Source organism: Fundulus heteroclitus, chromosome 21 (assembly GCF_011125445.2).
Source record: "Fundulus heteroclitus isolate FHET01 chromosome 21, MU-UCD_Fhet_4.1, whole genome shotgun sequence".
NCBI lineage: Eukaryota > Metazoa > Chordata > Actinopteri > Cyprinodontiformes > Fundulidae > Fundulus > Fundulus heteroclitus.
Window position 1 is genome coordinate 36383515 of NC_046381.1, and position 124988 is coordinate 36508502.

General features: G+C 39.6%; 5 protein-coding genes, 3 long non-coding RNA genes and 1 other non-coding gene across 10 annotated transcripts; 7 read left to right on the plus strand and 2 right to left on the minus strand.

The window, feature by feature from the left end:
* Nucleotides 1–39392: 39392 nt before the first annotated feature.
* LOC105935332 (proteasome maturation protein) lies at nt 39393–42248 on the minus strand. Its single transcript, XM_012875686.3, has 6 exons — nt 42117–42248; nt 41728–41825; nt 41537–41597; nt 40133–40234; nt 39924–40017; nt 39393–39702 (listed from the first exon to the last, which is right to left on the minus strand). The coding sequence occupies exons 1-6, from the start codon at nt 42117–42119 to the stop codon at nt 39635–39637; spliced, it is 426 nt and encodes a 141-aa protein (XP_012731140.1). The 5' UTR covers nt 42120–42248; the 3' UTR covers nt 39393–39634.
* A 186-nt stretch (nt 42249–42434) lies between these two features.
* trnac-gca lies at nt 42435–42506 on the plus strand. The gene has a single exon. It is a non-coding gene; the product is annotated as a tRNA-Cys (tRNA).
* A 1445-nt stretch (nt 42507–43951) lies between these two features.
* On the minus strand, nt 43952–56550 carry c21h11orf65 (chromosome 21 C11orf65 homolog). 2 transcript variants are annotated; one of them, XM_021323139.2, is made up of 9 exons: nt 56428–56550; nt 55596–55696; nt 54401–54493; nt 54299–54325; nt 53968–54171; nt 53733–53863; nt 46578–46748; nt 44151–44206; nt 43952–44029 (listed from the first exon to the last, which is right to left on the minus strand). In XM_021323139.2, exons 1-9 carry the CDS (start codon nt 56429–56431, stop codon nt 43995–43997), a joined length of 822 nt encoding a protein of 273 aa, XP_021178814.2. In that variant the 5' UTR covers nt 56432–56550; the 3' UTR covers nt 43952–43994. The 2 variants fall into 2 exon arrangements, with proteins under 2 accessions (XP_021178814.2, XP_012731118.3); XM_012875664.3 differs by having other exon boundaries at nt 54272–54325.
* A 955-nt stretch (nt 56551–57505) lies between these two features.
* Nucleotides 57506–59327, plus strand: LOC118556958. The gene is made up of 4 exons (XR_004927521.1): nt 57506–57590; nt 57863–57949; nt 58124–58489; nt 59131–59327. It is a non-coding gene; the product is annotated as an uncharacterized LOC118556958 (long non-coding RNA).
* Nucleotides 59328–70139: 10812 nt separating this feature from the next.
* On the plus strand, nt 70140–73529 carry LOC110368374 (myelin-associated glycoprotein-like). The gene is made up of 7 exons (XM_036125121.1): nt 70140–70224; nt 70419–70784; nt 71189–71488; nt 71565–71822; nt 73091–73178; nt 73264–73294; nt 73477–73529. The coding sequence occupies exons 1-7, from the start codon at nt 70140–70142 to the stop codon at nt 73504–73506; spliced, it is 1158 nt and encodes a 385-aa protein (XP_035981014.1). The 3' UTR covers nt 73507–73529.
* A 7614-nt stretch (nt 73530–81143) lies between these two features.
* On the plus strand, nt 81144–86317 carry LOC105921698 (sialic acid-binding Ig-like lectin 13). Its single transcript, XM_036125122.1, has 7 exons — nt 81144–81222; nt 83496–83879; nt 84349–84648; nt 84725–84982; nt 85084–85153; nt 85755–85794; nt 85923–86317. Exons 1-7 carry the CDS (start codon nt 81144–81146, stop codon nt 86130–86132), a joined length of 1341 nt encoding a protein of 446 aa, XP_035981015.1. The 3' UTR covers nt 86133–86317.
* Nucleotides 86318–92851: 6534 nt separating this feature from the next.
* LOC118556984 lies at nt 92852–93155 on the plus strand. The gene is made up of 2 exons (XR_004927526.1): nt 92852–93014; nt 93089–93155. It is a non-coding gene; the product is annotated as an uncharacterized LOC118556984 (long non-coding RNA).
* A 4795-nt stretch (nt 93156–97950) lies between these two features.
* LOC118556983 lies at nt 97951–98177 on the plus strand. Its single transcript, XR_004927525.1, has 2 exons — nt 97951–98035; nt 98111–98177. It is a non-coding gene; the product is annotated as an uncharacterized LOC118556983 (long non-coding RNA).
* Nucleotides 98178–103511: 5334 nt separating this feature from the next.
* On the plus strand, nt 103512–117318 carry LOC105921699 (sialic acid-binding Ig-like lectin 14). Its single transcript, XM_036125123.1, has 9 exons — nt 103512–103605; nt 105175–105558; nt 105915–106214; nt 106291–106548; nt 108082–108169; nt 108255–108285; nt 110160–110485; nt 115360–115563; nt 117015–117318. The coding sequence occupies exons 1-9, from the start codon at nt 103527–103529 to the stop codon at nt 117316–117318; spliced, it is 1974 nt and encodes a 657-aa protein (XP_035981016.1). The 5' UTR covers nt 103512–103526.
* Nucleotides 117319–124988: the final 7670 nt, after the last annotated feature.

Genomic DNA, 124988 nt, shown 5'->3' on the forward strand with positions numbered 1-124988 from the left:
ACTGCTGAAGATCTGTATATAAAGGCAGTAGCACAGGTGGGAGGGATGAAAATAAAGAGCTGCCACAGATGTAGCTGCTTACATTAATGAGCAGAGCAGAGGGTGGCACAAAGCCAGCTGGCCCAATAAACAACATGGAAAGCAGGACAAAACTATAACATAGATAGATTATTCCACAGATTAAATCCATAAACAGAAATGCAACATTCCATCAGACTAGTTCTTAATTTAATTTTTTTTTTTATAAATCTCTGATTTCTTAAATTATAGTTACAACTTCTTTTAATAAATTATTTTTTTGCAAATGTACTACTAAATTTTAATACATGTTTTAAACATAACTTGCAAAATTTGAGTCATAAAATGTCATCAATCTTAAATTCAGGAATGGTGCATTTGTTGGATCTCTGTACTGTAGTCTACTTATTATTCTTACAGTTCTTTTTGCAAAATAGAAATGGAATTAGTATACAATTTAACAAACAATCACTCTTACAGTAATCTCAACACCATCAACATCCATCAATATATCATTGAAAATATCTCTATTACTAAATATCAAATAGTTAGTGTTTTGACATTCATCAATAATTTATTTCTATTCAACCATATTTTTATCCTTCTTAAATCTGTTTTAAAGACATCCAAAAGGTGTCACATTTTCTCCAGAGTAAAAGAAATTGGTGTTGTCAGCAACAATAACATGTCACTGATGTATAAAATAAAAATAAAACATGAAAAAGTTCAAAGTGTATGAATACCGTTGAAAAGTAAGGTATTTTTCTAAAAGTTCTCTGTCAAATTTGTCAAGATCATTCACACAACTGCTTATTGTATTGCCATAACAGAGTTGTTTCTAAAACTATGCTCCATGTGAGTAGACAAAAGCTGGTTGTCCTCTAACAAAAAAAGTTCACAGCTAAGTGATTGTTCACATCAACCACATCTCCCCTGCAGGAAACCAATGAACTTCCGGGAAATTGTTGATCGCCTTTCTCCGATCAGTACTGCACAGCTAGACTTAAAGATTTGTCCCTCTTCTTTGGATCAATGCTGTTTCTGCTTCTAACTCAGTGTCTTTGCTGCAGTGCTCTGCTGGTGTCTAGTTTGCAATAAGCTTGCTCTCCCTGTTTCTTTCTTTGTCCACTTCACAGGTTTGGTTTTTGTTTGTCCCCCCCTTGGCAAGCTGTGGGTGTTGAGTTGTTATTCTGTTCACATTCTGGCTCTAAAGCTGCCCATAAACACACACTCTTCGAGGCCTCTGGGTCGTTTCTAAGCCAGTTTTCTGCAGGCCCACACAGTTAGAAGCTTAGCTTAGTCAGATTTTTATTTTTTTCTTAAGTGTGTCTCTCTGGCCTTAGTCTGTTCAGCATCCTCACTGTAAAAAGTCAATAATCTCACAGTTTCACTGACCTTTACTTTTGTTAAAAAAGTACATTTTGCAAAACTTAAGTCTGGGTCAAACTTCCCTTTCCTTTATTTTTTTCTTTTATGGTGAAAAAGTTGCCCAGTCAGCCTTTTCAAACTAAATTAGGAAGTGGTAACTATTTCAACGATTCTGCACACGTAGACGCATAGTCTATACATACTTGTGTTTTACAGAGTTTGTATTATTTTCACTGAAGATAAATTATGACATTGCAAACATAGCAAAGAAGATTTATTCAAGAAGAACCTTTTTGACCTAGATTTTATATGTTATAAGTTGTTATACGCAGCAGTAAGGGAATACAGCACATCACCCATGAGCATGCAATCCACACCATGACATATGATGGTGGCAGCATCATGCTGTGGGGGATTCTTTTTTCCAGCAGAGACAGGAAGGTTGGTCAGAGTGGATGCAAAGATGGAAGGATCATAATTAAAGGCAAAACCTGGAGAAAATCAATTTGAGATATTTCACAAAGAAAACGGGCAAAATTTCCCTTGATGTGCTGTGTGAGGCTGCTTAAATAGCCATAAAAATTTATATAATGCCCCTTTGACCCAATTATTGACTGAGACTAATTTTAAGGCAATAGCTGCCATTGAGTAATTCTTTAAATCTCTGTGGAGGATTTTTGGAAAACGTTTATTGAAAAAATATTTTAATTTCACTTCTGCTCCTCTCCATGCTTTCGCATCCACAAAGATCAAGTGTCCATGCACTGATAAAGCAGAGACAGCCTTCTCCAAGCTCAAGCACTTTACCACAACTCCCATTCTTTGACCTCACCCCCACCCCACCCCAGATAAATGAGGATAAACAATTCATTGCAGAGGTAGAGGCCTCAAGTACAGTGGTAGGTGCTGTTTTGAGCTAGATGACCACAGGCTCATCCCTGTGCTTTTTTTTCCATGCAGAACACAGTGTTGAATGCAAGTATGATTGACAGCTTCTTGCCATCAAGTTGGCCGTGGAGGAGTTGGAGGCACTGGTCTGAGGGGCCAAGGACATCAAACCAGACCCATTGTGTAGGCTAAGAGAATTTTTCAGAGGAGTCCCTGACCAGTGCTGCTAGGGTCTTCATCCTACTTCAGACTATCCATTTATTCGTTGTTATTGTTAGGGTTGTTATTTATTTATTCTTTTTACTTTATTTTGTTTCTGGTAGAGACCAAGCTCTGCAGTCTCTGTGACTAGAACCCTGTTTTGTGGTCAAACAGCCTTCCTTAAGTCAAGCCTGCCATTGACTTCCAGCACCACTGGTCTGTCACCGTTCTACACAGTTTACAGATACCAGCCACTGGTATTCACCTTCCAAGAGAAGGAAGCCAGGGTACCATCTGCCCACACTGCTGCTCTGAGATGACTCAGGTTTATGCCAAGACAGCAAATCGTCAACAAATCCCAAAGCCCAACTACCAGTTTGGTGAAAAGGTTGGCTCTTCACAAGGGAGCTGCCACTCCATGTAGAGAGTGACGAGCCGGCACTTTTTTCCCCATTTCCAAGGTGGTAATCTGGTGGCTGTCTGACTTCTGCTCCCACGCTCCATGGGGATTCATCCAACATCCCATGAGTCCCACTCCCAGGTTAACCCCTTCATCCAGTGTCGTTTTCCACCTGATTCTGCCTCCAAGTGGAGGCTCCAATGTTCCAGATGTCTTCCAGGCCCTTGACTGTCTTACGGATTCCCCCTCAAGTTTCAGCTGCCCCCGCCAATACTGAGTTTAAAGCTGCCAGTTCCCTCTAAGCTGTCTTCTTGACTGTCACTATCTGGATCCAAACGGAGCCCCAGGAATCTCAGATCAGATCCGTTACCTCCACCCAGATCCTGATAAGGTTAGTGGCTTTGTTCCTGAGTTTTCGATCACATCCTAAATACTCAACCATTAACTCTGCCCCACAGTGGTTCCTGAGAGTGCCCCTGGTAGTTTCCCACAAGCAAGTTTATCTTGATAACTTTTTGAAACACTCCCTGTGTTTGGCTAAATTTTCAGGTGCTCTGCCGCTGGCATTAAATAATAATCTGGCAATGATGGACCAGTTGCCAAAACAGGAGTGACATCTTAGTTTGGAGAATGCTATTACCTAGGGAGAACTCAAGCATGGCATGCTATACGTGATGTGGTGAGGCACTACATATACATTTATCTGGATGACATTCTCTAAGTTCTAAGCCCAATTCCTTAAGGACCTCAAGAACGATAAGACTCACATCAGGTCCATACTTCTCCACCTCCTTCAAAATAACCTATTTGTCAATGTGTCTGACTGGAATCTCTGGCATTACAGAAGAATGAGGGAAATGATCAAGACAAAGGCACACAAAGACCTTCACAAAGCCAAACGTTTTATGATCATAACATGAAATGGCTTTGTAACCCTTTCTTGATCGATAATGTCAATTTGTTTCTCTAATTCTTCAATTACATTGGTGCAAAAATATTTTGGTTTTTGAGATCTTTTAACCTATTTCTGGTTCTATTTAAGGTGTTTTTGTGAGTGCAGACTTTAAATTGACCAAATGTTTAAAAAGTTTGGGGTTGTGATGTGATAAACGGCTGAAGGGGTCTGAATAATGGCACAATAGTTACTATTCAGCCCTGCACATAAAATCTGAGACCTCTTTATTGCACGATTGATACTGCATGAAAACATTAGTGTTTGTAAAGGACACATGTGAACTTCTGTGCAAAACATATCTATCCTTCTGTTTCAGAAACAGTACAAGGTTTTGATAGAATGGATGTCCTTATCAACACCAGCCTTGTTCTTCCTGGTTACTCGTCCTCATGTAAAAGCCACCTGGTACACTGCATAATATCACCATCTGCTAAATGATCAAACTTTTATATATGATGATTTATCCTGTCAAGATAAACCCCGGTGCAGAGACTGCTGACAAAAGGTTTGTATTGAGGAAGTGGGAGAGAGAGGGAGGTAGATCTCCCAATGCTTACAGCTTCCGTGATTCATGTCTGTTGTCGCCATGACCTTTATTGAAATGTGTAATTACCTCATCAGAGACGTCAATAAAAACATTTTGAGTCAAAGGGCTAAAGAAAAAGTAGAACAGAGAGAGCCAATGTGTGGGAAGTACCAAAATAAATCCGAAGAAGGTGCAGAAGGTTTAACTTCCAAACACGTTTAAGTGAGCAATCTTTCTTCTTTAGCACTAACGAGGTCCAAGGGAGCATTTTATTTGCAGACTTAAATCATGGCTACAATTTCAGCTGTTAATCCTGCTTTAATGAAATGTATAGATGATTTAAAACACCAAACATAGGAGTAGAAGGAGTTTGGCCAACAGAGTAAAAATCTACGTAGATTTTTCAGTCATGTTAGTTAGATTTCAAGGAGAATAGCACAATGTCTTTTCTTTTGTCTCAGATTCAGCACCATTCACAATTTGTAGTACAATAGTGTGTAAAGTTATTGATAGAAATGTGTTTCATATCAATAGAAAAATCTCCTGCAAAAACTTTTGGAAGAGTCCAACCTTGTGCTCTGAAAACATTTATTCAACAGTAAAAAAAAGAAATACCCCAAACAATATCACTGATGCCACACTTATTCCCACGTTTTCAATTTATACTTTACTTTTTATGTTTAAAGTACAAATCTAAGTAGAAAAAGAGTCACACCAGCTGATTTAAATTTTCTTAATAAATCTAAGTACTTTTTATTTTGTCTTTATAAGTATCTCCACCATCCTGATGATGTTTTTTTTTTTTTTTTTTTGTGTGTGTGGGTAAGAATGTATGCTTGTGGAGGCACTAGGGTGGGAACGTGTGAATGTTGGTGTGTACCTAGTTTTCTGTTTCTCTTTTTGTCAGGTTTGCCTTTCGACTGCCCCATCACCTGGGATTTCAGGGGTTAGGAAGTTCATCCTGCAATCGACGGGTTGCTGGTTCAATCCCCCGCTCTGACCGTCTCAGTTGTTTCCTCTAATTTGACACTTCACCTGAATTGCCTGCTGATGTATGGCAGCCTCGCCTCTGTCAGTCTACCCCAGGGCAGCTGTGGCTACTAACATAGCTCACCACCATCAGGGTGTGAATGGGTGAATAACTGATTGTGGTGCAAAGCGCTTTGGGGTCGTCAGACTAGTTAAAGCGCTATAAAAGTACAATTTCATCCGGGACACCCAAGCCTGTTTGAGTAAAGTTAACTCAATGTTTATATTCTTACTTACTGTTAAATTAAAATGAAAGCAAAATCATGGTAAATAAAAGATGACTCTGTGCTGTAGCAAGATCTTTTTTAAAGAATTTTAATGTCTGTGCTGTTCAAAACAAAAAACAAAGCAAAGCAAAAGAAAAAAAAGGCTTCCAAACTGTGCAAATTCCGGTCTAATAAATGTTGCAAAGTTTAAATCAGGCAATCACCTTCTAATAACATTTCAACAACCTTAAATTGATGACACAGATGGCAAATCACTCTAAACACACTGGACACCTTATGTATTGGAATTTTTCCTTAACTATGTAAAATAAATCATTTGCAAAGGTTTTCTTTCCTGCAGTGCTTTTTAACAAAGAGATATCGTTCTGTATAAGGTTTTCGGCTTGAAGCTTTGGACAATAATGCTTTTCCAATTGTCTCTGTAACGCCTAATCACCTTCAATCAAGCCTTCGTGGAACAGCTTAACAGCAGGCGCATGTTTAACGTGTAAGAAGTTACTTTGCTTCTGGTTGTTGTCTTTGCCAGGCAAAAACAAGAACCAGAAGCAAAGGGAGCATAACGAAGGACCGACAAAGAGGGACAGAAAACTGGCAGTTTAGTTGGAAGAGGAACCAGAGAAAAGGCAGGTGAAGGCCATTAGCAACAGGTGAGAGACGTGACGTTGATGAGCTGAGGGAGAGCAATAACATGATAGAAGACAAGGAGGGAAACAGAACCAAACAAGAATAGGAAACCACAGTGAATGAACATACTATGACAAAATAAAGTCACTGCTAACTGAACTAAAGACAGAAGACAGGCAGGCAGGAAAATAAGATTAAATAAGATAAAACAGAAACAAACCTAAACTAGCTAAAACCATAATGAACAGAATGACAAGAAACAAGGAGGAAGGAACATAATGTATAGACTAAATGAACAACACCAAAAGGTGAGTTACTGAAGCATGCACAATCCCCAGGAACCTAAAACTAATTTTTTTTTTTTTTACCAGTAAAGGCAGCTTAGTTCTGAAAATAAAGGTAAAGTCATGCTTATAAAGCAGAAAGGAACTTTTAAGATAGCAGTATTTTACACAGCAGGGGGACCATTTCTAGTATAATGAGAACTGCTCATAGGATCACAAGAAAAGCAAACTTCAAAAGACCTTCAGGGAAATTTATCAGACTAAAGTTGGAGCTTGATGTTTTGTTTCTCAGTAACACCTGAATAAATAATATAAGATAAGATAAGAATTCCTTTATTGTCCCACGAGGGGGGAATTCAGGACAATAACTTTCTCATTGTGGGGCAATAAAGTAAATATTAAATAAATAAATAAAAAATAAATACAATTATTGGAATAGGATTTTAAAGAAAGGATTTTCCTAAAACATTCGATATTCAAAAATAAATTTCTAATAATGCCCTTTTAGGAGCTTGAGCTAAAGCTCATGGAGGTTATGGTGCTGAGAGTAATTTAATTGGAAAGACCATCCATCCATTATTTATGTCAGTATTCCCTGCCAGGGTCACAGGGGCGCTATTGCCTAGGTACAGTTTGGACAGGCTAGCAGTCTATCACAAGGGGAAGCAGTTTCATACTCTGGTAGAGATGTTAGCAATGAAAAGATTACAACAGCTAAAAAAAAGATAAATCTAAAGTATACATCAAAATATAAGAAGGTATATTCCAGAAGGGCATCCTATTGCTGGTCCACCTTTTTTTTATTCCACCCACCCAACCAACCTTCTATGAACATGCTTGGATACAGCACTCTGAGAACAACCAGCTTCTTTAACAATGAGAATTTTAGTCTTTTAACTTATGTAAACCATAATCATCAAAATTACAAGAAATAAGTATTTCACTGTATGTGTTTCATACAGTGGGGGAGATACAGTAGATGTCTGGGTTTCTCACCTGGACCTGTTGTCACCACGACCTGATCTCGGATAAGCGGAAAACTACGTATGGATGGATGGATGCATTTCACTTTTTATTTATTTATTTTTTAAAATGAGTGACAAAGAAAGTAACTTTTATTGATGTAAATTTTTTAGCTGTACCTTTAAATAGTTCAAAAGCATAAAAAAATTTTTTTCTCTTATTTGTGTCTGGTTTCTTCCTGTTTTAAGAAAACATTTGCAATCCAAAAAAAGGAAATGTCATGATAACCTGCCTGATTTGTGAGTTATTAGCAGCAATTGAGTTCCTTTTAACAACATGATGAAGATAAGACAGTTGTGTCAAATTAAACTAGGCCTCCAGGGGAAATGAGTGTATCTGCAAGCAAGCATTAAACATGCGCCTTTGGTACAGTGAAGCTCTTAAATTTCAAGCACACACACTGTGTCAAACCACCACTTGACTGCGGTCACCTCTGTCCTGGGATGCCCCTGTGAAATAGAGCCTGCGCTCCTTGCCAAGCATCAGCGCCAGGCACCATCCACCATTTGTTTCAGTTTAACCTTTCATATAAATGTGACGTACAGGAGCTGCTATTGGTGCTGGCAGGTCGGCTAATTTGTGTTTGTGGGATACTTTTCCACTAGTATCGTAAGTGTGTGTCAGTGTGGGGTGAGGGCTGCATAGTGCGCTTCTCTTCCATCCCTCTTTCAGTAATGCAATGAGTTCATGGGTCCATCAGCCCATAGCCAGAAAGACTGCAGTGCTGCATCAGGCCTCTCATTACTCTCTTTGCTGCCATTCTATCCTCCGCTTGGTAACAATGTGAGTATGTAATCACATTTGGAGCTCTTGTGAGTCTCAACAAAAAAGCTCTCTCACAAATACCTTTTTTTTTTGCCTGACCCCTGAAGTGGTGCACAGTAAAGATGATTCATGGTATTAATGCATGAACCAAAAGCCCAGTCAGGGGTGAAATCAGATGTCTTTGGGTGAGGGGCAAAACACAAATTAACACCTCGGTGGGCCAGTTTAACCAAATACAAGCACATGCCACAGGAAGAGGTAACAAATCCCTCTCCAGCCCTGAACTATAGATTACATTGATTTGCAAAACAATTCATGTTCCTTAAATTTTTTCAAACTTTGTCATGTAAAACCCACAAACTTTCATTCGTTTTGTTGTTACGGGCTAGACCAGGGATTCTCACAGTCCCAGTTTTGATTTAGGTCTTAATCAAATGGCAAGTCAATCCAGACTTAGTCCACAACTTATTTTTGGAGCACATTTAGCTAAGCTTCAACTGAGAAGTTTATCCTATTTTCTTCAAAGAACCAAGAGTCACTATGCATTGTGTTTCTACACCACTTACCACTTGCTTGTTTCCAGGGTCCTGACTGCATTGGGGGAAATGAGGTTTCAGTTTTGCCAGCCCCTCTGAATGGCACACTTAACAAACTGAGCTGAAAATATCTGAATTTGTCTCACTTGAAGCATTTTATGAAGCCTTAAATATTAAACAGCATGACTTGTACATGGAATCTTATGCGTTGATCACCTCTTTTAACTTTGTCTGCAAGCTGAATTCTCTCAGTATTTATGCGTTCACAAACATACGAGAATCCATCTTGTCCTGCTCCAGTCTCAATAGTTTGAGCCCAAGCCAGAAACACTTCGGGCTAATAAATCTGCAGTATTATGGTTTAAGGCAGGAAATACCAGCTGTGATGAAAGCAATAGCAGACGAGCCCCCGCTGAACCAAAATAAACATGGCAGCGCAGGAGGACGCACACGTAGCTTCTTCTATCACATTTGTTTTGTCAGAATCCACGATATGATCTTTGAAAGAAGAACAGCAAGAAATGCCTTTACTAGCTTACCTTGTTGTGGTTTCTCATGGCGTCTGCTGCTTGCATTTTCATTTGATACCGTGATTGGCTATAACCAACCTCTGGTAGGTGGGCACTAGGTGTTGCTTCGTCTAATCAGCTCAGAAAGTTCTGCTGAATGTCCCTCCTTTCATGGAATGGATTTGATGGCTGCAGTCCCAGATTGATAATGTGCAGAACAAAAAAATGCTACACATTATAAATCTGGATTGCAAGGTTAGAAATCTTTGCCACAATTGTAAAAGAGAAATCCATCCCCATTTGCTTAAAATATAAATAAATAAAATAAGCAATTAATAGTTACAACTTCTAAAGCATATTGCTAAAGTAATGAGACAAAAGAATAACCTTTTCTCTAAGTTTTTCACGCATGATTAATCAGAACAGCAAAGAAAACATTTGGTGAGCTGCATTATATTCAGCTCACATCAAAACAGTGAGGAAGCAAGCTAACATTAGCCTTGCACCCAGCAAACATATTGCATTGCAAAGATCCTCAACAAAGGGAGATTTTTTTTTTAAGTCTTGTGCGAGCAGACCCGATGGAAATAGTACGTTTTACTGTGTGTATTTTTAACAGCTTAATCTTTATCAATATTGTAGAACAGCAGAATATATACATCCTTAGTATTAGCGTGCTTGAAACCTTAACTTATTTTAATGGTTGCATTTTTGATATGTCAATCACTCTAGTCTGAGGTCTGTAGACAGCAGACCCTTTTCTACTCCCCTGGGTGGTCTGAAACTGTTCCGTTATGCAGAGCTTGTTCACAGCTTTTCTTAGTTCCCACAGCATTCCGCCCTACATAAAGTAACTACTGGCATCGCCTTGGATTGTTGTCGGGCCAGATAGGCGATACAGATGCTGAAAGAGCGGAAACAAAAGTGGGGATGTAGAAGGGGCCGTCTAAATGGGTTGGAAAAGCAGCCCCGCTTTACCAGGCTTCTTTGTATTGGATGCCAGATCCTTTGTTCACAAAAAAAGACAAATATAGATGTTTCCTTATTTAAAGAAACAGCTAGATCCTAGACTGCTATGCAGCAAACATGCTGCTACATGCATCGCTTCAACATGACCAACAGCTCATGAAAGTAAAAAGATGGTTGCCTGGCAATCTTTATTCACCAGAAATGGTGTCATGAGGTTTTCTTAACCTCAGCATTATTCCTATGTCTACACTGACCCAACCTACTGTTCCACTCAAACGTACCATTGAGGAGAACAAAATACAAAAACAGAGTTGTTCTATTGGCCACTGTCTAACTGAGGGTGAAACAGGTAGGTGACCGCTTAGCTAAACGGTCATGCACAGTGTTGTGTGGTTATGAGCGGCAGTAATAGCAGTCAATTAAGCAGTCAGTTAAGCAGCTTGTAGCTGCGTTATCAGTGCTTCAAAATGGCACAAAGGAAAAAAAATATTAAAAACTTTTTTTCATTCTGAATGGGAGGAGGACTACTTCTTAGTTTTTTTTCTAACTTGAAGACTACTTGACTTATTTGTAGTGCGTGTGTGGCATTGCCAAAAAAGGCTAACTTGGAGAGACATTTTAAGACAATCCACAATCACCATGATATGGATTTCCCTGTAAAAGTGCTCCACAAACCCAGAAAGGACAGGAGCTGGAAAAAAAAAAAACATCTAATTGTGCAGCAGTAAGTTTTTATCCCACCCCAATACCAAGAGTAAGGTGGCAACTATTGCAATGTAGCAGGTCAGCCATGTTCATGTCAAGCATAAAAAGGCTTTCAAAGACGGCAATGTTGTTAAAGATGTTTTCATTGAAGCTGCTTTCAGTGATTTTAAGAACAAAAGTGAGATTATGGATGTTGTTATAGATGTGCAGTCATCCCAGAACACTGTTTATGTATGGAGGACCAATCCTGTCATAACTCAGAATACATAAAGAAATAAATAAATGACTCAATAAAATAAATACAGGGGCAAAAAGTAGCTAGAATATGTGCCATTAAATGCAACGAAATAAGACACATGGGGAGCAGTGTCGCTTCCTCTCCGTTAATTTGCTATGGAACTTAACCTGGCCAGCCAGGCAGTTGGTGCATGAACATAGCTGTCTCTCTTTTTATTGCAATAAACATGCTGACAATCCACACAGTCTGCCTAAAACAGATCATGAAAATCTGTGACATATTTAGTCTTTATAATTGACCATAAATGTGCAATTAAAACATCATTTCCCTGTTTTTCATGCCTTTTATTTTCATATTTAATTTATTTTCTGCACATTGAAAAGACCAAAAAACATTGAGCCAGACCAGGACCGGTCCAAGAAAATTCTCCTCCTTGGTGATTCTCTCCATTGAAGCAGCCAGACTTTTAAAAATTTAACCTTACAGACCACAGATGAGTTGCTCTGACCTCAGTAAGACAACGCAAGGCAAGTTTATTTATTTAGTAATTTTCAGTAACAAGATGATTCAAAGTGCTGTACATTAACAGAAAAACAATAGACATAGGAAACGACAAATGTTACATTAACAAAGGAATAAACTAAGCAAAGCCTTGACTAGACTTCTTTAACACATGTACAAACATACAAAAATACTTTGTTTCTATTCATAATAAGAAATAAGCTAAGTATATTCTTTGGGAGTAATTTTCTCCAACTTTTCCAGTAACTTGTTTTGTTTCGTTCTTTCACTGGTAAAAATTCAAAGCTTAATTGTTTGTTTATATTCATAAACATAAAGCTTGAGGTCTCTAATCTGACCCTTCTGACACTACAGCTAAAACAGAAAGCAGCAGAGTAAGGGAAGAAAGTACAGTAGAGGTGGCGTGTGTGTTCCTGTGTGTTGTAAAGTAGTCGTGTGTGTGTGTGTGTGTGTGTGCGTGTGTGTGTGTGTGTGTGTGTGTGTGTGTGTGTGTGTGTGTGTGTGTGTGTGTGTGTGTGTGTGTGTGTGTGTGTGTCTTAGACTGTGAACTGTGGCAGATAGCGCTCACATCCAGAGTCTGATTGTGATGATGTTATCAGGCAGTTCAGTAGCCCTCTGTTCCAGGTAACAGATGTCACAGAGTGTATTTTTACATAACATTTAGGAGAAAATCAAGGTTGTTTGCTTTTCAAGGCCATCGGGGAGGCCAGATTCTGATAAAAGCATTTGTTTTGGGCAAGCGAACATTGTTTTTCTGTCTGCCTTTAAAGTCTCAAGGGTACATCTCAATGGCGTTTCCAAAACAACCAAAATTGTGGTCATTCTACCAGGTTCCTGCTTCCAGCTTTCTTCAAGATCGTTTCCTGGAGTCATGAAGTGCTTTGAAAGACCGATGTATGACAGTTCCTCTTCCCGCCCATTAAACATCATTGTCACGTTTGCAGATGATACGACGGTGGTGGGACGCATTATTGGTGGAGATGAAACAGAGTACAGGGTGAAGGTTCAGAAACTAAATGCATGGTGCTGAGCCAACAAGTTGAAGTTGAACACCAGCAAGACCAAAATGATGGTGCTGAACTACTGGAGACAGAGTAAATACCACTTAATTTACTTAGTTATAAAGTTATTCACTTAATAACTACTCCACTTATTTTTAATGGGGGCTGTGTAGAGAGAGACTCCTCCATCAGGTATCTAGGGTCCACCTTGCTGTTGCGTGGTTAAAAAGTCACAACAGAGGTTAAAAAGGCACAACAGAGGCTCCATTTTCTCAGATCACTGAAGGGAAACCATCTGGAAGTCAAACTGTTACTCACCTTCTACCAATCCTCCACTGAGAGTATATTGATGCGCTGCATTACAGTGTAAACTGGTTACACTGCAGCAGACAGGAAGGCCCAGCAGGGAGTACTAAAGAAAGCTAAAAAAAAAATCGTTGGCTGCGCCCTGCGCCCTCACTAGAGGATGGTGCCAGGTCTCACTGTCTCTCCAGGGCTAAGAAAATCCTATCTGATCCCTCCCAGCCTGGTCAGAGACTCTTTAACCTTCTGTGCTCTGGCAGGAGGTTCAGGATTTTAAAAAGTAGAACAAACCGCTTCAAAAACAACTTCTACCCATGGGCTATAAGACCCCTAAACACTGAGTCTACAAGATTAAAATATGCCAATACTGTACATTGCAGATCAGTGTTTTTTGTCTCAATCCCCAGTTTATATTTAATATATTATTTATCAATTTATAATTTTTACAGGTACTCTAAGGGCAAGTTGGTGTGCTATATTTTTAAGATCTACTGTCTGGAAATGTAAAGGCGGACACTGAAAACAATTTCATAGAATAATGCCAGAGTTTTACAATGACAATAAAGAATTTTTGTTTGATAATCTTTTGATAATTTAGTTAAACTCATCTATTTAGTGTTTGCAATTTAATCTAAGAATAAATACAGTTGTTCTGTATGGAGTCAATTTTGTTCCGTTTTCATTGCAAGTAAAAAACACGTTTTCTAAATGGAAATTTTAAGAAGAAAAAAATGCAATCCAAAATTAAACTTTGAAAAACTTCTTGATCAAAAAAGGTTTTAGAGTAACTTTCCTGTTTTCTTAGATATTTTTTATTTATTTTTTTTCCCATGTTTTTCAAATTATTTTCACATATTTTCAAAATTAGTCTTTTAAATTTCTTTTTTTGAGTTTAATAAATTGCTTTCTTTTCAAAATACATTTTACTTCACTTTTCACTCTTGACGCGCACATTGACCAATAAGAAATCTGTTGCTAGCGCCCATGCAGAACCAATAGAAATGCATCTTCGCTTCTCACTCCAGAGGAAAGCCTAACCTCGGAAGTGAAGAGAATGCGATATGTAAAATGCAATTTGATTACAAAAAAAAAAAATGCGTAAAACTCAATCTGAAAAAGAGAAATAAAATCCCAAAAAATAAATCTGTAAAAAAAAAAGAAGTTTTTTAAAGTTTGATATCTGGATTGCATTTTTTTTTTTTCAAATTTCCATTTACAAAACGTGTTCTTTGCTTGCAACAATGATTGAACAAAATGAATGCCATATTCTGTGAACGTCTCAGAGAAGTGGTCATTTTGATATAGTCCACATGGGCAGCTGCCCAGAATGGCATTGGAATATATTGTATATGTAATCAGTGTAGAGTTGGTGTCCCCTGCTTTCTGCTGCAGATAGGAAGACTATCTTATCTGTTTGGGGCGGGAGCATGTTAGAATTTATCCTGCCCCAGAACTTAGACAATTTTCTGCATTTTGACTGGTTGGAGCAGCAGAAGGAGGGACTTACCCCTTGCATCATTCGTCCTACAGCCACCACTACCTCAGAGATTTCTGTGAGAACATCACTGAACAGGACTGGGCAGCATCGACACGTGTAAAGCTGTTATAGACATTTTAAATAATCTTCAGATCTTTATTTGTAGGAAAAACTATCCATACTTCTATCTTTGTTGTTGGTCTATCACATACAATTTTAATGTAGTATTTTGAGGTTTGTGTTTGAGGTGGGGCAGAATACATCAAGTTAGATTTGTAAGGTATTGGGATGCCTGTGGCTTTCTTCAATCTGCCTTATTTTCTTAGTTCAGGCACTGTTGCAGAATTCTAGTAAACAAACAAAACAAAAAAAGGTTTTCCTTGCCTTACAAGACAAAAACCTGTTTTAAATGCTGTAATGCTATATGAGCTTCAAAAAAGGCAAAGCCAAACAGGGATTTTTCCATTTATGGCCCCCGCCGTGAATCACCAGGAAGTTGGGTGACACTGTCACCATCAGACGTCAAACTCATCCCCGAATAAGGACCACCACAGAAGAAGATGGGTGTTTATGGTTGGAACTGCCATGAGAAGCAAAAAATAACTGGATTTTAAATTTGTACATTTACATATGAATGTGCCTTCGATATTTGTGGGCAAGTCTGTGTGGGCACATTATCAGACATAATGAAAGTTTTGGAAGACGTGACGATGACAACCTCTCGACATGCTGACAGCCGGCGCATTAAGCATGTCTGATGGGAATTCAATTACTAGACACATCTCTTGTCTCCAAGTTGCAAACAGATGTCTGTCATCCTTCTGAGTGGCAGCAGCAAAAGCCCTATTTTGGGAATTTTCCTTTTCACCATATCTGTGTTTTCCATTCTCTAAAGATGTTTTAAAATGGGAAAAGGTGAACAAACTGCTGGGTGGCAAGATGGATTTCTGTTTTCTTCTCACTCAGCATGGCACCTTAGAGTGTTTTTTTATGACTTATGTCTCTCAGGTACCAATCATGCTAAAGTGATTGTTTTGCATGAATATCCATATAAATTGAGCGTACAGGATACCAACACTGCCATGCAAAAGTATTAGCACCTTTTCAAATTTTTCCTTATTTTGTTACATTAGAACCACAAACTTGAATCTCTTTAATTGGACTATTATGCAATAGACCATCACAAATTAGCTAATTTTTAATTAGAATGAAAAGAATACCTGCTTTTCGATACAGGGAAGATTAGCATTAGTTTACTTATTCTGTCAAAATGCTAAGTAAGGTTTATTTAAAAAGTGGAGGGTGCTTTGGGACTGAGCGAGTTTCAGTGTTCGGCTCAAACGCCACAGTGAAATCAGGTCAGACACTGAGCCGTGTTTGTCCTTATAACACAGATTGCAGATATGCTGACATCTTTGCCCCAGGCGGTTCATGGATCAGCTGTCGACCCCCAAGTGTTACTCATAATCTCCTCCCAAAAGATTTGATGAGATTTTAAGACTTTGCTCTTCAAAATAAAATAAAAAAAAGACAGGCAGCAGCAGCTCTGCAGGGAATTGGAAAAAGTTCTAGAGCAAAAAAGAAAATGCCTCGCTACAGAAGCAGCTTTTTAGTCAGACAGGGATTAGAGTCCAACCTTTGCCTTTGGATGTTGGGACGCTGTTTTTTAGCTACAAAATTAAGGTACCCCTCATTTGTTTATAGAGATTATTTGAGGTATCAGTCGTCCTCTTAAGCTCTGCTTTCCTGCTTGCGATGGAGTGATTGCTTTTCAGGACAATGACTCGTGTACATTGACAATACATTGACATTTTTCTCCAGAATCCGTTCACTTTCATAACTTTTATATTAATCAGTGAAACTTATTCATCTATTTGTTAGAGAGAGACCAATTACCTGCAGTTTTTTGCTGAAGGAAGTGTTGAGGAAAAACATCATAGAAAAATACAGTTTGAATCGGAACAACTTGCTCCGATTCAGTTGAACTAGGTTCTGATCTGATTTAAAATCTGCCGCTTCCAAAAATATTTCAGGCCATAATGCCATTACTTAAACTTTAAGTGACATTTTTGATCATTGTTCTGTGTTAATGTAAATAAACCAAATATGAATATATACCATTTACCACTGCTGCAGTCTTTGCCCACACATCCCAGTCAAATATACAGTTCTAGAATATTAATTGTATTACAAGTGTCAGAATGATTCTTAAATGTTTGAAGTTCAGATTCAACTGCAGAGCTGCTGAATCTGAACTTCAGACTGTAGAGAGGGAGGGATCAGGATGCACTACAGACTTAAAAAAAACACAGCTGCTGTCAACTGTGCATGTTTTTTTAGGGACAAACACTGTTGCTACATCCAGAAGCAACATTATTTGGTAACTATAATTTAACTAGCCTTTCTGCCAAATATCACAAATTGTTAATGACATTGCTTTCAGTGTTTGGGAGGAATTAAAAGCAATTGGTGTTTTTGACAAGTGTTAGTGCTCAGCACTGTTAGCATTGCCAACTGTAACAACTCTCTTTTAGTGTAGTTTCTAGACTATCAATATTCCTACTTTGAGTCAACGTGTTCTAAAAGGCTGCGGGCATTTCCAAATCCAATATCTACTTAATGGAAGATATAGGGTGCAAACTTGGAAGGATAAAATAGAGCTTCCTGTTGCTGCTGAGGCTCCTTGATGCTCTTCTATAAAGCATGATGTTCCTGTACTTTTTGTCTCATTCAGTATTACTATAATAATCCAACATAACTCTGTCTTCCATGAATGTTTGCACATAAGAATATGACAAAGTGTACTTTGTCTCTCTGAACATTAATATATCAGCGGATCTGCAGATTGCTCATTCCGCAGCATGCACCCCGTCACTGACAATGTGACACTCATATGAACTTTAATCAACCTCATTCAGTGAAGTCATAAGTTGAGTGCTGCATGACTAACAAAGCTTCTTTGTTGGACCAAGCTGCCTCCAGGTTGCCCTCCACAGACTCCTCGTTGGCTTTAGTGACATCAAAGCACACTCCAGAACTTCGTGCTTTGTCAGAATTGCCGCCTGGGTCACCAACATAAACTTTGTTTTTTGGGTTTGTTTGTCCCTCCTCCCCAAGCCCCTTTTGCTTGCACCGTTCCAGTTTTTTTTTTTTTACCCCTCTCTTTTCTCACTAATGAGTTTTGGATGTTTCTCTCCTTTATTTGTGTGTATTCTTGTGATTTATGTTTCAGTTTATTTTTGTGCTTTGCCTGGTTCTGTTTAGTTATGATTTCCCTTTCATGTTTATTCAGTCATAGCCAGCCTTCCTCCGTTGCCTCAGGCTTTCTGCTCCACAACTGCTTCAACTCTTCAAAAGTAATTAATCTCAGCTGGTCTTTGTTCAGTGATCACTCGCATATACACCTCCTGGTTCCTTCGGTCTCAAGTTAGATCCTCGTGTTATACATCAGGCTTTTGTGTAGTGGACGTGTGACACTAGCCACAACCTGTTGTTTCCAGGGTTTTTCTGTTGCCACCCTGTTAGAGTTCCCGTGTTGGGAGTTGTCAGCTTTTTCATCATTAAATATCCTCTTAAATCAGCACCACTGTGTAAGTTTTGACCCGAGTATTAGCTTAATTTGAGATATGTTAAATTATTTTTCAGGTCAATATACAGCACTTGGCGTGTCGGGATGCTCAGTGCAGGCTTCCCTTAAAAACTCGCCTATGTAACTTGAGAGGGTTGAATCCTGCTCTGAATGTGTCATGTGACCAAGAGTGCTGCTTTACGACAGTCTGAGCTCCCATTAAACGCATGAGCTAACTTTACCTGCCTCTACTTTTCTCATCCTTGAGTCAAAGTTTGCCCATGTTCATTAATACTAAATACAGTAAATATAGTTCACAAACCTGCATGTCATCTCCTCTCCTCTGCTGAAGTTCCTGCAGCCTTTCATAATCAGATGATTGAGTGGTGGACTGCCCTGTCCTTCTCTTCCACGCCTCCTGGAGCTCCCCCTTCCTCACCCCTGTTCCTCGTCCTCTCCCTGTTATAATGGGAGACTCTGAGTATAATCTAGAGGGGTGAACGTGGCCTTGTCTGTATAAATTACTCCCTGTTTTCTCAATCTGCTGGTCCAAAGGGGTCTGCTATCGGATTCCAAAACACAGAAAGAGACTGTTTTGCAACAGTGCAGTGGTGCCAGTGGCCTTCAGGGGCACCAAACCTGGAAGTTACAGTCTAGTGCCCCTAGTGGCTAAAAGTTACACGGTGCTGCTTTAACCTAGCTTCAAGTATTTTGGTCCTTCACAAAAGTTTATGATGATCAGGGTTTTCTATACATACTTTCTTTACAATTTTTTGTCAGAGGTGCAAATAAGTGTGGTTGGCTGTGTACATTGAGATACAAACGTTTCTGGCACAACTTCACCGACTCCTGAGGTGCTTGGAGAGAGTCAAAGAGTGACTCTGATTGAAGGCCGCAAGCCGAAACACGTTGGTCAGCAAATATTTTTCCTCCACAACTTCATTTATTGCTGGAGTCTTCACTTTACTGGCCCTGTACATTTACATCTTATTTTTAACTGAAAGCAGAGGCACAATATTTTCATTAGCTGAATATGTTGAAATGACCTTTTAATGCAATACTGCCTGGAAAAGTATGATTTTGTTCCATCCCACACAACTCAAATAGAAGAACTGTCATTTAATTGCATACAACATAAACCTGATGTCTGTCACAGCAGCGTGGAGCAAATAAATCAGTCAGGTTCACGTTATCTTGTCACGCTGTCTTTTATTCCCTTCACATTTCCTTGTTTGGCTGCTGCAGGGCAACAAAAAATGAAAACAATAACCATAAATGTTTCACAGAAGTAAAAAGATTGCTGGTCTAACCAATTTTGATGTCTTTTAATCGTTTTAAAGGTAAAGGGCCCAGTCAGACGTGACCACATCCTAAGAAGAAACAGAGACAATAAAAACCAATGAGATGTGCGGCTGCAGATAAACATAAAAGACAGACTGCAAGAAAGTGAAGTAGATTGGAGTCCCTTTGGGGAAACGATAAATAGGGGTATTTCCACACTTTGCCAAATGGTTCAGTTCTTAGAAATTCACTATGATCAAGTAACACCATCATGAAAGTGATGTCGTAAACTAATGAGAAAGAGCAAATATCAAATTCATTTGGTTACGACAGTACAAAGGGACAATGTTTATTGTCTATTCTGATTTACAGTGGTATGGGCAGGACCTTTTGTTGAATTTTTCCTTAAATTGTTCCTGACCAGCATTAGTCTGTGGCGATAAGAATGGCATTTTGCCTACTACTCAAGTCAGTGTTAGTTATAGCAGGATTATAGTTAATCATGCAACATATCATCCATCATCCTAAGTATGCATGTGGTTTCATGTCTCTTCAAAAGCTCTACACTAAATAAGAAAGAATAACAAAAAAGAATAACAAAAAATATGCTCTATTGTTTAAAGAGACACAAGGGTTTAGATTAAAGGTCTTCCATTCTATTTTCTTCTCTTCTCCTCTATTTGCTGAATGCCTTGTTGTAGCTAAATCTTCATTTGAGATGACCTTTTCTGCCAATGACTCACTGGCCTCTTTTTGAGCTCCTGGTGGGATGAGTCAGCAGACAATCACTACTTGATCACTCCAAATATCATCCTGTCATCAAGACAGCAGCTTCGTTTGGATTTGCTGGAGGGAAACAGTTTGTAAAAGTAGGGCGGGAGGGCTGTATTACACAGGTGGGATTTAAATACTCTAAGCAGTTTATGCAGCCCATAGTAATTTTTAATAAATCTTTGAAAATTAAAAAATAATCATATAAAAGTGTGTGTTAACCTTCATATGGATGTTGTGTTGTTGCTTTAGATACTCTCGGAATGCAACAAGATGAATAGCATCAAGATATCTGTTCATAAGGTACGATTCCATTGTTGGCATAAAACCTGAGCTAGCACACTGATATAAACACCTTATACTGCTTGACAAGCACGGTGGTGAAATTGTTATGATTTTGACTTATTTTGGGCTGAGATGAAAATGGATTCTTCTGTGTATATATTCTAAAGTCAGTGGTAAATCTCACCATGCAACAGGATGATGACGTGAAAGAGTCCCTATCTCAGTGAGTCCTTTATCTGGTTAAATAAAGGTTTAAGGATGCAAAGCAAACACAGCAGCTGAAAAAAAAAAGAATCAAATGAAATGACCTGATCCAGTACAGACCTCAACCTGACTGAAATACTGTGAATGGTTCTTAAGAGGATTGTGCTTAAATCAATATTCTCAAACCTTAATGAACTAAAGTAGCATTGTGAGAAATGGTAGACGATGAAGAGTCCCTGTGGTTTCATTAAATCATTGTGTGTTGTCAGTGTTTGACAGGCTCCTTTAGCATTTTGGTTAGGGTTAAATAAAAAGTGGAGAAACGTGTTAATTGTCTTTGCAGATTGCTGGATGACCACGGTCATAAAAACAAAGAGCTTTGCATGCCTGGACTCATATGTCTGTAAGTCTGGGGGAGGCATCCTTTATTTGGCTGCACTTGTTTGTTCAAAAAAGTGATCGGCTCTTTGCTAGTGCACATATTTCAAATTGCAGGCTTGTGTGCACGCTGAGGCCCCCGCAGTGCTCAGTTCGTTTGGTAGATTTGGGTTTTTACTCTTTATGGCATATTATGTGATTTTGTCCGTGTTTTCTGCATCACGGAAATTATGGGTCCCAACAACTATTCAATTCAATTCAATTCAATTTTATTTATATATCGCCAAATCATGAAACATGTCATCTCAAGGCACTTTACAAAGTCAAGTTCAATCATATTATACAGATTGGGTCAGATTATACAGATTGGTCAAAAATGTCCTATATAAGGAAACCAGTTGATTGCATCAAAGTCCCGACAAGCAGCATTCACTCCTGGGGAACCGTAGAGCCACAGGGACAGTCGTCTGCATTGTACATGGCTTTGCTGCAATCCCTCATACTGAGCAAGCATGAAGCGACAGTGGGAAGAAAAACCACCCATTAACGGGAAAAAAAAACCTCCGGCAGAACCGGGCTCAGTATGAACGGTCATCTGCCTCGACCGACTGGGGTTACAGAAGACAGAACAGAGACACAACAAGAGAAACAAAAAAGCACAGAAGCACACATTGATCTAGTAATCTGTTCTACATTAGATGGTAGTAGCGGGTGAGCCGTCTTCTCTGGATGATGTCACAGTTAACAGAACGCCAGACCAGGTGTACCTACTATGAAGAGAAAAGAGAGAGAACAGAAAGTTAAAGCAGAAATGACAACACATAATGCATAATTGAAGAACAGTAGAACTCAATGTAGTGAGAAAATTAGATCCTGATATACTCCAGTAACCTAAGCCTATAGCAGTAAAACTATAAAGGTAGCTGAGAGTAACATGAGTCACTAGTTATAATTTTTGTCAAAAAGAAAAGTTTTAAGCCTAGTCTTAAAAGTAGACAGGGTGTCTGCCTCACGGACCAAAACTGGGAGTTGGTTCCACAGGAGAGGAGCCTGATAGCTAAAGGATCTGCCTCCCATTCTACTTTTAGAGACTCTAGGAACCACCAGCAGACCTGCGGTCTGAGAGCGAAGTGAATTGCTACTTTATCAAAAACATATAGAATACAGCAGGAGTAGCCAGCCCATAGTGGGCAACAGTGCACCGCCCTCCCTAAACCACATGAGAAAAAGAGAGGGAAAGGAGTTTATTTTGCCATTCTAAATCTTAGTAATAGTTTATTGGTATTTTACTAATTAAACGGATAATCTTAGCATTCATCATAATAATCCCCCCCCCTAAATATATTTGTCAGTCCTACAACATGGGAGAAAATTTACTTAACTCTGAAACACCAGCTTTACTCTGTTGTTGGAGGATGAAGATTGCTGCTGATGCTAGTCGCTGCATGATGCACACCTTTGTGACGGCAGGTTTTTACCTTCCCTGACGGGTCTCAATTTATCTGGGCGGGCCGCCCAAGTAAAGTATGGGAAGCAATGGTATTACAACGCCTATTACAGCTTGTACGGCTTCAGGCAGACACTCAAATTTTTCTGGGTGGATATCTTAATTCAGCTTTTGTGAATTTCTCCAATGTGAGATCAATAAAGCATCTCAAAGCAAATGGTTTTGGTGCCTTCTTTTTAAATTCAAAGGGGGCACTTCACACCCCTTCTCCTTCCAGGTCACAGAGCGGTCCAATCTACCCCGTTCGGCCATTTTTTTTCGTGTGGTGGGGGACGGTTTGATTATTTAATTATTTTGAGTTACTAACTCAGCAACCAAACATTTGTATTTATCCACTTGTAGCTTTGGCATCCTTCAGCTTGAAAAGTAAAATTATGGTGAAAAAAATAAAAAAAAAGGTGAATTTATAAAATTGATTAGCTGGAAGTCCATGACCTTGTTTAGCAGCAATTATTCAAAAATGTAATAGAGAAAAGATAAAGCTGAACGGCTTGAAAAATATGACCCAAACACAATATAAAGATATCTGTGTGACACCTGAAGAATTGAGCTTTTCGGCACTCCTACAGACTATAAGTACACAACAAAATGTATTAAGGGCTAAAAAAAGTGGGTTTTGCATATGCCCCCTTTAAGGTAAGGGTATTAATAACAGCTGAATGTGCTGTGATCCTTCAGGTTTCATGTGGCAGCTGAAGACAGAGATTTAGAGGAATTGTTCAGTTTAAGTTCCGGATATCTGAAGTCAGAACTCAATACAAGGAAGAAAAAAAGAACAGCCGTCACATACGACAGCTGATAAATTGAAGCTGTATGAAAAGCAGAAGAGATTTGGCGCACCACAGGGGCATGGGATCAGTTCCACTGAAACCCTCTCAGCCAGCCATAACTAAGCCAAATCAACAGACACAGGAGAAGGATTATGTCAATTCAGCTTTTTGCTGTGTCAGGGTACTTACCTTTTATTACTTGATATATGCCTAAAAATCTAAATAAGGCCCTACAATCTCTTATTAAGAACAGAACGGTTCTCTCTGAACATGGGATGGAATAAAAACCCAGTATTTTTGTCATGTATAAAGTCCATATTTGAATGTTATCACCAAATTAGGCAGCAGTACAGGACTGCTGCCCTGGGACATATCTGGCTTTATCCAGTGGCTGACATTATTTACAGTCCTCAACTTTCTACTGAAATTACAAAATATGTGTTTACCTTTATGTATTACAGCAAATCAATCACTTGGCAACCTGGTCAAATAGGGGTAAACAGGTTACAGTATTGTACAGGGCAGGGTCACATTTTGTACCTGCCTCCAATAAATGTACTTTTGCAGTTCTCTGTACTATTCTCTCAATGGAACAATGGAAATTTATATTTCTAAATAATTGCTTAATTTTTGTATGTATTTCATTCACCTAATAAAATTATAGATATTGTCAGGCATCGCTGATCTTTAGAATAGAATAGAATAGAAATATCATTTATTGTCCCATAGAGGTGAAATTCAGATGTCCCAGCAGCAAAGTGACAGCCAAGTTGTAGCATAAAGATTCATACAAAGGTAAAAACCTGAAAACAGAAAGTAAGAATAAGAATATTTAGAGTAAGGGCAAATTTACACTATAAGAAAATAAGTACTGTGCAGTTATAAAAAAATAGCATATTTAGATTGATAGAAATTTACAAATGAGCAGGCTAATATAAAAAATCTACAAGTCTGCGTATGTTTGTGCATAAAAACATCAGACTATTTACAAGAAATTGAAAAACTATTCAAATAACAACAGGGATGTAAACAATGTATTGTATTTATTGGGAGCAGTGATGCTTATAAAGTCTTGTACAGACATGGTTTCCTATTAGTTTAGGCTCTTGTTGCTATTAAACCGCCTTCTAGTTAAGATTGACGCTTTAAATCTAAACCCATGAAACTGTTTAATTCCAAGTTGACATGTTCCATGTTGCTCATGTTGTTTTCTTTCCTTGATTTATTTTAATTATATTCATTTTCCTCTTTTTCCTTATTATTTGTAAGGTACTAAGGCTAAAAACACGCATTCATCACAGAATTACCCATCTGGAACTCTGTTTTGAAACACAGGATTTAAACAGACATCCTTCTCATGACAATGCCTGAAAAAGTCTTGAACTTATTTATCCTAAAAAAAAATTAAGTAAATTTGATTAACTCCAACCAACTTTAAACCACATTTACACATTAATCGATGTTTACATTTTCTATACCTTGTATTTTTGTATATATCTCTAGGGACCTGTCCACACGAAGCCAGATATCTGGGAAAACTAATAATTTTTTATGCAGTTAGGCCTTTTATTCATACATAAACTCTGTTTTACATCTCTAAATGACAAGACAGAGTTTTAGGGTCCAGCACATCACAGTCTGCAACAAATAATGCAGCACTGACGTCACATGTGCGGCCATTGTCATAACTTGGCCATGCAGGGAAGGATAAAGGAATGCTATCAGGGAGGTACAGAGTTTTACTTTGCTGTTGTGATTATCTGTTTACAATATGTGTCTGATCAATGTTAAACTGGACAATTTCACTGCTTCAAAGACATCTCCAGTTGTTTGGCTTCATCCAAAAATGTCTACTGGGTAAGGACTCTTTAGCCAAAGCAGAAGTGCCTCAGCAGTTGCCATGATAAGTGCTGTCCGAATAGTGGGAGTTGGGGAAAAAGAGCATGTATGCCTTCTCTCACAGCTACTTTAGCATAGGAACCTGGTGATGTCCATTACTGGCGCTGAGGAGCTTTAAGGAATCCCACAATCCTTTGCGTGACATAATGTAAATACACAACCCATAACATAGAAATTAAAAAAAAGAGAGCGCAATCTTTGTAGTTCATTTTTGGAAGGCTTCCGTCAACTAATGACGTATGAGTTAAAGGCTGTCCGAAATCGGCACAGCATTCCGAAGCTCCTGTCCCACCTACGACAGTGTTCTTCCTGTTCCTTGACCCCATGAAAGGTCAAGGAACAGGAGCTTGGAGCTTTAAGGAGAACCTTTTAGATGGAGCCTTTATTTCCAACTGACCTTGCCTCAGCAACCACACCACATTTCTTGTCTTCATCTTGTATCCAGACTTCAAAATAAAAGCATACATGGAACATTATAAACATTACAGTTTGTTTTTACAAACCTTGCTGGTCCAGCATGTTGAGGTGCAAAGAAGAAAGGATGCTTAGAGTTCAGTTGTTTTACATCTATTCTCTCCCCCAACACTGCAGCTCAATGCCGTTCAACATCGCCATTATTTTGAAGGATTCTGACAGGCTGACATAGGTTTTAGCTTAGCCATACACTGCCCCCAATGCCTCTGGCATGTTTTAAAGGTATACTATGCAACCGGGGTTGATTTTCCAGCGAGGCTCCCCCAGAGGGCGAAAGTAAAAGTGCACTGTCATAAAGATGCTCAGCTGTTCTGGTTTCTCCATCAAGCCAGGCGCGGTTGTTTTGAGCTTAGCAGACAGGCGAACGCAATGAAAAGTGGAAAAAACGGCAGTACAAACAATGACTAACACAGTGAAAGTATGAGCATGCACAGAGAGAGAGAGAAACCATTCCAATGTTACTTACAAACGCATCAGTACAAACGCGAGGTCCGCGTCAGCCTTGCAGCCTTCTTTTCCTTTTCCTCTTTCTTGCCTGCTCCGACATGGGCTTTTGCTGTTTTCTCGCTGGTTCCGCCATGATAACTGCACAAATATCGCCACTGCGCTAGCAACGAGCATGCCTTTCACTGGGGGCGTGTAGCAGTTATCACCGTAAAGCGAGACCGACTCTCGCGATGCACCAGACTTCTGAGCCTGTGTGTGCGGGCCGAGGGCTCTTGCAATGCGGTACCGCGCACGTGACGTCACCGTCTCAAGAGCAACGCCCCTTTTGCCGCTTAGGTAGGGCATACAGGAGAGAACGCATACAGGAGAGAACGCACGGATAACAGATATGACCGACTTTACAGCCGTTAAACTTTCCCAAGACGATGTCCCAGGCACACGGTTTACTGGTCGCACTGTCGAAGAACACACCAACCTTCAGCTCAAACGATGGCTTGAGGTTCGAGGGCTTAAAAAGACTGGAAAACTGGCCGAGTTGATGAACGGTAAGCTTTGTTTTTTTTTTCCTGCGCGGCGATCATGGCAGCGTCGGCCGTTTTTGTTGTTGTTGTTGTTTGCAATAACCGTCCAGGAATGGGTATATGTTTAATGTTTGTCTTATTTGAAATGTTTTTGAGTAAGCTATCCTGGTAGCAGGCTATCATGTTAGCGCCTGCTACCATGACAGCCTATATGCGATCATGGTAGCAGGCTATCATGTTAGCGCCTGCTACCATGATAGCCTATATGCGATCATGGTAGCAGGCGCTACTTTATTAACATGTCGGCCACCAAAATACTCTTACCTTGACTTGATGTCGCTGGAATTGGGTCAGGATGTTCTTCGGTTGTGCCCTTTCCTCCGACAAAATGCTTGCTACATATGTACTTGAATTTGGTAACTTTTTCCGGGTTGAACTGTTGTGTAGGCCGACCGCCCCGGTGTTCCAAGCGTACACATTTCTCCTTGGCAGTCTTGAAGAAAACATCCTTCATATACGGCCGATCAGCGTACCTCGAGTCGCTGTTGCACGTTCCATAGCAACAATGTTTAAAAACCATGGTCTTAGACTTGGAAAAAGCAGTCGTTTACCGAGTAAAACCAAGGGTAACGCACGTCTTTTTTACAGCGAAACAGCGGCGGACTATGCAAGCTTGCCCTACTGCGTACCACGTGATGTGACGTCATCGTGACGTTGTGTTTCTAAAAATAGCTCGCGCGCAGTACCGCATTGCAAGTACGGTATTTCCCCCACAGACCACCAGGGCGGCCGAGAAAACCTTTGTTTGACCTGAAATGACTCATTTAATCATCCAAAACGGTATGGAACACATTCATTAACTGAAAAATGTTGCACAGTATGCCTTTAAACAACGGGTTGGTGTGGATGAAATTTATTCTAAAAACAATCCAGCTCTGCCAAAATAAAGCATTCACATATCAGGACACTTTCAGCTTTATTCTCCATTAGTTCCTGGAATGCTATATTAATTTCAACCCAAACGTGTTATTTTCTATAATGTCCAAACAATTTAACTTTAGAATCATCTGCACAAAGAGCTATTTTAAAGCAATTTATTTTTAGAGGGCGATAATTTCTTCCTTGTACACCTTTAAAGTCAAATGTCCCTAAGGTTATAGAATGACTTGATTATATATATATATATATATATATATATATATATATATATATATATATATATATATATATATATATATAAACTAATTCATTCTCAAAACACTCCCATAGATGTATGGTCGGTATAAAACATCCTGTGTCATGTGTCTACGTTTTGGACTCAAAAGATTGTGTGTGAAAAATTCAGAAGCTGGAAGTTGGTGACACTACATGAGCAGCAGCTGTGATGCATACCATTAAGATAAATAGGTAAATTGTACAATTGGTGTCGTGTCTTGTTTTACTTTTAAGAGAAATTGAAAGTGCTGAAAACTCAAGTTCACTGTGGGTTCACCTACACACTGCTCTCCATCAGTCACTGGCTCTGAACCCGACCTTGGGCTCTTCCGGGAACAGAGAGCTGTTTTTCAGTAGGGAGATAGTAGAAGCAACCTCATGAGTTCCTTTATCTCGGAATGAATTACATTGCCGGGTGTCTGAACAGATCTCTGGAGAGTTTAGAGGCTTATGTACAATAAAGAGAGTGATTTTATTGATTACCCAGTGGAAATGTGGCTTCTGTAAAACTTTGCCTTTGTGCTTACTTGTTGGCTCTTTACCGACTAATTCAGTCTTTGTGACAGTTCCTGCTACAACATTTTCAATTTCTTCCCACAACCTTTCTCCTTATCAGTCGCCTATTTTATAGCAACTCACTCTGACATCATTATTGTCTTTACAGTCTTTTCCCCTCAAGAATAATCAAATGTAGTCTTTCTAATGGGTCTTACAGGGAATTCATAAAGAATGATGTGACTCACCTAATGTTTAAGGTTTCTTCTAGCCATCCATATATTTGACTATAACTGCTCTCACTGTGCTATCATGTTACTGTTAGTACACACCGTATGGATCCATTTGGTCCTCAGAGAGGTATACTTAGGGTGATATCAGATGAGCTCCTCCTGGATGATCACAGCACATATCTGTTAATCACCTATATACTGGATCTGAAGCACTGCAACCTGAGACCTTTAAAGGTGTCTCACAGCTTCATGACATAACATATCACCCACAGCTGTGAGCTCTGGGCCCATTAAAACTATCACTGACCAATGAGTTCCTCTGAATAGATGCGCTCATGAGCTGAACCTGATACAGTTTAAACTGTGGCAGATCAAAGCAGAGGGAACACCAGCAGAGGAATGATGAAGCACCCTGTAATGGGCTGCACTGGTGGGAAATGGCTTCCAGCTTCCTGTCAATAAACTGAACTTTAGAATACCTCACAACCCAAAATGCTTCATTTGGATTGGATTATAGGTGGCTGTGGATGTCAAGGGATCATATGGTTCGATGTTAAGTTTAACGTGAAAAAAAAAAAAAAACACAAAAAAAACAGTACAGTATACAGGACTGTCTCAGAAAATTAGAATATTGTCATAAAGTTCTTTATTTTCTGTAATGCAATTAAAAAACATGAAATGTCATACATTCTGGATTCATTACAAATCAACTGAAATATCGCAAGCCTTTTATTGTTTTAATATCGCTGATTATGGCGTACAGCTGAAGAAAACTCAAAAATCCTATCTCAAAATATTAGAATATTTCCTCAGACCAAGTAAAAAAAAAATTATAACAGCAAAACAAAATCAAACATTTGAAAATGTCCATTAATGCACTCAGTACTTGGTTGGGAATACTTTTGCACAGATTACTGCATCAATGCGGCGTGGCATGGAGGCAATCAGCCTGTGGCATTGCTGAGGTGTTATGGATGCCCAGGATGCTTCAATAGCAGCCTTTAGCTCATTTGCATTGTTGGCTCTGGTGTCTTTCAGCTTCTTCTTCACAATACCCCACAAATTCTCTATGGGGTTCAGGTCAGGGGAATTGGCAGGCCAATCAAGGACAGTAATGCCATGGTCAGTACACCAGTTACTGTGAGAATCTTATGTCGTCTCTTAACCACTACCATACTTGTGATTTAGTTTACTGAACCAAGCTGAGTGTTTTTCAAGGCTCAGGAAACCCTTGCAGGTGTTTCGAGTTAATTAGGCGATTCAAGGGATTAGTTAAATAGCCTACTAGTATACTTTTTCACAATATTCTAATATTTTGAGATAGGATATTTGGGTTTCTTAAGCTGTAAGCCATAATCAGCGATATTAAAACAATAAAAGGCTTGCGATATTTCAGTTGATTTGTAATGAATCCAGAATGTAAGACATTTCATGTTTTTTAATTGCATTACAGAAAATAAAGAACTTTATCACAATATTCTAATTTTCTGAGACAGTCCGTACATCCTGATACATTTTGGGAGAGCAGCAATGGCAAATCCTGGGGTTGTTTGGTATATCAGAGCTTGTCTTAATCGTGAGCGATGCCCTCTCTGGTCTTTCTCTTACAACCCCCTCCCATGACTGTTTTTTCTTCTCAGTGGTCAAGGAGATTCACAAGGAGCTTTCCACAGATCGGCAGCATTTTATCTTATCAACGCCTGGCTTCAACAGAAGCCGCTTCTGCCCTCCTGGATTGCTCCCAAACCTGTTTGCTTTGCTTTGACTGCTTCTAACTAGCTGCAGATCCAGAAGCCTAGTATTACCTCAACCACTCATCTTAGTTTTCTCCCAGTCCCCATGCTTCTTCCTGCGTCATATTACACAAACACAAGCTCCTTTTGCGACACAATTGTCTCACAAACCTCCAAAAAACTTCTTCTGGCCATTCCAAAATCGTCAGTCAAATTACAAACATCATGGAATGAAAGGAGGTGTGGAGAAGAAATCTGCATGGTTAAAACACAATGGTACACACATGACATACATAAGTCAAATATCTCCAATTCTAAGGGATTAAACCATGGATCCCAGACTCCATGACTCTCAAACTTCAGTCTTTAAGGCCCAGTGTGTTTAGAGGCAGAAAGGAGATCCCAGCCAGACTTAGAGACAGATTTATTTTAAAGGAGAGACTGTTGGGAGACTGGAATCTGCTGGGGGCACAAACAGGAATCACTGCAGAGAGAGACAACAGGCTAGTGGCTACTGAGGAATCTGTGAATCCATGAAGACTCAGAAAAAAAGCCACTAACCCTCTAAGAAGCAAGGCAGGGTTCTTAGTCTGCTCAGTGAAACCTTAGTTCCTTGGGAAAGCCAGCAAGCAGCAGCTGAATGGATGGCGATGTCACAACAGGCGGCTGCTTGTGAGTGGAAAGAATTGGCTTTAATCACTGAATCAGCATCAGATTCAGTCAGAGGTTTGATCCAAAGTCCAGGGAACAGGTGGGGGTCATGCACAGGCTGTCAGAACAAGGCACACAAGTCTGGAGGCTAGACAGAGATTGTTTTTCAAAAAGCAGAATCAAGGTTTTGGTCGAGAGATCAGAACCTTGGTAGAAGTCAGACAAGCGGAGGGCAAGGCAGAGAAATCCAAAATGACGTGGCCCTAACAGGACAGGCAGACAAGAAAAGAACACTGGACATCTACAGGCACAAGGTTTTTGACAATCTGGCGATGCCTGCAGTGGGCTTCTAAAGGGCAGGAAACAGGTGAACGAGATGAGCTGATTGAAGAGCCGTGGAGCTGCAGGGTCACATGTACAGAGAATAATCCCTAATGACAGCCGGCAGATTAACATGACACATCTTTTCTACTTTAAGTGAACTAGAGTTTGTTTCTCCCCTTGGTCCGGACCTTTTGTGCAGGTGTCAATACATTCAAGTAAACTGTGGTCCAGACTGAACAATCAGACCGGGACCCACTCATTGATGTGGTCTCAGTCCGCATCCAAGCGGACTCTGGTGCGGTTCACTTCCAGTGTGATTGTGAAATGGCCTGGATACGACCCAACTACAGAAAGCATACATCTCTTTTGGACTTAACAACCCTCCGTAGCAGTGAACATAGTCCTGAAATAGTCCTGCCAGCATGCTGTGAGACTCCTGTGGCTTGCAGGACGCATCTGTGATGCTGTTCCAAAGCTACAAACAAAATGTCTTGAAAGTTGCATTGACTGAGCTGCACTTGCCATTCAGCATGATATAGCAGCTGTAACAACAGCAAAAATATTCAAAACGTAGGTGTTGCATGCAGGATTTCTAGAATTGTTTTCCTCCAATTCCGGGTGCATTGTTGTAATTACAGCAAAAGATAGCCTAAGATATTTGTGGCTCACTGGTAGAATGATATAGCTACAAATCCAAAAGAAGTCAAGTAGTTCCTCAGATGTTTTGTTTGAGCCCAAAGACTTTAGATACAGCAAAGAAGAATTTGATTGAATTGTTAAAAAAAAGAAAAATGTTAAGAAAAAAAACACGTAAAAAACACATAATTTTGATTGAGCAATATCTGTCCTCAAAATAGCTATATTCACTATTCCTACAAAGTCAAGACTTGAGTTGCCTATGGTAAAAATGTCCAAGGCAAAAGTAAAGCACAGAGGATACCAGTGGAAAAAATGTAGTTAGACCAAATTTAGATATATGATTGAAACAGAATAAAGTTTGAACATGTGTCTATTTTTGCCAAACTCTTATCTTTTAAGGCTATTTTTTTGTTGCAGTGAGCTAAATCACTGTTTATCTGATGTTATCCAAGACATGTTGGTTGGTTTCATCAAGATACATAGTTCCAAACATCTCGGATGGGGCAAAAACTATTAATTTTTGCCAGAGGTAAAAATGAAATTTTACATGTTTCGTGAGTGTCTAATCATCTCACTGGAGAACATCGTGGACTCTCACCCCAGTGAGATGTCTGGGCCGCCATCATAGGCCTGTTGCTTCCACTATTTGATCTCTGATGAGATAAGCAGAACATGGTGGATGAAAAAATTCCTATTTTCACGACAACTCAGAAAACTTTTATTTCTGCCTTTCTGACACTTTAAATGTTCAAGAGGAAAAAAAGCCGGAAAGTGTGGCAACAGGGTGCATGACAGGACACTGAGTGAGCAGGAAACTTTAGCTCCATATTTCTAGTGTAAAAGACACTGACCTACATCTGGGTCTTGCCAAGTGAGCACTTTTAAACACTGACAAACCCCTATGTTAGGAGGTGTGTGGGAGGACAGTTTGAAAATGAAGCTGCAGGAGTTCAGGCAGAAGCTCCTCTCTCAGGATTATATCATCAACGCAACCTACTATTTCTCCCTATTTGTTTATTTGACTTCTTCTACATATAATGTGTTCAATTGTATAACCATTACTTACCGTTTTGTATTTTTAATACTTTGATGCCTTCAGCAAAAAAAACATTTTTTTCTTGTTTCATAGCTGACTGGGATCAGGGAACTTTGCCTAGTTTTGTTAAATTGCTCTCTTCAACAAGTTTTATACTTCTTTGATTGACTTGAAAGCGCACCCTATTGAGATAAAATTATGATTTAAAAAAAGTATCTATGCCCCTTTAACTGTTCCATACTTTCTCATGTTTCAACCACAAACGTCGATGTATCTCATTGTGTATTTTTGTGATAGACCGACTCACCGTAGAGAACAATTGTGAAGGAGAAGGATAATTGTATGATATTCTCTTTTCTTACAAAGAAAAATATGAAAGAGTGCCAAACATTTCTATTCACCCTCCTGTGGATTGATTCGACTAAATACAATTTAGTGGAATTGCTTTCAAAAATCAAATCATTGTAATGTTCTGTGAAATCCACAGAGGTCTATTAGTGAACAATAGTAAAGAAATAGCATCAAGAAGAATAAAGAATACAGCAGACAGGTAGGGGATCAAGTCATGAGGAAGTTTAAAGCAGGTTTGGCTCATAAAAACAATTTTCTGAGCTCTGTAAGTGACTGAAAATATAAGGAAGAAGGTGCTTCTGTCAGATTACAAAAACGAACAAAAAAAAGAAACTGAACCTTGTGGCTCAACATACCCGAAACACACCATCCTCACTGTGAAACAAGGTGGTGGCTGAATTACACTGTGGGCACTCTATTCTTCAACAGAGACAGGGAGCATAGTAAGTGATGACAGGAAGATGGATGAAACTGAATACAGGACAAAACCTGGCTTACATTGAAGCATATGATTATATTAGAAAGGTCTATTCAACGTCCAAACTTAAATCCAATAGGGAGTCTGGTGCCAAAACTGACAAATTTATGCTTTCTGTTCTTAAAGAAGAGTGGGCAGCATTTCAGTCATTGGATGTGCAAAAACGTGGTCAATACATTCCCCAAAGTACTATTTGCTTTGATTACAACTAAAGATTGTTCTACATAGAATCAGGGGTGGGTGAATAAAGACGTTAACCCCCCCCCCCCCATTGCAGATTTTTTATTTGTAAAATATTTGAACATCATTGTGCTCTTTACATTGTGTTGGTCTGCCACATGACCGACAATAAAATACAACCATGTTCAATAAGATAAGATAGGCTTTATTGATCTCACATTGGAGAAATTCACATGTCACATCGGCTCAGTGATCAGTAATCAGAAGAAGGTGCCAAAGTAGGACAAGGTGCATCAGGTATATACAGTGTGTCCTCGTTTATACCGTGGATGAAAAAGAAGTAGATAAGAAAATAAAAATAAAAATAGAAATAAGGCAGAGGATGTCTTATGTACATTCACGGTGACTTATATACATGTATATTGACATATATTCAGGTGTAATAGCAGCAGAAGTCACTTCTTTCAGGATTATTGCAATAGAATTGCACATTAGTTATTGCATGTTGGTTATTGCAAGTCAGAATATGCGTACCGATGAGGCTCGTTTGGCAGATTAAAAGTTCCTTTTGAAAATGACCATCTTTAAGCAGATATTATACAAATTCTTCATGAAGCCCATATTTTCTATTTTTTTCTGTCAGAATATTCTAATCTTAAATGTGGTATGTTCACTACCTGTAAGTGAAACTAAACCAGAGTTGGTGTCCTGGTTAAAATTACTGGTAAAATAGCAGAGAGGACTCAGAATCACTCCGTGTGACTGTTCTTGTTAAAATGTCCACTCTTTCCACAGTAAAAACTGATGAAGTTACAACACTACTCTGAGTTTAATGACTTTATTTTTTTACGCTTTTGATTGTAAATGTTTTATACTATCCTGCAGTAGAAACCATTCTCCTTCTGATTGTATGACATACACACTATTCTGACCACCTCTAGCATGGCTTCAGACATTACGTCACATTTACCTGCCAATAAAGTCTGGATATCCTCTGGTCCAAAAACATTTCTATATCAGTTTCTGGCAACCTAATGAAAGTGAACAGCATCTCTAAATGGTACAGGATGAACCGCAGAGCGGATCAGATGTTGCTCATCTCTTTGTCAAGAACCTGACAAAGCTGTTTTAGCTTAAAGACCTAATAAGCACTGGACATATTTACAGTAAATTGACTAAATCAGAAAATGTGTTAGAATGGAGCTGAGACGTTCATTTAGGACAGCCTGGTGTGGATTAATACTGCCATCTTGTGGCTAAATGCTAATCTGTAGTTAGTTATAGATAGGGACAGACTGACAGACAGCTGAAACCAGTAATTTTCATGTGTGCTTAGGGACAGACTGACAGACAGCTGAAACCAGTAATTTTCATGTGTGCTTTCCCTCGCTTTCTCACATTCAAAAGACTAAGCTTTTCCTGTCACCTTGGTCCTTGTGTCACTTAGGTTTTGCCCATTTTTTCTACTTTGCTAAATGCCAGAATGATAGAATAAAATACAATAGAAAACAATATATTTTTGTCATTCGCATTTTCTTCTTTCAAATTAGGAAATGCACAGTTTGATATGAGTCATTCACTAGTATGAAAACTGATTTGCACCCAAGCTGGACGTCCTGGTTGGTCGCTGAGAGCGTTTTAGTACACACTTAAAATTTTCTTTCCCCATTATGCCATCTGTTTTGTATATTGGTCACCCCTGAGCATCAAAGTTAATCTGCAGGCTTGTAAGCTGTTGCCTTTATCCACCAAATCTAACAATAGTCCACATCCAAATACTTCACTTTTACAAGAAAGCAGTGTGGTTTAAACAGTTAAATACAAAAAAAAAAACAAAACAAAAAAAAACAGTTAAATACATATATGTGGCGCCATTTAGCTCATATTGTAAATTTGAACCTTACAAATCTTGCAAAGTCATTGGAGAATGATTTTTTCTGACATCAAAAATAATGTCTGGACTGAATTTAATAGATGTTTTGGTCCCCAATAAGGTTTAAGAAATACATATTAAAATTTTACATGGATAATATACCTGTAATGGGTTAATTAACAGATTTAGACATGATGTGTCCCCTTTATGTTCCTTCTGCAAAACACAGGTTGACTCTCTCTCTCTCATACTTATTTTATGGATGTTCTATCATAATCATCATCATCATCATCATCATCATCATCATCATCATCATCATCATCATCATCTGGGCTTTTCCAAATTGCTTAAAGGCAGTGTAATGTTATTGTACATAAACTCCTGACTTCCATAAAAGTAATAAAAATGTCTCACTTAGATGTCATTGTTAATTAATAAACAAGATGGAATAGGTTTTTAAACGTAAATTAAGAAACATTTTGTCTGAATGAAGGTTATGTGTCATTTTGGACAAATACGTAGATGAATATTATTATTACTAAAAGACACATGCGGTGTTGTATATGAAAACGACCAGTTGAACCTAAACTTTACTAACCTTTTTTTATAGGAAAAAAAATTTACCCAACTTTTCCGAAACGAACGTGCCACCCACAATATGGCGGATGCGCGGACGTGTGGTTTCTAAGGACGGACGTCCAGCGTTTGTGCGTGCAGTATTCCCAGCATGCTATGCAACATCAAGACAGGCTTAACCTCGTTAAAATCGCTTTGTTTTAACCATTAGACATTTTTGATATCTGTTTAAAGGTTGTCGGTCAGCTATACGTTTAAAGAACCTTTAACAATATGGTATAATCATAATAAGATATAGTAAAACCGTAAGTGAAAGCAGACTGTGATGCGGGATCTATATATACGATGTGGTGAAAAATATTTTCTCGGTTGGTCCGAAGGTGGTGAGGTTTAAATTGATTGCTACAGTGAGTAACAGAACTTCTACGTTTCTTCTCTCCCCTCCCTCACCGCCGGTATTGACTAGCCTTTTACCTTTCTGATAAATAAGAGCCGATGTGTTACCTTTTATGACGCCTATTATACCGACCTGTGGACAGGTTGATCAGTTAAAGGCTGCTGATTAAAAACGAAATTATTACAAATATAATATTAATTTGATGTGCATCTTTGACAGTACATTGATACATAAAAGGTTGCACCATTGTCGGAAAAAATTACTTCGAGTTTAAAACGAAAACAGCGGTGGAGTTTAAACCAAGAAATGTGTGCAGCCTAAGCATCACAGAAAAAAAAAACAGCCATATTCACTTTCTAGCAGTATTCTTTACTAAATGCTGTCAAAAGCCTTCAGCTGATCTCAAACGCTGCAGCAAGTTCAGATGAGATTGAAGGAGATCCTATTTTAGCTTCCCTTCATTGGTCCCCTGTAAAATCTTTATTTTCTCTGTTTTCTCTTCTTACTAGCTACATGAGGCCTGCCACTGTTTATATGTGACACTGTCCTGGAGGGGGGCATCGACTGAACAACTGCTGCTAATAACTTAATGTTTTCCAACTACAGATGACGTGCTTGGTTCTGACTCGCTCCTAAACAAAACTAAGATTTAATTTTGACTAACTCTGTGATCTTTTCCTTTCTATAGACTTGAAAACTTGCTTACACCATATCTGCTTGGCTGTTTTTCACCTAGTTGAAGCCACCAAAGAAGCTATTACTGTCATTAACTTTTTTTTATTTATCTTTAACATAGAAAGTACTCCTGAGTCGGTCCTTCTGTGTATGCTCTGACTTCTCAAACCCCCAGTTGGTTGTGGCAGATGGCCGATCACACTGAGGTTCTGGTGGTGGTTTATTCCTGTCAAAGGGGAGTTTTTCTTTCCAGTGTCGCCACATGCATGCTTAGTATGAGAGATTGCTGCAAAGACAATGATACAATGCCAGCAACTGTCAATGACTCAACACAATTTTAATAATTTTGATTTATAAGCTGAACTTGGCTGTGTCGTTTGATAACTAGTATCAATTGGAATTCTTTCTGAGTGATTCGATTTAATTAACCATTTCTGTAAAGTCCCTTGAGACATTTGTAGTAAATTGCCGCTATATAAATGATCTGAATTGAGCTTCAGTCAGTAATAGTTATATATATATATATATATATATATATATATATATATATATATATATATATAAATCTGGTTCATCAGTACCTCCAAAACTGTCAGTCAGTTAACTGCTGGTGAGTTAGAGTACAGTAAAAGAATGTCAAAATACTTAATTATTTTAAACTTCAGCATGACTCGGTGAGACAAAACTGGTGATTTGACAAAAAAAAACTATTTAGTTTTATTTGCAGTTGGTTTAATACTTTTCTAAAGGCTTCTTGCCTTTGAAAACAGCCAGACCTACTTTTCTTTTCAGACTGACAGCAGCTGAAAGCCCAACAAAGCTAAAAGTGCTTGGAGTGAAACAAATTCTAGGAATGCACGACCATGACATTATTTTTCAATGTTGTATCAAAAAATAAAATTCTTACATTTTCTGCTTTCATTTATTCATTAAATTGATTGACAGCATATTATACCTTCAAATTTTCCATGAAATCTATAAATTAACAAAACGGTGTACATTTGCAATCTGTTGTGGCACATGACTTAAACCGCTTTGTCCATCCATCATTCATTTTCTAACACATCTATCCCTGTTGAGGTCGCAAGGGTTGCTGGTGCCCATCTCCAGCTGTCAATGGGCGAGAGGCAGGGTATAACCTGGACAGGTCACCAGTCTATCGCAGGGTAACACAGAGACAAACAACACACTCACACCTGAGGAATTTAGAGGTCACTTTGCACATCTTGAGACTGAATTTGCTGAAACTGGAAGGAGAGTGCCGGCATTGTGGCAGATGATCAATGAGATTTAGGTCTGGACTTTGACTGGGCCACATGAAGATGCAAAACTCCTTGGCTCTAAACAATTCAACTGTTCCTCTGGCTGTATACTCAGGACCATCGTCCTCCGGGAAGGGGATCCTCCACCTCAGTCTCCAGTAATGTTCTTGCAGGGGTCTCTTACGTTTAGCTCCATCCATCTCTCCGTCAACTTGGAATAGCTTTCCGTCCCCTGCTGGAGAAAAGATGATGCAGCGTGATGCTGCTACCCGTGTCTCTCCCTTTGACTTTACCTTTTTGTGTTTCTTCACGCTTCCAGCTGGCACACCTGGATGTTGCCACAGAGGATCTATAAAGGATTTTTTTTTTATTCTAAATTGCATCTTCTGTAATCAACTGAGAAATGTGATTAAATACTGTCATTTTATCCTTTATTGTCTACAGATTACTTATAGCTGTGTTCAAATTCTATGTCATGGTTTATGATCAGATAACGTTTTTCAGGGACAACAGCCTGATTAGTTTCATTTGACAGACTACACTGAGCTTTAGATAAATCATTGGTACCAAAGGGTTTTAAAGTTGGAGGAATGAAACCACATCAAGAGGAATAATGTCATTTATTAGCAATATTAACCAAATTCAAACAACAAAAAAAAAGAGCCATGAAAACCAGTTTGTGTGACTGCTATAACTCGCTGCCTGTTTAATTTACATCAGCACAGTGCAGCTATGCAGCAGCCGAGCGGATAACCTCTGTTCTGGAATGGATTATCAAATGTATCTGCAGAAAGTAACCTAAACACGAGTGTGCTTGTGTGTATTTTCCATATACGGCAGCTTTCACAGCAATCCAAGTTTGTATTCGACCATCGTGTGAGGCTCCCCTATCACTTCACTCTGGGTCGGATCTGGAGAGAAACAAGCACAGACTGGCGGTCAACGTGGACGATTCTGAACCACAATAAAAATCAGCATAGGACACATGTCCTAGTTTCATTGTTTGATACAACAATCTGTTTAGAGATGAACAATGTTTTCCAGAGTAAAGTCTTCATCAGGTTAATTGTATTTCTGCTTATGTAATCATAGCTGAAGCCAGCCAAAAAAAAAAAGAGGCTATGGCTCTCACCACAGAGGATGTCCTCGAAGCCGATAGATTCATCACTCCCTCGCAGGGTGTCGAGAGCCAAGTTGGAGCTTGGTAAGAAGGGCAGACGCTGGATCTGGAACACAGAAGCACCTTGTTTTAGGACTGAGACAGGACCTACCACTGAAAGCAAGGAAAGACGAGGAGGGAGGTGAAAGGGAATGGGCTGTCCAGGGTGTGGTTGCCCCCACCTGTCTGGCTGCCCTGTACTCCATCTGCAACTTGAGCGGAGCATGAAGACCCTGGATGTTTCTGAGCGTAGAGAAATTCATCTTGTCCTGGTTGAGCCGGAACTGCACAGGACAGAGAAAAAACGCAGTAAGCAGACTGCAGGCAACCACATACCCTATTATGACTCCCTGACACATGTTCCAGTTTTCTCTGGAGTTGGAACAGCCAAAACCAATCTGGCTAACTAGGTTCTAGTTCTAAGTTCAAAAAGCAATGAAGTACTTCTCAGCATTTTGAATGACCGCCTCAGCTACGAGTCCAAATACAGATGTCATACAGTAAATACTACGTGTGAGAGAGAGTAAATGACAAACCAATCACCAGAAAGGCGAATACACCTCATTGTATTCAAACAGTGTTTCCCGCAGTAATTTGCTTATGCGAGGCGGACCGACTCGCGGAGCGAGGGGGGGGGGGTGGTTGGTGGACGACACGTTTTCCGCGTACCGGCTCGCGGTGCGGGGGTGGACGACACGTCCACCCCCGCACCGCCAAGATGGTGCGGGGGTGGACGCCAAGATAGCGCTGCGGGAAACCCTGATTCAAATATGACCAAGTTTCACATGCAAGGCAGCCATAGTGGCTTTACAGCTTGGGGTTGGTCAGAAACCTCCAACTTCTACCCTTTGTTAATTATTCCCACTTCAAACTTTTTCAATTTAAAAACAAAAAATAATTATTAGATAATTACACCATATCCTTGAACCCATCAAGCAGCGGCAATAGATAAAAATTTGATTTGCTTTTTTGTGAGAAAACACAAGAAAAAAAAAAAAATCAAGGTCCAGGTTTATAAACATCTGTCAGTATGAGGAAAACTTTGGATTAACTGAGGTGGTGATACTCCTTATACAGTGTTTGATAAGCACTGATCTAAATGATAAAGTATACATTTGGATGCCCCTGTTTTATATTGTGATTTTCATGAAGTGCACATCTGTCTTTCAAAGGCAACCCTGATTAACTTTCTGGCTCTGCCAAGTATGACTCCAACAGCTGCTGGAAGGATGAACATAATCCAGCTGTTCACGAACGCCTGAATCACCTAAGCTAACACACATTTGTGATTTAAAAGCAGCTGGTTTAAAAAAAAAAAAAAAAAAGCGGATGAAAAACAAAAAGAATAGGGATGTTAAAAATCAAATAAGTGCTCTATAAATTTGTCACAACGTTTTTAATCATAAATGTGACATAGATAATTGGGTATCACTGAAAATGTATTTTCCCCTCACTCCAGTAAGCTAAATACTTACTTTAAAAAATATATTCACTTGAAAATATGTTTACTACACATGAACAGGCATGAAATCTATCTATGAGAGGGGTTTGAGACATTAAGATTACAATAAAGGACACAAACTTACATTCTTTTCGGACAGCTCCAGTGGGTGGCTTGGAAGAAGCTCATTCTTTATACTTGTGAAGCTGTGAACACAATAACAACCATCAGCTTTACTAAACATGGCAGGTCGTCTGCAGATGCCGTAGCATTGACATAAACGCACACACCGTGTGGTATTTCAGAGAGCTAGTGCTCGATCTCTGCGTTTCTTACCCGCTCCGCAGAGAGTCCTGCACCCCATAGGCCCCCTGTGGACACAGTCCTGCCACAGGCACACTGTCTTTGAGCTGAGATCGGAGTCCGCGGCTGTTCTGTGGCACACGAAAAAAAACACACCAGCCTTCATATCTGCTCACGATAAGCCGGATTCAAACAACCAGAAGTGACAAAATCCAGGAAAACTTAGATGCTAACATAAGCGCTACTTTAGCATTAGCTCGAGTGACTAATCAAATTCACGAGTCAGTTCCTGAACAAGACCACACAAAACGCTACACCGACAGGAGAACACTAAAATATCTAGAACTAATAAAAATAACTCGGTGGTTCTGAACGTGTTTCAAACAGAAAGATAAAAATATGATATAAACATGCTTCAGTACCATTGTGTCTCCGTTCCTTACACTTTCCTTTTCAGAAGCTTGTACATCCGCTTGCGTCGGGTATTAATGACGACACATCCGGTGCAAACTCCGCCCCTACGAGCTGCTCCGTGTAGCATAAGCATAAGCAGCGCCGTATCGCTCTGAGCACAAGACATGAGCTGACGTGATGGTTCTTACACACACACCTCAGTTGTTTTAAATATCGAGTTATCTGTCTGTATGTCTGTCTGTGATCCTCTGACTAAACTCTGATCATCACGCCCGTTACACGCGTTTCACCGATAAAACCAAACAGTTCGGCGTTCATACTATCACGGGGGTATAGCTCAGTGGTAGAGCATTTGACTGCAGATCAAGAGGTCCCCGGTTCAAATCCGGGTGCCCCCTCTTTTTCGTTTACATTTCTTTCATTTTGTTCACATTGTAACCTGAAGAAAATACTCATCACATTTAAGAGAAGCCCTACAGTTTTAGTTGTTCAAATGAGTTCCAGAAAAACAAGGTGACAATAACAGAGAAGACAAGCTGCCTGGAAAAACAGAGCATCGCAACACTTTTACTAAACACTGCTCTAAACTATCATGTTTCACAGAAAATATAAGTTATGATCATTACTTCATAACATTTAAAATACATTTTTGCTATAGCCTCCACAGACCCAAGCTTTGATATGCTGTCTTCAGGCTTTTTCTGGGTTTGGCCAACTGCTGCAATCCCAGGTCATAGCACTGCCCCCACAGACTTGTACAGTAGGCTTAGGCATGATGGGTGCATCCCTTCACCTGCCTCTCTTCTTACCCTGATGTTCCCATCACTCTGGAACAGGGTAAATCTGGACTCGTCAGACCAAATGATCTTCTTCCATTGCTCCAGAGTCCAATCTTTAAATCTCCCTTGTAAATTGAAGCCTTTTTTCCAGTTAGCCTCACCGATTAGTCGTTTTCTTAAGGCTAAACAGCTGTTCAGTCCCAATCCCTTGAGTTGCCCTCACATTATGTGTGTGTAAATGCTCTTACTTCCACTACTAAGCATAGCCCAGAGTTCTACTGTTGTTTTTCTTCAATTTGATTGTATCCAACGTTTAAGTGATCAGCGATCATGATCATTCAGGATGTTTTCCGGCCACGTCATTGTGTAACAATGAGCAGATCTCTTTCATTTTCAGACTAAACACTGTTTTCAGTATATTTCATTGTCATTTTTTGCACATGTAAGTAAACATTGATATGTAAAAACTAAATTAGAAAAGAAATGTATAATAGCTCCAAAAGCACCTTTCAAACGCTGCACCATATTCCAAAGATATGCACCATCAGTGTTGCTTGAATACATGCCTGAAGCCAGCGGCGTTTTTAGGGTCATTGGGGGCTTAAGGGCAGACCCCTCCTTCCTCCTATTCCCTTTTTAAAAAGTGCTATTTAAAGTCTTTATTCGTGCATTTTTCCAACAAACATTTATGTCTGACCCATTAAGGCTATCCCTAGTGGGTTAAAGGTGAAAGGTCTGAAGCACAAACATATACTGCTTTAATGGAGAGCCCATATACATACACACGCGCACACACACACACACACACACACACACACACACACATATATATATATATATATATATATATATATATATATATATATATATATATATATATATATATATATATATATATATATATATATATATATATATATATATATAAAAAAATATATATATATATATATAAACATATTCCTGCAGTGATTGGTAGATTTAAAACACAGATAGTAATAACTTATAAGTAAATACCCAATGTGATTTTTGAGATATCTAATTCAGTTAAAACAGCCACAATTTTACCACTGTTGATTTTATTCTGTTTGAGCTAACTTCCTTCAGGTCTCAAGTCATGTATATCGGCGTACATAATAGATGATCTGTTTGGAGAAAAAGGAAACAATGAGAAAGAAGGAAGAATGGAGTTAAAATAAGTGAAAGTTTGTATTCTAACCATTGAAAGTATATTTTGAGGGGAAAATACAGCAACACGTTTTTAACCTTTTCCTAGCTCAGATGTGTGACTGCAGCCCAGTTGTTGCCACTCCGCAATGTACCTGCATTAGGAAAAATATTAAAGCAAAACGTAATATTAAGGAGCTTTTACACCAGAGCTGTTGGTTTTACTTTAAGTGTTTGTTTCCCTCGGTAGTCCTTTTCATTTGGTCGGGTTTGAAAGGTTGTCTGAAATCTGGTGTGGACAGAACAAGCATACAAAGACCTTATAGCCCCTAAAAGCCACCCAAATACCCCACCCACACTCCCACAGCATCTCCCACAAAATACCTTGGAGATCTGGTTGTAAATCAGATACACAAAACACATAGACCGGAGAAGCTTACTCCCATGACCCTCACAGCAATTCTGTGATGGTAAAGATCTGGTCAACTCTTTTACTACCAGGACAAAAGCTATATTGCTCCTTCTGGATCAAAAGTCCAACAATAAGACGAAGGCTCCACTCCAACACCCCAGTTTAAGCTTTCCGAAGTGGCTTAGAAGTGTGATCCTTCAGTAACTGGAATACACACTCTGGTTCTACATCCTAAAAAATGGGACCATCACTCCAGTCTGCAACTAAAGCGGTGCTCCATGCATCATTGAAGAGGCATGTCAATGCTGAATCCCATTTACACCTGGAGCCCTGCTGCTGGAGAATGTTTTAACTACATATGTGACCTCAGCCACAGTGATGGAACTTCATTCTCCCAGTTCTTCAGACTTTCCCTCCTCCGCGGAGGACACGGTGACCAAATTGAGTACATCCTCAAGGGCTCTTTCCAGACAATGTCCTCATTCCATACCAGCAGTCCCTCCCCCCAAAGCATACATCTGGATGGTGCCGGTTTCCCTTTTCTGAGTCGCCAAACTGAGCTTCCTTGAGGTCAACTGAACGTCTTTCTCTATATCCTCCCTTAATTCTTCCCATGTCTGAACATAAGCTTCCACAAACAAAGAAGCTGTGGTCCTTCTGGCCACCCAGCACTAGTCAGCTGCTCCAGGAGTCCTAAAGGACAACTAAGCCCTTAAGACCTTCTTCTTCAGCTTGGTGGCTTCCATCAACACACGACAGCTGTGGCTCCTTACCCACATGACATTCCTCATCCCTAAAGCCAACCTATGTCACCAGGGACTGGCACCTCAAAAACTTACCCTTGCCTGCCACCCAACTAGCATTGCCCCCGATCCTGATGTTCTTTGTGCAAGTTGTAGGTCCACATAGAGGGGGCATCCTATAGCTCCTTCGGGCTAAGCCGGGTGGAGCCCCAGGAACCAAAAGTCATTCACCTGGTGCCCGCTGGCAAGCCAAGCCTGGCTCAAGGAGGGCACCCCCGTCTCTCTAATATGGGAGTTTAATGCTGTGGTTACCCATAGCATTAAAATCTATGAGTCAATCTTCAGTCTGACCCCTATGCAAACCATATTACTCCTTAAAAAAATGTAACATCTAAAACATCTAACACTGTAAAACCGTATTGGCTTTACAGTGAGAAAGAAAATTAAGCGGGGCATACACTGTATGAGTTTCAGCTTGATCGTGCGTCTTGCATCGTGTAGTATATAGGGGGTAACGAGGGGCGATTCGCCTCTCAATACCACCTCCCGATCAGGAATCGGACGGTCGGATGAAAATCAAACATGTTTGAAATTCAGTCGTCCCTCGTGAGGTGATCGTGAGCGCATTCTGCTGTTGAAGCAGAGCTACGAGCGTCTACGAGCCGATTTCCCCCAACCTTCCGCACTGCACATGTGCAAACAAGGGAATTCTTCTTCTTCTTGTTCTCAGACGAAAACACAGGAGTGGAGAGAAGCATGACTTGTAGAATTGCCAAGGCAGAGCATTTTGTTCTTCTGAGCCTCATATTTAACAGTGAGCATTGACACTTCTGTCTGTTTCTTCTTCTACTGTTTACATTTGGCTTCCGGGTAGACAAGTCCGAGTAGCGCCATCTCCCTACGGGGCTGAGTTCGACGTGGGGTTTTCAGACGTACAGTGTGAACACTTAGTTCGCATCAGAGCGTTGCACCGTACAGTGCAAGAACAGATATTGTGAGCAGGGAACTTTAAAACCCTGCGGTTTCGCCGTACAGTTTGAGCTGTATCTGAGTACAACGATTGAAAATATCGTACAGTGTATGCCCGGCTGAACTTGTCTCATGTACACAGAGCATCTTGCTACCTGACTAGGGTAGCTTCTTGTACCAGTGCACTAAATGAGTAGCAGCTGGAACTGTGTGATGCCGCCCGGACAGTCTGGACCTCTTTTAGAAGTGCTGAGTAAAAGTGAACCAAACCAAATGAAGATAGGACATTTTTCATCATTCAAATCAAATCAAATACCCTGGTCAATCCTGGTGTAAAAGAGACCTAAGTATTACAAAATAGTATAAAAATTAACATTTCAAAGAACTGCTTAAAGATCTCACTCCTCAAAGTTCAGACTGTTAGTCCAGCTCAACAGCTCGTCCAGGTCCCAATCCAGCATTTCATCGTCTCCTTTCTCTTCAGTGGCCTCCATCACTTCCTGAGCTGAGCTCCCACCCAGAGTCGTCATGTGAGCCTGATCTGAATGAGCCTGCAGGCGGCCCTCCCTGTACCTTTATGTAGCAGGAAGATGAGAAACATGCACACGTACCTATGTTAGACTACAGCCCTGTACACACACACACACATTTTAGAAAACTGCAACAGTTTTCTAAAATTCATTTTCAACTCTATACTGGGAGATTTCTTAAAACACTGACAAAACTAAGAAATTAAATCTGTAATAAGAAATTAATTTAGGCTCAATAAAGTTGGTTTACAAATGCCATCAAGTTTTTTACAGTCCCTCGATTTCAACCTCTCAAAATTATTGTCTAAATTATACAGGACATTGTTAAACCTAGATCCAGGCCTCTGGTGGCTGCATGCAATGTTCTTGGGGGCTCTGTGCCAGCGGATGTTGGTTACTAGCCTGATAGCTGTGCTGCTCATGGGTGGGTCTGGGGTGGGCTCAGGGGCTTGGGCAGGAGTCCTGGTGGGGCCTTGGAGGCTTGGGTCCTGGTGGTTATGTCACCGGGGTTTGCGCCAGTGCACGCTCCAGTTCCTCACAAACACTATGGAGCACTATGGAGGTTTCATGGAGAAACCTTACATATACAAGCGCACACTCACAAACACCCCCACGTGTTTGGATCCATGTGTTTACAGATATTTAGCTTTGGCTGACACAAAATACATCTTGTATTAAATAATACTGTGTATTTTTCAGTGATTATTATTATTATTTTATGGAAAAGGAACTATTTAATGATGGACCGATTATTATTTTTATGGAAAAGGAGTTTGTGGAGCTGTTTTGTTAACAGACAGCATGACCTTTTTCTTATTAGCATTTAGATTAGAACTTGTCTCAGATGAATCAAGTCACATTGAAGAAAGTGAGAAGCAGACCGCAGACACCTAACCACAGCAGTAACACTTTTTTCATGGCAGTGAACCACAGTCCTATCAGCATGAAAATGTTTACAATCAGTAACATTTTCACTGACACTTTTATATAAATGTTCCGCGATATTTAAGTATTCTGATGACAGAGCACTGTGTTATACACAATGTCTATGATTTGACAAATAATTAGAAAAAGCAAGACACAGCATCATCTGACAAACATGCCAGCCATCTGACAAAGGATGGTACGACCAACATGGTCAAATGCCTTAGACAAATCAATGAAACTGGAAGCACAATAGTTAATGGCATCCAAGGCTTGAACAATGTCATCACAACTTTCATGTTGGCTGTAACTGTATGCTGTAGTGTTTCCTGAAACCAGATTGATGACATGACAAGGTGTTGGCTGCATCCAAATATGCTTTAAGCTGATAATTAACCTGTTTTTTTTTTTTAAAAACTTGGCTAAAATATAAAGTTTTGAAATTGGATTACATTTTGTAACACTGGAATCACCAGGTTTCTGTGGGGGAAGACCAAAAGCAGCCTTCTACATAACTGGAATTACATTAGCTTACAAAGAAAGGTTTAAAAATATACTGCTAAATGTAAAAAGTAAGGACAAAGGTTATTGGTCCCCACAGAGTTATTAGGATCAAGAAGACCCTTTAGGGCCTTAGAAACCTGACTGATAGACATATGTGAAAATGAAAAAAGTGTTCCTGTGGAGGGGGCAATTCACAGAGGAAGTAAGGTACTGTACACCAGAGACCGCATCAGATAGCAGGGGTTACACTGGTTTCATAATTGATGGTAATGTAACCAATCAACCTCAGAATCAGACTTCTTTGTGGCTGCCCAAAGCTGATATCCCTTGTGCAAGAGACTTGCTAATTCACTGATGAACTAGGGACTCACTTGACCCTTAACTCTCAGCTAATGAACAGATTATGTTTGTCAATAAAATGATTAAAACTATTTTTTTAAAAGTAGTCCAAGGCAAAATTAGGCTTAAAGGTATACTATGCAACCGGGGTTGATTTTCCAGCGAGGCTCCCCCCAGAGGGCGAAAGTAAAAGTGCACTGTTGTAAAGATGCTCAGCTGTTCTGGTTTCTCCGTCAAGCCAGGCGCGGTTGTTTTGAGCTTAGCAGACAGGCGAATGCAACGAAAAGTGGAAAAAACGGCAGTACAAACAATGACTAACACAGTGAAGGTATGAACATCAAGCTTCCCGCAGCGCTATCTTGGCGAGGCGGCGGCTGCGGCTTGGCCCCGCCAAGCCGCAGCCGCCGCCTCGCTGCGGCCGCCGCGGTAGCGTCTCGCCAACATAAATAAAATAAAATAAATAAATAATAATAATAATAATAATAATAATAATAATAAAACTCGATATGCTTGCATGTTTATTTGACGTTAACACGCGGTTCTTTGTTGTTGCTTTCGCGCGTGCATATAGTGAATAGCAGGGCAAAAACACTTAGAGTTCTCGCCGTAAAGCGAGACTTCTGTGAGTGCGGGCCGTGAGCTCTTGCAATTGCAAGTGCGGTATTTGCCCCACAGACCCCCAGGGCGGCCGAGAAAACCTTTGTTCGACCTGAAATGACTCATTTAATCATCCAAATCGGTATGGAACACATTAATTAACTGAAAAATGTTGCATAGTATGCCTTTAAAAGGGATAATTTTGGTGCCTGTAACTGCAACAACTATGCCATGATTACTTATATCAGTTGTGAAAACCCCCATTGTGGAGTAATTATGTGGCATGCTAGTGACAATCTTGTGGCATTGATGTAAACCAGTCCCAACTAAAGGAGCTATAGGTAAGATATTTACTGTAAATTTTATGTAAACCACTCTTATTTGTTACCTAAGATGGAAGTAATATTCCCTATACAATCGGTCTTCTCCATCAACAAAGCTTGTCTCCTTCCAAACAGAGATACGGTCAGGAACTACTTTGGTTCAGAGTGCTCACTTCCTGGTTTCGGAGCCAGTTATATGAGAGTTCCCAGGGTTCCAAAAACAGAGCGCAATATTTGGTATTTTATTTTGGCAAAATAGCAGCTGACAAAATACAGCGTCATATGCCTATTCTGTAGAAGTAAAAATTCAGTGCAACAACAGACCATTGAGTAAACGGGGAGGGGGGTCTCTGTGAAAGGCATAGTGCATGTTTTGTTCAAATTTTAATCACTAGGTGTCATTATTACTTACTGTTCCTTTAAAATCATCTACCAAGAAGATGTCTTGAAAATTCAGACCAACACAGACATTGGACTAATGATGCCAAACTATGAGCAATGACAGACGGAGGTCTGAAACAAGCAGCAACGGTGAAAACTGTTCACCAGACATGCCAGTTTTTAAAGCTATAAGGTTAAAATACCTAAGAGCAGATTTAGAAAGAAGGATCTGTTGAACTGCATGCAGAAGCATAAATGAAGAGCAGCAGGCAGAGATGATCCGAACGTCAAGAAGATGCTAGATGTCTTGGAGGATATCCAACTACATGTTCAAAAATGTTCTTTTCTGATTGCCTTGTCACAAAGTTTATCATTCAACATGCTAACTGAGGCATAAAGAGTCTGAGATGGAGCCCTTAGGTGACTTACATTTTCTCAGGCGACTGCCCCGGTCTGACTGCTGGGTATAATTTGCTGGTACATGCATCACAGAGATTGCCAGCAGTCTTCACTGTCAGTATGTTGTCAATAAGGTTCTTAACTTTCAAGTAGGCTGAACTTGAAATTATTTAGATATTATTTGGCCTTATAACCCTTCCCAGTCTGATGGACAGCAGACAGAATTGCTTCTCCAAAGACGTTACTTGTATATTTCCTGCTTGGCATTGGCGTAAGCACAAACCTGTATGGTTCAGACCTGGAAAATGCCAAAACTCCTGTCCTTTTACATCAGAAAATCACATTAGCTGTTAATTTATCAACATGATTCAATTAATATTACATGGCTGCTACTGTCCTATCTAAATATTTTTATTCAAGATGCATTGATTTGGGAGTGCGTGCATTGTTGTGTGCGTGAATTTGAAAGTTATTTTTGAATGAAATAAATAAACTGCAAAACACAATAAAAACTAGAAAAGGCTGTTCCTGCGAAACAGCAGTGAGAATGCTAATCTGCAGAATGATTGAGCAGAAGATGCAGAAAACATTGAAATCAGATTTGAAGAATTTGAAAAAGTTTGAAGAATTGAAAGAAATAGAATTTGAAGGAATTTGAAGAGTTTGAAGAAATTTGAAGAATTTGAAAAATTTGAAGAAATATGGAGAATTTGAAAAAATTTGAAGGAATTTGAAAAATTTGAAGAATTTGAAGAAATTTGAAATATTTGATAAATTTTCAAAAAATTTGAAGGAATTTGAAAAATTTGAAGAATTTTACAAATTTGAAGAATTTAAATTTTTTTTTAGAAATTTGGAGAATTTGAACAAATTTGAAGGAATTTGAAAAATTTGAAAATTAAAAAAAATTGAAGAATTTGAAGATTAAGAACAGCTAAAAAAATTCTGAAGAAATTTAGCAAGGCGCCTGCCTCGTGGTACCGTCAAAAATACTAACAGGGAGTAACACTGCGAATTTCAGCTTCCTACGGTCTTCACAGCACCCACAGTGCCCTTCGAAAGGTGCCATGTTAAGTCAATGGACCTCCTAGAAGCCTCTGGCTAAAAGGGTTGTCATGGAGACTCCCTCACAGCTGTAGCCCTCTATTTGTCTGTAAAGGCAGAACAACCCCGGCTAAGCAGAAGTTTGTACGAGCTTCCTAGAGCTACTTCCGGTTAGCAACATGCTAACCGTTAGCCGCTAACAAGGTTGTGTTCAGTATCACCTGGTGATTGTACTCTGTCAGTTTGGTCCAAATCCTGTACTGGGAAGTGCCTCAAAAAGGGGTGCCAATACTTAATGTCACCAAACGTGACCAAAGTTCATGGGACAGATTGGCCTCCTTTAGAAACTCAGCCTCACCACATCTGGGCCCAGAACTCAACATTTGACCAAAATGGTCAGTAGCGCCATTTCCCACATGTGGCTGGTGCTGTATTGGCCAATTGGGTCGTGTCTGGGCATCATGCCAGGTCCTGTTGGAAGCAAAGGCCCAATAGGAAAGCATGTGACATCCAAAATGGGACAGAAAACTGACACATGGCTGAAAGTCACTTGAAAATTTTAAAATGTTAAGAGGAAGTGACTGTGCGAATTTCAGGCTCCTACATTAATCACAGCCACTGCAGTGGATGTTGAAAGTTGCTATTCTATCCGAATGGAGCGTGTCCCTCTGGCCCTCAGAGTTCCGTCGTCATGGAAACTCACTGACACAGCTGCAGCGGGCCAGTCCACAGAAGTGCAGAGACTTTGTCAGACTCTGCCTCATGAAATAGAATGGAATACTTTGCCTCAAACAACGCTCCATATCTCCTGTTCCGTAAATGGTAGAGACATAATTTTTTCAGCGTTTAGTTCCTAACGGATAGGGGAAGAAGACATGCTATCGGTTTTTGCTGGAAAAAGTTTAATAAAGGCATAAAAAATTATGATATAAAGGGAATTTTTAGCGATTTTCAGAAATCCTCTAAAAAGGGTCCCGAACAAATCACTCTAGCTGAAAAAGTATAAGAGATATCAAAATAATTCTTTCACTCTGAGTATCAGCAGGCTTTTGAGGACTATGGAGTTCATTTTTAGGTTTGTAAAAAAATCGGTGTAGGCACAGCGATGATGTAAAAAGTGGATGATGTGGAAGAATGAAGCTCCAAAGCGTTTTAAGGATTTTGCACATTCGCTACTCCCGAACAAATTGTTCCTGCTGAAAAACCGTAACAGTTATCCACAAAATTCCTTTTTTATGAGTGCCAGAAGGGTCGGGACATTCATGTGTGAAAGTCTCATGCCTGTACATAAAACGGTTTAGGAGTAGCGAAGATGTAGAAAAGTGCCTCATTTGGGGAGATTGAAGTCTGATCCTGTTTTAGCATTTTCCCAAAACGCTTTCTCCCGAACAAATTGTTCCTGTGGCAAAACCGTAACATTTATCAACAAAATTTCTCTTTTGTGAGCGCCAGAAGGGTCGGGACATGAATGTGTGAACGTCTCATGCCTGTACATGAAAGGGTTTAGGAGTAGCGACGATGCGAAAACATGTGATGTTTTGGATTTCCAGGTGTCATTTTTGAAAACCGCTCCATAGGAAATGAATGGGGAAGGTTTCGGGTTAGTGTCGCTCTGAGGTGATTTGCAAAAAATCTATTAATCCCACACCAATGATGGTTACATTTTCCGAATCCAGACAAAAATTCCTACGTTTTGATGTATAATTTATGTGGATAGGTTGAAAATTGAGCGAGTGAGAAGAAGTTGTTCGGAGAAGAAGAATTTGTTGAATTTCTAGAGTGCGCACTCTAACAGAGGCTCCTTGACAACCATAGCAACGCATGTTATTTGCTGAATTTCTTGAAAAGCCAAAATTATTTTAAGGAGGTACTATATGAAAATGGTAAAAGATATGAAAAAGCTGAACTATACCATAATAGCTGAAAGATATCACTACATTTTAAAAGTTGAATGGCGTTTCTAGCTGAAAGTAGGCTGAAGCAGTAAGCTGTCAAAAAGCTGAAATATTTGAAGAATTTGAAGGATTCTCCATTCATTTGAATGAGAGCAAAAAAGTTACAAAAAGTTGAATATTTTAAATATTATAAAAGTTATAATTACCAAAAGTCATAGCAGTAATGTCCTGAAGGAGCTGAACGTTTTGATACCAGAATGGTTGAAATCGGTTGAAAAATGCGGAACGAGAAAGGCGTCGAAAAACGTACGGAATAATAATAATAAAAAGTAAAGAAAAACAGGAAAACAATAAGTGAGAATGCTGTATAGCATTCTCACTTGATAAATCCTGTAAAAGCAGCAAGGGTGTTCTTAGTTTTTCACACATGGCTTTTTCTGTTTGCCTCTATTATTGAGTGACAAATAGACAATGTAGAATTTGTCATGCGCATTATTGCACACTTGAATGTAGATGGAAAACCCCCTTGGAACCTAGTAAAGACCATAATTGCCATTATGCACTGACATAAAACCACAGACTTCAAAGAGGATCCACTTTGTTTTTACAACTAAAACTCACATCTGCTTCAGCCACTCGATCTTCTTCCTTTTCTTCCATTTGCTCACATCCTGTTTCCGCTGCATCCTGGAAGGATGAAAGTCTATTTTCTTGTTGACACCCGTCTCTATGGGTTCATTGCTGCCGACCGCCTGTGAGAGCAGTGAGGCACATAAACACACTATTCTATCTGCTAGAGGAAGCTGAAAGTGGAGTTTTCTCCGATCGTCACAAAAATATTTATTTTTTTCCTCACCTTGCAACAGAACAGCCTCCAGTTGTTGTTCTCTACACGTTTATACCAACCCGATTCCTCAGTCCGCTTCGGGGCTGGATCACTCTTCTGTACAAACAGCTTCTTACGCCCGAGCTGATAGTAGTCCCTCGGGCTGCTTGAGCATAGATCCACAATGGGCCGATAGGTGTAGATCTTGTAATAGACCTTGGGAGGAAAAGCGACCTGAATGAAAGGCAAAAGTCTAAAATGAACAAGTGTGTCAAATATGATAATTTCTTTACAAATTTGTGGAGTTTTTATTTTTTTCCTCTTACTACCTTACCCCCCCAAGTCGAAACCGGATAAATACCCCTGCAGCAGCATCTAGCAGCTCCGCCTGTAAAGCAGCTGTGTTTTATAATGTGTTTAATTTAAATATGTTTATTTGACCAAGCTCTATTTTTTGTGTTACCTCTCGAGGATTGACAGTCCGGAGGATTGTCTGTGGATCCTGTTGATTGCAGTGGTGGATCAACTTCTGGATGTGCCTGAAGACCTCTTTGCACTGCAGTGTTCATTTAACACAACATATAGCAAAAATATTTGTGCGTCTTGATTCTTTTCTTCGATATTTTGTCGTGTTACAGTCACATAAATCATTACATAATTGGAAAATTTATGTGGAAGAAAACCACAAAGTTGCGAACAATTCTGAAATGAAAAAAATGATGATTAAATGGTTTTCAAAATGTTTTCCAAACAGAAACCTGAAAAATATGAGATGCCTCTTCATTCAGCCCCCTTTAAATCCACCCCTCCCCCCAAAAAAACAGTATAGCAAATATCCTCAGGAAGTTGTGGTAATTCTAGAGAAGATCAAGAGACCCAAAACTGGTTGACAGGATAACTGTTAGCGGTGCAAAAATCTGTCTTTTTTTGTAAGAGTTGTCCCAAAAAACAAAAACAAAAATCCATTGTAGAGAAGTTGCTCTGGCAAGATGAATCCATAACTGAACATTTTCACCTTGAACACACCTTCTCCATAGTGATACACGGTGGCGGCAGCATCATGTTGTAAGATATTTTTAAACTTAGCACATATGGGGAGGTTGGTCAGAATGGATGGGAAGATTAATGGACCAAAAAGTAGGCCATTACCAGAAATAAAGGTGTTAGAGGATGCAGAAGACCTGAGACAGGAAGAGTGTCTCACCCTACAGTCGGGAAACAACTGTAAACATCGAGCTAGAGCTACAATGGTAATGGTTCAGATCAGGAAGGACCAACTCCAGTCCTCGCGAGCTGCTATCCTGTAAATTTAAGATGTATCCTTTCTCCAACACGCCTGAATGAAATGGCTGGATTCCCTCATCAGCATTTTGTTAAGCGGTTTTGAGCCACTATCGTAGTTGCATGATAGTGGCTCTCAAGTATTGGACTTAGGAACCACTGCTTTTTATATTTTAATCTGACTGCGCTTCAGATCTGAAGCAACATTTTTAGTGTCCAGATGTGCATAGCTGGTAGAGGTGACACAAAAATATGCAGCTCTAATTGCAGCAACAAAAAAAAAAAAAAAGTGAAAACGAAAAAGTTAAACATGCATGGAAACTTTATCAAATATGTAGACAGGGAAATTTGTTCCCCACAAAGACTGTGGAACATACCACATATCTTCTCCAGGCCCTCTGAATAATTTTTGCTGCTATCTGCTGCAGAGCGTCCTGACGGCCATTCTGTGCCTCCTCTTTCTGTGAATTAAAGGTTTCTAGGGGAAAAGGAGCAGTAGATTTACTCAAGCTAATAACTCACAAGGCCAGGTTTTTAAATGCAAAGTTTCATAAGCTCTATTTAGTTGGAAAGTTTTGCAGTGGATATTGTCACACTAGGACAATCTCTTCAGCGTTTGATTTTTTGCTGGGAAAACAAACATAGTTTTATTGTTTACTCTTCCTTTCAGAAACTTTAAACCTTTACAATGAAATGGGCAATAATACCAGATAAAACATGCAAAACCAAGAAATCTTTCTGACATGACTGTTTTTTCCTTTATACTATAAATAAAAACACTTTTAAATGTAAAACACTGAAGTCACTCAGAACAAATTGTATAGATATGCTTAACATTGTTATTGATATGATAATAATAATACAAATATTTCCAAAACCAGGAGGAAGAATAATATTGATGTTACTGCAATCAGAAACATTTGGGGATTTAGCTTAATTATAACAGCATATTTAAAAGCTAATCTCAAGATATCACTTTATCTGTTGTGTCTCGCAGACGAGGCGAGAAAGATCTGTGAACTGGACCTCAGTCCACAACGTGACGTGCTGTCTCTGTGATCAGCTCCGCCATTTTGTCCTGGTTCATTAACGCCCTCTTGTGGCGGTAACAAACATGAACTTGTCTGCATTCACAACACAGTATTTTAATCTAAAGACTAGTTTTAACGCGTATTTCAGCCCGACACGTTTTGAGAAATACCGACTCACCCATAAATGGCCGGAGAGAGAACCATTTAATTCAGCAGAGGACACGTTTTAATACAATGGTTACCTGGCAACGGCGCAAATCGGCACGACAGCCGAAAGTTGTCGGGGAGTTGCTTGTGGCCGCGGGAGGCTGTTTCGAAATAAAATGAGCTATTTGACCATTGCGCATTCTCTCCACTTACGGTTCTTAAAAATATTCTGTTTGATAAATACCAGAATAATTAGGGAGTTTTTTTCTACTCTTTTACATAGAAGTTTTTATGCCATGGTACGGGAACAAGTGATCAGAAAGTCCTGATATTTTGAAGTCTTTCTGCTAGAAAAAGTCTAAATGCCTGTGCAAATTCTCAGATATCCGCCTAAAGCCTCTCTAAAACTAGCAGTGAATCGGCTCATTGCTCATTGTCATTGCAATTGTACATTTCAATTAAATTTGTGTTTTGCATTATAGAAATCTGGAAATCACAAAAGTATCAAAAAAAGATAATATTGTTTGGTTGAACAATGACGCAAACTAAAAGGAAGACATTTTTTAAAGATAATAAAATTAAATTGAGTTTTTGTGTTTTTGAAATGTTAAAAAGATTAAGAAATATGATTTAATTCAAAACAAGTTTTAACAGTGCAAGACATAAAGTAGTCATGGAATTTCAGTGCATACTTGAACAAAGTGCTCGTTATTTATAACGTCCCAACTTTTAACCAGTGTGTTTTAGGGAAGTGATGAGATGTAGACTAAGAGGAGCTGAAAAAGCTTAGAAAAACATGCAGTAAGAGTAGGACCGTGATAATGTGGTTCAGCAGGTTTCTCATACTGATGGCTGCTGCAGCTTTTTGTCAATAAAAGAGTGATTTGGATTTTAAATAGACTTCTGGGAAGACGTACAAAACTCCTGAAACACCTTCAGCATTTTATCTTAAAGAAGATTATCATGAGGTTAAAAGTAACCTCTATATGATGACATTGTGATGTTAAAATGAGGGGTGGTTAAAGTGATTTCCTGTTTCATGTGGTCTAAGAGAACAGACCAATTGTAACAACAAGTCTTACAGCTATACCACCACATTTCCTGTGAAGCAGAGAAGGAGGTGGTTTGATCCGCTGCAGACTAACTAAAATTAACCAGTTTTAAAACTAAACTGTTTCAGCTGGAAATTAATTGGTAAGTTAAACTTACAGGTTTTTGCAGTTAAGCTTTGGCGTTCCGTGTAATTGAGATTTCAAAAATACATTTTTATTTTAAAATGACTTTGAAATGAATTATTCCGCAAATGTTTTGAGATATTAAACATTCTTAAGAATTATTTTGGACATCTTTTTACTAGATGGCTGCTTCTGGTTTTAGTGTCTTAATTTTTGATTACTGTAAAAAAGCCCTGCTTTAGTTTGAGACATTCTGTCCAATGAAAATAAAAAGATTTTCTGCTTGTCTAGAGATGAATGCTGATCAGAGTCTGATGGCAGCTCTGTCTGGGAACGTGTTGGCAGTCAACATGTTACTGAGTGTCTTCTTTCTTCCAGGTGAGCTGTTTGTTCACTTCCTTTCATTCAGAAACATCCCATGAATCATTTCTAATCTGAAAACATTAGATCCTGATATTGTTCAAAGCCTCCATGTGTAACATGCTGCAGCTGAACTGGAGTTTGTTAATCATATTTTGCGCCACGTTTTTGTTAATTTGTTTGTTTTAACAGGTGCTTTGGCTCTTTGTGGTGATATAAAACCAGGCCTCACAATCACTGCAGCGAGGAAGACTGAAGCTCTGAGTGGATCTTGTCTGCAAATCCCATGTAGCTTTAATACAGAGGATCCCATATATGACAATGGAAAAAAGGTCAATGGTGTGTGGTCAAAACATAATTCAAATTTAGCTATTTTCAACAGCAGTGGGTCAGTTAACACCTATCGATTGGAAATTATTGGAGACCTGAGAGAGAGAAACTGCACCACTCTGTTTCCTAATCTAAACACTAGTTTTACAGACAAATACTTCTTCAGAATTGAGAACGGGGACTACAAAGCAACAGCTTGTGCTGATATTCTTCACATAGCAGTTAAAGGTAAGATCATTTTTCTTTTAATATACCAACAGATTTATAGGTAAGCTGCTCTGTTGAATGATTGACACTTTTGTGTTAAAAAATATTGAATCTTCTTTGGGATTTTTACAGAATGCCAAGATGTCAGAGCAGCTTCTGATAAAAGTAGCTGGCTAAAAACCCTCATGTGTGGCTGCTACATATATATTATTATCAGATTGGAGTTAAATAAATCTGAAAAAAAAAACATGTATTCTATCTATCTATCTATCTATCTATATCTATCTATCTATCTATCTATATCTATCTATATCTATATATATATATATATATATATATATATATATATATATATATATATATATATATATATATATATATATATATATATATATATATATATATATATCAGAGAGGCTGGGGGTTGGGGGTGGCGAATGGTGCCTACCTCCAGCAGTCATTGGGAGAGAGGCAGGGTGTACCAGCATAGAGGCAACCATGCACACACACTACAACTACGGGCAATTTAAACTGAACAGTCATGTTTTTAGACTGTTGGAAGACGTTGGAGGAACCAAAGCATACACAAGGAGAACAGGTGAACAAACAAACTCAAATAAATTCAGACACTCTAAGATTATGTCTCTGATGTGAACTCCCAGATTCTCCTTGGAGTCCCAGCATTAACATCCCTGCTGATCTGAAGGAGCATCAGTCTGTCACTATCAGCTGCTCAGCTTTGACTCCCTGTCCACACTCACCTCCTGAACTCACCTGGAGTCTCCAACAAGACTCTCACAGACAAACAGAGAAAAACACAGAGGGAACCTTTACAACTAAAATCCAGGAGACCATCACTCTGTCAGACATACACGATGGATACAACATCAGATGTTCTGCCACATATCCTGTGAATGGAGGAAGCAAGACAGCAGAGACAGAAGTGACTCTCAGTGTTTCATGTAAGTGATCCTGTCAGCACGTCATGGTTCAGCTGTTTCTGATCAGTAAAGTTAATGTGTATCCCATTTTCCTCAGATGCTCCTAAAGACACCTCAGCATCCATCAGTCCATCAGGTTTGGTGTCAGCAGGTAGCTGGGTGGAGCTGAGCTGCTCCAGCAGAGCCAAGCCTCCCATCAGCAGCTTCACCTGGTTCAGAATCAGCAGAGATGGAGCCAGAAAAGTATCTACAGGGCACTTTTACAGCTTCAATGTTACTGAGGGAGGAGAGTATTACTGTGTGGCTACAAATAATCTGGGTCATCAGAGATCATCAGTGATCCTTCTTATTAACAAAGGTAACTCTTGTATTTTTACTACTCTTAGTCTGTCTATATATATATCCATCCAGCCAGCCATCCTCTTCCACTTATCCGGGGTCGGGTCGTAGGGAGGCCCAGACGTCCCTCTCCACAGCCACTTGGGCCAGCTCCTCCGGGGGAATCCCAAGGCGTTCCCAGGCCAGCCAAGAAACATAAGTCCCTCCAACGTGTCCTGGGTCTTCCCCTGGGTCTCCTCATGGTGGGATGTGTCTGGAACACCTCACCAGGGAGGCGTCCAGGAGGCATCCTGACCAGATGCCCGAGCCACCTCAACTGGCTCCTCTCGACGTGGATGGAATAATATATATAAACATGATCTTCATTGTAAATAAGTCGGACTCATTTCCGGTGAGAGTTGGACTCCACGAAGGTTGCCCTTTGTCACGATTCTGTTCAGAACTTTTATGGACAGAATTTCTAGGCGCAGCCAAGGTGTTGAGGGGATCCGTTTTGGTGGCCTTAGGATTGCGTCTCTGCTATTCACGGATGACGTGGTCCTGTTGGCTTCATCAGGGCGTGATCTACAGCTCTCACTGGAGCGGTTCGCAGCCGAGTACGAAGTGGCTGGGATGAAAATCAGTGCCTCCAAATCCGAGACCATGGTCTTGAACCGGAAAAGGGTAGAGTGCCTTCTCCGGGTTGGGGAGGATGTCCTGCCCCTAGTGGAGGAGTTCAAGTATCTTGGGGTCTTGTTCACGAATGAGGGGAAGATGGAGCGGGAGATCGACAGGCGGATTGGTGCAGCGTCTGCTGTGAAGCGGGCGCTGTACCGGTCCGTTGTGGTGAAGAGAGAGCTGAGCCAAAAGGCGAAGCTCTTCATTTACCGGTCGATCTACGTTTCTACCCTCATCTGTGGTCATGCGCTTTGGGTCGTGACCGAAAGAACGAGATCCCGGATACAAGCGGCTGAAATGAGTTTTCTCCGTAGTGTGTCGGGCTCTCCCTTAGAGATAGGGTGAGGAGCTCAGTCATCCGGGGAGGACTCAGAGTAGAGCCGCTGCTCCTCCACGTCGAGAGGAGCCAGTTGAGGTGGCTCGGGCATCTGGTTAGGATGCCTCCTGGACGCCTCCCTGGTGAGGTGTTCCAGACACATCCCACCAGGAGGAGGCCCAGGACACGCTGGAGGGACTATGTTTCTCGGCTGGCCTGGGAACGCATTGGGATTCCCTGGAAGAGCTGGCCCAAGTGGCTGGGGAGAGGGATGTCTGGGCCTCCCTACGGATGGATGGATGGATGGATGGATGGATGGATGGATGGATGGATGGATGGATGGATGGATGGATGGATGGATGGATGGATGGATGGATGGATGGATGGATGGATGGATGGATGGGATTTTGTTCCAGATAAGTGGAGCATAAGAACTAAATGCTGCTTCTCCATGTTTGATTCTGGTTATGAGGATGCAGAATACCTTTGAGCCAGTGGTTTGGAGGGTTGATACACTGATAACAAGTCTGTGATGTATTTAGGTGCAAAGCCATTCAGTGATTTATAGACTAACAAGAGGATTTTAAAGTCTATTTACTAAGATACAGGGAGCCAGTGTAAGGACTTTAGAACTGGGGTGATGTGCTCTACTTTCTTAGTCTTAGTGAGGATGAAGGCAGCAGCATTCTGGATCAGCTGCAGTTGTCTGATCCACTTTTTAGGCAGACCTGTGAAGTGAAGTGAAAGGTGATGGTGTTTTGCTGTGTATTCATCCTTTGCAAATATGTGCATAGGAAGCAAAGGGTAAGAAGGGGAAGGGAAGGAGGCCAGGTTGCAAGTGGAATGGAGGTAGGGAGAGGACTGGCTTGTCACACATCTTGTTTTGGTCTATCAACGTTGCTCAACATTCCACCTAGTGGTGGAATTTCACTTATTGCTCATTTAAGCTCCCATTTCTGATTTGCTCCTTGTTGGATTACTCTGTGTTTTAAGACTAATCCTGTTTGTTTTCACATTATTTTGATGCTGCAGTAAGCTTTTGCTTTTTTAAAAAAACTTTTTTTATTTTTGTCTGTTTACATTTCGGTCCATCTCTCAGTGCCTCAACCTGACACGTATTCATGTGTTCATAAAATAAAAATGTCATCAGCAAAATGAGGGAACATATTTAGTTGATTTGGTACCCAAACATATTCTGTTCAGGAGAAGCTGAGCATGCTGTTCTTTTGCAGATCAAGATTTTGGACTTTTCTGTACTATAGTGAAGATCCTGGTAATTCTAATGCTCTGCAGTACAATCTTAATTTCTGAATGGTGAGACACACTTTTCCATGAGTTGATGCGCTGTTACATTGTGAGTTTTAATCTTTGTTATTTAGGCTCATCTTTTTCTTTCAGCTGGTTTAGATTCTCCAACAAACCAAAGAAGGTAAGCTACATGACTTACCTAACATTAAAATCATGTAAACATGTTTAGAAGTGGATGCAGACAGAGTGTATTTATAATCTCTCATGGATTTGTTTTAAATCCAGTCAGACTGCAGAACGTTTGAATTGCATTTATTTATTTCACTTTATTGCTTCATGCCTACAGGACTCAGAAGATGCAGATGTCAAAAAAGTGATGGCGATTCGTACATCATGAACCACAAGGAGACAGGGAAGATGTTCACTGTCCTTTTATCAAGCTCGCAACCATTCATTGAACCCAACCAAATACAGCAAGCAATTTCAAAGAGGGTAAAAAAAAGTTACCGTGCAAAACCAATTCGGCCCGCCCCGTTTAAATGGGAAAATTGTATGGGCTACTGGGAGTTTGAGAGCTGCCACAAGAGACAGATGAAGTTTTAATCAATAGATTAGGAGGTAATGATGATAATCATTATTTAAAAAGATAATAATGATGAATATTATTTACAGTGCAGTTTAAGTATCTCAAAGAGCTACAAGCAACAGTAAAAAACAAAATTAGAAAGATAATTACAAACTTTGACTTTGTCATCTCCTCCCCAACCCTGTCTGAAAAGGTTTAGTCCGGGAAGGAGCCATACGGTCAGATTTACAGTAAGATTCATCTCTAGACAGCTAGATTTAACTCCACCAACTCCTCACAACAGCCGCTTGACCCAAAATATTCAAAAAACCCATAATACGACATAACTGTGCTTCGTTCAGAACCAACAAAGAAACATTGAGGGAGGAAAGATTTACCCCAAGCTATGGATGTGGCAATAATGACCGCAGACATTTTGTTGTATGAGTTTTCCCCTGACTTTTAATCAGATTAACTGTAGATGCCAAAACATTTCAGGAGAGGTTTCAAATTTGATAAATCACTTGTACTGAAATGTGCTCTATAAATATATTTGCCTTGCCTTGACTTGCCTTTGCGGATGCTAAGTACATACAATTGCATATTCTCTCATAAATTTGCGTAGATTGGTTATCAGAATATGATCTGCATATTCAGATTTTGCCTGCTGGTCTGCTCATTTTACATATACAAATTTCAAGCACTGCCCTAAATCGTTTAGATCAGGAAAGCACAATACATTCGACCCATAGAATTAGGAGAGTGTATGCCTTTTTTTACGATGAGCAGTTGTGTAAGACTCTTTTTTTCCTTTTGCCAATCAAGCTGCTTTGTTTGCTTTCTTAGTAAAGTGTGTATTTTGTTTAATGCTGAGCAGATAAAATACAAAAATGTCACTATAAAACAGACAGTGAGTTCTTCCACTGGATCTGAATGGCAAATGATTGAACATCTACCGGTTTACAGGAACCAGACCATGGTTACATTTACAAATGTACAGCTATTTTTTTTCTTTTTGTATTTTTCTTCTACATTGTGATGTCTTTGTACTGAAATGTGTTATACAAATAAATATTACTTGCCTTCCAAAATTACAAATTGTGATCATTTCCTGATTTTGACAAAGAGGCTAAAAATAATTAAACCATGACTCAAAGGTTAATAGATATGTTCCGTTATTAAAAAAAATAATAATAGTAAAGTATGACTGGATAATGCTGAAGTATTGTATTTGAAATATGCAATAAAACATTGTTTTCGTGCAGTGAAAATACACAAATTGACTGTAATTTGTGAAGTCCATGTGGAAATTTGCAAATATTAAATGCATGTTGGGCTTTGGATATTAGTGACACAGAGAGAGATTGCGGCTGTTGCCTTGGCATTTAGATCAAGACACAAATTTTGTCTTTTCCATATAGAAAATAATTTCTGACTTGAATTGCTTTTAGTTTTAGTAATATTTTGTGAAAAACACAAGTTGTTATTAGTAAAATAATTTCAATGACCTGACTGTTTGGCTTATTATTATTTGTTTCATTTCAAGTTTAATTTAGGATATTCATAGATTTGAACATAATACTATGAGTGATGCACCTGAATCTGGAGACCCGATAATTCAGCCGACACAGAAATTAACGTTTTGAAAGGTTTACTAAATTAACTGGTGTCACTGGAACAGGAACGGACGGATCAAGCTCTGGAAACCCTTATCAGAACCCAGGAGGTTGCATTGGTTCTGATGGTGTGATTCAAAGGCTGTGTGTGGGTGATTCGGATCACTGTCTGACTGATCCACTTAACGTAGTCAGCTTGCAGGGCAGAGACAGAAGGGGAATCCAATGTCTGGCTTGGGTCATACACAGAGAGGCGGTAAACAGGCTGAGGTTTCCAGTAGGGCTGAGGCAAGAGGTGAAACCGGTCTCACATCTGTCCACTAAGTGTGGAGCCCATCCCCCTGACCTGCTCTCCTCCATTGGCTGGCGCTTTGACTCACTGGTGCGTTGGCGGTCCTTGGTATCTAGGGCTTGGTGCTCAGGCAGGTGCCGGCTTGCTCCTGGCGGCTGCTTCGCGGGCCTGAGCCCCTGTGGCTCTGTCGGTGGCTCCACCGGGAGGCGGGATGTCCTGGGGCCCATTCCTGGATCCGCTCCAGCGTAGCTGGCTGCCGGTGGAACCCATGGGCTTGTCAAAGCTCAACTTAATGAAGGTGGAATTGGGGTAAATTAGCTTCACTAATTCAGAACAACATTGGACATGTGTTTCAACCCATTCACAATGCAAAGCCCCAGTTAACCAGCACCTTATTTTGAGTAAATAATATTCTAAAGACTGATTTGCTCAGTAAAATCGTTTAAACCTTATGGTCGATCTTATTAATGCGATTCTCCCTCCGAGCGCCTGGGGGTTGTTGTAGTGATCGGTCGCTAAACAGGTTTAAGTCTAAAGTTATCAAAATTGCCTTTAAAACCGACATTAATATTCGATATTTATGCGGGAATAAGGCTCATAGCCCTGTTGGCCGACGGCGGAGCCGAATGGTTAAGCTTTATGCCTTAAAACAAGCTCTTTGTGAATGTCCGGAACCGGATGTTAACAGAAGCTAATAGCATTTTGGCTAGCGGGCATTCGGCGCTAACAAATAAAGGCTTTAGCTTTATTTCTAGTCATAATGACTGGGCTGGATAACGTAAACATTTATGTCCCATCAATGTATGAAACCCTTGTGGAGATAACCTTTGTTATAACCATAAAACACACTTGACAATGACATGGTACCGAATGCTAGCAATGAGCTATCTTGTTAGCCCTTTGTTTTAAAGACACCGTGTGCAAACGGTTTACAAACATTTCCCAAATGAACCATTTAAACTTTCCCTTTTGGGTCTCTCTGCTAAACCTGCTGGTGCCTCATGTGAGTCGGTCCACTTTGCCCATTCAAGGAAGGAGCACTGGAAAGAAGGAAGGTTGTTGGTTTGTCTTGGAAGGCTAGCGTTTAACTCTGCAGCTATGAGCTAACCAACAGCGTGGTCGGGCAGCTTGGGGTTCTGCGGCCTAATTTAAGCAGGTTCTCCTGAGCATTCAAAGTGGGTCCTGTTGCCAGCTTTTCAGCTCCATCTGGGGTTCGCTTCCCTGTAATGGCAGACAAGAATAAACAAAGCTGCTTCGGCAATCTGTACTTTGCGGCTGGTTTGCGCAGCAGTCAGAGTGCAACTTAGCTCTGGTCAGTGTGTTGTTTATCCGGATTCAGTCAGGTCCTCCGCTCCCTCTTGGTCATTCCATTGAAGCAGCAGATGAGTTCCACAGAAGGGTTGGTCTGTGGGCTTTCGGCCTTGAGTCACATGGCTGCTGAGGAAGGGGACTGGGTGGCTGGCTAGCCCCCCCTCTTCCCTCGGGAGGTCCAGGAGAAAGTGGTCTGAGTTAAGTCAGGAGTGTGAGAGTGTCTGGTCAGAAGAGAGAGATTTCTGAGGTGCTCTGACCTTTATCTGTGGGGAGTGGTCCACAGCTGGCATCCTGCTGAGAGAGAGGCCATCCTTTATGCCTGTGAGGGTCCCATGTTTGAAGCAGGGGTGGAATTCCTTTGTCATCTCTTCCATATTACTGTTCAGAATTCAATATGACATCAGTATTCATCATGGCGTTATTATAGCACAACACCACATTGCCAGACAGGACACACAAAAAAAATAAGAGGCAAATCTGGAATCCAGGCTTGATAATCATTAATGGGAGGCACAATACAGGCACAGATTTCCGATCAGGGGCAACGGCAGGCAGCCTTGGTCGAGAGATGGTTTAGGAATTTAAAGTCCCAGAAACAGAAGCCAACAGGAGAATCTGACACGGGCAAGGCAGGCAGGAGAAATTACAGGAATCAGAGAGGATGATAACAGGAACACTGGATGGTTTATTTACACGATGGCTTTCAAGGATCTGGCAATTACACACTGGGAGAGGCTGGAATAAATAGTGCTCACACCAGATGCAGCGACTCCACTTAATTAGAGCTGCCACAGGTGTAACTGCTCAGACCTTGATTACCTGAGTATAGCGTGAGTAGGAACAGGAACAGGGAATGCCAGCAGCCGACTGGATCATTATAGCTATGTTAGACATTGGAAGTGAATTATTTATGTTTATAAGTTTAATGCTATATTTTATTGGTCTTTGTTCAAATTGTTAGAACAAATTAATTGTAAATGCTTAAACATTCCATGTGTCATATAATTTTTTCAGGTATTTTGATGAAAACAGGCAGTCATGCATTCAAGCCAAGGTTTTGCATTTGTGTAAGTGTTTTGTAAAAAGCTTAAAGTTCAAGTTGGAGAGGAACTGAACACACTGCAGGGAAATGTGACCCAAATCCGATCCTTTTGCCCATATGCAACATATATCTGTCTTTTTCATGGTAGTGTGAACGGCTCAATTCCGGTCTTTTCACCCCACAAAAAATCCGATTTGTGCCACTTCCATATGTGGTACTAATTTGGATACTTAGCAGATTTTTTTCGGAGCGTCCACTGTCTGAACGGTCATGTTGTATTTTATCCATCTTTCACGTCACTCTCCTGTCTCTCACAGTAGTAGCAGCTAGTGCTCCAAAAAGACCATTGTTAATAGCTGTGCCGCATTATTTTTACTTTATTTTGTCTCGCTATGATATAGTCTTAATATTGTCAGCTCCGATTGCTCAACAACTTTTTAATAAAAACAAGTAGAGATGCCACTGTCCATTGTGGCTCTACACACAGGAGGAGTGAATGTTGCTTGTCAAGACTTGATGCAATCTACTGGGTTTCCTTAGGAAACCTTTTAACCAATCTATCTGTATGATTTGATAAAATTGACCCTTTAAGGTACCCTGACATGACATCTGTTGTGAATTGGCACTATATAAATAAAATTGAAGTGAGATTAAAATTAAAATTAAATTATAACACTACAACTCTTAACCAGTGTCAGTGTGTTTTAGGGAAGTAATAAGGTATAGACTAAGAGGAGCTGAAAAAGCTGAGAAAAACTTGCAGTAAAAGTAGGACAGTGATAAAGTGGTTTAGCAATTTCCTCATACAGATGGCTCCTGCAGGTTTTTGTCAAAAAAGAGATATGGCTAACCTGGTTCTGATATCTGGAAAGGCGTGCATTTTAGAATTACTGTACATTCAGAAGAGAACATCTATTAATCTTAAAGTAGAATATCCTGGATTTAAAATCAACCATTATATGATGATATTGTGATGTTAAAAGTGATTTCCTGTTTCATGTGGTCTAAGAGAAGAAACCAGTTGAAACAACAAGTCTCACAGCTATGCCACCGCATTTCCTGTAAGCAGAGTAGGAGGTGGTTTGATGTACTGCAGACTAACTAAAATTAACCGGTTTTAAACCTAAACTGTTTCTTTTTCACCTGAACCTTTTACAGTTGGATTCTTCTTATTATACACTTTACAAATTTAATATTTAATTATTTGGGGTTTATGTGAATTTAAAAAAATGCATTAAAATGTTAAAATAATCTTATTCTATATATTTTTTTAAGTATATATTAAACCTTTTTGTATTTCCAACACATGTTTACAAGATGGTAACTTCTGGTTGGATTATGTTAATTTCCAGTTAATGTAAAAATCTGTGAAAAAACAAAGATAGATTTTTTTGTTTGTCTAGAGATGAATGACGATTGGAATCGGATGGCAGCTGATTTCTAGTCTGAAACATTAGATCCTGATATTGTTTAAAGGCTCAGCATTTTGTCCTTGTGTTGTCTTTGACTATTATTTAAATTAGTAGGATGTTTTGAAACACCCAAGTGTGACTAACATGCAGAAAAATAAAGAAAAAATACTTTTTCAAACCACTGTAAGTTTGAATTAACTATACCACCAAAGTTTTTCATCTCAATTGAAAGGTTAATTGCCAGTTTATGAAGTTAGGCTGTCTCCAAATGTCTGTGCAGATAACTGAAACTAGTTATTGTCCTGACTGAGTTGAAACAAATTCTTTGCCACTCATGACTTGATATGTTAAACACAGTAAAAAAAAAAGTGCGTCATCAGTATAGCTTTGAATCAGACACTGCGCGAGAGGCACTGCATGGTTTCAAATGGGCTGAGTTTGTGAGTTCTTCCTACTGTAGGGAACACCAATCAGAGTTTTACAACCATGAGGAAGCTTATTTCATCCTAGTGTTAGTCCAGTCTGTCATGAGCTCAGTGTTTGCAAGCTGTTAGAAGATTTTAGATAGAATAAGGGCGATGATGATCAGCTTACCATGTCCTTCTCAATATTGACTTTTATTTCATCATCATTGGATTATATACCTCAAAGAGGATCCACCCCACAACTAAAACTCAACTGTAACAAACATTTTTTTTGTCTGTTCTACAAGCTACATTTGGATGACAATTGGGTTTAGTATGGGACTCTTGAACGTTTTGGTTCTGTAGAGATTTTATTTTCACTTATCTAAAACTAGTATTAAATCGGCTCATTGGTTATTGTCATTGCAATTGTACATTCCAATTAAATTTGTCTTTTGCATTATGGATATCTGGAAATCACAAAAATATCAAAAAAGATGATAATGTTGGTTAAATGAACAAATGAACAAACTAAAAGAAAGATAAGAACGGATGATACAATTAAATTGAGTTTTTGTGTTTGTGAAATGTAAAGATTGAGAAATATGATTTAATTCAAAACTATTTGTAACGGAACAAAACATAAAGTAGTCAAGGAATTTCAGTGCATACTTGAACAAAGTGCTTGTTATTTATAACGTCCCAACTTTTAACCAGTGTCAGTGTGTTTTAGGGAAGTGATGAGATGTAGACTAAGAGGAGCTGAAAAAGTTGAGAAAAACATGCAGTAAGAGTAGGACGGTGATAATGTGGTTGAGCGGGTTTCTCATACTGATGGCTGCTGCAGGTTTTTTTTGTCAATAAAAGAGTGATTTGGATTTTAAACAGACTTCTGGAAATACGTACAAATCCCCTGAAACACCGTAAGCATTTTAGAATTACAATGAGAAGAGAACATCTGTCCATCTTTAAGTAGATTATCCTGAGTTTAAAATCAACCTCTATATGACATTGTGATGTTAAAATGAGGGGTGGTAAAAGTGATTTCCTGTTTCATGTGGTCTAAATGAACAGACCAGAGTTAACAACAAGTCTTACAGCTATACCACCACATTTCCTGTGAAGCAGAGAAGGAGGTGGTTTGATCCGCTGCAGACTAACTAAAATTAACCAGTTTTAAAACTAAACTGTTTCAGCTGGAAATTAATTGGTAAGTTAATCTTACAAGTTTTTGTAGTTACGCTTTTTAACATTATACTATATACATGTTTTGAGTTTTATGCAATTAAAATTTCAAAAACAAAATTTAATTTTAAAATCTATTTAAAATAAACTATTCTGTAGATATGTTCAGGTATTAAACATTCTTATTTTTTTATTTCAAACATTTTACCAGAAGGCAACTTCTGGTTTTATGGTGAACATTTACAGTTACTGTCAAAAAGAAAAAAGTGCTGCTTTATTTAAAATTTTCTTTTTTCAAAATCAGAGCAAACAAAAATAAATTAGATTTTCTGCTTGTCTAGAGATGAATGCTGATCAGAGTCTGATGGCAGCTCTGTCTGAGAGCGTGTTGGCAGTCAACATGTTACTGAGTGTCTTCTTTCTTCCAGGTGAGCTGTTTGTTCACTTCCTTTCATTCAGAGACGTCACATGAATCATTTCTGGTCTGAAAACATTAGATCCTGATATTGTTCAAAGCCTCCATGTGTAACATGCTGCAGCTGAACTGGAGGCTGTGGATCATGAAGTTTCTCTGCAGGCAGATTTGCTCCATATTAGATTCATCCTTTGTTTGTTTTTACAGGTGCTTTTGCTTATTGTGGTGATATAAAACCAGGCCTCACAATCACTGCACCAAAGAAGATTGAAGCTCTGAGTGGATCTTGTCTGCAAATCCCATGTAGCTTTAATACAGAGGATCCCAAATATGACAGTAAAAGAACTGTCACTGGTGTGTGGTTAAAATATCTTTCAGGTGAGGTTATTTTCACAAGCAGTGGGTCAGTTAACACCTATCGACTGGAAATCATTGGAGACCTGAGAGAGAAAAACTGCACCACTCTGTTTCCTGATTTAAACAGAAGTTTGACAGACAAATACTTCTTCAGAGTTGAGAACGGACCATTCAGATCAACAGCTTGTGATGATCCTCTTCACATAACAGTTAAAGGTAGGAGAATATCCAGCATCTTCTTTTGGATTTTTAGAGAATGTTAAGATCTCAGAGCAGCTTGTGCAAAATATAATTCGCTAAAAACCCTCACGTCTGGCTGCAGCAAATATATTAGAACTTCATCTCTCTTTTATGGCAGCTCCCAAACTCCTGGGGGGATTGGTGCCTGACTAGTCACCAGTCTATCAGAGGACAGCATAGAGACAACCATGCACACACACTACAACTAAGGGCAATTTAGAGAGGCCATTAAACTGAACAGTCATGTTTTTAGACTGCTGAAAAAAGCTGGAGGAACCAAAGCACAAACAAGGAGAACAGGCGAACACACAACCTCGCATAAACTCAAATACATTCAGACATGTTTACTCTAAATATATGTGTTTTATGTGAACTCCCAGATTCTCCTTGGAGTCCCAGCATTAACATCCCTGGTGATCTGAAGGAGCATCAGTCTGTCACTATCAGCTGCTCAGCTTTGACTCCCTGTCCACACTCACCTCCTGAACTCACCTGGAATCTCCAACAAGACTCTCACAGACAAACAGAGAAAAACACAGAGGGAACCTTAAAAACTAAAATCCAGGAGACCATCACTCTGTCAGACACACATGATGGATACAACATCAGCTGTTCTGCCACATATCCTGTGAATGGAGGAAGCAAGACAGCAGAGACAGAAGTGACTCTCAGTGTTTCATGTAAGTGATCCTGTCAGCACGTCATGGTTCAGCTGTTTCTGATCAGTAAAGTTAATGTGTGTCCCATTTTCCTCAGATGCTCCTAAAGACACCTCAGCATCCATCAGTCCATCAGGTTTGGTGTCAGCAGGTAGCTGGGTGGAGCTGAGCTGCTCCAGCAGAGCCAAGCCTCCCATCAGCAGCTTCACCTGGTTCAGGAACAGCACAGATGGAGTCAGAGAAGTTGCTTCAGGGGATTTTTACAGCTTCAAAGTTGCTGAGGGAGGAGAGTATTACTGTGTGGCTGCAAATGATCTGGGTGATCAGAGATCATCATCAATCCTTCTTATTAAAGGTAACTATTCTTGTTTGGCCACTTTTAATCTGTTTACATATTTAAAGAAGTAATAACTGAAATGTCATTATTTCAGATGCAAAAGAACTAAAATATAGTTTTATGAAGAAATAAAGGTATATTTTTAGATGGAATATAATATGACCTCACACGCCATCTCTTTATGTTGTTTTCAAGTCTCTTGTTTACAAAACCAGGCCAGGCATGCATGCCTATAGACAACATATACGTAGACGCCTCGTTGGGCGGGTTCTGCCTATGCTGCGATGCGTCAGAGCGTCCGCCATGTTGAATGTGGCAAATCTGCAGTTACTCAGTCACTTAAACAGTGTCAGAGGGAGTTTAACTTCAGAATATACTTTATACTCGTAATATTTATATTTTTGTAATATTACGAGTTTATTTTTGTATCCCTTCGGCTTCCTTCTCCTCACTTTATTCTCGTAAAGAATAAAAATAATTAAAAGAATCTAACGTAGCCCTATTACTCCAGGAATGAAATAATTCTGCAAACTGTGACTATTCTGGAAATGTCCTCCCTTAATTCTCATTTTTCAAATTATGTTTTTCTCATAATATTACCACTTTTGTCTTTTTTCTTTTTACTTTATTGTCCTAGGACTTTTTTTCTCATATTAGTAACTTTCTCTTTAATACTCCCCTAAAATGTCTGTTCCTAATCTGTGACTATACCAGAACTTAAAAGGTTCACATGTGACACGGTTTTATGAAATAATGAAGACCACAATGTTTAGATTTAACCAATTGACTTTTATATTCATAACACACACACACACACACACACATACATACATACATACATACATACATACATACATACATACATACATACATATATATATATATATATATATATATATATATATATATATATATATATATATATATATATATTTATACAACGTGTGAGAAGGGGAGGGTAAGGGGGTTGGGTTGCAGATAGAAAGAGCTTGTCACACATCTTGTTTTGGTCTACAGACAGTACAGCAATTTGGCTCATTGCTCCTTTAAGCTCCTATTTGTTATTCACTCCTTGCTCTTTTTTTATGACAAGGCTGTATATGACCAGTCCTTTTTGTTTCTATTTTGTTTTGTTGCTTCTCTCACATCTGTTCAGATCATGCATTATAAAATAAAAATGTAAATAAGCCATTTAAATCATTAGCAAAAATAGTGAATATAAATAGATGGTTTAGAGCCAAAACAAGTTCTGTTCAGGAGAAGCTGAGCATGCTGTTCTGTTGCAGGTCCTCAAGATTATGGACTCAGTTTCTGTGTTAGGGTGAAGACCCTGGCAATTACAATGCTCTACAGTACAATCATCATCTCTGAGTGGTGAGACATACCTTTGCTATGAGTTGATGCTCTGTTAGATGGTGGGGTTTAATCTTTCTTACTTAGTCTCATCTTTTTCTTTCAGCTGGTTTAGATTTTACAACAAACCAAACAAGGTAAGCTACATGACTTCCCTCACATTAAAATCATGTAAGCATGTTTAGAAGTGGATGCAGACAGTGTATTTATCATGTTCCATGGCCGGCTTTGTTGTAAATCCAGTCAGACTGAAACAGAAGTAACTCTCACTGCAGAGTTTGAACTGCATTGATTTATTTTCACTTTGTTTTTTTCATAGCTACAGGACGATGTCAACATGAGTAATTGAGATCCAGGCATCATGAAGCCCAGGGAAGATTTTCATTGTCATCTTGCCATGACGAGATAACAAGTGTGGAGGGGAGGGGGGGGGGGGGGGTGTCCAGGAAAGGACCCCCTTTCATTTCTTATATAGAAATAAGTACCTTTGCCTGGGCAGAATTGATTTAGAAAACGGTTTAATGCTGATAGTTTTACTCCAAAAACAGTTGTTGAACTGTCTTTCAATGTTTTACATGCTGTGACTGATTCAGGCGATAAGCTGCTTACTGTGTTTTCTTTCTATTTGATTACTGTGTAAGCCACCTCACCAACAGTTGATTATTATTGTGGATTTTATCATTATTATTCTGAACAGACCAAGCAATCAGTCCCAGGTTTACTCTGAACGTTATTGTTAGAATCCCAATCGCCTCTTGGTTCCTTTCTTCTCTTCTCTCTTCTGCTGCTTTGGATTTTCGGGCAGACTTTGTCTTAAACGTTCATTGGATCAGCAAGTCGCCTCTGTGCTGAGTTAGATGCCCCTCAGTGACACCATGTACTTGTGTCTAAACTGTAGCTGTGGTTAGCTCAGGCATAAGCCCTCACTGTTTGGAGATGCTAGCTTAGCAGCTAAAGCTAGCTCATTGTAGCCACTTGGCTAGTTGCAGGCCTTGCTTTAAGGCACCATCACGTCCAGATCAATGTCAAAAATTACATAATTTGCTACTATTTTCAATGGTAATTATTCAATGAGGCTTAATTTAAGTTAACACCTAAAGGTTTCTTCATCCCAGATTCATAATGTTCATAATTTTGCTGTTTTACTTTGTTTTCTTTTTTCTTTTATGTTGTTCTAATTTAGTAGGTAGTGCATTGAAGTCATATACGTATTAAGCCGAATAATTGCTGTAACAGGGAATTATTAGTTTAATAAATCTTAAATGGTTTAACTATGGTTGTCTGTGATCTTTATACCAGGGTGTTTTTGACATGACAATGACAACTCAATTTAACCTTAACCTAAGAGATCAAATTGTCTCTAAGAGTATAAATCATCAATTTTGGATTAAACATGCAACATACATAAGAGACATTGTTTTCCTTTGCTTGTGGTTAACAAGTAATTATCCCAATTTAAAGGTTATTAACATTTACTGGTGGCAAGAATATTTCAGTCTTCCAACTGACTAGACATCCAATTTCATGGTACATAAGTGTAATAATTATTCATTAATATATCCAATTGCTAGTTATAATGATTAAAGGCTGGCCCTTACTGATAACCATTTGAAACTTTGTTTTGTTTCAGCTTACCTTTGATTAGAATAGCATTATCAATTATAATTATTAATAATAATCATAATCAAAAAGGTTAAATTGCACAACTCCTATAATTTCCAAATTTATATAACTTCTCATCTGTTGGAATGCAAAATATCGACAAATGGTTCAATCAAAGTCCATTAGGTAGTCATGGGTGGATACTGAAGAAAAAGATTTTGAAACACAATCCACATCAAAACTGTGGTAAAGTAAAGTAGCAGTTCAGCAAAAAAGGTGTTTTAACTTGTGATTTTGACATCTATAATGTTAGTAGGGCTGTCACGATAATCAATAAATCAATTAATCTCACAATTGATTTTAATCCCATTAAATTAAAATAAGCCTTATAACTTCCATCCATCCATTGTCCAACACGCTTATCCCTACTGGGGCCGCGAGGGGTTCTGGTGCCTATCTCCAGCTGTCAGTGGGCGAGAGGCGGGGTACACCCTGGACAGGTCACCAGTCTATCGCAGGGCGCTTGATAACTTGTGTATGCAAATTATCCCCTTGTGTTTCCCTTTTCTCTCGATGAGACTGGATAACAGAAGGTCACAGTATTACTCACCCCTCCCTTTTCGTTTCCTCACGGTAGGGAGAATTCAATTTTGTGTCAAGTAGGAACATGCTCAAGATTAAGCATGAGAGCCTTGTGAGTGAGCCAGAAAAAAGCTGGTTTTAAAAGAAAATGGAATTAGTGGCAAAGCCGAATGCGGCTACTGCAGTGTGGGAGTTTTTTGTATTCAAGTCAAATGACGGAGGTCACCCACTTAATCTATCTGAGCCGTTATGTCGAGAGGATATACTTGCGTTATTATGCTATTCTCATATTAGTTGAAAAAGGTCTCCAGATGATAATATTGTGGTTTATCATGATACTTTTTTGGAGGATTTATCGTCCAGCAAAATTTGTTATTGTGACATAAATGTTAGAAAACAGCACAGCCCAAAATATGCACCATCATCTGGTAGCCACAAGATGGAACTATAAGCTCTTCCAATGTTAACAGAGAAGTGCTTTGTGATGGGCCCCAGTCTTTATGACAGATTGAGACCCAGGAGGTCAAGGCTGTAAATTGGCTCCGTTGGAGCTGATCTGTAAATTTAGGCAGAGGTAGTGCTGAAGACACTTAAATAAACGTTGTCAAACCGTTTAGACACGTGAACAGAGTTAGGGTCAGGGGTGTTCTTAGGTTCTTGAAATATTGGGGGTAAATGCCCCAATATTTCAAGAACCTATGTCAAAATAGCTACATTTACATTAGACAGCAGCCCCGTTTAGTCATTTTTAATTAAATTACATAACAGATGTTGTACCAGTGTGTCTTTAAGAAACAGGAAAAAAACATTCAAACTGTCAGACTTCAGATTTGTTTCACACTGATGCATATAATAAACTGAACAACATCCTTGTCATCATTTTTTTTAAAGTGATCAAAGTGCATAAATAAAAAATATAAAAAAATAGCAAAACAAACAGCAATAATCAATATAAAAAAGTTTAACAACAGAAGCTATAAAATCAACAATAAAAGGCGTATAAGAAGCAAAGACAGGCCTAAGGGTAATGCTCTCCAGGTTTAAAAGTAATTTAAAGCCATTTAACGTTCCAGCAGATCTCACAGAAAGAGGGAGACTTTTCCAGAGCCAGGGAGCTGCAGCTTCTGGTCTTGAGATCTGACGTTCTAATGGGGATGTGTGGATAAAAAGCTCAGTAAGGTAAAGGTGCCAGACTGCTGAGACATTTAATAAGTATAAGCGAAATCTGAAACAGTTCTAAAAGAAACAAGTTTAAACAAGTATTTTCTAATTCAATTTAGATGTGGCTCGAGTCACAAAATGTTTTTCTTCAGTATCCATGACTAACCTAACGGATTTTAAAGCATTTGTAGGTATTCTGCCCTCTAGAAGCCAAAGAGACATTATACAATTTGTGAAGTTATACGTAGGTTACCACAGCTTTTGATCTTTTGTAAACTATTTTAAACATATCTGATGATTTAGATTTCGTTTCAGATTTAAAGATGTTTCAGTGTAAAGACATACATTCAAATTCATTTCAGCAGGTCAAAATTGTGGGATTTGGATAATTTAGTTGCATGACAAATTTTCATTAATTCAACTTTTGCAATTTTCATGCAGCCATTAGGTTGATTTGTAGCTAAAACAAATAAACCATGTACAAAATTAAATGTATGGAATATATTTAAAAAAGCTAAAGTGATTGCAATTAGCAATAGCCAAGTTTTAGCTAGGTGAATTTGTTAGAAATTTGTAACATTTTCTTGAAGTTTATTATATACGACTTTGGGATTCATGATGAGTAAAACCTATTTGCTTAAAATAAATAACTACAGTTATTATTTTTGCAATGAACCTTGGAGCGAAAGCTTTGCAAAGCACAACTCACAGGACCTGAGGGGTAATGAAATCCCTCCATCACACATGGCTCACTCATTAAAATCAAGGTTATCCATGGTGAGTTGAACAGAGAAGAGGAACTGGAGAAAAGATAGATGCTCCTCCTATTTCATGACACAGTGAAGTGAGCTGGATGAACAATTTGTTGGCACAAATTGTTTACGAGAGAAAGGTGAAATGCCAAGTGACCCACGGCAGGCGATCAATGTGTAAATCTGCCTTGTTTTTGCTCGGTGTGAACGCACCTTAATACTTTGCTGAGCCCCATCATTAGGACAATTAATATAGCAGAGTACAACAAAATATTTTCCAACTCTAGGTTGCTGTTTCCAAATGGATTGTAATTTTGGGTAATCTATCTACTTTTTTTGCCCAATAAGTGTTTTGTTAAACACAACAGAAATTTATAATCTAATTTTGATAACTGAAAAGGCAGAAACACATTAAAATAAAATGTGCAGCTTAAAATCATGTATTGTGTTTTATTTTTGTTAAATTCTTTAAGGAGAACTCTGGAAAAAGATCTGACTATGAGCAAACTGCTGACTTTATTAAAAAAAATCACTCTCTGGTAATTACTGTAAATACAAGAAAGTCCCTGACTTGTTTATAGTTTCTTGCATTTACAGGAATTACTGGGATCCTGTAGCTGGGACCCTGTAGCTATTACTACAATATGTCGTTGTTTACAATTACTACGATATTTCGTTGTTTTTACTGATACAGTTGAACCATGATGTGTGTTTGACTGGTTTTCCAATTATGTTTTAGCCAATCAGAGTGAAGTAAACTTGGTAGCGCTTCATATCATTAACACAACCAACCCATCTACTGAGGAGGGACAAAACAAGCTGAGGTTATTTTTTTAATGAAATTCTTTGAATAATTTACATATGTAGCAATGTCAACTACATGAAATTGATTATACAGTAATGTCATGGCACCTTTAAGGTGTTCTAAATAAGGAACAAAGAAGAACTTGATGATGTTTTGTCTATGAACAAATTTGAACCTTGGGAAACTAACTCTGTGAGAAGAGTCTTGTTACCCAAAAGTTGGTAGATTCAAATCCAACATTCTCCTTTTACATGTGGCCCTAAGCAAAGCATTTATGTAATCCTAAATTTCGTACCAATCTGCCTATTGCTGTGTGAGAGTCTGAGTGCAACTGGGTGAATGAAGCTTGACTGTGAATGGCTTTGAGTGGTCAGCATGACTGAAAAAGTGCTGCAAGATGCACTCTACTTAACAAAACTCATTCTATTTAATCGTGACCCCATAAGGGATTAAGCGGGTCAGAAAATGGATAGATGGATGGATTCTATTTAACATTGCAAAGGTAAATCATTTTAAAAATGTGTTTAAAAAAATCCAATATCTAATGAGCACTACATTAATTATTGGATTCATGTGGAATGAGAGGCATACATGTGATCTTAATATCAGTGGAAAAAAATCTATATCTTGTATTTTGTTTAAAGTTTTACTTGGTGTGGATTTAGTGTTATTGATGAACTGATTTGCTCCCTCATTGGGATTTTCTGGTTTTGTATTTTGTTTCCTTTTGCTGTTTTACAACCTGAAAGTGGTTTCAGCAATATGTCAGTAATATATTTTCACAAACGTCTGTAGCTCTGCTTGTGCTGTATTTTGTGCAGGCTAATTTAACTTTTAAGAACATACAGCACTTTTGCCCATACAGCTGAAACAGTGTAGTTTTCAGACGCATTCCTCTTATTGTGCTCTGTCAGTTTTTTGTTAGAAAAAGTATCAATAAAGACATACTCCTTGTTTGGCAGTGATTTTTCATTCCATATTCAATGATCCACTGTAGCATTGAATTTTAGTTATTGATTTCCCATATTCCATTATACAATTTTTGTACCTACTATTCCATGCAGATTCAGGGTGTGTGAAGTGTTTGTTTTAATTTTTAACAAGTTCCATTTTATCTTTTAACCTTTAGGTGGAGTTCTTGACCAACAAACGTAGGCTTTAATGGTTTGACCACTGATGCAACTTAATCTCCTTCCATATCCCAGCCCATTATCATTGAAAAACATGTATCTTAATTTGATGCATGTCTAAAAAAGAATATTATACACAACAGTAAAAGAATCATAAAAGTCTAAAGCACTCTATCTCACTCCTACTGCTGCTCTGCGAACTGAAACGAAAGAACAATGGTGCACAACTGCGACTGTCTTTTAAAGGCACAGTATGTTAAAGCAGGGAAATTTGCGCAATAACCTTTTTTTTTTTTTTTATTAATCCCTGGTTGATCCTGACAGAAACTGTTAGGAAGATACTTGAAAAGAAATAATCTTGGAAAGCCTGTTATCTACATTCAATGCCATGTAACTGTAGCCGAAGTACCACACAGTAAGGATATGTGTCTGAAATGAAGAATAAATATTAATTGTTATGCAGCACAGTAAAGTTGTGTTGTTCATATTTGTCTGATTAGTTTTCAAGTAATTCACTAAATTGTTTGTTGGCAGAAAGTAAAAAAAAGAAAAGAAAAATAATCCCTGTGTGATGCAAAAAGTTATAAAATAGTTTTTTTCTTTTCTAAATACTATCTGTCAGATATTTAATGGAATAAATATTTTTGTTGCAACTATTTTATAGACGTCTATATATTTAATCAGTCATAAAGATTGATTTGGAAAACAAATGAGTCAATCACACTGACATCAAGATGGTGTGAAGAGTTGACTTCCTGGAAAATGTCTTTGCTGTTTATTTGCATAAAGTGTGAAAACTACAATGTGATTAGTTTATTAGTTTATAATCATTTTTCTAATGTCTCAGATTGTTCCTCCTAGATTGGATCGGTTTTTATATTGTGCTGACCAGATTTTCTTATTTCTTGTCCCATTCTGCAGCTTGCTTTGCCACTGCTGTTGCCACTGTGCTATGGTTTAAAACAAGAACAAATGTTCTTTTTGTACAGTCTGAATTTACTCAAATGATGAGTTTGATTGGAGATAACAGAGAGAAAGCTTAGATGATAGAAAACTAGAAATGAAAGAATGGAAAACTCAACTAATAAATGATCTCGCATTGGTTTAGCATCTTTATGTTTTGTGTATTTAAACTGGGGACTCTGGTATTTAAGTGTTTTGCATTATTTATAATAATATTAACAATCTATACATACATTATCCATAAATAATAAAGGAAATTCAAGGAATAAATGAACAAAGTGCTCGTTATTCATAATGTTCCAACTCTTGACCGGTGTTGGTGTGTTTTAAGGAAGTGATGAGATGTAGACTGAGAGAAGCTGAAAAAGTTGAGAAAAAACCTGCGGTAAAAATAGGACAGTGATAATATGGTTGAGCAGGCTCCTCATACTCATGGCTGCTGAAAGCTTTAGTAAAAACAAAGAGATTTGGATTTTAAACGGACGTCTGAAGAGATGTACAGAAACACCTCCAGCATTTTAGAATTACAATGAGAAGAGAACATCTGTTCATCTTAAAGTAGATTATCATGAGTTTGAAATCAACCTCTATATGATGATATTGTGATGTTAAAATTAGTGGTGAGTAAAAAGTGATTTCCTGTTTAACGTGGTCTAAGAAAACAGACCAGAGTTAACAAGTCTTGCAGCTATGCCACCACATTTCCTGTGAAGCAGAGAAGGAGGTGGTTTGATCCGCTGCAGACTGACTAAAATTAACCAGTTTTAAAACTGAACTGTTTCAGCAGGAAATTAATTGGTAAGTTAATCTTACAGGTTTTTGTAGTTAAGCTTTTTAACATTACACTATATACATGCATACAAAATTAGAAATTTAATTGTTTGGGATTTTATGTGTTTAAACATTTAAACATTTTCTTAAGTTATTTAATTTTGTAGATATTTTCAGATATTAATCATTCTTACCTACCAGATCTTCTATCAAGAGAGGAATGACGATCAGTCTGATGGCAGCTCTGTGTGAGAGCGTGTTGGCAGTCAACATGTTACTGAGTATCTTCTTTCTTCCAGGTGAGCTGTTTGTTAATTTCCTTTCATTCAGAGACGTCCAATGAATCATTTCTAGTCTGAAACATTAAATCCTGATATTGTTTAAAGGCTCCATGTGTAACATGCTGCAGCTGAACTGGAGTTTGTGGATCATAAAGTTTCTGTGCAAGCAGAGTTTTCTCCAAATTATGTTCACTGTTATGCCATTAAGCATGTTTTGAAGTTATTTAATGTTATTGAAGAACTCTCGGCCTGTTCTGTATTGTGCAGTGAATATCAGCCCAAATGGCTGATATTAGGACAATAGTTCAAAGGATGCACTGGGATTCTTTTAACTGCAAACTCGGCCAGGTCATACTCTCTAGTAGTTAGCATTAACGGAGAACAGAAACAACAGACCGCCATCTTCTCTTCCACCTGGAAACGCACACAGATGTATTTTTATTCCTCTTCCTTTTATATGCTGACAACAGCATTTTCTTTGAACAACAAAAGTACGTACGCCGTCATAATATGACATCATCTTGCAAGCTATCTAATGTGACTTTGCTATTTATAACAAACAACATGTTTAACCGTAAATATTTCTCCAAGAAGTAATTAAGACTCAAATTGCTAATTAAGGAAGATAGGGGGCGCTGTAGTGGACGATCGACCGGAAATCATGTGTGTCGGAGCACATCCTGGCTGTTTTTACGCTAACTTGATGAGTTAATCCTAAAGTTACATGAATCACTATTAAATCAACATTAATACTCTACTAATGCTCATAGCACTACCAAATGATGGTGGAGCTAAACGAAAACCAGCTTTAGGTTTAAACAGTGTAACATTTACTAGGCTGTAGCAGTAAATACAACCTAGTAAATGTACTTCCTGCGGAGGATGAGGAGAGCCCGCCTGCCCCCGCCCATCCTCAAGACCTTCTACAGAAGCACCATAGAGAGCATTCTGACCAGCTGTCTCTCTGTGTGGTGTGGAGGCTGAAGTGCCTCCGACTGGAAGAATGTGAGGAGAGTGGTGAGGACAGCAGAAGGGATCATTGGGGCTCCTCTTCCATCCATTAAGGACCTTTCATCACAGCGATGTGTGTCCCGAACCCGTAACATCATCAGAGACCCCACACACCCCCACCATGGACTGTTCTCCCTGCTACCTTCTGGGAAGAGGTTCCGCAGCATTCGCTGCAGGTCCACCAGGTTCTGTAAAAGCTTTTTCACTGCTGCCATCAGACTGTTGACAGCTGAAGCTATAACTGGGCTCTGTACCACATTAGTCCTACATTGTTTACATTTCAATTGCTGTACTGTGAAATCACTGCTGCACTTTATCCTGAAACTATCTTGCAAAGTTACTTTATTCTGAAATCCACTGCAATTCACTGAAATTCTCAAGCTGTATGCAAACGAAATTTTGTTCTGTACGCACTCTGTGTATTCAAAATGACAATAAAGTCCAAATCATCTGGGAAGCTAATAGTGCTAATGCTAGCGGGAGCTCAGCGCTCACCTAGAAAGATTTTTAAACCATGTTTTGTCGTACTGAGCAGAGCAGAGCACACAAACATTGATCTCCTATTAGTGTATAAAACCATTATGGAGATAAAGTGTTTCATAACCATAGGAACACCCAAAACACATCAGCATTGTTTCAAGAACCCTAGCGAGCAGCTTAGCCTTTTAGATCCAGGGTACTTCAGTCAAACCTTAAAACACAGTAAAACACATTAGAAGTAAACCTTTTTAAACTTTCCTTGCTCATTTCCCAGCCAAACCTCTGCCTTTGTCGGTGTGGTTGAGTTTGGGCCGTCCTGTTGGAAGAAGTTGGACCAGCGTGAAACTGGTTCGGAGCAGCAAGCAAGTGGCTAGCTCAGAGAGTAACTCCTTGTGAATCCCGGCCTGGAATGCAATTACTTTACCTTAGGCTACCTGCACAGCTTGAAGAGGCGATTTTCAGATCAGCTTTTTTCCTGCATAAACTGAGGAAAGGTTACAAGCAGCCTGTTTTCATGGCAGTCAGCTGGTTAGGTTCCGATGCTGAAAAGCAAGCTGTACTTAGCTGTGATTCTGGAAAACACCCATCTTTGCCAGTCTCTCCAGTGTGGACGCCTTCACAGTCCACAGGCAAAGGGGAAAATAAATCCGGGGGAGCTTGGTACATAATAGTTTAGGCACACTGCTGTGATTGGAGCAGTTACTTCAGTGAGGGAGTATGCAGTGTCTCACATTTCAGAGAAGTCTGATTTTGTCTTGCCTGGCTGATTTCCTTACATCATCATTTGTCTGTTTTTACAGGTGTTTTGGCTCAATGTGGTAGATCAACATCAGCACTCAACATCACTGCACCTAATAACATTGAAGCTCTGAGTGGATCTTGTTTGGAAATCCCATGTAGCTTTAATACAGTTAATCCCAATTATGACAATAAAAGAACTGTCAACGGAGTGTGGATGAAAGGTAGTTCACATTTTTGGTATGTTCCAAAGGTAGTTATTTTCCACAGCAGTAGGTCAGTTAACACCTTTTCACTGAATATTATTGGAAACCTGACAGAGAAAAACTGCACCACTCTGTTTCCTAATTTAAACACAAGTTTTACAGACAGATACTTCTTCAGAATTGAGAACGGGAACTACAAAGCAACAGCTTGTGCTGATCCTGTCAACATAACAGTTAAAGGTGAAAGCATTTTTGTTTTAACATACCAATATATTAAAATGTATACTGCTCTGTTGAAGATTTTACATTTGAGCTTCCATTTTTTTATTTTTATATTCTATTTTTTTTTTCCATTTTTCCATTGAGTATGAGCTTCCATTTTCGTTTTTACAGGTTCAAAATGTCAGAACATTGGTTTTATAGCCTGTGCAAAATGTGCAAGCATCATTTGCAAGTTTACTCTAAGCTTTTGCAACAAAATAAAATGCTGCACATATAATATTAATCAGATTGGAATTAAATACAGTTGTCAGAAAAATATATATGTAGATAGATGTGTGTGTGTGTGTGTGTGTGTGTGTGTGTGTGTGTGTGTGTGTGTGTGTGTGTGTGTGTGTGTGTGTGTGTGTGTGTGTGTGTGTGTGTGTGTGTGTGTAAATAAATTCAGACATGTTCACCCTGAAATTATGTGTCTTATGTGAACTCCCAGATTCTCCTTGGAGTCCCAGCATTAACATCCCTGCTGATCTGAAGGAGCATCAGTCTGTCACTATCAGCTGCTCAGCTTTGACTCCCTGTCCACACTCACCTCCTGAACTCACCTGGAATCTCCAACAAGACTCTCACAGACAAACAGAGAAAAACACAGAGGGAACCTTTACAACTAAAATACAGGAGACCATCACTCTGTCAGACACACATGATGGATACAACATCAGATGTTCTGCCACATATCCTGTGAATGGAGGAAACAAGACAGCAGAGACAGAAGTGACTCTCAGTGTTTCATGTAAGTGATCCTGTCAGCACGTCATGGTTCAGCTGTTTCTGATCAGTAAAGTTAATGTGTGTCCCATTTTCCTCAGATGCTCCTAAAGACACCTCAGCATCCATCAGTCCATCAGGTTTGGTGTCAGCAGGTAGCTGGGTGGAGCTGAGCTGCTCCAGCAGAGCCAAGCCTCCTGCCAGCTTCACCTGGTTCAGGAACAGCAAACATGGAGCCATTAATGTATCTGTGGGGCAGGTTTACAGCTTCAATGCTACTGAGGGAGGAGAGTATTACTGTGTGGCTACAAATGATCTGGGTCATCAGACATCATCAGTGATCCTTCTTATTAACAAAGGTAACTCTTGTAAGTTTACCGCTTTTAGTAAGTAAAATTTTTCAAAAGATCTTTCTCCTTTTAATATTTAAATATTCTATTCTTTTACTGAGATCCAACAGACTCTGTCTACAGGGATGCCATTTTAGTAGGAAGCATAGTGCTCATCAGCTTGATTGCTGTTTGTGTTTGGTGAGTATCAGAAATTATTTATCTAAACTTAATGTTCTAACACAAACATTTAAATTGAATCAAATTTCAAATAAATTATGAATTTGTAATTTCTCAGGGTGCTGCATGTTGGCCGATCATATGTTTTCAGAGGTACCTTTCAAAGGTACTAAATATAGAGGCAAAAACTGCAGCAACTCTCGGTTTTAGCTTTGGAAAATTGCTTTGTGGTTATTACGTATTTACATTAGCATATAACCTCCCATAAATTTGTGTGGTTTGGTCACATGTGATCTGCATATTCATAAAGACACGCAAAAAGTTTGTTTCCACTGTTCCAATCATTTTATAGACGCTAATTGCTTTGCTACTGGTTTGACGATCGGCTTTGTAGACACTAATCACTTTATACCTGTTTTAATATGCACAAACCTTTTTAAAATCAGGCCCTTAGTGCTTATTGTTGAACAAGAATGTCAAATATTCATCATCAGTCTCCACCAACTGGATTTTATCTCCATCCTCTCTTTGTTCCAGATCATCTTTGACTCTCAGTCTGAGCCTTGGTGATTTCTATTAAAGCTCAGCAGAATTATTCTGACAGCTCTCTAATGTTTTCCAGGTGCTTGAGGTCAAAATGCCCAACTCTGCAACAGTCTCAGGTGGGGACATGTTCAACTTCGTGTGCAACATTGTACCAAGTTTCACCTGTACATTAGTGAAAAGATATGTCTTTAAACATGCTTTAAACGTGCATCTTTAAACAATAATAACAGACTTGTTTCCATAGAGTCAAACAGAGGAGGATGCTGCTGTTCAAATACCAGCCAATGAAACAGAGGAAGAACTTCAATATGGTGAAGTAAACGTCCTTCAGAGAAGACCTGAAGCTTCCAGTGGATCAGGAAAGGACAGAGGACAGCAGGAAATGGTGTATTCTCAAGTCAAGATGTCTGCTGACACTACAGATTATCTCTACGCTGAAGTTAACAAAACATAACTTCCTGTTTGTTATTGCATTTTATTCAGGTTTTTAGTTACAGAAGGTATTGGCTCACGTTAAAGACAGAATCTTTTGTTGGGAAAGTTAAAATGGTTTGCTTTAAATTTATTTACTGACTGATTTGACTTAGATTGACCAGATGTTACAGGCTAGGCTGTCTGCTAACGTTCTTGAATCAAAGCTACAGTGATGTGTTTTGGGTTATGTTAAGATTATGACAAAGTTTATTTCCATAAGGGTTTTGTACACCATTAGGGTATCAATGTTTGTTTTCTGGTTTTCTCATTACAACAAAATATAGCTTATAAGTCTTTTTAAATTAACTCCAGATGTCTGCTAGCATTAGCCGCTATTAGCTTCCCTGATAATTTTGTAGTAACCCTAGTAAATGTGACTATGGCTTCATTAGTAAAAATCAAGTGTCCTAAAGGTTATTGATTTTTATTTAGTAAATCGTTCTTTAAAATGTTATTTCCTCAAATAATGTTATCTAACTTGGAGTTGCATTGGGAACACATATGAAATGTAGTTCTAAATTAGTTAAGCTAATTCAACCTCATTCCATGTTTTTTGAGATGAACTTTGGTTCTCTTACTTGGATTTGCAGTAAACATTCACTGAATCATTCTTATGAAGATTGTTTTCAACCAGTTTTATTTGGCCAGTTTTATTTGAACCAGGATTCACTGAATTATTCTGATAATCAACCGTTCTGTTGTGTCTTTGTGTTCTTTTGTATGTACATAGTTCCTTAGCTTAGCTTCCTTCTACTATTGTCCTGATATCAGCTGTTTGGGCTGATATTCATCTGACAATAGACCTAGAGTTAATTAATAAACGTTAAATAACTTTAAAAAACGTATAATGGCACAACAACTTGTAACAGAGGGTTTGCTGATTCTCAACAGGGGGTGATAGCACTCACAGCTTTGGTGGCCCTCACAGATGTTTCGTATTACTTGTGGAAAATGCTTATACATTCATTATACTGTGAATAACGGGAAATAACTAATCCTTAATCATTCTTTCTGTCTGGTTTTTGCCAAGACTTAAGTCTTGGCAAAAACCAAGTCCAGATGTCTCCTTACTCCTTGCCTGTGCAAATTTTCAGTTATCCGGGTCATCGCAACAGCAAAAAAGCTTAAATTGGAGGCAACCGGACTTTCGTTCGGTTCTTTCTGAAAACGTATTTGTCAATTCTGGTGGCTCGCACTTGAGCGACCAGTAGTTGGTCCACTGCTGTTTTTAAGGACATGGAGTAAGGTGACCAGATTTCTGAAATCAAATCTGGGGACATTTCTTGTTCGTGGATAAAAATCAATGCATCTCATCACGATGAAATTAGGAAGTGGGGACAGTAATGGTTTCATTTAATTTTACATATTTATTAATATTTAAACAACAAAAATCAAGTGTAAAAGCCAGGAATGTGCCTCTCCACACTTTTAGTATATCCTAAGATTAATAGAACGAATAAATAAATAGTGTTATTAATACAAATTAGAACTGTGTCTCTGGGTTGGAGGACAGTGGTGGGGGTGGGAGTGCAGGGGTCAAGGGTCGTTAGCAGGGCATTCCAGTTTTGTGAGGCCCAAAGAGCTCTGCCGCCCACTAAGGGGAGAGTGACATGAGGAAAAGAAAAAACAGTAAATACAAACATTTAGCCTGTGGCTTTCTGTGGAGACAGAGTTCCCTCACCTTTTCAAAAAAGTACAACAAATACTTATTCTGTTCACATCTACATACCTATGAGAAATAGTTTTTTCTGAGTTAACATCAAAAACAAGTAGCGGTCAAGCCTGCAGGTAAAGGATGATATATGTTTCTTACTGTCACCTGGCCGCATCAGGGGCCTGTGCATCTCTAAAAATCAGATTAATTTCTCCCACTGATGGGCTTTAAGCACAGCTCCACTGCTGTTTTACTTTGTTTTATTTTCTCTTTTATGTTGTTCTGATCTAGTAGGTAGTGCATTGAAGTCGTATCTGTTGAGTGGGATAGGATGTTGTTATCCCAATAGATACCTAAGGCACCAACAAGACACTGTGGCCATCAAGTGGGTGATGGCATCCCTTGGGTTCTCAAGTGGACGCCCTCCTTCTTGGGTGTTTCGCTGATAGGACCACGACACCTTCAGAGGGTTCAGCAGTGAATCCAGGTGTCCCAGGTTCACTCCCATCAACCATCACACACTTGAGCCCCAGGCCAGGTCCTTCCTCTTGGTCCACAGCCACTGGCTCCCCTTTTCAGCAGCCTTGGAGAGGTCCTTGGTTGCCTGCCTGTGGGCCTTCCCTCGCACCCCCATCTCCCTGAGTAGCCTGGATGTTGAGCTGGCTATGAATCCCCTGCAGCCTACTTCCACCGGGCCTACCTTCACGTTCCATCCTTGTTGTTGTGCTTCAGCTACAAGATTGGTGTACCTCAGCTTCTTCAGTATTAGTATTAAACAGAATAATTTCTGTAACAGGGAATGATTAGTTTAATAAATCTTAAATGGTTTAACTGTGGTTGTCTGTGATCTTTATACAAGGGTGTTTTTGACATGACAATGACAACTCAATTTAACCTTAACCTAAGAGATCAAATTGTCTCTAAGAGTACGAATCATCACTTTTGGATTATTGCAAATATACATAAGAGACATTGATTTCCTTTGCTTGTGGTTAACAATTAATTATCCCATTTTAAAGGTTATTAACATTTACTCGTGGCAAGAATACTTCAGTCTTCCAAATGACTAGACATCCGATTTCATGGTAAATAATTGTAATAATTATTAATTAATATTTCCAATTGCTAGTTATAATGATTAAAGGCTGGCCCTTACTCATAACCATTTGAAACTTTTTGTTGCAGCTTTCCTTTGATTAGAATAGCATTATCAATTATAATATCAATTGTAATTATTAATAATAATCATAATCAAAACGGTTCAATTGCGCAACTCCTATCATTTCCAAATTTGTATAACTTCTCATCTGCTGGAATGCAGAATATCGACAAATGGTTCAATCAAAGTCCATCAGGTAGTCATGGGTGGATACTGAAGAAAAAGATTTTGAAACACAATCCACTTCAAAACTGTGTTAAAGTAAAGTAGCAGTGCAGCAAAAAAGGTGTTTTATCTTGTGATTTTGACATCTATAATGTTAGTAGGGCTGTCACGATAATCAATAAATCAATTTATCTGACAATAAATTTTAATCCCATGATTAATTAAAATAAGCCTTATAACTTCAATCTATCCATTGTCCAACACGCTTATCCCTACTGGGGCTGCGAGGGGTTCTGGTGCCTATCTCCAGCTGTCAGTGGGCGAGAGGGGGGATACACCTTGGACAGATCACCAGTCTATCGCAGGGCGCTTGATAACTTGCGTATGCAAATTATCCCCTTGTGTTTCCCTTTTCTCTCGATGAGACTGGATGACAAAAGGTCACAGTATTACTCACCCCTCCCTTCTCGTTTCCTCACGGTAGGGAGAATTCAATTTTGTGTCAGGTAGGAACATGCTCAAGATTAAGCATGAGAGCCTTGTGAGTTTGCCAGAAAAAAGCTGGTTTTAAAAGAAAATGGAATAAGTGGCAAAGCTGAAGGCGGCTACTGCAGTGTGGGAGTTTTTTGTATTCAAGTCAAATGACGGAGGTCACCCACTTAATCTATCTGAGCCGCTATGTTGAGAGGATATACTTGCGTTATTATGCCATTGTAATATTAGTTGAAAAAGGTCTCCAGATGACGATATTGTGGTTTATCATGATACTTTTTTGGAGGATTTATCATCCAGCAAAATTTGTTATTGTGACATAAATGTTAGAAAACAGCACAGCCCAAAATATGCACCATCATCTGGTAGCCACAAGATGGAACTATAAGCTCTTCCAATGTTAACAGAGAAGTGCTTTGTGATGGGCCCCAGTCTTTATGACAGATTGAGACCCAGGAGGTCAAGGCTGTAAATTGGCTCCGTTGGAGCTGATTTGTCGATTTAGGCAGAGGTAGTGCTGAAGACACTTAAATAAATGTTGGCAAACCATTTAGACATGTGAACAGAGTTAAGGCCAGGGGTGTTCTTAGGTTATTGAAATATTGGGGGTAAATGCCCCAATATTTCAAGAACCTATGTCAAAATAGTTGTATTTACATTAGACATCAGCCCCGTTTAAAGTCATTTTTAAGGGTAATGCTCTCTAGGTTTAATACTAATTTAAAGCCATTTAACGTTCCAGCAGATCTCACAGAAAGAGGGAGGCTTTTCCAGAGCCAGGGGGCTACAGCTTCTGGTCTTGAGATCTGACGTTCTAATGGGGATGTGTGGATAAAAAGCTCAGTAAGGTAAAGGTGCCAGACCGCTGAGACATTTAATAAGTATAAGCGAAATCTGAAACATTTCTAAAGAAACAGGCAGCCAGTGGAGGAATAACATCTCCGGGTGATATATATATATATTTTTTTTTCATTTAGCAGGCAGGCAGCTGAATTTTGAACCAGGTGAAGCCTGTGAAGAAGAGACTGGTAGTGTAGTGTAAACGGGCTTATAAGGCCCGTTTACACTACACTTTTTTAACCAAGCCGAGCCGAGCTGAGACCAGTCTGAGCTTGGATCAGTTAACCAAGCCAAGACGACCGTTTACACACCACACTATCCCGGTTCCTTGGTTGCTCCTCGCCTCCTAGTGGCGATCCTCTGGGATTGAAGGCGGAAGCAGCAAATCAAAACGGCAGTGCCCGTAACATTCAGGATGTTATGCTTGATATTGTGATATTTCGGTGTTTGCGGAGAGTCAGGGGAAGAAGGCAACCTTTGGTGAATTTATTTGAGAGAGTCGGCTTTTGGGAAGTGGATAAGACAAACGAACGTCTAATAAGGATTTACAGACGTAGGAAACAACGACAGACGCTGAGGTTCATCACGCTGCTAAGCAGAATCATCTCTGGAAACCGTGTGGCACGGTAAGGAAGCTAGTATTTTTATGAATGTCTGAAATTTGTCTGAATGGAGTGTGAATCGGGACGTGCAGCCAGACACGGCAGAAAAAACGCGGACAGTCAGCTGAGGGGATGACGCGGTCTGCTCATGTGCTCTTTATCAGATAAAAAAAAACAGTCCGAGACCTACTAGGGAACTGGTCTGCAGTTAGCGCGGTCTGGTTCAGTTTGCTGACCGTTTACACACAAGAGTTATCTCGGTTACCGAGCTCGGACTGGTCTCGGCTCGGTTAAAAAAGTGTAGTGTAAACGGGCTTTATAGAACAGTGGTTCCCAAACCTGGTCCTCAAGTACACCTGTCCTAGGTGTTATAGATGTGTCTTTGTTCCAGCTTATCTGATTCAAATGATTGCATTACCTCCTCTGCATCCATCAAGTGCTGCAGAAGCCTCTAAATCCATTCATTTAAGTCAGATGTGTGGCAGCAAGGAGACGTCTAAAGCATGCAGGACAGAGGTACTTGAGAACCAGGGTTTGGAACCACTGCTACAGAGGAAGTTGCATTAGTCCGGTCTAGAGGTGATAAAGCATAGAAAACTCTCTCAAGGGCATCTAGAGGGAAAATAAATCCTTGACTTTAATAATAGGCTTCAGATGATAAAAGCTAGACTGGACTATTGCACTGAGCTGTTTATTAAACCTAAAATGGTTTTTTTTAATGTGTGTAATCCTTGGCTAAAAGCTAAAGCTAGTCTAATTGGATATATGCTGTGTGGTGTTCGTAATGGAACAGCTCTCCCCAGCTCAAAGACGCCAACACATTAACACATTATGGGATAAGAGACAACGTCGCCATGACGACACATTCCTTATTCAGACATCATATGAGGAGGCCTCCCCTCCAAGAGATCAGAAAAAGCCATGTTTGTATGGACAGGAGCACGAGCTAGGAGCTATGATCGGAAGATTTTGAAGGCAACCTACTGTCATGATTTCGGCACTGTTGCCTGGTCTGATCTCTCATGTCACACACCTGTTCTAGCTCCGCCCGTTCCTCATCACTATTGCACTGAGCTGTTTATTAAACCTAAAATGGGTTTTTTTAATGTGTGTAATCTTTGGCTAAAAGCTAAAGCTAGTCTAATTGGATATATGCTGTGTGGAGTTCGTAATGGAACACTTCTCCCCAGCTCAAAGACGCCAACACATTAACACATTATGGGATAAGAGACAACGTCGCCATGACGACACATTCCTTATTCAGACATCATATGAGGAGGCCTCCCCTCCAAGAGATCAGAAAAAAGCCATGTTTGTATGGACAGGAGCACGAGCTAGGAGCTATGATCGGAAGATTTTGAAGGCAACCTACTGTCATGATTTCGGCACTGTTGCCTGGTCTGATCTCTCGTGTCACACACCTGTTCTAGCTCCGCCCGTTCCTCATCACTTCAGATCTGTTCCACCTGCTCTCACTAGTATTTAACCAGCTCTAAGACCAGGCAACAGTGCCAGTTTATTTCGATCCTTGTGTGAGACTTATTCCAGCGTTTATAATTCTGATTCCTGATCCTGACCTGTTTGCCTTTCGACCTCCAAGCCTGCTTACTCCCGTCTGATTCTGTTTGCCCGATCTGACCTCTGCCTGTCCTGACTACCCGCTGGATCTCTGCCCTGTGTACCGAACCTGGAACCGTGACCCGACTCCGTCCTGGATTATCCTTCGGTACCTCACTGGCTCTCTGATCTCCTGGCTCCGACCTTCGACCACGTCCCCGACTTCGCTCTACGGCTCATCCTGCTCACGTTTGCTCTCACGGTTCTGATCTCCTGCCTGTCCTCCGACCACCGAAACACCCGCCGCTGGAACTTTATGAGCGGCAACCGCCGCAGCGAATTGACGACCCGCCTGCTGGGATCCACTGGGACTGAACTGAACATTAAGACCAGGTTAGTGACCGACCCGTTTGTGTGCAAACACCTTCAGATAAGCGTGGTCACTAACCTGCCGTCTCCTTCTGCAGAGGATCCCGCTGTAGACGCTGACGCCTCCCGCTCCGCACCTGATCTTAATAAACTGTTAAACTTGAACGGTTTGTCTGCCTTGAATTCTGGGTCCACCTGTTCTGAGCCTAACAGAATAAACTGGCCATACATGGATCCATCGGCAGATAAACCGTGGCTTTCAGGCGTAGAGAATTCCATTTCTCAACTCCAGTCAGGCGTTCTGACTCACTTACGCAGCGAGTCTGCTCCCGCTCCGACACTTCCGCATACGTCATCAGCTGTTGCGTCATCTGTTACTAGGTCAGCTTATCAGGAACCCCGACTGTCACCCCCCGAACATTTTAGGGGTGATCCAGATCAGTGTCAGGCCTTTATCACCCAGTGTGAGATCCACTTTGAGCTCCAACCATCAGTTTATCCAACTGATCGGTCAAAAATGGCTTATGTCATCTCGCTGTTGTCAGGAAAGGCTAAGATTTGGGGGACATCTGAATGGCAGAAAAACCAGGCTCCCTGTTATTCTTATCGGGCTTTTTCTCAAGAACTTGTCAGGGTTTTTTGTCCAGTTATTCCCTGTCGAGAGGCTTCCAGAGGGCTTAAGGTGCTTAAGCAGGGTGGACGATCAGTGGCTGAGTATATCATTGACTTTCATTTACTGTCTTCAGAGAGCACCTGGAATGAGGATGCTCTCATGGACGCTTTCATTGGAGGACTCAATGAAAAGATTAAAGATGTGCTCTCTACCCGCGAGTTCCCTTTGACCCTGAGACAGCTCGAGGAGATGACCACCCAGATTGACCTTCGGTTGACGGATCGTCGCAGAGAACGAGGAGCACCGATGTCTGCTAGTCCTCATCCGAGGTCCGACACATCTACAGCTTCTGCTCCCGCCCGTACACTGGATCCAGAGCCGATGCAACTGGGACGTACCCGGCTGACACCACAGGAGAGAAGCAGACGTCACCAACTTAACCTCTGTCTCTACTGCGGCGGAGAGGGTCATCGCGTCAGCTCCTGCTCTCTAAAAGGTACAAGCTCAGTAGAGGGGAGGGAGACTCTGCTGAGTCGCACCAGACTTTCCAGCTCTCCTGAACTCCTTTTCCCAGTAACTCTCTCGTTCAGTTCCAAGAGACACAAGTTGACAGCATTTGTGGACTCGGGGGCAGATACCGAGTTCATGGATGAGGGTCTGGCTAGGCGACTGGGAATTAGGCTTCTTCCATCGCCAGCCTCTCGTAGGGTTTTAGCTCTAGATGGTCACCAACTGAATCAGTCTTCGCTCGTTTCTGAACCTGTAGAGTTATTGGTGGGGGGTAATCATTACGAAAAGTTATCCTTCCTCATAATCGATTCACCTCAGGTTCCTATTATACTAGGTTCTACCTGGTTGCGCAAGCACAACCCTCACATTGACTGGCAGAGGTTGGAGGTTCTTGGGTGGGCACCTGCCTGTTCAGGTTCTTGTTTACGTTCCGCTCAGCAGGACCATACACCTGAGAACGAGATTGAGGAGGTTTATCCGGACCTCTCTAAGGTCCCAGAGGTTTATCATGACCTGAGGGAGGTGTTTAACAAATGTAGGGCCACTGCGTTACCTCCTCATCGGCCATATGACTGCAGTATTGATCTTCTGTCTGGGACAACACCCCCTAGGGGTAGGTTGTACTCTCTCTCTGTTCCCGAGTCCCAGGCCATGCAAAAGTACATTTCAGACTCCCTGAAAGCGGGAATTATTCGTCCTTCTTCCTCCCCAGCCGGAGCAGGGTTCTTCTTTGTGGGTAAGAAGGACGGTTCTCTCCGGCCATGCATCGATTATAGGGGTCTTAATGAGATTACAGTTAAGAACCGGTACCCGATTCCCCTGATAAACTCCGCATTTGACCAGATTCAGGGGGCCAAGATCTTTACCAAGTTGGACCTCCGTAATGCCTACCATTTGGTACGCATCCGTGAGGGGGATGAGTGGAAGACGGCATTTAATACCCCCACTGGACATTATGAGTATTTGGTAATGCCTTTTGGACTCACAAATGCACCGGCAGTGTTTCAGCATCTTATTAATGAGGCGCTCAGGGATATGGTGGGTCAGTTTGTATTTGTGTATCTGGATGATATTATCATCTATTCCCGTGATCTGGAGACCCACAGAGGCCAGGTTCGGTCAGTGCTTTTGCGTCTTTTGCAAAACCAGTTGTTTGTGAAGGCTGAAAAGTGTGAATTTCACGTGTCCACAATGTCTTTCTTGGGTTTTGTGGTTTCTCCTGATCACATCGCTATGGATCCTGCTAAGGTCAGTGCTGTCACTGAGTGGCCGATCCCCAAGGATCGGAAACAGTTGCAGAGGTTCTTGGGTTTTGCAAACTTTTACAGGAGGTTCATTAGGAACTACAGTTCGGTGGCTTCACCCCTTCACGCTCTCACGTCATCTAAGACTAGGTTCTGCTGGAATGAGCAGGCAGACAAAGCCTTCCAGAGACTAAAGAACTTATTCACGCCCGCACCTGTTCTGATCTCTCCTGACCCTGAGAAACAGTTCACGGTGGAGGTGGATGCTTCCAGTACTGGAGTTGGGGCCATTCTCAGCCAGGAGGCTGGGGATGGTAAAATGCACCCCTGTGCCTTCTTCTCCAGGGGACTCTCTAGCACTGAGAGAAACTATGATGTCGGAGATCGGGAACTGTTAGCAGTCAAGTTAGCATTAGAAGAATGGAGACATTGGCTGGAGGGGTCAAAGATCCCCTTCGTGGTATGGACTGATCACAAGAACTTGGAGTACCTGAAATCAGCCAAGAGACTGAACCCTAGACAGGCGAGGTGGGCACTTTTTTTTGGTCGATTTAACTTTTCTCTGTCTTACAGACCCGGGACCAAAAATGTTAAGCCCGATGCACTCTCTCGGATGTTCGAGGCGGACGAAGAGAGTACCAGTGGTGCTGAGGGTTTTATCCTACCGAAGTCTGTAAGATGTGCCATCACTATGCTTGATATTGAGAGAGAAGTGAGAGGGGCTCTTAGTAAGACTCCAGCCCCAGAATCTTGTCCTAATAATTGTTTGTTTGTTCCTGATCAGCTATGAAAGAATGTGTTAGATTTTTGTCATGGTTCTCGTCTGTTTTGTCATCCCGGGGTTACCAGAACTATTCGTTGTGTGACACAGTTCTGGTGGCCTTCTCTGTCTGCCGATGTAAGGGAGTTTGTGGCAGCCTGCCCCCAATGTAATCAGGCTAAGACCTCCAGACAACCTTCTTCCGGCTTGCTTCGACCTTTACCTGTTCCGTCTAGACCATGGTCTAACATTGCCATGGATTTTATCACCGGCTTACCTTCTTCAGAGGGTAATTCTGTCATTCTCACCATAATTGATCGGTTCTCCAAAATGGTCCATTTGGTTCCGCTGCCCAAACTCCCGTCCGCTAAGGAGATGGGGGAAATTTTGGCACGTGAGGTTTTCCGTCTTCATGGAATCCCGACAGACATTGTGTCAGACAGGGGTCCTCAGTTTGTGGCGCAGTACTGGAAGGAATTCTGTGCCATGCTGGGGATCTCTGTCAGTTTGTCGTCGGGATTCCACCCCCAGACGGATGGGCAGACAGAGAGGGCCAACCAGGAGGTAGAGACTAAGCTACGTTTGTTGTGTCAATCGGACCCCACTAAGTGGGTCAGTCAGCTTCCGTGGATAGAACATGCTCTGAACTCTACTCCTTCTAGCACCACTGGTCTCTCCCCATTTTATATTGTGTTTGGTTTTCAGCCACCGGTTTTCACTATACAAGAGAGGGATTCTAAAGTTCCATCGGCCCGACTATCTGCCCTGAGGTGCCAGCGAGCCTGGAGAGAGGCTAGGAGAGCTATCATCAGTTCCGTGGAGAGCCAGACCCGGAACGCTAATCGCCGGAGGATCCCGGCACCTGATTATCAGGTGGGCCAGAAGGTTTGGCTCTCCACAAGGGATCTTCCTCTCCGAGTAGAGAGTAAGAAGCTGGCACCTCGGTTCATCGGGCCGTTCCCTATTTCTAAGATGGTGAACCCGGTGGATGTCCGCCTCCAGCTTCCTCGCTCCATGAAGATACATCCTACTTTTCATGTGTCCCGGGTCAAACCTGTTAACACTTCTAGATTTGTGCCCGCCTCCAGACCCCCGCCTCCCACCCGACTCATCGACGGTGGTCCTGTGTACACCGTCAACCGGATTCTGAGGTCCAGAAGAAGAGGCAGGGGGCTGCAATACTTGGTTGATTGGGAAGGGTACGGCCCAGAGGAGAGGTCTTGGATCCCTGCCAGGTTCATTTTGGACAAGACTCTTATTACAGCCTTTCATAAGGTCCATCCCGAGCAGCCCAAAAGGGCATCTGGGATCCGCCCTTAGGGGGGGGGGGGTTCTGTCATGATTTCGGCACTGTTGCCTGGTCTGATCTCTCATGTCACACACCTGTTCTAGCTCCGCCCGTTCCTCATCACTTCAGATCTGTTCCACCTGTTCTCACTAGTATTTAACTAGCTCTAAGACCAGGCAACAGTGCCAGTTTATTTCGATCCTTTTGTGAGACTTATTCCAGCGTTTATAATTCTGATTCCTGATCCTGACCTGTTTGCCTTTCGACCTCCGAGCCTGCTTACTCCCGTCTGATTCTGTTTGCCCGATCTGACCTCTGCCTGTCCTGACTACCCGCTGGATCTCTGCCCTGTGTACCGAACCTGGAACCGTGACCCGACTCCGTCCTGGATTATCCTTCGGTACCTCACTGGCTCTCTGATCTCCTGGCTCCGACCTTCGACCACGTCCCCGACTTCGGCTTCGCTCTACGGCTCATCCTGCTCACGTTTGCTCTCACGGTTCTGATCTCCTGCCTGTCCTCCGACCACCGAAACACCTGCGGCTGGGACTTCATGAGCGGCAACCGCCGCAGCGAGTTGACGACCCGCCTGCTGGGACCCACTGGGACTGAACTGAACATTAAGACCAGGTTAGTGACCGACCGGTTTGTGTGCAAACACCTTTTAGATAAGCGTGGTCACTAACCTGCCGTCTCCTTCTGCAGAGGATCCCGCTGTAGACGCTGACGCCTCCCGCTCCGCACCTGATCTTAATAAACTGTTAAACTTGAACGGTTTGTCTGCCTTGAATTCTGGGTCCACCTGTTCTGAGCCTAACACCTACGACTCATCACAAAGCACTTATCTGCTCAGAGCTTTTGAAGAGCTTATGATGCCATCTTTGGGAGACCAGATCATGGTACACATTTGGGCTGTGCTGCTTTCTAACGGTCTAGATTTAACCAAATGAAAACACTTTTTACAGCATTGGTTTAAACAAGTATTTTCTAATTCAATTTTGATGTGGCTCGTGTCACAAAATTTTTTTCTTCAGTATCCATGACTAACCTAATGGATTTTAAAGCATTTGTAGGTCTTCTGCCCTCTAGAAGCCAAAGAGACATTATACAATTTGTGAAGTTATACGTAGGTTACCACAGCTTTTGATCTTTTGTAAACTATTTTAAACATATCTGATGATTTAGATTTCGTTTCAGATTTAAAGATGTTTCAGTGTAAAGACATAAATTCAAATTCATTTCAGCAGGTCAGAATTGTGGGATTTGGATAATTTAGTTGCATGACAAATTTTCATTAATTAAACTTTTGTAATTTTCATGCAGCCATCAGGTTGATTTGTAGCTCTTTCATACCTAAAACAAATAAACCATGTACAAAATGAAATGTATGGAATATAATCAAAAAAGCTAAAGTGATCGCAATTAGCAATAGCCAAGTTTTAGCTAAGTGAATTTGTTATAAATTTGTAACAAACCTATTTGCTTAAAATAAATAACTACAGTTATTATTTTTGCAATGAACCTTGGAGCAAAAGCTTTGCAGAGCACAACTAACAGGACCTGAGGGGTAACCAAATCCCTCCATCACACATGGCTCACTCATTAAAATCAAGGTTGTCCATGGTGAGTTGAACAGAGAAGAGGAACTGGAGAAAAGATAGATGCTCCTCCTATTTCATGACACGGTGAAGTGAGCTGGATGAACAATTTGTTGGTGCAAATTGTTTACGAGAGAAAGGTGAAATGCCAAGCGACCCACGACAGGCGATCAATGTGTAAATCTGCCTTGTTTGTGCTCGGTGTGAACGCACCTTAATACTTTGCTGAGCCCCATCATTAGGACAATTCATACAGCAGAGTACAACAAAATATTTTTCAACTCTAGATTGCTGTTTCAAGTGGATTGTATTTTGGGGTAATCTATCTACTTCCCTTTTTTCTTAGGGCCCAATAAGTGTTTTGTTAAACACAACAGAAATTTTAAAATCTAATTTGGATAACTGAAAAGGCGAAAACACAATAAAATAAAGTGTGCAGTTTAAAATCATGTATTGTGTTTCATTTTTGTTAAATTCTTTAAGGAGAACTCTGGAAAAAGATCTGACTATGAGCAAACTGCCGACTTCATTAAAAAAATGCACACTCTGGTAATTAGTGTAAATACAAGAAAGTCCCTGACTTGTTTATAGACGAGGACTTTCTTGCATTCATAGGAATTACTGGGACCCTGTAGCTACATGCAATATTAAGGTTTACAATTACTACGATATGTTGTTGTTTTAACTGATACAGTTGAACCATGATGCGTGTTTGACTGGTTTTCCAGTTATGTTTTAGCCAATCAGAGTGAAGTAAACTTGGTAGCGCTTCATATCATTAACACAACCAACCCGTCTACTGAGGAGGGACAAAACAAGCTGAGGTTTTTTTTTTTAATGAAATTCTTTGAAGAATTTACGTATGTAGCAATGTCAACTACATGAAATTGATTATACAGTAATGTCATGGCACCTTTATGGTGTATAAATATGGAACCAAGAAGGACTTGATGTTTTGTCTATGAACAAATTTGAACCTGGGGAAACTGTAACTCTGTGAGAAGAGTCTTGTTACCCAAAAGTTGGTAGATTCAAATCCAGCATTCTCCTTTTACATGTGCCCCTGAGCAAAGCATTTATGTAATCCTAAATTTTGAACCAATCTGCCTATTACTGTGTTAGAGTCTGAGTGCAACTGGGTGAAGAAGCTTGACTGTGAATGGCTTTGAGTGGTCAGCATGACTGAAAAAGTGCTGCAAGATGCACTCTACTTAACAAAATTCATTCTATTTAACCGTGACCCCATGAGGGATTAAGCGGGTCAGAAAATGGATGGATGGATGGATTCTATTTAACATTGCAGAGGTAAATCATTTTAAAATTGTGTTTAAAAAATCCAATATCTAATGAGCACTACATTAATTATTGGATTAATGTGGAATGGGAGGCATACATGTGATCTTAATATCAGTGGGGAAAAAAATCTATATCTTATATTTTGTTTAAAGTTTTACTTGGTGTGGATTTAGTGTTATTAATTAACTGATTTGCTCCCTCATTGGGATTTTCAGGTTTTGTACTTTGTTTCCTTTTGCTGTTTTACAGCCTATAAGTGATTTCAGCAACATGTCAGTAATATATTTTCACAAACGTCTGTAGCTCTGCTTGTGCTGTATTTTGTGCTGGCTAATTTAACTTTTAAGAACATACACCACTTTTGCCCATACAGCTGAAACAGTCTAGTTTTCAGACGCATTCCTCTTATTGTGCTCTGTCACTTTTTTGTTGGTAAATTTATCAATAAAGACATACTCCTTGTTTGGCAGTGATTTTTCATTCCATATTCAATGATCCACTGCAGCATTGAATTTTAGTTATTGATTTCCCATATTCCATTATACATTTTTTGTACCTACTATTTCATGCAGATTCAGGGTGTGTGAAGTGTTTGTATTAATTTTTTAACAAGTTCCATTTTATCTTTTAACCTTTAGGTGGAGTTCTTGACCAACAAACGTAGGCTTTAATGGTTTGACCACTGATGCAACTTAACCTCCTTCCATATCCCAGCCCATTATCATTGAAAAACATGTATCTTAATTTGATGCATGTCTAAAAAAGACATTAAGCTAAATGTTTATTTATTTATAACTGTTGAATAATGCTATACATCTGCATGGTTTACACTAGACTGGCCTAAGTGTTTGGTCAGAAAGATTGCAGCAGATCCAGAGACTTCAGCAAGGGGTCTTTAATTTACTCCACAGTAAAGGCACAATAATTAGCTTGGGCCAGATATATCTGCCTGAAAATGGGTTTAAGTGTCTATTTATGTGGTTTTCTACAAAGAACAAAAAATAAACAAAATTAGAATGACTACTATCAGCAATAGTGCTACATTAGAGTACAAAAAAAAACAAACAATAATACAATAAATTCCAGATAATTCTATTTGCACACTATTGAAAATACAGTATCCTTGCACTAAATGTCCAGAGGGGGCGCCAAATCACCAATTAATGATGCCAGGATTTTATAACTACTGCCGCTGTGTGTAATGGCGGATGGAAAGAGGCAAGGGCAACTAAATTTAGCAGAGGAATATGTATTTGCCTCACTGAATTGTTTTCATGAATGATATATGCCCACAGAACTATTTTGAAGAAATGAACACAAATTGGAACAATTACAGGTGTATTTATACACAACAGGAAAATAATCATAAAAGTCTGAAGCACTCTATCTCAGTCCTACTGCTGCTCTGCGAACTGAAACTAAAGAACAATAGTGCGCAACTGCGGTTGTCTCTTAAAGGCACAGTATGTTAAAGCAGGGAAATTTGCGCAATAACTTAATTATTATTATTATTATTTTTATCCTTGGTTGATCCTGACAGAAACTGTTAGGAAGATACTTGAAAAGAAATAATCTTGGAAAGCCTGTTATCTACATTCAGTGCCATGTAACTGTAGCCGAAGTACCAAACAGTAAGGATATGTGTCTGAAATGAAGAATAAATATTAATTGTTATGCAGCACAGTAAAGTTTTGTTGTTCACATTTATCTGATTAGTTTTCAAGTAATTCACTAAATTGTTTGTTGGCAGAAAGTTAAAAAGAAAAGAAAAATAATCCCTGTGTGATGCAAAAAGTTATAAAGTAGTTATTTTCTTTTTCAAATATTATCTGTCATGATATTTAATGGAATAAATATTTTTTTGCAACTATTTTGTAGGCGTCTTCATATTTAATCGGTCAAAGATTGATTTGGAAAACAAATGAGTCAATCACACTGACGTCAAGATGGTGTGAAGAGTTGACTTCCTGGAAAATGTGTTTGCCGTTTCTTTGCATAAAGTGTGAAAACTACAATGTGATTAGTTTATTAGATTATAATAATTTTTCTAATTTCTCAGAATGTTCCTCCTAGATTGGATCGGTTTTTATTTTGTGCTGACCAGATTTTCCTATTTCTTCTCCCATTCTGCAGCTTGCTTTGCCACTGCTGTTGCCACTGTGCTATGGTTTAAAACAAGAACAAATGTTGTTTTTGTATAGTCTGAATTTACTCAAATGATGAGTTTTATTGGAGTTAACAGAGAGAAAGTTTAGATGATAGAAAACTAGAAATGAAAGAATGGAAAACTAATAAACAATCTCGCATTGGTTTAGCATCTTTATGTTTTGTGTATTTAAACTGGGGACTCTGGTATTCAAATGTTTTGCATTATTTATAATAATATTAATAATCTATACATACATTATACATAAATAATAAAGGAAATTCAAGGAATAAATTAACAAAATGCTCGTAATTCATAATGTTCCAACTCTTTACCGGTGTTGGTGTGTTTTAAGGAAGTGATGAGATGTAGACTGAGAGAAGCTGAAAAAGTTGAGAAAAACCTGCAGTAAAAATAGGACAGTGATAATGTGGTTGAGCAGGCTCCTCATACTCATGGCTGCTGAAAGCTTTAGTAAAAACAAAGAGATTTGGATTTTAAACGGACGTCTGAAGAGATGTACAGAAACACCTCCAGCATTTTAGAATTACAATGAGAAGAGAACATCTGTTCATCTTAAAGTAGATTATCATGAGTTTGAAATCAACCTCTATATGATGACATTGTGATGTTAAAATTAGTGGTAAGTAAAAAGTGATTTCCTGTTTAACGTGGTCTAAGAGAACAGACCAGTTGTAACAACAAGTGTTGCAGCTATGCCACCACATTTCCTGTGAAGCAGAGAAGGAGGTGGTTTGATCCGCTGCAGACTGACAAAAATTAACCAGTTTTAAAACTGAAGTTTCAGCTGGAAATTAATTGGTAAGTTAATCTTACAGGTTTTTGTAGTTAAGCTTTTTAACATTACACTATATACATGCATACAAAATTAGAAATTTAATTGTTTGGGGTTTTATATGTTTAAACATTTAAAAATTTTCTTAAGTTATTTCATTTTGTAGATATTTTCAGATATTAATCATTCTTATTTTTTTATTTCCAAAACATTTTTACTAGATGGCAACTTTTGCTTTAAAAGCAGTGAAAACAAAAACCTACCAGATCTTCTATCAAGAGAGGAATGACGATCAGTCTGATGGCAGCTCTGTCTGGGAACGTGTTGGCAGTCAACATGTTACTGAGTGTCTTCTTTCTTCCAGGTGAGCCGTTTGTTCACCTCCTTTCATTCAGAGACGTCCAATGAATCATTTCTAGTCTGAAACATTAGATCCTGATATTGTTCAAAGACTCCATGCGTAACATGCTGCAGCTGAACTGGAGTTTGTGGATCATGAAGTTTCTCTGCAGGCAGATTTTGCTCCACATTATGTTCACTGTTATGCCATTACACATGTTTTGAAGTTATTTAATGTTATTGAATAACTCTCGGCCTGTTCTGTATTGTGCAGTGAATATCAGCCCAAATGGCTGATATTGGGACAATAGTTCAAAGGATGATTTGAGCACTGGGATTCTTTTAACTGCAAACTCGGCACACATATGAAATAAATGAATGACAACTTCTCTTGTGTAAAAACAGTCAGTCATTTTGAAGAGACAAAAAGGTGTGGGCTCTGCTGTTTCCTCATCTGCTTTCTTCACATGGTCACATCTTTGTCCTCAACCGTGCCCCCTTTCTCACTGTGGGATGTCCCATTTCCATTCTTCTCTTCCCATTTGGGACTCATCTGAGTCCCAAATGTCCTGGCCATGAGCCCCTTTTTATTGCATATGTAACACTCCATATCAGCCAGGTCCATTTTCTTTCCTCTTCTTCTTCCCAGTGACCTCGATGTCCAGCTGGTTTTCATCACATTGTCTTTTCTTGTGCTTTTCTTACATTGAATTTTGCGTCTCTCATTATCAGTGATAAAATCTTGTTGTCCAAGCATTGCACAAGTTCTGCGCATACTTCTCTGTTCTTTGTTTCATCCTTGACGAGGGCTGCTTTGTCTTTCTCGTCAATCTTTGGCTCCTCCAGAATAACTTTTCTGAGGCCTCGTAACTCCATGTGCGCGAGGAACATTGTTTCTCAAAGCTCTGAATTTTCATCTAATAAAGGTCTAAACCACTTTTGGCTTTCTTGATACAGTGAAACACATTAAAAGTAAACCTTTTTAAACTTTCCTTGCTCATTTCCCTGCCAAACCTCTGCCTTTGTCCATGCGGTTGAGTTTAGGCCGTCCGGTTGGAAGACCAGCGTGAGACTGGCTCGGAGCAGCAAGCAAGTGGCTAGCTCAGAGAGTAACTCCTTGTGAATCCCGGTCTGGAATGCAATTACGCGGGCTCCGATGGACTGGGCTGGGCTGGGCTGGGCTTGGCCAATCGACAATGGGGACCTCTTCTTGTATGGCCTTAGGCTACCTGCACAGCTTGAAGGGGGGATTTTCAGATTAGCTTTTTTCTGCATAAACTGAGGAAAGGTTACAAGCAGCCTGTTTTCATGGTCGTCAGCCGGTTAGGTTCCGATGCTGAAAAGCAAGCTGTACTTAGCTGTGATTCTGGAAAACACCAATCATTGCTGGTCTATCCAGTGTGGACGCCTTCACAGTCCACAGGCAAAGGGGAAAATAAATCCGGGGGAGCTTGGTACATAATAGTTTAGGCACACTGCTGTGATTGGAGCAGTTACTTCAGTGAGGGAGTCTGCAGTGTCTCACATTTCAGAGAAGTCTGATTTTGTCTTGCCTGGCTGATTTCCTTACATCATCATTTGTCTGTTTTTACAGGTGTTTTGGCTCATTGTGGTAGATTACCACCACCGCTCAACATCACTGCACCTAATAACATTGAAGCTCTGAGTGGATCTTGTTTGGAAATCCCATGTAGCTTTAATACAGTTAATCCCAGTTATGACAGTAAAAGAACTGTCAACGGAGTGTGGATGAAAGGTAGTTTACGTTTTTGGTCTGTTCCAAAGGTAGTTATTTTCAACAGGAGTAGGTCAGTTAACACCTTTTCACTGAATATTATTGGAAACCTGACAGAGAAAAACTGCACCACTCTGTTTCCTAATTTAAACACAAGTTTTACAGACAGATACTTCTTCAGAATTGAGAACGGGAACTACAGAGGAACAGCTTGTGCTGATCCTGTCAACATAACAGTTAAAGGTAAAAGCATTTTTGTTTTAACATACCAATATATTAAAATGTATACTGCTCTGTTGTTTCCATTTTCCTTATCATTTTTACAGGTTCAAAATGTCAGAACATTGGTTTTACAGCCTGTGCAAAATGTGCAAGCATCATTAGCAAGTTTACTCTAAGCTTTTGCTAAAAAAAAAAAAAAAACACCATGTGGGCTGCTACACATATAACATTAATCAGATTGGAATTAGATACATTTGTCAGAAAAATATATATGTATATAGATGTGTGGGTGTGGGTGTGTGTGTGTGTGTGTGTGTGTGTGTGAATACATTCAGACATGTTCACTCTGAAATTATGTGTTTTATTTAAACTCCCAGATTCTCCCTGGAGTCCCAGCATTAACATCCCTGCTGATCTGAAGGAGCATCAGTCTGTCACTATCAGCTGCTCAGCTTTGACTCCCTGTCCACACTCACCTCCTGAACTCACCTGGAATCTCCAACAAGACTCTCACAGACAAACAGAGAAAAACACAGAGGGAACCTTTACAACTAAAATCCAGGAGACCATCACTCTGTCAGACACACATGATGGATACAACATCAGCTGTTCTGCCACATATCCTGTGAATGGAGGAAGCAAGACAGCAGAGACAGAAGTGACTCTCAGTGTTTCATGTAAGTGATCCTGTCAGCACGTCATGGTTCAGCTGTTTCTGATCAGTAAAGTTAATGTGTGTCCCATTTTCCTCAGATGCTCCTAGAAACACCTCAGCATCCATCAGTCCATCAGGTTTGGTGTCAGCAGGTAGCTGGGTGGAGCTGAGCTGCTCCAGCAGAGCCAAGCCTCCTGCCAGCTTCACCTGGTTCAGGAACAGCAAACATGGAGCCATTAATGTATCTGTGGGGCAGGTTTACAGCTTCAATGCTACTGAGGGAGGAGAGTATTACTGTGAGGCTACAAATGATCTGGGTCATCAGAGATCATCAGGGATACGTCTTATTAAAAAAGGTAACTATTGTAATTTTACTGATTTTATTCTCTTTTCATACTCAAAATAGACTTCATCATAGGATTTATCAAATTTTAATATTTAAGTTTTCTATCCTTTTGTAGAGGCATATTTTGCCGCAATTAGTGTTTCATGTAAGTGATCCTGTCAGCATGTCATGTAATTAGCAAAAAGATTTTACCCTTTTTTGTTAATTACCTCAAGCTCGGTAAGTCTGGGTGGAGAGCATCTGTATGCATTAATTTTAACATTTTTGCACCCAATTCTATAGATTTAGGCCTTGGTCTTTGCTCTGTATTGAGCTCCAACAAACCTCTGAGACCTTCACATAACAGCTGCCTTGACACTGAGATGAAGTTACAGACAGGTGGAGTCTTGTCCCTGCATCTGTGACTTCAAAAGGCAATTTGTTTACTCCAGTTGGAGTAAAAGGGACTGAATACATTATCTATACCTAACCTTTTTATTTTTAAAACAAATGTAAACAGTGCTTCACAGTTATGCTCTATTTTCTATTAATCAATCATATCAATATCTTGAAAAATTGATTTTTGTATATTTTTGTAAGGCTCTTGTGAAGACGAATAGACACAACAATGGATAGACCAATGAGTGGAGGAAGTTTCATTGTGTGCTTTCAGACTTTCTTCATATGTGTTATGGTTTAGACATTTTCTGTTTCCTGTTAGGACTTTTTCCCCTGCTGTTTAGTGTTCTTCCTCTCACGGCTAGTTTAGCATAGGAACGTTGCGATGTCCCCTACCAGCGCTAAGAAGCCTCAAGGTATCCCACAATCCTTTGTGTGACATTATGTGTAAGCACAGCCCGCCTCACAAAAATGAACAAAAAATCTCCGGAGAGAAGAGAGCGCAAACTTTGTGGTTAATTTTCTGAAGGCTTTATTTGACTCGCATAATCCATGTCACGTAATGAAGTCGGAGTTAAAGGCTGTTCAACATTGGCACGGCAGTCCAAAGTTCATTTCCTGCCCACGACAGAGTTCTTACCGTTGCCCCCATGAAAGGTCAGGGGGCAGGAGCTAGAAGTTATTATTAAGAGTTTTCAGTTTGAGTCTCAGTCTTTCCCTCTCACCCATCGCCACCATCCAATGAAGCTCATTCAGTCCACCTGCTGCCTGCTCATCACACTCATGCTTCCCACCCGTCTCTCCTGCTGTAGAGGCTTCCATTTGTCATTTGCTGCTTGCTGGATTATGTTGTTCTTTTTATGCCAAGCCTACCTATGACCAGTCCTTTTTTTGTTTCTATGTTGTTTTGGTGCTACTCTCAAGTTATGCACTAATCTTTATTTTTTATTTTTTGTACTCTTTTATGCCTGCCTGTCTACGTTTAGGCCCATCTCCAAGAACCTCATCCTGACACATCTCTTCAAATCATGGTTCATAAGATAAAAATGTCTTTAAGCCATCGGCTCAGATTTGACTTGTCAGCAAACTGGTGGAACATAAATTGATGATTTGGAGCCCAAACGTATTCTGGTCAGAAAAAGCTGAGTATGCTGTTCTTTTGCAGGTCATCAGGACTTTGGACTCAGTTTCTATGTTACAGTGAAGATCCTGGGAATTCTAATGCTCTACAGTACAATCATCATCTTTGAGTGGTGAGACACACCTTGCTATGAGTTGATGCTCTGTTACAGGGTGGGGTTTAATCCTTATTATTATAATTATATCATTTTTGTTCAGCTGGTTTAGATTCTCCAACAAACCAAAGAAGGTAAGCTACATGACTTCCTTAACTTTAACATCCTGTAAACTTATTGTTTAAAAGTGGATGCAGAGTGTATTTATCATGTCCTATGGCTGGATTTGTTGTAAGACTATCAGAAACAGAAGTGACTCAGAAAGTTTGAACTGCATTTAATTAACTGCAGAGCAGAAACAATTCTGCTGTTTCATGCCTACTCAGAAGATGCAGGACTCAGAAGATGATATCAACAGAGTGATGGAGATTCAGGCATCATGAACCACAAGAACATGAGGAAGATGTTCACTGGTAGAGGTGGAGGGGGGTCTTCTATTCTCTTTCTGATATCTATTTAGCTTTTATTTTATGTCATAGTAAACATTACCACAAGCATCCAGGGAGGAGGCAGCTGTTTAATTCATTTGATTACATCCAACCATTTTAAAGGAGGTAAAAAAATATAAAACGTTGCCTGTATGCCTGTATCCTAAGAATAAACAACTAAAGCACAAATCAACCGACCAAAGGAAGTTAGGATGTTTTTCTTTTGATAAGCACATGTCATGTGTAAGACTTGTTTTCTACCAATCATGCTACTTTATTATCTTATTTAGTAAAACACTGTATGTATTTAGTTTATTGTTGAGAATGAACTAAGGCTACATGTAAAATTCCAAAAATTGACTATAAAATAGCAGAGTGAATTCTTTCTTTCCTCTTGGCCTGCATGGCAAAATAGTTGAACACCACTGGTTTACAGGGACCAGATCATGGTTACCCATACCCTGTAGCTACGTTACAGTTCAGATGGATTTACAAATGGATATCTGTGCACAGCGGTGTTTTTTTGTTTGTACTTTTTTGGTCCAGAATTTTAAAGTATGACTTATTCATGAGAAAAGTGAATCATTTCAAATGTTATTTAAAAGTTGCCATAAAACCTTGTGCAGTAAAATTGCGCACATTGCTCACATAATGTCCATGTTAAGGGCATGTGTTGCTTTGGAGAAAAAGACAGATTGTGGCTGTTACTTTGTGATTAAGATTGTTTACTGAAATATGTTTTGTCTTTTCTGTATAGAAAAATAATTCTGTCTTGAATTGTTTTTGGATTTAGTATTTTATGAAAAACAAGTTTTTATTAAAATCTTTTCAATTGGCACTAGTTGTCTTGTGTTTTTTTTTTTTTGTGTTCATCTTTTCTTAAAATGACTTCGGTTATTTATACATTTGACCCTAATCCTATGATGGACACCGGAAGTTATTGCCATACTTTTGCTGGTCCCTGTACAAACGTGTTAGATCAATTCAATTATAAATTCTCAAACATTCCTTGTGTCATAATTTTGTTCAGGCACTTTGACGAAATCAAGCAGTCATACGTTCGAGCTCAGGTTTTGTATTTGTGGCTGTATTCTATATTGTTTTGCAACAGCGGCATGTCTTGAAGTAACATAGAACACTTTCTTTGAACACCTCCAGGTCTGGGTCTCCATTTATTTCCTAGTTGGTCCCATCAGCAGTCCTGCTGGGGGTATCATCAGGCCATGTTTGATCAGTTTTTGTGATTTTAAAAGCAGTTTTCTTGAGGAAGACATAAGTGGAAATTAAAAACAGATGTGATGATCCTGGCACTGGGGCGGATCCTGCTCTTAATCAGTCACACCTGTTCAGTCTCCACCTATCTGCAATCAACCTCTACTGGCTCCACCTGTCTCCAGCTGCATAAAAATCCCGTCCTTGTCAGTCTCCAGTGCCAGATCGTCTTCGAGCCACCGTGGAGAACTTTCCAGCACTATTCCAGAAAACCTGCCTGTCTGTTGCACGACCTGTTTTGCCCTCTGTTTTTTGAGCCTGCCCGGTCCCGTTCTGGTTATCCTGCCTGCCTGAGTTCTGCCTTGCAGCCTCTGGATTCTGGACTGATTCCCCGTGTTTCTGACATCGGCCCGCCTGTGAGTATTGGAACCTGCCTGTCCCCTTTAAGCCTGTTGCTCTGTCGGATTTCGGACCTGGACCCGGACCCTCTTTGGATTTCCCCTCTGTACCACTGCTGGAGTTGTGGATTAACCATTACCGGACCCGGACTGTCTCTGGACTTACGCCCCTGGAAAACCCCTCGTCGTCTGACTGCTGCCAGCCGCTCTACGGTCCGTTCCCATCTACCAGCGGACGGCTTCTGCCCCGAACACTCCCAGCTGTCTCTCCGTGCCCTGGCTGCTCTCGTTATCAGGTTAGTCAGTTTGTTACTTTGCTAACCTGCCTCAGCAGTCTCTGACCTGTCCCTCTGCTTCCAGGGAAGCTCCAGCCATAACAACAGCTGCACGCCCGAGAGCCGACACTGGTTTTACCCTACTTATTAATAAACTGTCTGTAAAGTCACTGACCTGTCGTGGTTGAATCTTGGGTCCGATTCTGATACATTACAACAGACACATGTGGCCAGACTGGGCCAGGTGTGGTAGTGGCTTAGCCAGCTTGATGCTGCTGTACACCTTGTCCAATGTGTCTTCTGGTAGCGTACTTTATATGCTGGTGTAATTTAGAGAGTACAACCTTTAAGTCTCCATGATTAAAGTCACCCACTATAATATTGTGTACAGCATTAAGATGCTTGCTCTGCTAGATGCTAAAGCTGCTGTAAAAGTCTGATAGTCGAGCTAGAATTAGCATTTGGTGTGATATAAACAGTAATTACCAAGACTATGGTGCGCTGGAGATACACTGCCCTGCATTTCACTGTCACATATACCCCGTTTAAACTACCCCTTTTTAACTGTGCCGAGACCAGTCCGAGCTCGGTAACCGAGATCACTATGGAGTGTAAATGGAACGCAAACTGAACTGAACCGAGCCAGACACAACCGGACCGTGCTAAATGCAGACCAGTTCCATGTGTGGGCTCGGCCTGAGCGCATGAGCAGAACACGTCATCTCTTTACAGCCAGCTGACATTTCCGACATTCATAAAAATACTAGCTTCCCTACCGTGACACACGATTTCCAGGGATGATTCTGCTTAGCAGTGTGATGAACCTTAGCATCTGTCGTTTCCTGCGTCTGTAAATCCTTATTAGACGTTTGTTTGTCTTATCCACTTCCCAAAAGCCGACTCTGTCAAGTAAATTCACCGCAAACTCTCAGCAAACAATGAAAAATATTCAAACATAACTTCCTGAATGTTACGGGCGCTGCCATTTTATTTTCTTGATTTCCTCCTTCAGTCCTAGAGAGCAGTAGTACCGCAGATTGTCACTTGGAGACGAGAAAACCAAGGAACTGAGATAGCGTGATGTGTAAACGGTCGTCAGAACCAAGCTAGGCTTGGTTAACTGATCCAAGCTCGGACCGGGCATGGATCGGTTTAACAAGGGTAGTGTAAATGGGGCTATACTGTAGGTCTGATGTGTACATCTACAGACACTCTAGGTTATTTAAGAACACACAGAACCACCCCCCATTCCCCTTAGGTCTTATTCTTACCAGAGCCCAGCATCCTGTCATGGCCCTGCTTAGTGTCGCCTGTTATCTTTATAGCAAAATCCGGGTTGGATGAGAGAGCAAATGCAAAACCAGATAATCCCAATCCAGGAGTAAATCACTTCATCAATAACACAAAATCAACACTAAGACAATGTTTTAAACACAAAATATAATGTAAGATTTAGATTATGTTCCACAGATTTCAAAACCATTTGCATTGCATTAAATGTATTGTCCATTAATTATTGGATTTTCACTGTACAATAACTGTGTAAAGTGCTTTTATTACTAACTTTTAAAGTTATATACTTGTGCAAGATTAGGTGGAGTGAATTAGTCATGCCGACCACTCGAACTGCTTCACAGTAAATCCTCATTCACCCAGTTTCACTCGCAAACTCTCATGCATCGAAAACAACATGTAAAAGGAGAACGATGGAATTGAACCATACCATACCAATTTTATTTATAAAACACTCTACACACCCACAGGACCAAAGTGCTATACACAATCATAAATTACAAATGATCAGTCACAAAACAATTAGCAAAATGGCATAGAAAAGTAGTGATAAAATAAAAAAAAAGTAAAACGCAGTAAAACAAAGTCAACATCTCAGATTGTGTCAAAAGCCAAGGAAAAGAGATGGGGCTTAAGAAGGGATTCAAAATCAGAAAGGGACGAGGCCTGTCTAGTGCCCAAGAGAAGGTCATTCCACAGTTTGGAAGCTGCTACAGAAAATGCACTTCACTTGTGCTTGGACAACATATTCTTCCCACAGATTCTTCCCCCATGTTCATCCATCCATCCATTTTCCAAACCGCTTAATCCCTCATGGGGTCGCGGGGGGTGCTGGTGCCTATCTCCAGCGTTCACGGGGCGGGAGGCGGGGTTCACCTGGACAGGTCGCCAGTCTGTCGCAGGGCCCCCATGTTCATTTAGAAGTTTAAAATGTTTTCATATTTTTTTTTATTTATACTGAAAATGATTTTTTTTGATACCCTAATCATCTTTTTTTGGAATCAAGTTATATTTTAGAAACTTGCATCATAGTTCACAGCTGTATCATGTAAAAATATTGACAGCTCATCTTTATTACATGTGTCGTACTTGTAAATCTAACAATTTCATGCAGTAATCGGCTTCCAGTAATAACTATAAATACAGGAACGTCCCCGTCTGAACAATGCAGTTCTACTTGTGATTGAAATAACTTTTATAAAGTCCGCAGTTTGCTGATAGTCAGATCTTTTTTCAGAGTTATCCAAACAGAATTTAATGAAAATGAACATGTTTTTCTGCTTCACATTTTTTATTTTTGCATTTTCAATTATAAAAATGTGGTTGTAAATCTTTTGTTGTTTTAAAATATTTCTGGCCACAGGGGAAAAGGTAGATATAATGCCCAAAATTACAACCCACAATAGCAATCTAGAGCTAGAAAATATTTTGTTCTACTCTGCTATAAGAATTGTCCCAGGGATTGGACTCAGATAAGATTTCACTAACACATGTAGAGTCAGAAAAAACAAGGAAAATCTAAAGCAAAAACTCCTCCCATTGATGATGGACTTTACCACAATTACTCTGTTGATATCATGCGGGTCTTCTTCCCATGGATGTAAAACATAAAATGTGTTGCTGCCCTGCAATTTAAACTGTTGTATGAAAAAATACATGACATTGGTTTTCCCCCTCTGTTGAATCAACACAACAATGCGAGGAGGAGTTTGATTATCCCTGAGGTCCTGTGAGCTGTCCAAGGCTTTGGTTCCAAGGTTCACATTGATAAGAAAGTTGAATATTATAAACTTCAAGGAGATTTGACAAATTAATAACAAATTGACCTAGCTAAAACCTTGATGTTGCTAATTACAATTACTTGTTATTTTGATGATATTAAATCCATTTCATTTTGTACATGGTTTATTTGTTTTACTGATGAAAGAGCCACAAATAAACCTGATTTGATGGTTGCATAAAAAATACCAAATCTAAATATATGAAAATTTGTCATGCAACTGAATTATACAAATCCCACAATTTTGGCCAAATTGCATCTTGTTTGTGCTGAAATGAATTAGAATTTCTTTAAAATGTCTTTAAACTAAAGCATATTTTAATTTGAAAGGCAATTTAACCCATCATATATGTTAAAAAAAACAATACAAAAGATTAAAAGCTTTGGTGACCTATAACTTCCCAACTCGTATACTCGTAATACCCCTTGGCATCTAGAGTGCAGAATATCCACAAAATTTTCAGTCAAGGTCCATTGGGTTAGTCATGGGTGGATACTGACGAAAAATTATTCGATACACAATCTACTTAAAACTTAATTGAAAAAATACTTGTTCAAACCAATGCAACAAAAAAGCATTTTAATTTGTGTTTTGGTGACATGTATAATGTTAGAAAACGCCACAGCCCAAAATATGCACCATCATCTGGTAGCCACAAGATGGTCCCATAAGCTCTTCAAAATATCTTAGCAGAGAAGCGCTTTGTGATGAGTTCTGGACTCCTTACCCCAAAAACATCTTTGGGGTAAGGCCTAGAAGTAGATAGATTGCCCAAAATTACAATCCTCTAGGAAAGAGCAATCTAGAGGTAGTTAATATTTTGTTCTACTGTTCAATAAGAATTGTTCCAATGATTGAGTTCAGCAAAGCATTAGATTTTACAACAGCTAACACAGGTAGAGTAAAAGAAGGAAGAACTAAAACAAAAACTCCTCCCATTGATTATGGTCTTGATCACAATTACTCTGTTGATGTCATATGCTTGTTCTTCCTGTGGATGTAAAACATAAAATGTGTTGCTGCTTTGAAGCTTAAACTGTTGTACGTGTCAGCTTTTGCCATGATTAGTTGTCTACCAATAGTGCAGTGAATGAGGTTGAAAAAGGAGCCTGTATGGTTCCTCTCACAGCTCCTTTAGCATAGGAACCTCGCAAGGTCCCTTAAACAGGGCATACACTGTACAAGTTTTTGCCCTTTTTGGGCCAATTCGTGCAAAACTTTTTTGCATGGGGCTGAGTTTCAGCTTCATCATGCGTCCTGTATCGTGTAGTATATAGGGGGTAATGAGGGGTGATTAGCCTCTCATGACGACTTCCCGATCAGGAATCGGACGGTCGGATGAAAATTAAACATGTTTAAAATTCAATTGGCCCTCGTGAGTGATTGTGCGCGTATCCTGCTGTAGAAGGAGAGTTACGAGCGTCTACGAGATGATTTTTCCCCAACCTCACGCACTGTGCATGTGCAATTCAATTCAATTTTATTTATATAGCGCCAAATCATGAAACATGTCATCTCAAGGCACATTACAAAGTCAAGTTCAATCATATTATACAGATTGGGTCAGATTATACAGATTGGTCAAAAATGTCCTACATAAGGAAACCAGTTGATTGCATCAAAGTCCCAACAAGCAGCATTCACTCCTGGAGAACCGTAGAGCCACAGGGAGAGTCGTCTGCATTGTACATGGCTTTGCTGCAACCTGGACGAGTGTTTTGACAACATCGTAATGGGGAAATCTAAAAATCCCGCAGCTTCAAACACACCTTCATTTAAACGCAGCCGGTCTAGCTCATCTTCTACTTTGTCTCTTGACAGGAGCTACAGCGACGTCCTGGAATCCATCAACAAGAAGCTTACCAGCCTGGACGTCCACCTCGCTTTGGTAGAAGTCCTACATAAGGAGTTTCAAGCCCTGAGGGAGTCGGTGGAATTTAGCCAAGCCCAGCTGGCTTCTATCACCACCGAGAACGAAGCGCTGAGGGGGAAAGTCACGGAGCGCACCGAGGGGATGATGCAGCTGTCCGGCGAAAATAAGAAGATGAAAGAATCCATTCTGGACATACAGTTGCGAAGTATGAGAGATAATCTTGTCTTTGCAGGCATCCCGGAGCAGCAGGAGGAGGATCCCGAGGTGGTAATCCGTGAGTTTCTCCAGCAGAAGCTGAAAATCCCGGCGGATCAGATAAAAAACATCACCTTTCTACGGGTTCACCGGCTCGGAGGTAAGAAACCCGATAAAACCCGTCCCAGACAGATTGTAGCTAAATTTGAGCATTATAAACAAAAAGAGCAGGTAAGAAGTCAGGGCAGAGAGCTGAGAGGAACGGATTTCAGTGTTAATGAACAGTTTCCTAAGGAAATCCTAGATCGTACGCGAGTGTTATTCCCAATCAGGAAGAAATACATTACGGAAGGCGTCAGAGCTACAGAAGCAGTTGACAAACTTTATATTAATAGTCAGTTGTTCAGGGATCAGAAGATCACTCCTTGGCTTTATGAGATGCACAACAGGTGGATTTAAAGCATGTCACACTTGATAAAAGTGCATAGATCGGAACACGGTGATAAATGAAATAAATGCACAGCTCAAGAGCACGTTGGCGCGGTATGGTTGTTAGTCACGGTTGGGTACACGAGGCATGGGCTGTGGTTCTTCCTCTTTCACCTTTTCTCACTCTTTGCACTTTCTTAATTCTCTGGCTTTCTTTATATTATTCATCTGCTTATTTCCTGTTGACCAGACAATCACAAGCACATCATATGATGCTACCTGGGTCTTTGTACAACTATTTTTTCCAAGTACATGCACTTTTCAACTTCTCACTTACACCTATGATAAATGTAAAGTTTGTGTCATGGAATGTGCATGGAGCTGGCACCAGGGAAAAAAAGGTAAAGATCATTCTCTTCCTTTTATCTCTTCTTTCTTTCACCTCTTCTTTCTCTTTTTTTTTCTCTCAGAAAAAAGAAAAAAAAAAAAAAAAAAAAAAAAAAAAAAAGATCTTTAACCGGCTTACAAGATTAAAGGCAGATGTTTTTTTTATTGCAAGAAACCCATAAATCAGCTACAACTGTAAGTGATCTTAACTCACCTGAGTTCCCTAATGTGTTTGTCGCCTGCTATAACTCTAGACAGGGAGGAGTAGCAATTTTAATCCACAAAAACGTTAGTTTTACAATATTAGACAAAATTATACATCCTGAAGGTGTCAGGGTTCTCTTTGTTTTCCGTGCTCTAACTCTGCTCCACAGGTGGTTCTAGTTGACTGGGGGGCGTGGCCCACACCTGCGGCTCGTCAGGAGCGGCTTCCACTGGCTTCTTAAGGAGTGCTCAGACAGATGGAAGACGCCAGAGTGTTAACCCAGTCGTGGTATGCCTAGGCCTCTGATCTGACTCCTGTGCCTTGTATTTGTGAATTCTTGGAAATCCTGTTTTTGGAATAATTTTTGTCTCTCTTGGTGTTCTTCAGTGTTTCGTGTTTGGATTTACTCACCTGCCTTGACATCGTGCTCAAAGAACCAGTTCCTCAGAATCCCCGCCGCTCCGATTTTGCTCTGGCAGCTCCCCTCATACTCTCTTGGTTGTACCAAGCCAGGTGTGAGACCCCCGTCCCTGGATTCACCTGGTTCACCCGCAATACTCCGGTTCTTCCATCTGCTCCTCCCGTCTGCCATCAACTGTGGTGCTCTGTCAGCTCTCCAGTCACTCAGCCACCTGTTACCATCAATGAGGTACGGTCACAGAGTTCCCTCGTCATTACTCTCCCCGGATAGGTCTTCTCGACTAAATGTGAAGCGGCGCAGCTTCTGGAATTTTCCCCTGGTTCGATCTCTCATAACTTTGTTCCTCTTTCTTTCCATAGTCGTTCCAGCACTGGCGTTCAGACCTCGCTCAAGCCACACGTTGTGTCTTTCCCCGTTGTCCGAGCCTTTAATAAACATCTTAAATTTATTCCTGTCTCTATCTATATCTGCAGGTGGGCTAAACACTTAAAAACCATGACAGAAGGTAGATTCATAATAATTAAAACATGGATTCATAACCAGAAGGTATGTATTGTCAGTGTATATGGTCCAAATGTTGATAAACCCTCATTCCTCCACAAACTCTTCCATGCACTTTCAAAACACGGGGATTGTTCTCTAATTGTTGGGGGTGACTTCAACTTTGGTCTAAAAGAGGAAATAAACAGGTTGAATACAACAGGGACTCAGCACAGTTGACAGTCAATAAATGTAGTCAAACAATACATGAGTGATTTTGGTCTTTGCAATGCATGGCGATCTCTTCATCCTAACAGTAAGGAATTTTTTTTTTTTTTTCAAATGTCCACCATTCTTACTCTCGTTTGGACTATTTCTTAATCAGCAGCTCGCTGCTGTCAGACATTTCAGAGGCTGTAATTCATCCTATTGCTGTCAGTGATCATGCTCCTGTTACTTTAACCCTATTAAATAAATAAAATAACCCCACAAAACAAGAGCTGGAGATTTAATACATCGCTGCTTGAAGATGAAGAATTTATTAAAAAAATTCAAAGAAGAGTGGGCTTCATACTTGAAACCAGGCACATCAGCGTCTATACTATGGCAAGCAGGGAAAGCAGTGATGAGAGGTAAAATAATTTTATTGTCATCTCATTAAAAAAAAAAAGAAAACAAAAAGATTCAGGAATTAGAAGGAAAAACACTAGAAACTTTTCAAGAAGAGAAAAAGTTGGATAAAATCTGTAAAGTAAAATTAGAATTAAACCAATATATTGAAAAGCAAAATAAATTTCAAATCGAAGACTTCGAATAGAAAATTTTGAACATGATCTGTTGTGTAGGACAAGATGTTGTTATCCCAATAGACAGCTAGGGCCCGGGACAACACACACACACAACCCCCCCCCCCCCTCCCCACCCAAAAAAAAAAAAAACTTAACTGTATACTTCATGCCCTGGAAATCTCTGTATTTTATATTGGATATTTTCAACCCATCTATTGAATTAGTGCACTAGTTGATCTTTTCTTCATAAGAGAACAGCAGCACCGCAGTCAAAATATGGCCTTTTTTGACCTGTTGTATATTAGCCAGCCCATAACAAATGTTTTCCCTTCCATTGCAGGAGGTAGAATATGTTAGATACTTTGGGAATTGTCTGCCCTCTGAATCTCTGAGAAAGGCTTCCTTTTTGCCATTAAACGCACAACATTCACAGATACTTTCGACATTTAAGCTTGATGTATCATGAAACTGTTGACCTTTCGGGTTTTGTGATTTTTATTTTATTTTTACAATTTATTAATAATAATAATATAATAATAATAATAATAATTTTATGTTCGTTTTTTTTCTTCCTAATCCACCTCTTATATCTTTCAATCCTTATGTAATTTTGTCTGTATTGTGTGCACCTGCCTGTTGCTTTAATCCTATAAATTTCCCTGTCGTGGGATAAATAAAGGATTAGCTAATGTTATCTTATCTTAAATAACACTTTTTAATAGGATATATGTACTGGGTTCTTTCAAGGTCTTAATTACATTTTCTGTGTGGGCTCCAGTAACATATGATAGATAATATCTACTGTGAAAGTTAACATGAACTGCTGCTGAAGACCACTCTGATCTACATGGATGTTCTCTGGAGGACTGAAACGCCTCAGTCAGTGACGTCAGTCTGTGGGTCTGTCGGGGCAATGAGAAAAGTTTCGTCTCCTTTTCTGTTTCTCGGCGTTTTCTTGCTCATGGTTTTTCCATGTGCTTAAATAGATTTGTTGCGTTTCCACTGAATTTAACTGGCTTTTTACAAAACATAGAGCTTGATTTCATTTACGGTATTAAAATAAAGCCAAACGGCACAACTTTCACTCTTCATGTTTTTCCGCTGGTGCAGTCTCTCTCTCTCTCCGAGTCTGAGCAGCAGCCGTGCGGTTGTTTGTGAGAAACAGTTGAGTGGGCGGGCCAGGCTGAAAGGGCTGAAAGGGCTGATGGGACTCTGAAGAAATCAAAGGCTCTCCACAGGAGGTCGTGAGGGACTGAGCCAAAAGCGTTTGCGAGGTCCAGGAATACTACGTGGAGATCTGTCCCCTTCTTCCTGGCGAGCTGGATTTGATCCCAGATGCTGCCGTGCTCCACACATCCTGAGATGCCTGCTTTCTGAATTGATGTGTCAATCAGGTGGTTTCTTTGCAGGTAACTTGCTAACCGATGAGCAACCACGCTGAAAAAGATTTTCCCCTCGACATTCAGAAGGCTGATCTGGCAATAAATCAGGAAGCTTCCTAGCTAATCAGCTAAAAATAAAGAGAAAACGACTATATTTGCAGTTACAGACTGAACTAGTAATACATTACGTGATCCAGAATGTATAAACAACACCTTTCGAGATTTCTACAAATCTTTATACACATCACAGATAAATCCATAAGATAATGACATCAAGCAATTTCTGGATAAAATTACACTTCCTAAATGATCAGATAGCCAAAGAACGACACTGGACTCACCGCTGACAACAGTTGAAGTTCAGGAAGCTCTAAAAAGCATGCCCAATAGTCTCCAGGTCCAGATGGATTCTCTATTGAATAAGATTAGTCTTTACACTGATGATGTATTACTTTATCTCCAGCACTCAAACTCTTCCCTTTCTCAAGTAATTAGATTAGTAGAATCTTTCTCATAAACTGGTCTAAATCTACGGTACTGCCAATTAATTGCTCTTTTCAGAACCCCCTAGATTTGCAATTGCAATCAGGAAATCTTAAATATTTGGGTATTACTGTGTTGTCTAAACTAGAGGATTTAGTAAAATTTAACCACACCCCACTCCACACCCCACTTTTAAAAAAGACAGAAGAGGAAATTGAAAGATGGAAATCTCTTCCAATTTCACTTATGGGGAGGGTAGCTTCATTTAAAATGATGGTCTTACCTAGAATTAATTACTTATTTTCAATGATGACTCTTCTATCTCTAAATTTATTTGGAAAGATAAATCCCCCCGTATCAGCTTAAAGACACTACAGAAAACTAAAGATAGATACAATACATCCCTAAATGGATGAAACATAATCCTTTAGACGAGCCCTGGATAGACACAGAACAGAAAATATGCAATAATATCATGATTTCAAATTTGCTGTTTAATAGCTCAAATATAAAACGGCATACATGCTTTAAAAATATTAACATTACATGGCATTAGTAAAAATTAATTCTTAGAATATGAACAAATTAAATCTATAATTAGAAATAAATTTAAGCATATTAAAGGTGGTTTAGAAATCCCAAATAATATATTAGAGTTTCTAGATTTAACCCCCCCCCCCCCCAAACTACTGTCTACATAATACAGGACACTGACTTTTCTAGAAATTCTCCTGGCCTAAACCATAAAGTTGAAATATATATCTCTATGGGTAATGAAGAAATATGCAATTCAATTTCTGAAATAAAATAACTTTTAGTTTAGTTAGTTAAGAAAGTTGATTCAAAACTATGACTGTTAGGATTAGTTGGTGTCCTTGTGTGTGTGTGTGTGTGTGTGTGTGTGTGTGTGTGTGTGTGTGTGTGTGTGTGTGTGTGTGTGTGTGTGTGTGTGAGAGAGTTGGTTACACCCTAACAATGCATGATGTTAAAATTAAAAAGTTTTACAATTTTTTTGTTCAGCATGTAGAGGACCTTTGTTGTCACAAAGATTTGTCATCTTTCTTTAGTTGTTGGTTTTAAGATCTGTGCTACTCAGAGTAGTCAAAGCAGTCCCTGGATCTCTTATCTTTAGCTTAATCTTTTTGTTCTCTTCAAATTACTTATTGCAGAAGGCCACTTCAGTTTTAACATCACTGCTTTAAAATACTTTTTATAAAAGAAAATACATCAAAAGTATTTGCCTTTTTAATTACAAACCTTTGATCCTAAGCGTTTTTTTTTTAATTATGCAAGGAATATTTTTGTCTAATTGCTTTAAACTTTAATGTAGTCCCTATTTATGCACCAACCACTACAAAGCCAGATGGATTTGATCTGCATTTATAATAAACCCACCTCTACCTCCATACCTCCCCACAGTTCTTTAAGTGTATTTTTTTTATATTCAGCTGTCAAACTTCTTAATATTGTTGTTCCATAATGTTTTTTTTAAGTTTTGTTCATTCCAAAGGTCCCTGCAGCCATTTGACTCCAAGTAAGACTGAATTAGAATTACACTAATTGGCTTCAGCACAAGCTTGATTAGCCACCGTTATATTCCAGCCACAGGGTCAAATATTTGATCAGATTTTGTTGTTTCGTCTGTTAATTATTTTAAGACCACATTTGTACAAATATTTCTCTTTCTTTTACAGACCATCTTATTGCTTTTTCTTTCCTGAATAAACAAACAAACAAAAAAGATTTAAAGATCTATATGGACTTGAAACCTCCATGTTGGGATTCCAGAGTTTTGTGAAAGAAGAGCAATCTTTAGAAACACTTTAGTCTTTTAAAAGTGAACTGCTAAGTGAAATCCTCTGGCATTTGGTTTGACATTTCATTAAGAGTGAGGAGACTTTTGTTGGTCATGCCGCCCAGGAAGGGGGCCTTCATATCAAATGCAGCCAAAGAGTTTGCTCCTGTAAATGTCAGCTTCAAACCTTACTTCATTGTGATGGCCCTCATTAGGGAATATATTACTGCAAGCTGCTTTTTATCTAAAAGGACAATCTAGAAATGATTTTTTTTTTTGCAGCCATAACTTGCTACCAGCACACGTGCAAAAGGAGAAGCAAGAAGAATCTGCCGTATTTCCTCATATGACTAAAAGGACATGATTGTGCCTGTTTTCATGTTAAGACTGCATTTTAAGCAGCTGGGCTAAATTTAGACAGCCTATGTGTCACTAAATGATGTCCCCCCCCCCTCCCACCGACTCATCAGCCACATACTGCAGCTGTGTCATTTCCTCCTCTACTTACAGATTGCTAGCAATATTTCAGTAGCAGCTTAAATGAGTTTTCCCTCCGGGCCCAGGAAAGATGTCACCCATGTTGCAGTTCTCTTCAGAATGGAAATGATTTGTCTTTCCAGGCTTTTACCGGTGGCATCGTTGTGTTGAGTTCTTCTCGGAGAGGAGGAAGACTTGAATTATTCCCTGTTTTAGGGCATTCAGCTCACAATCACAGCTGATACAGTAAATTTTAGTTTGCATTGCTACATCCATCTATCCGTCTATCCGGCCAACCATCCATCCATCCATTCATCCATCCATCCATCCATAATGATTATGTTTTTAACTTATCATTTCATATCTAATATACTATCCATAGTATGTGATCAATACAATCCTACAGTGATTTATCTTAATGACAAACTCTAATCTTTTTTTACAATGACAGATTTATTTATATGGCACATCTCAAAAACAAACACGTATCAACACATCAAGAAGTAATAACTGATTTATTTTAGATTTTATTATTATTATTCATGAAGCTAGATTGTGTTTCTGTTGTCTAGGGGGTTTAACTCAGCACTTGACTGGAGAGCATCATATAATCCATATAATGGATATTGGGTGCTTCCAGTTTAATAATTTATTCAAAAGCCTAGCACCTCTGCCTTATGCAGGTCACCAGCTTGGTCACACGTTGCTGTTGGGTAGCCTCCCATGCTTCATCCAGACATTGTGGTTTCTTTGGTCACTCTGGAACAAACAGCACAGCTCAAACTGAATCCACAAGTGTTTAGCGGGGTTAAGGTCAAGAGTGCAGGCAGGCTATTTCAACCTCTCCACCCCCAAATTCTTGAGGTGGTCTCTGATGAATCTCACTCTGTGGGGGACAGCATTGACATCTGGGAGACAGGGTTTAGTCCATTAGAGCAGAAATATTATCTATTATCAAATCTTGACGAGCTTTGTTTTTCAATAGTGGTCCTTGTACCCCTACAGCATCTCACTGCATAACACAAAAAGCTGTTTGGTTGGGAAGAGATGGTGAGACGTTTTCTTTTTATGTGTGTAACTCACATACTCAACTCTTCTGATCCCACAAATTCATTTCAATTTGTATATGGTTACACAAAAGGTAACAGCAATGCAGTTTTTAGCTTTACTTCTGAATATAAACACATTAAAGAGAGATCTGATGTCAGCAGGAATTGATCTAATTATTCAAACAGCCAAAGGTCAAGAACCTTAGGAGCTGATCAGATTACAGACAGTGACAAAGGTGGAGCAAGTCAAACTCTCATCAGCTCTGTGAAACAGAAGCATTGTAAGGGTAATGCTGTTATTGTGTGCCTGATAAGTGACCTCTGTTCTGGAGGAATTTGTTCAAGTTTCTTGGATGTGTATGAACTTCTGGTTCTTGCAGAACGTAAAACATGAGTACATGGGAGAAATTCAGACAGTTAAAGACAAAGGTGTCCAAAGTACTGTAATTCAGAAATGATCCAAAGGTAGCCGGTCCCAACAGGTGTGTCATGATTTAACTTTTCTGGACGTTTCTTGAAACAGCCACCATCCAAACAGCTCAGTCTCCCCAGTCAGCAGTCAGTTAGCCCACATCAGCTCCACCTGCTGCCAGTAATTACTGCCAACTCTGCTCACCTGTTCACCTGCCTACATATACCTGCCTCAGCCAGCTTATTCCTGCCAGATCGTCTCATCTTTTGTGACGTCAGCTTGACTCTTCAGTCAAAGTGCCTGTGCCTGTGTCTGCGTGCTGCAGTTCTGCCTGTTTTCTCCAAGAGTCCCAGCTGCTCACTCTGCCTGTTCTGGTGGTTCCTCGGTTTACATTGCCTGTTCTGGTCTTCTGCTCATCCCTGCCTGCACCGTCTGCCAATACTCATCCTCACAATAAAGCTTTTTAAAAACGTAACTCTGTGTCCGGCTGAATATCGGGTTCACCAGCATTAACCATTACAAGGTGGTTGATTGCTGATGGATGGAAAAAAATCATTACAGGGATATCAAAACAATCTTACAATGAAAATCTCAGGTACAACACACAGTTTCCTTTAATAACTAAGCCTTTTTGATTTTCTTTATTTTCATAAAGGTCTACATCTGTCCAATAACTTTTATTCAAAAGGAAACTTTTGGTTCACCCAAATCTGCTTTTAGATCATTTCTTAAATTTGGTTAAATACAGGTAGTATTTAAAAACAATAATGAGCCAAAAACTCTCATTGCTGAGAATAGAATTTGTTTCTATTGTTTTAAATCAAGTCCAAAAGAAATTGGCAAAATGGATGCCTTTTAAAGAAGGCAAATGTGCAGAACCTATTTTAGATTTTTGATTTACAATTTTCACACATCCCTTTCTGGCTACTTTATTTGTTTATTTAAATAGTACATTCTCATTTATTGTTGAGCAGTAAAAGAACACATCAATCTAATTGTATTAATTTTCTTTCTGGCCAATACTTTTGACTTATCAATTTTGGGTTTACGTTAATAAGATATAACTTTTCAGAA

Coding starts and splice junctions, on each gene's coding strand:
- LOC105935332 (XM_012875686.3), bottom strand. Junction 41,598..41,727: donor CAGGACTCTCTGCGGAGCGG/GTAAGAAACGCA, acceptor TTGTGTTCACAG/CTTCACAAGTATAAAGAATG. Junction 40,018..40,132: donor AGTACAGGGCAGCCAGACAG/GTGGGGGCAACC, acceptor TCTGTGTTCCAG/ATCCAGCGTCTGCCCTTCTT.
- c21h11orf65 (XM_012875664.3), bottom strand. Junction 44,207..46,577: donor AACAGTCTGAACTTTGAGGA/GTGAGATCTTTA, acceptor TTCCTAATGCAG/GTACATTGCGGAGTGGCAAC. Junction 44,030..44,150: donor CACATCTGAGCTAGGAAAAG/GTTAAAAACGTG, acceptor TTCTCCAAACAG/ATCATCTATTATGTACGCCG.
- LOC110368374 (XM_036125121.1), top strand. CDS start 70,140: ATGAATGCTGATCAGAGTCTGATGGCAGCTCTGTCTGAGAGCGTGTTG. Junction 70,785..71,188: donor TCTTCACATAACAGTTAAAG/GTAGGAGAATAT, acceptor GTGAACTCCCAG/ATTCTCCTTGGAGTCCCAGC. Junction 73,179..73,263: donor ACAATCATCATCTCTGAGTG/GTGAGACATACC, acceptor TTTTTCTTTCAG/CTGGTTTAGATTTTACAACA.
- LOC105921698 (XM_036125122.1), top strand. CDS start 81,144: ATGACGATCAGTCTGATGGCAGCTCTGTGTGAGAGCGTGTTGGCAGTC. Junction 83,880..84,348: donor TGTCAACATAACAGTTAAAG/GTGAAAGCATTT, acceptor GTGAACTCCCAG/ATTCTCCTTGGAGTCCCAGC. Junction 84,983..85,083: donor GATCCTTCTTATTAACAAAG/GTAACTCTTGTA, acceptor GAGATCCAACAG/ACTCTGTCTACAGGGATGCC.
- LOC105921699 (XM_036125123.1), top strand. CDS start 103,527: ATGACGATCAGTCTGATGGCAGCTCTGTCTGGGAACGTGTTGGCAGTC. Junction 105,559..105,914: donor TGTCAACATAACAGTTAAAG/GTAAAAGCATTT, acceptor TTAAACTCCCAG/ATTCTCCCTGGAGTCCCAGC. Junction 106,549..108,081: donor GATACGTCTTATTAAAAAAG/GTAACTATTGTA, acceptor GTTCTTTTGCAG/GTCATCAGGACTTTGGACTC.